Source organism: Nomascus leucogenys, chromosome 5 (genome assembly GCF_006542625.1).
Source record: "Nomascus leucogenys isolate Asia chromosome 5, Asia_NLE_v1, whole genome shotgun sequence".
Classification (NCBI taxonomy): Eukaryota; Metazoa; Chordata; class Mammalia; order Primates; family Hylobatidae; genus Nomascus; species Nomascus leucogenys.
Window position 1 is genome coordinate 59,222,264 of NC_044385.1, and position 141,222 is coordinate 59,363,485.

Here is a 141,222-nt window from a genome sequence, read left to right on the forward strand (position 1 = left end):
GGGGCTTGCCCCGCAAGCTTAAAAGGAATATTTTGTCTCTAACTTTGGAAAGTGTTATGGCTCTTTGTAGCTCTATTCTCAGTCAACCCTGAAAATTCCAAGAAGAATTTTGAGAATTTATGGAGGGAGGTTTTAAGGCAATTTAGTTTAAAGGTCAAGAGCATGGGCCTCCCCCTAAACAATTTAAATATATGTGCTTTTTGTTTTTTTTTTTTTAAAGGCAAAGTCATCATATAGAAACGTTCCCTTTAATCCTGCAGAAATTTGGTTATGAGCACACACGCATGCGTGTGCCGCACACACACACACAATCCTGTAACTTACATTTTTTGGTCCAGGGTTTTATTAACAAGGTAAAATATTACAAGGTGAAATATATACACATACACACATATACATATCTATATACACACATACATACATATATGATGTTTTTTATATACATATTGGATCATACTATGCAACTTATTCTGTAACTGCAGACATATTTCAATTTTAAATAATCATGAATAATTCATTAATATGGAGGCTTTATAATGATCTATCCCCAACTGATTACCTTTTTTTATTGGTTCCAATTTCTAAGTATTACAAACAGTTTTCTGCGAACTTTCTTGTATCTTTGGGCTTTTGTACAACTAGTTCTATAAGAACCAGTCACAGAATGGAATTTCACTACTAAATGATTGTAGTACTTAGAGTCTTAGATCAGAGGTCCCTGTTCAGAATGCTAATAAATGCTCCTTATGCCAGCTTCCTAAATTGAGTGATCAGTCCATGCAGAATAGTTTTTGAAATTAAGAAACTGTGAGTATAAAACATGTTTCTTTCCATTCTTAGGCTCAGGAGTTTATTAACAAAGTGAAACATTATAAGAAAGAATTTTGGAAGACACTATACAGTCAAATATTGTAGAGTCCAGTCCCAGTTGTAATTATTATAAGAACAGAAAGTGTGCACTTGATCAGCTTCTGATAGACATTCTGGGTCAAGGGTAGATCCGTAACTTTACACATAGACTAATGGAAGAGAATGGAGAGTCCAGAAATTAATTTAAGCATCTATGGGTAATTCACTTTTCACAGCATTGCCAGGAAAATTTAATGGAGAAAAAACACTCTTTTTAACAAATGGTGCTGGGATAACGATAGCCACATGCAAAAGAGTGAGGTGACGTTCTTACATGACAGCATATGCAACAATTGAATTAAAAAACCTTAAATGTTAAAACTAAAACTCTTAAAAGAAAACATAGAAATAAATCTCCATGACCTTTGATCTGACAATGGAGTTCTAGATATAGCACTGAAAGCATGAGAAACAAGAGGAAAAATACATAAATTGGACTTCATCAAAATTAAAAGCTAGAATCCATAAAAGAACATTATCAAGACAGTAAAAAGACAAGTTTGTAGTTTAGATTTTAATCTATCATCTATCTATCTATCTATCTATCTATCTATCTATCTATCTATCTATCTATAATGCTTTGAATTGCTGCCCTGACCCACTTTTATTTGCTCTTTATTTTTCAACTTTTATTTTAGATTCAGAGGGTACATGTGCAAGTTTTTACTTGGATAAATGGCATGATGCTAAGGTTTGTGGTATGAATACCCCCACCACCCAAATACCAACCATGCTACCCAACAGTTAGAATTTCAACCCTCGCCACCACCCTCCCTTTCCCCGCTAGTAGCCCACAGTGTCTTTTGTTTCCATCTTTATGACCGTGAATACCTGATGTTTAGCTCCCACTTACAAGTGAGAATATGCGGTATTTGATTTTCTGTTCCTGTGTTAATTTGCTTAGGATAATGGCCTCCAGCTGCATCCATGTTGCTGCAAAGAACATATTTTTGTTCTTTTTATGGCTGTGTAGTATTCCATGAAGTATACGTACCACGTTTTCTTTATCCAATTCCCTGTTGATGGTCACCTAGGTTGATTCCATGTCATTGCTATTGTGAGTAGTAGTATGATGAACATGTGAGTGTATGTATGACTTTTTGGTAGAATAATTGGTTTTCTTTTGGATATATACTTAGTAATAGGGTTGCCAGATTGACTGGTAGTTCTCAGTTCTTTGAGAAATCTGCAAACTGATATCCACAGTATTTGAGTAGTTAAACTAATTTACATTCCCACCAACAGTGTATAAGTGTTCCTTTTTCTCCACAACCTCACCAACATCTGTTATTTTTTTACTTTTTTGTAATAGCAATTCTGACTGGTGTGAGATTGTATCTCATTCTACTTCTAATTTACATTTCTCCGATGATCAGTGATGATGAGCATTTTTTCATATGTTTTTATGCCACTTGTACGTTTTATTTTGAGAAGTATCTGTTCATGTATTCTGACTATTTTTGAAGGGGGTTATTTGTTTTTTGCTTGTTCAGTTACTTAAGTTCTTTACAGATTCTGGATATGTGACCTTTGTTGGATGCATAGTTTGTGAATATTTTTCCCATTCTGTACATTGTCTATTTACTCTGCTGAAAGTTTCTATTGCTATGCAGAAGCTCTTTAGTTTAATTAGGTCTACTTATCAATTTTTATTTTTATTGCAACTCCTTTTGAGGACTTAACCTTAGCTTTCCCAAGGCTGATGTCCAGAATAGTGTTTCCTATGTTTTCTTTTAGGATTCTGTTAGTTTGAGGTCTCACATTTAAACCTTTAATTCATCTTGAGTTAATTGTTGTACAAATGGTAAAAGGTAGGGTCCAGTTTCTTTCTTCTGCGTATGGCTAGCCAGCTATCCCAGCACCATTTATTGAACAGGATGTCCTTCCCCCATTGCTCGTTTTTGTCCACTTTGTTGAAGATTAGATGATTAAAGGTGTGGGGCTTTATTCCTGGGCTCTCTGTTCTGTTCCATTGGTCTATGTGTCTGTTTTTGTACCAGTAGCATGTTGTTTTGGTTATTGCAGCCTTACAGTATAGATTGAAGTTGGGTTAATGTGATGCCTCTAGTTTGGCTCTTTTTACTTATGTTTGTTTTGGATCTTTGGGCTCTTTTTTGGTTCCATATGAATTTTAGAAGAGTCTTTTCTAATTCTGTGAAAAATAGCATTGGTAGTTTGATAGAATAGAATTTGTAAGTTGCTTTGGTAGTATGGCCATTTTAACAATTTTAATTCTTCCAATCCATGGGCATGGAATTTTTTATTTGTTTGTCATCTATGATTTCTTTCAGCAGTGTTTTGTAGTTCTCCTTATAGAGATCTTTCACCTCCTTGGTTAGATGTATTCCTAGAGATTACTTCTTTTGTGGCTATTGTAAAGGAGATTGCATTCCTGATTGGGCTCTCAGCTCACACATTACTGATATATAGAAATGCTACTGATTTTCATTTTTGATTTTCATTGATTTTCTATTGTGAAATTTAATGAAGTTGTTTATCACTTCTAGAAGTCTTTTGGTGAAGTCTTTAGGGTTTTAGGTATAGAATTATATCATCAATAAAGAGAAATAGTTTGACTTCTTCTTTTCCTACTTGGATGCCTTATATTTCTTTCTCTTGCCTGATTGCCCTGGCTAGGACTTCTAGTATGACACTGAATAGGAATGGTGAGAATAGGAATCCTATTTTGTTGTAGTTCTCAAGGGGATTTCTTCCAGCTTTTGCCCATTCCATATAATGTTGGCTGTGGGTTTGTCATAGATGGCCCTTATTATTTTGAGGTATGTTGCTTTGATGCCTACTTTGTTGAGGGTTTTTAACATGAAGAGATGTTGAATTTTATCAAAAGCTTTTTCTACATCCATTGAGATGATCCTATAGATTTTATTTTTAATGTTTATGTGGTAAATCGCATTTATTGATTTGCATATGTTGAAACAAACTTGATTCCAGGAATCAAACCTACATTTTTATGGTGAATTAACTTTTGGATGTGCTGCTAGATTAAGTTCACTAGTATTAATATTTTGTTGAGAATCTTTGTGTGTAAGTTCATCAGGGGTATTGGCCTGTAGTTTTCTTTTTTTGTTGTGTCTTTGCTAGGTTTTGATATCAGGATGATGCTGACTTCATAGATGAGTTAAGGAGGAGTTTCTCTATTTTTTGGAATGGTATCAGTAGAATTGGTATCAGCTGTTCTTTGTACATCTGGTAGAATTCAGCTGTAAATCCATCTAATCCTGGACTTTTTTTGCTTAGTAGGTTTTCATTCCTGCTTCAATTTTGCAAGTCAAGATTGGTCAGTTCAGGGTTTCAGTTTCTTCCTGATTCATTCTTGGCAGGTTGTGTGTTTCCAGGAATTTATCAGTTTCCTCTAGAATTCCCAGTTTGTATGCATAGAGGTGTTAATAATAGTCTGAAGATCTTTATATTTCTATGGAATCAGTAGTAATGTCATCTTTGTCATTTCCGATTGTGCTTCTTTTGGTCTTCCCTTTTGTTACTTTGTTAATATAGCTAGCAGACTATCAATTGTGTTTGTATTTTCTGTGAACAAACTTTGGGTTTTGTTGATCTTTTGTACAAATTTTTGCATCTCAGTTTCATTCAGTTGTGCCCTGATTTTATTTATCTTCTTCTACTAGCTTTGGGGTTAATTTGTTCTTGTCTATCTAGTTCCTTTGGTGCAATGTTAGACTGTTAATTTGTGATTTTTTCTGTCCCCTTGGTGTAGGCATTTAGCACTATAAACTTTCCTCTTGATACTGCTTTTGCTGTATCCCAGATATTTTGGCATGTTCTGTCCTGTTTTCATTAATTTAAAGAATTTTTTATTTCTGCTGTAATTTTATTGTTTACCCAAAAGTCATTCAGGAGCAAGTTGTTTAATTTTCATGTAATTGTGTGGTTTTGAGAGATATTCTTGGTGTTGAATTTATTGCCCTGTGGTCTGAGAGTACAGTCTAATTTCTATTTTTTAAATTTATTAAGAGTTGCTTTATGGACAAGCATGTGGTCAATCTTACAATATGTTCTATATGCAGATGAGAAGAATGTATATTCTGTGTTTGTTAGGTAGAGTACTACTAACATAAAAACACACTTAAGTACATTGTCCAATGACTCTATCAAGCAATTGCACAATTGAGTCTACAAAACAGTGACAGGATAAACATCCCACATATCAATATTAACCTTCAATGTAATTGGTCTAAATGCCCTACTTAAAGGGGACACAGTGGTAATTTGGATAAAACAATAAGACTATTAAGTCAAATTCGTCAAGTGTCAAGTTTAAGTCCAGAATTGCTTTGTTAGTTTTCACCACAATGATCCATTTAAAGCTGTCAGTAGGATGTTGAAGTTCCCCACTATTAGTGTGTGGCTAAGTTTTTTTGCGGGTTTAGAAGTATTTGTTTTATGGATCAGAGTGCCCCAATGTTTATCTCCATGTCTTCAGAACCAATGAATGTCCCAGCATACTACAGATGCCCAATAAATGATCAAAAAGTGAATACAAAAAGGAATGAATGTGTAAGAATGTCTTTGTGTGCCCTGGAGGTTAGCTCACAAGGAGCAGACTTCTGCCTTTCTTCACTCTACTGTTGAGGCAGATGCCCTTCTTTTTTGTAGCATGTGTGGCTGACCTGTTCACCCAGTGAGTTTCACCCAGTGGAGGTTACCAACATCATCAATAGCAGACCCCTTTTTTCCCTGCTCCTGGGTAGCAACTGTGAAGGAAAAGGCAGGAGCTGAACCCAGGGTAGCTGTATCCAAACCAACAGGAGGGCTGCTGGGGAGGAGCAAAAGAAAGTGAAGTCCCTCCCCATGAGGGACTGGGCCTAGGTCCCAACATGCCAGGACTGTGAACAGAGCATGCTAATCCTTAGTGGCTGTTTTTGAGCCCTTGGTGGTTAATTTCCATGGAAGATTAAGATCCAACAGAGGGAAAAAAGTCAATGGCTAATCTACTATGCTCCTGGGGTAACATACTTCATATGCTTCTAATGATTACTTACTATCTGAGCATTCTAGAAGCAAAGTGGACCTGAATCACAGAGAGCATTCCCAGTTGGGCTCATGTAAGTGAGGACCAAGCTGTGAGGGTGGACACAGGAGCCTCCTATTCAGCAGGCAAACAACATGTGTGAAGTCCCCAAGGCCTGAGCTTGTGCTTCTCAGAGGTTTTTCTTGGCAATAATCTGCACACTTCAGTCTGCAGAAGACAGAGATTCTGTAATCCATCCTTTCCAGGGCCAAAATCCCCTACACAAGTCCCCCAGTGATGACCGGATTAACGTGGACACATGTAGCCATCCAGTGGGTTCATTTTGCCCAGTGCCCAGGTACAGCTGATTTGTTAAGACATGGGAATGCAATAGAGAAAGTTTAATTCATGCAGAGCTGGCTGAATGGGAGATCAGTTTTATTATTAGTCAAATTAGTCTCCCTGGAAACTCAGTGACTAGGGTTTTTAAAGGATAGTTTGGTCAGTAGGGGGCCAGGAAGAGGGAAGTGCTGATCAATTGGGTCACACATGAAGACATAGGGAGCTGAAGTTGTCCTCCTGCACTGAATGGGTTCCTGGGTGGGGGTCCCAGGACAAGTTGGTGGGTCTGGGTGAAGTCAGTCTTCAGCAATGCAAAAACCTGAAAAGATATATTAAAAGACCAGTCTTAGGTTCTACAATAGTGATGTTATCTACAGGAGTAATTAGAAGCTGCAAATCTTGTGAACTTTGGAATAATGGCTGGTAACTGTTTATGTCTACACCTTAGCAGAATTCAGACTTCTCTCATGCCCACAACCTGACAGCCTCTCATTAGATTTACAAAGGCAGTCAATTTGGGGGAAAAGTGTAGTTTATTTAAACTATAAACTAAATGTCTCCCAAAGTTAGCTCGACACAAGCCCGGGACTGAGTAAAGGCAGTTGGAGGTTAAAGGCAACATGATAATTGGGTAGATTAAATCTCATTAACTGTTATAATTTTCTCACTGTTAAAATTTTTGCAATGGCTGTTTCACCTACCTCTCCAACTAAAAAACGTTTTGTACAACTTCAGAAAAAAACTTTTCAGAGCCAAGTTAGTGCTTCCAGGAAAATATGCATATATAGCCCTAAACGCTAAAGGCGAGTTATGGCACAAAATAATGTACGATGTGCTGTTTTCTTTCACTGAATTCAACATGTATTAACTAAGAGAAGTTCCCAAGACACATCTCGTCAAATCTCAGAAAACACAATTCTGAGCATAGTAGGCCCACACAGAAAATGCAAGTATCTACCCTGAAAGTTAAACGCAAGCTTTGTGCCCAAAACCTATATTATGTGCTATTTTCTTTCAATAAAATAAACATGTTTTGACATTGATCACTTTTCATACACAAATTTTGTAAAAGCTCAGAAAAAAATATTTCAAAGCTTAGTTAGTGCTTCCAGAAATATATGCATATACAGCCCTAAATGCTAAAAGCAAGACATGGCACACAAATAATATACAATGTGCTGTTTATTTCACTGAATTCAACATACATTAACTAAGGTCAGTTTTCAGGGACACATCTTGACAAATCTCAAGAAACACAATTCTGAGCAAAGTAGGACCACACAGAAAATGGAAATATCTAGCCCTGAAATGTAAATGCAAGCTTCGTTCCAAAAATTTAGACAATGTGCTGTTTTCTTTCACTGAATTCAACATGTTTTGACATTGACCACTTTTCAAAACCACATTTGTACAAGCTCAGAAAGAAACATCTTGGAGCCCAGTTAGCGCTTCCAGGAAAATAGGCATCTGCAGCCCTAAATGCTGAAAGTAAGACATGGCACAAAAACAATGTGTGATCTGCTGTTGCTTTTTCACTGAATTCATCAGTGAAAAACAGCAGTTTTCAAAGACACATCTTGTCAAAACTCAAAAAACACAATTCAGAGCATAATAGCCTCACACAAAAAATGCGAGTTTCTAGCTCTAAAATGTAAATGCAAGCTTTGTTCCAAAAACCTAGATTATTTGCTGTTCTCTTTCATTGAATTCAACATGTGTTGACATTGATCACTTTTCAAAAACCCATTCATACAAGGTCAGAAAAAAGCATTTCAGAGCCCAGTTAGCATCTCCAGGAAGATACGCATATACAGCGCTAAATGCTAAAAGCAAGATAGCAACAGAAATAATGTATGATGTACAGTTTTCTTTTACTGAACTCAATGTGTGTTAACTAGGAGCAGTTTTTAAAGACATATCTTGTCAAATCTCATAAAACACAATTTTGAACTTAGTAGGCCCACAGAAAAAGTGCTAGCTCTAAAAGGTAAACACAAGCTTTGTTCTGAAAACCTAGATGATGTGCTGTTTTTGTTCATTTAATTTGACACGTTTTGACATTGATCACTTTTCAAAAACACACTTTGTACAAGCTCAGAAAAAAATCTTTCTGTGCCCAGTTAGTGCTTCCTGGAAGACAGGCACAAAAGCCCTAAATGCTAAAAGAAAGATATGGCACACAAATAATGTATGATGTGCTGGTTTCTTTCACTGAATTCAACATGTATTAACTAAGAACAGTTTCCGAAGACACATATTGTCAAATCTCAGAAAACACAATTCTGTGCACAGTAGGCTTAACACAGAAAATATGAATATCTAGCTGTCAAAGATAGACACAAGCTTTGTGCCATAAACCTAACTTACGTGCTGTTTTCTTTAACTGAATTCAACGTTTTGACATTGATCACTTTTTAAACACACATTTTGTACAATCTCAGAAAATAACATTTTGAAGCCTAATTAGCACATCCAGTAAGAAATGCATATACATCTCTAAATGCTAAGAGCAAAATATGACATGCAAATAATCTATGATATGCTGCTTCATTTCACTGAATTCAACATGTATTAACTAACAGCAGTTTTTAAAAACACATCTTGTCAAATTTCAGAAAACATAATTCTGAGCATTGTAAGCCCACAGAGAAAATGTGAATATCTAGCCCTAAAAGCCAATAGCAAACCTCTGCCTAAATTAATTATGTTGTGCTGTTTTCTTTCACTAAATTAAATAAATTCTTATATGGAACAGTTGTCAAACCTACATTATATAGAAGCTAGAAAACACACACTTAGCCCATGCAGCCCTTATAGAAAGATATGAATAACCAGCTCTAGTATTAAAAAAAAGCAAGCTTTGTGCCAAAATATTACACGATATGCAGGTTTTTTTACTTAATTCCACGTTTTGCTTTTGAACATTTTTCTAAATTACGTTTTGTACGAGCTCAGAGCAAACATTTCTGAGCCAAGTTAGCCTTTAAAGGCACGTAGACATAACCAGCTGTAAATGCTAAAAGATGTGGCACACATATACGGTATAATGTACTGCTGTCTTTCACTGAATTCAACAGGCTTTTATTTGAAGAGCTTTCAAAAACATGTTTTTTCGAAGCTCAGAAGAAACATTTCTGAGCCCAGTTAGTCTTTTTATGCAGTTATGCAAATCCAGCCCTAAATGCTAAAGCAAGATATGGCACACAAATACTGTATGATGTGCTATCTTTTTTGATGAATTCAACATGTTTTGACATTGGTCACTTTTCAAATTGTGTTGAATCTCTGACTACACAATTCTGTGCATACTAGGCCCTCAGAGAAAATGCGAATATCCAGCTGTAAAAGCTAAAAGAAAATTTGTGTCAGAATATTTATGATGGGCTGTATTCTTTGACAAAAGATAATATGTTTATACTTAATACAGTTTTCTTTCTTTTTTTTTTTTTTTTTGAGAGAGAGTCTCGCTCTATCCCCCAGGCTGGAGTGCAGTGGCGTGATCTTGGCTCGCTGCAAGCTCCGTGTCCCAGGTTCACGCCATTCTCCTGCCTCAGCCTCCCGAGTAGCTGGGACTACAGGCGCCCGCCAACACTCCGGGCTAATTTTTTGTATTTTTAGTAGAGACGGGGTTTCACCGTGTTAGCCAGGATGGTCTCGATCTCCTGACCTCATGATCCGCCTGTCTGGGCCTCCCAAAGTGCTGGGATTACAGGCGTGAGCCACCGCGCCCGGCACTTAATACAGTTTTCAAACGTAAGTTTTGTTAACACACAGAACACAAATCTGCGAACCCAGTGGACACTAATAAAAGACCATAAATATGCACACGTAAAAGCTGAGAACAAGTTTTGTGCCAAAAATCCTTATGATGTGTTGTTTTGTTTCACTGAATTAAACACATTCTTACTTAGAACAGTTAGTAAAACCACGTTTTTAGACCTAAGAAGAGTCATGCTTGAACCCATTCAACTTTCAAATAAAAATGTGAATATTCAGACATAGTAAATATAAAAAAGGTTTGTGCCCAAATCGTCTATGATATGGAGTTGTCTTTCACTGTCTTTTTGAGACAGAATCTTGCTCTGTCGCCCAGGCTGGAGTGCAGTGGTGCAATCTCCGCTCACTGTAGCTGGGACTACAGGCGCCCACCACCACGCCTGGCTAATTTTTTGTATTTTTAGTAGAGACAGGGTTTCACTGTGTTAGCCAGGATGGTCTCAATCTCCTGGCCTCGTGATCCGCCTGCCTGGGCCTCCCAAAGTGCTGGGATTACAGGGGTGAGCCACAGCACCCAACCAGCACATCATCAAGTTTTTTGGCACAAATGTTGCTTTTAGCTATTAGGGGTGGGTATTCATATTCTATGAGTGCCCACTGGGTTCATAAATGTCTGTTCTGAAGGCCTACAAAATCTGTGTTTGAAAATGATTCTATGTGAAAAAGTGATGAATTTCCTCAAAGGAAACAGCCCATCCTAATGAATTTAGGCACAAATCTTGCTTTTAACTTTTAGGACTGGATATTCATATTTTCTGTGAGAGCCCATTGTACTCAGAATTGTGTTGACTGAGATTTGACAAGACAAGTCTTTGAAAACTGCTCTACATCAAAACAGGTTGAATTCAGTGAAAGAAAACAGCACATCATAAAGGATTTTTGGCACAAAGCTTGCTTTTAGCTTTAGGGCTGGATATCTATATTTTCCTGAGTGCCCACTGGGCTCAGATATGTCTTTTCTGAGCTTCTACACAACGTGTATTTGAAAACTGTTCTAGGTAAAAACATGTTGAATTCAGTGAAAAAAAAAAAAAAAAAAACAAACCCACAACATCATCAAGGTCTTTGGAAAAAATCTTGTTTTCCATTTTTAAGGCTGAATATTCTTATCTTCATAAGGGATCTCACTGGGCTCAAGAGTGTCATTTTTTAGTTTCTATGAAACGAGTGTTTGAAAACATTTCTAATTAAAAATGTGTGGAATTCAATGAGAGAAAACAGCACATCATAAAGTATTTTAGCCCAAAGTATGCTTTTAGCAGTTGGGATTGGAAATTCATATCTTCCTATGAAGGCCTACGGGGCTCAGAAATGTTTGATCTGAGTTTGTACAAAACAAATTTTAAAAAACTGTTCTCAGGCAAAACATGTTGAACTCAGTGAAACAAAGCAGCACATTATATAGTTGTTGTTGTTGCTGTTGTTGTTTTTTGGCACACAAAGCTTGCTTTCAGTTTTTAGATCTGGATATATCACATCTAGGAAGATATGCATATACAACCCTAAACGCTAAAAGCAAGATATAGCACACAAATAATATTTGATATGCTGTCTTTCTTATACCAAATTCAACACATATTAACTAAGGGCTGTTTTCAAGGACATATATTGTCAAATATTTTTAAAAACACAATTTTAAGCACAAAAGGCCCTCAGAAAACATGAGAATATCTATCCCTGAAAGGTAAATGCAAGCTTTTTGCCAAAAACCAAAATGTTGTGTTGTTTTCTTTCACTGAATTTATCATGTTTTGACATTGATTGCTTTCCAAAACTTGTTTGTACAAACTCAAAAAATAACATTTTGAAGCCCAAGTAGTGCTTCTAGAAAGATATGCATATATAGCCCTAAATGCTAAAAGCAATATATGGCAAACAAATATTGTATGATGTGCTGTTTTCTTTCACTAAATTTAACATGTATTAACTAAGAGCAGTATTCAAAGACACATTTTGTGAGATCTCAGAAAACACAATTTTTAACTTAGGTGGCACAAACAGAAAATGCAAACATTTAGCCCAGAAAGGTGGATGCAAGCTTTGTGCCAAAAACCTAGATGATGTGCTGTTTTTCTCACTTAATTTAATATGTTTTGACATTAATCACTTTTCAAAAACTCGTTTTGTACAGGCTCAGAAAATAAAGTTTGGAAGCCAAGTTAGTGCTTACAGAAAGATATGCATATACAGCCGTAAATGCTAAAAGCAAGACATGGCACACAGATAATGTATGATGTGCTGTTTTGTTTCACTAATTCAACATGTATTAGCTAAAAGCACTTTTCAAAGACACATCTTGTAAAATCTCAAAAAACACAATTCTGTGAATGCAAATATCTAGCCCTGAAAGTGATCGCTAATTTGTGCCAAAAACCTAGATGATGTGCTGTTTTCTTTCACTGAATTCAATGTTTATTAACTAAGAGCAGTTTTCAGAAACACGTTTTCAAGTCAGAAAACAATTCTGAGCACAGTAGTCTTACACAAAAAATGTGAATATCTAGCCGTCAAAGGTAAACACAAGTTTTCTGCCAAAAACCTATATTATGTGCTCTTTTTTTCACGGAGTTCCACATGTCTTGACATTGAACACTTTTTAAACACACGTTTTCTACAAGCTCCAAAAACAACATTTCCGAGCACAGTTAGCGCTTCCAGGAATGTATGCATACACAGTCCTGAATGCTAACAGCAAGATATGGCACACGAAATATGTATGATCTGCTATTTTGTTCACTGAATTCAACATGTATTAACTAAGAACATTTTTCAAAGATCATCTTGTCAAATCTCAGAAAACCTAATTCTGAGCATAGTAGGCCCACACAGAAAATGCAAATATCTAGCTCTAAAAGGTAAACACCAGCTTTGTGCCATAAACCTAAATGATGTGCTGCTTTCTGTCAATAAATTTAAGATGCTTTTACATTGATCACTTTTCAAAAACACATTTTGTAGAAGCTCAAATACCATTTCAGAGCCCAGTTAGCGCTTCCGGGAAGATATGCATGTACAGCTATGAATGCTAAAAGCAAGACATGGCACCCAAAATAAAAGTAATGTGCAGTTTTCTTTTGCTGAATTCAACATGTGTTAACTGAGAGCAGTTTTCAAAAACACATCTCAGAAAACACAATTATCGAACACACATCTAGAAACAGATCTCAGAAAACACAACCTCAAGCTTAGTAGGCCAACAAAGAAAATACAAATATCTAATCATAAAGGGTAAACGCAAGTGGTGTGCCAAAAACCTAGATGACGTTCTGGTTTCCTTCACTTAATTCTACATGGTATAGCAGTTCTCAAAGATGCAGCTTGTCAAATCTCAGAAAAAACAATTCTGAGCATAGTAGGCCCTAAAAGGTAAATGCAAGCTATGTACCAAAAACCTACCTGATGTGCTGTTTTCTTTCACTGAATTCAACATGTTTTGATATTGATCCTTTTTTTAAACAATGTTTCAGACAACTTTAAAAAAAGCATTTCTGAGCCCACTTTGTACTTTCAGGAAGATAGGCATATACATCCCTAAATGCTAAAAGCAAGATACAGCACACCGATAATATATGATGTGCTGTTTTCTTTCACTGAATTTAGTATGTATTAACTAAGAGCAGTTAAAAAAGATGCGTCCTGTCAAATATCAAAAGACTCAGTTTTGAGCATATTAGACCCACATAGAAAATGCAAATATCTTGCCCTAAAAAGTAAATGCTAGCTTTTTGCTAAAAAATTAGATGATGTGCTATTTTCTGTAACTGAACTCGTTCCATATGCTTCAAAGAAAATGCTAAACCGACACAGCTATAGATCAAACACTTGATGCACCACTTCCTTTCGACCTCCATGTCCTCACCGCCTGCTTCTTTGTTTGATCACCAATAAATAGTGTGGGCTCCCAGAGCTTGGGCCCTTCACAGCCTCCATACTAGTGTCAGCCCCCTTGACCCACTTTATGCACCCTTATCTTGTCTTATTCATTTGACTCCGCCGGACTTCGTAGCCCCCACAGTCTGGGATTGGGTCTGATCATCCCAACAAATAATAAGTTGATGGGCACAGCAAACAAACATGGCACATGTATACCAATGTATCAAACCTGCAGGTTGTGCACATGTACCCTAGAACTTAAAGTGTAATAGAAAAGTAAGAAAAAAGAAAATGTGTCTTTAAAAAGTGACCAAGGTAGAAACATGTTGAGTTCAGTTACAGAAAATAGCATGATAAAATGTGTTTTTGAAAAGTGATCAATGACAAATTATGGCTGGGTGCAGTAGCTCAGATCTGTAATTCCAGCACTTTGGGAGGCCAAGGTGGGCAGATCACTTGAGGCCAGGAGTTCGAGACCAGCCTGGCCAACATGATGAAACCCCATCTCTACTAAAAATACAAAAAATTATCTTGGCATGATGGCGCACACCTGTAATCCCAGCTACTTGGGAGGCTGAGACACAAGAAATCACCTGAAGCCTGGAGGCAGAGGTTGCAGTGATCTGAAATCATGCCACTACACTCCAGGCTGAGCCAAAGAGCAAGACTCTGTCTCCAAAAAAAGAAGCTACAGGGGACAAACACACACACACACACACACACACACACACACACACACACACAGAGAGAGAGAGAGAGAGTGAGAGAGAGCATGAGAACGAGAGCTGGCAGGGCAGCACATGCCTATAGTCCAGCTACTTGGGAGGCTGAGGGGGGAGGACTGCTTATGCCCAGGAATTTGAGTTCAGCCTGAGCAACACAGCAAGAGTCCATCTCTGAAAAAATAATTTTAAACAAAAAACATAGAAAGGCCTTCTCTTATCTTAGGACAACTTAGTAACACTATGAGTTAAGTACAGAAGAGAGGAACAAAAGTAACTCACTTGTAGGATTGTTACGGTTTTCTTCTTTTGCATCCTTTTTTTCCACAGGTGCTTCTTGATACTGTGCAACAGAAAATAAATTAGGAGAAGCACTTTTTGAAGTTAAGACAGAATCTCCATGAGCAGTTCTACAGAAGTTGCTTTGCTTATGGGATAAAATGTTGGAAGCGTATGTTTCTTCCTGAGCTAGGTCCAGGTAGACGTATGATGGGAAGCAGCGTGTGGCTCTCTATCTGGTGGTGTCATTTCCTGGAGATCTGTGCTTCTGGCTCTGATCATCAGGCAGTAAACTCAAACCTTACAATTAAGAAAAGCAACAAAGCTGATGACTTCCTTCAACATTTTCTCTTTTATCCCCAGTAGTGACTCCACCCCACAAAGGCTTCTCCACCGTGACAAAAGTATTTTTTCCCTTTATTAGGAAGTGGTGTTTAACAAAACCATGAAATATTTGTTTATTTCTTTATTTATTCATTTATTTATTTTTTTGAGACAGAGTCTTGCTGTCACCGAGGCTGGAGTGCAGTGGTGCAATCTCAGCTCACTGCAACCTCTACCTCTGAGGTTCATGCTATTCTCATGCCTCCTGAGTAGCTGGGATTAAAGGCATGCACCACCATGCCCAGCTAATTTTTTGTATTTTTAGTAGAGACGCAGTTTCACCATGTTGCCCAGGGTGGTCTCGAACTCCTGAGCCCAGGCAATCTGCCCTCCTCAGCCTCCCAAACTGTTAGGATTACAGGCACGAGCCACCACACCCGGCTAAAATAATGAAATTTTTAAAATTCCAAAGTGATCTTCACATAGATTTAAGTAACAGTATATTTAGATGCTGCTTCTGTGCAGACAGTGTGGGCACAGCAGAGCTGCAGCTGCCCAATTCTTATTCCACATGTGAGAACATGCAGGGGTCAACTCTGCAGCCCTGCAATCAGCACATCAGACCTGGAGCACCCACACGGACAGTGATGCGAGTGATCTGAGCTGTTCCCTAGTTATCAAAACCCGCCCTTTAGATTATCCTTAAAATTTTGGTATCATTGGGTGATGGAATAAAGGCTGACTTTTCCTTCTGGCAGGATCTCATCTCACTGCAACCACCACCTCCCCAGTTCAAGCGATTCTCCTGCCTCAGCCATCTGAGTAGCTGAGACTACAGATGTGCGCCACCATGCCCAGCTAATTTTTGTATTTTTAGTAGAGATGGGGTTTTACCATGTTGGCTAGGCTGGTGTCGAACTCCTGACCTCCAGTGACCCACTGCCTCAGCCTCCCAAAGTGCTGGGATTACAGGCATTAGCCACCACACCCGGCCAAGAGTTAACAACTTTTCATTGCTGGTCTGATGGTAGCAAGTGTCCACTCTATCCAGAGAGGACATGTCAGGTGCAGTGGCTCACATCTGTAATCCCAGCACTTTGGAACACTGAAGCAGATCATTCGAGCCCAGAAGTTTGAACGTTAGCCAGGCATGGTGGCATGCACCTGTAGCCCTAGTTACTTGGGAGGCTGAGGCAGGAGGATCACTTGAGCCCAGGAGTTTATGATCACACCACTAGACTACAGCCTGGGCGACAGAGTGAAACCCCCGACTCTTAAAAAGAAAAAAAACAGAGAGAGAACATAAATGCTAGCCTGGCCAAGGGATGATCCCCAAGCCCATGTCATCCAGGCCAGAAAGGGGAATTCTAACAGGTTGGGAAGATGCACTGAGAGATGCATGTGTCTGGCCTCTAGGCAAACCCAAGAAAACCCACACCCTGCTTCACCTGCAGGAAGAGTGAGGGAGTTATTCACCAAGGCCTGAAACCACAGATTTCCAGAATTACTTCAGTAAAGAAGTTTCCAACAACAATGTTGGGTGCTGAGAGACATTTTTTTAATCTTGGCATTTTTATATAGGAAAATCTATTGCTGGTGCATTGGACTTACAACAAAACATCCTGGAAATCTAATGAGTCTATGCAACAAAGGGATTATCACATCCACTACATTCTAGAATGTCTGACCAATGATGAATGATGTTGAATAGCTAGTAAAGGATTTTTAGCTTGAATCTTTGATGTAATAACAGCAGAGCAATACCATAATAGTTGTCACACCTGTATTTTTGCTTTCTTCAAAAATAGCAATAATTATATAGCAGTTGGATCGTTCTTCAAACATTCTATAGGTTTTTATTACACATTTTTTTTTTAGATGGGATGACTCTATCACCCAGGCTGGAGGGCAGTGTCACAATCACAACCCACTGTAGCCTCAACCTCCAGGTCTCAAGTGTTCCTCCTGCCTCAGCCTCCTAGGTAGCTGAGAGGACAGGCATGTGCCACCACACCTGGCTAATTTTTGTATTTTTTGTAGAGACTCGTTTTCGCCATGTTGCCCAGGCTGGTCTTGAACTCCTGGGCTCAAGCAATCCACCTGCCTCAGCCTCCCAAAGTGCCAAGATTACAGGCGTGAGTCACCGTGCCCGGCCTCTCTATCATTTCTTGGAGGAGAGTTTTGGCAAATATAGAATTCATGGTTGCCAGTTTGCTTGCTTTCTTTCAGCACTTTATATCATCCCACTGCCTTCTGGCTCCCATGGTAATAAATTGGCTGTTAATCTTATGCAAGCTCCTTTGTATGTAGTGATCATTTCTATCTAGTTGCTTTTGAGCTTCTCTGTCTTTGGCTTTCAAAAGTTTGATTATTAATACAATGCTATTGTTGACTTTTTGAGTTTATCATATTTGAAGTTCATGGAGCTTCTTTGAAGTGTTACATTACGTATTTTATCAAATTGGGGACTTTGGAGCCACTGCTTCTTCAGATACACTTCCTGCCAGTTTCACCCTCATCTTTCTTTCTGGGACGCCCATTATGCATATGCTGATACACTTGATGGTGTCCACAAATCTTTTGGACTTTGATCTTCATTCTTTTACTTTCTGCTCCTCAGACTTAATAATTTCAATTGTTTTATCTTCAGGTTTGCTCATTCCTTCTTTTACCTGCTTAAATCTACTGTTGAGCATCACCTGTGAATTTTTCATTTAAGTTATTGTATTTTTTTCTTTTTCTTTTTCTTCTTCTTTTTTTTTTTTTTTAAGACAAGGTGTTGCTCTGCCACCCAGGCTGGAGTGCAGGAGTGTGATCCTAGCTCACTGCAGCCATAAACTCCTGGGCTCAAATGATTCTCCTGCCTTAGCCTCCTGAGTAGCTAGGGCCACAGGCATGCACCACTATGCCCGGTTAATTTTGTAATTTTTTTGTAGAGAGGGGATCTCGCTATGTTGCCAAGGCAAACTCTTGGCCTCAAGCAATCCTCCCGCCTTGGCCTCCCAAGACGCTAGGATTACAGGCATGAGCCACCATGCCTGCTCCTATTATACTTTTTAACTACACAATTTCTCTTTGGTTCTTTTGAGTTCCAAAACTTTTTGGTTCCTTTTATAATTTCTATCTGTTTATTAATATTCCTTATTTGTTTTAAAAATAGTTTCAACTTTTATTTTAGATTCAGAGGGTACATGTGCAGGTTTGTTACCCACACATAATTCGTGGTGCTGAGGTTTGGGGTATGATTGAGCCCCTCACCCAGGTACTGAGCATAGTACCCAATAGTTTTTCAACCCTTGCCCCTCTCCCTCCCTCCCCGTCTAGTAGTCCCCAGTGTCTACTGTTGCCATCGTTATATCCATGAGTACCCAGTGTTTAGCTCCCACTTACAAATTAGAACATGTAGTATTTGGTTTTCTGTTCCTTCACTAATTCACTTAGGACAATGGCCTCCAGTTGCATCCATGTTGCTGCGAACAACATGATTCCATTCGTTCTTTTTATGGCTTCATAGTATTCCATGGTGCATATGTACCACATTTTCTTTATCCAATCCATTGTCGATGAGCACCTAAGTTCATTCCATGTCTTTGCTATTGTGAATAGTGCTGTGATGAACATACTAGTGCATGTGTCTTTTTGGTAGAATGAGTGCTTTTCTTTTGGATGTGTACCCAGTAATGGGATAGCTGGGTCGAATGGCAGTTCTGCTTTCAGCTCTTTGAGAAATGTCCAAACTGCTTTCCACAGTGGTTCAACTAAGTTACATTCCCACTGACAATGTATAAGCATTTCCTTTTCAATACAGCCTTGCCAGCATCTGTTGTTCTTTGACTTTTTAATAATAACCATTCTGACCGGTGTAAGATGGTATCTCATTGTAGTTTTGATTTGCACTTCTCTGATGATTAGTTGAGTTTTTTTCATGTTTGTTGACCATTTGCACATCTTCTATTGCATATTCTCTATTTATTGAGGCCTTGTTCTCCTGGTTGTGTCTTTCAGTTATTTTTCTATGCTTCCTTTCACTTTTTGTCCATGTTTAAGACAGTTTATTTAAAGTATTTGTCTAATAATTCCTATGTCTGTGCTTGCTCGGCTCAGGGACAATTTCTGTTCATTTCTTTTTTCCTTTGAATTGGCCATTTTTTTCTTTCTTTTTGCATGCCTCATAATTTTTTGTTGAAGATTGGACATTTTGAGCATTATGATGTGGTAACTCTAGGAATCAGTCTCTCTCCACCCCCAGAATCTCTTGTTGTTTCTTAGACAACCCTACAGAGTAGGTTGTAATGATGAAACTTGGTAAATTACCTTGTCCCCAATCCCCTTGGTAATAAATTGTGGAGTCAGGATTCAACGCCATACCCTTTCCACTGTATTCTCTACTCTATCCTTTCTATTCTCATTTTATTCAGTGTCCTAAAAATCTGAATCTTCCCCATTGCTTTGCTTTATTCCCATTTCAGTGAATCTCAGATCTGTATCTCCAGCCCACCGCCTCCCTTGAATGGCAGATAAATATATTTCCAACTAGTTACAAGCACTATCACGAATTTCAAACTCAGGAAGGCTTAAATTTATTATCTTACTCTCCTGTTTCCCCGAACTTTCCCGAAATTTTCTTCTTTCCCGCCCTTGTGAATCCCTTCCATTTCTCAGTTAAAGGACAGCACCATCCACCCACCTCTCCCAAAGCCGAGCTTTGTATTAATCCTCATTGACCAAAACCCTCCTGAAATATGAAACTGAAACAAAGCCCTGAACCCTCCGGCTGATCTTGGAAGAGAAACCCCGCCAGAGGCCGGGTCGCGCTCTCCACCTGGCGGACCCGATTCCAGGCGTGTTCTGGCTAAGGTCCCTGCTTGGGAGGCTGCGCTCGCCTGGTGCGGGGCGGGGTTCCGGCGCAGTGGCGCCCGCCCAGCCCCGGGGGCAGGGAGAGCCCAGAATACGGAAGAACCAGAGCGAGGAGCGCGGAATCGGGGAGCGCGGGCAGCCGGCTGGTTCCTCTGGCAGGTGCGTGGGCGCCGCGGGGTGGGCGGCTGCCAAAAGTCCCTGTAGTCCTGGCCAAGAAGTGGCCCGCGTGCTCTGCGCGGCGCCTTCTCCGCCAGTGGCTGCGCCCTTGTCCTGCGCGGCGTCGGCGCTGTGGGCCTGACGGCGCTGTGAGGCGCTGGGGTGGACGAGCTAGTGCAGCCAGCGCCCTCGGGGAGGGATGTTGCAGTCGTTCGGCTCTGTCCCGCGGCGCAGCCCCGGTGACGAGAAACCGGGTGTGGTGGGGGGCGCCCACTGGAGCTGACACACGAAGTCTCCGGACCCCGTGCGGTGCGGTTCGCAGTAGAATGCGGTGTTTCTTGTTTCCAGTATGCCAAACGGCCTTCTTTCCTAAAGTTAGGTTTCAAATGGTGCAAAAGTAAGGTGGCTTGGTGAGTAATCAGGAAGTACCATCTGACCTCGTGAGTCATTGGGAACACCGTGATAGAAACAATGTGTTTGTTGAGGTCCAAAGTTGAAAACCTCTAACTCGGTTAAGTAATTCCTGCTGGGAGGGCCGAATGGTTCACCCAGGGATCGAGTTGGTAGATCTCAGCTTCTAGAAAACCAAGGCGCTGCTAAATACTCAAGCCCAAGCACTTTCGATTCTGGACTGCTGAATGACAACAATTACATGACAATATCCAAGCACAGTGCTATGATAAAGGGGAAATTCGCCCTGAGTATGTGCGTGTTGCAGATTCTTTCATTACATCCGACTTGATCATTTATTAAGTAAACATTAGGTCCTGTTTGTGTGCGTAGAGCTACTGTATGTCATGTAGGAGTGAAATAAAAGTAGTACCTTTGTTGTTTAGGGGTTTAATAATCCCATTAGGGAGGTGCATTACTGATGCCATTTGAGTCCAAAATGCAAATAGTGTCAGAAGGCTTTTCTGTAATCCTGGGCTTTAATGGATGCGTGAAAAGAGTTTTTAGTAAGCAAGCTTTTATTGAATGCCCGCTGATCTTAGCGTGTGGTGACTCACACACTTCGGAAGGCGGAGGCTGTAGAATCAAGACTGCCCAGAAAGGCACTCCTCAGGGTTCTCCGAGAGGAAGAAGTGCCAGTGATAAAGACAAAGACCTGTGAAGCAGGAAGCCACTTGATTCCACCTACACCAATGGTTTATGGATAGAGCAGCTAGGAGTTTGTGAGGAGGCGTGCTGAAGGTTTCTTAGGAACCGGGGCTGTACCCTGCGGTCTTTGGATGGAAGACACTCTGAATGTTATTTTGGGAAGAAGCTAGGAAGGGGGACAGGCTGGAGTGACTTTGCAGATTTGCCTTAGAGAATAACCAGCCCCTAGCTGGGTGTCTGCCACATCTCATATGTACGTAATCAGCGCTGATGAAAACATGAACTAACTCTGTGTTTAGAGGACACTTTCAAACAAGGAAGAACTGGTGGTGCATGTCGGTTAGGTGCTGTTAACCCAGAAGAGGCCTGGCATTTTAGAGAGACTAGAGATGAATCTGTGGAAAGAGAGAAGTCAAGGCCAGACTTGAGATTTCACGAAACCCAAAGTGCGCCTTTCCATACCTCCCACGCAGCCGTGGGTGCTAAGAACAGACCGCAGATTTATGTTTAAAATGTTTTTACTCTGGGCCGGGCGTGGCAGCTCACACCTGTAACCCCAGCACTCTGGGAGGCTGAGGCAGGAGGATCACTTGAGCCCAGGACTTTGTGACCAGCCTGGGCAACATAGTAAGACCCTGTCTCTACCAAAATTAGCTGGGCATGGTGGTGCAGGCCTGTAGTCCCAGCTACTAAGGAGGCCGGGGTGAAAGGATTGCTGGGAGGGAGGTCGAGGTTGCAGTGAGCTGTGACAGTGACCGCACCACTGCACTCCAGCCTGGAGTGCCAGACCCTGTCTCAAATAAAATAAAATGTTTATACTTTGATTTCACAACTATGTGTATGTACTTAATGCCACTGAACTATACACTTAAAATGGTTAAGATGGTAAATTTTATCTTCTGCATATTTTACCACAATTTTTAAAAGGCTAAAAAATGTTTATACTCCTTGATTCAGTAATTCCATTTCTGGCCATCAACTCTAGGGAAACTATGACAGAGATGTGGCCAAAAAATATATGTACAAGCATTTCAATTAAAGTATTTCTAATAGTGAAATCTTTTAAGTAACCAAGTATCTGATGACTTGGGGAAGGATGAAATAAACGCAAAGCTTATGTAACCACTCAAAACACCTTCAAAGAATATTTAGTGACATGGGGAGGATATCACTAAAAGCTAAATAAACTGTGAAAGTGAAAGTCCTATTTAAAAAGTAAAGAGCAACTGGCTATAACATTAAATATAGAATATTAATAATTTAGAAAATACAATGATACAAGAAAGAATAATACCAAAAAAATTAAAATATCAACAGTGGGGGCCAGGTGCGGCAGCTCATGCCTGTAATCCTAGCACTTTGGGAGGCAGAGGCGGGCAGATCACTTGAGCTCAGGAATTCGAGACTAGCCTGGCCAACATGGTGAAATCCCATCTCTACTAAAAATACAAAAATTAGCTGGGCGTGGTGGTGTGTGCCTGTAGTCCCAGCTACTTGGAGGCTGAGGCACGAGAATTACTTGAACCTGGGAGGCAGAAGGTTGCAGTGAGCTGAGATCGTGCCACTGCACTCCAGCCTGGGTGACAGAGCAAGACTGGCCCAAAAAACAAACAAAAATCAACAGTGGGGTTATTTCTGGATGGAGGGATCAGGTGCTTTTTTAAAAACAACTTTATTGACCTATAATATGTATGTAACTATTATGTATCCAAAAAATACTATTTAAAAAATGTATTGGGGTACAACTTACATACATTAAATTCACTCATTTTAATTGTACAATTCAATAATTTTCTCTTTTTTTTTTTTGAGATAGGGTCTCTGTCACCCAGGCTAGAGTGCAGTGGCATAATCACAGCTCACTGCAGCCTTGACCTCCCAGGCTCAAGTGATCCTCCCACCTAAGTCTCCTGAGTAGCTGGGACCATAGGCATGTACCACCTTGCCCAGCTAAGTTTTGTATTTTTTGTAGAGATAAAGTTTCGCCATGTTGGCCAGGCTGCTCTCAAATTCCTGGGCTCAGGCGATTTGCTCCACTTGGTCTCCCAAAGTGCTAGGGTTACAGGCATGAGCCACATTGCCTGGCCCAATTCAATAATTTTTAATAATTTACCAAGTTGTGCACCATCACTGCAGTCTAGTTTTGAGCATTTCCATCATTTTAGGTGCTTTTTATTTTTTCTTCATAGTGATTAACTTTTAACACAAAAAAATTGTTCAAACTTTGGTTCAGTACTTATAGTTGGGTATTATTTTCTAAGATGATTGTTGGAGATGGAAACAAGGATTTGCACATAAGGATGTTCATCATAGCTTTTTATGATACCAAAAATTAGAAATGATTTAATTTTCCAACAAAACTCATTTATGGTCCATATCTGATAGTCTCTATTAAAAATGTTTTCCAATAATATTTAATGACAAAATGCTAAAGATGCTGACTGATAACAGCGGGATAGGTAGTGTGATTTCAATTTTGATAAAAAATACAGTCTGCGGCTGGGCGCGGTGGCTCATACCTGTAATCCCAGCACTTTGGGAGGCTAAGGTGTGCAGATCACCTGAGGTCGGGAGTTTGAGACCAGCCTGGCCAACATGGTGAAACCCCATCTCTACTAAAAATACAAAAATTAGCCAGGCATGGTGGCAGGCACCTATAATCCCAGCTACTCGGGAGGCTGATGCAGGAGAATCATTTGAACCCGGGAGGCGGAGGCTGCCATGCGCCGAGGTCTCGCCACTGCACTTCCGCCTAAGTAACAAAAGCGAAACTGTCTCAAAAAACAAAGTGTTATAATAGACCTAGAAAAAAGCCCAGAAGAAAAATGCAAAACAAGATGCTAACATAGCCCTAGGTTTTGAGATTTTTTTGTTTTGTTCTGTTTTTTTTTTTTTCTGTTATACAATTCTGTATTTTTCAAATTTTCAACAGTGACCATGAGTCACTTTTCCAGGAAACATGTTTTAAACAGGTCAGAGGATTTAACACATCCAGGACCCATCCGAAGGTGGACTTGAGCAGCCAACTCCATGTCAGCCAACCTTGGTCAGCATAAGTGGGGGTGCAATATCACGTAGAGGCTGTCCTGGAAATTATTAAAGAGTCATTAAAGGCTTTTAGTGTTTTTTTGTGTGTTGTTTTTAATTGTCAGAGATTACGACTAGCATAGATTAACCTAAATAGTGTGGTGTAATCTCTTTTATGGTACCCCTCATTTCATCCCTCCTATCTATGCACAGATGCTAATTATTGAATGTAAGAGGCAGTCAACAAATGAAACTTTTACATGCTAATGTTGTGGAAAGGCAGAATTACATCAAGAGACTTCAGTTTAACCGGACCTCAAAAGAAAGATTAAAAAAATATTGAATCCCTAATGTGTTCATTCATTGTGTCCTGGATGGGGGATACAGCATGAGGCGAGGAAGGGCTGGGGGTCCCAGGGATAAAAACTATAATATATAACGGCATGTATCAAGACTTGAAGGACCAGACTGTGGGCTTCTTCCTCCTGAAGACAAAGCCAGTGTGGCCAGGAGGGAATGAGATAGCTGTTGGCCTTGAACCATGATAAGCAATTTGTATTTTATTTGAAATGTAATTTAAAAACAAAAACCAAGATTCCTGAAGCTGCAGTGTGGAGAAGAGATTGAACACAGGCGCAACAGGAGTGGGAGCCAGTCAGGATGCGAGGGCATGGGCCAGGGTGGCAGCAGGAGGGACAAGTTCTATAGATTGGGGCTGTATCAGGGGCTGTGATGGAAGAGATACAGCTGGCAGAAGGAGGTGGGGGTGCAGGGAGTCAAGAATAGCACCCAGTGGTTGTCTCCAGCCAAGGGGGAGAGGGAGGCCTAGGCTGGGGACGTCGCGCCTCTGTGGTGCCAAGGAGACCCAGAGGTGAGGTGTCAGGGAGGCAGTGGCATTGTGTCCTCAATTGAGAGCCCAGGGAATTGGTACCACCATCCAACACACACAGGGCAAAGGTACTGAGAGGTGACAGCCTGCAGGCAGCCCTCGCTCGCTCTCGGCGCCCACTCTGGCCATGCTTGAGGAGCCCTTCAGCCGCCGCTGCACTGTGGGAGCCATTTTCTAGGCTGGCCATTTTCTAGCCGGCTCCCTCAGCTTGCGGGGAGGTGTGGAGGGAGCGGCGCGGGACGGAACCCGGGCTGCGCGCGGCACTTGCGGGCCAGCGCGAGTTCCGGTTGGGCGTGGGCTGGGCGGTCCCCGCACTCTGAGCAGCCCGCTGGCCCCGCCGCCCCGCCGCCCCGCCGGCCCCGGGCAGTGAGGGGCTTAGCACCCGGGCCAGCAGCTGCGGAGAGTGTGCCGGGTCCCCCAGCAGTGCTGGCCCACCAGCGCTGCGCTAGATTTCTCGCGGAGCCTTAGCTGCCTCCCCGTGGGGCAGGGCTCGGGACCTGCAGCCCACCATGCCTCAGCCCCCCGCCGCCGTGGGCTCCTGCACAGCACGAGCCTCCCCCACGAGCGTGGCCGGCGCCCGGTCCCATCGACCGCCCAAGGGCTGAGGAGTGCTGGTGCAAGGCGCGGGACTGGCAGGCAGCTCCACCTGCGGCCCTGGTATGGGATCCATTGGGTGAAGCAAGCTGGGCTCCTGAATCTAGTGGGCACTTGGAGAACTTTATGACTAGCTAAGGGATTGTCAATACACCAGTCAGCACTCTGTCTAGCTCAAGGTTTGTAAACACACCAATCAGCACCCTGTGTCTAGCTCAAAGTTTGTAAATACACTAATCAGCACGCTGTGTGTAGCTCAAGGTTTGTAAATGCACCGATCAGTGCTCTGTGTCTAGCTAATCTAGTGGGGACTTGGAGAACTTTAGTGTCTAGCTCAGGGATTGTAAGCACACCAATCAGCATCCTGTCAGAGCAGACCAATCAGCGCTCTGTAAAATGGACCAATCAGCAGGATGTGGGTGGGGCCAGATAAGGGAATAAAAGCAGGCTGCCAGAGCCAGCAGTGGCAACTCGCTGGGGTCCTCTTCTCCACCGTGGGAGTTTTGTTTTTCACTCCTTGCGGTAAATCTTGTTGCTGCTTGCTGTTTGGATCCTCACTGCCTTTAAACCGCGAAGGTCTGCAGCTTCACTCCTGAAGCCAGCGAGACCACGAATCCACCGTGAGGAGTAAACAACTCCGGACAAACTCTGGATGCGCCGCCTTTAAGAACTGTAACGCTCACCGCGAGGGTCCGCGGCTTCTTGCTTGATGTCAGTGAGGCCAAGGAAGGAACAAACTCTGGATGCTCCGCCTTTAAGAACTGTAGCACTCACCACGGGGGTCTGGGCGGCTTCATTTTTGAAGTCAGTGAGACCAAGAACCCACAAATTCCGGACGCAGCACTAGGTAGGGCGGGGCCTCTGGCCTGTAGGAGTGGGAGGTAAAAGGGCAGGCAGAGTAAAGGAGAAATGCGGAGCCCAATCCCGGTGCAGGGCAGTGGGCTGTCAGCAACTCAGCTTAGTCCCAAGACGCGCGGGCCACGGCAGAGAGCCTCTCCTGCCTGCCCAAACTAACACAGGACCCGGAACCGCGATCCCCAAACTAATACAGGACTTTGGGAACTGCTATCGCCAAATGGCAGCTTACTTTGGGGGAGCCTGTTAGACGTGACTCCTTGCTTTTAAATAATTGACAAATACCAGTCTGGGCAACATGGCGAAACCCTGTCTTTACTAAAAATGCAAAAAATTAGCCGGGCGTGGTGGCGCGGGCCTGTAATCCCAGCTACTCGTAATCCCAGCTACTCGGGAGGCTGAGGCAGGAGAATTGCTTGAACCCAGCAATAGCACAAACTGCAACATTTTGTAAGCTCCCCGCTATTTTGCAGACTTTGGGCAAAGTGAAACATTTCTTGGGGGTTTGAGCGGTGAGAAACATCCTTCCTAACCACCTGACCGCAAGGCCAACAAAGGCTAATCTAAAGAAACTTCCCTCTCATGTCTTCTTGGGCAAACGTCCAAGGAACACCATGATGACATCCATCTGAATAAGGGCCAGAACCCTTATTCGGGGTTACAAATCAATACAAATCATGGGAACATCTTATCGATGTCTTGCGGGGCAACAAGCCATACTGCCCAGACCCCTCCCACCCATACCTATAAGTACCCCTAGCCTGTAAGACTTAGCAGTGGGCTGTGGCATTAGGCTGGTCCCCTACTTCTGTAGGTTTTATGGTGCACGTAAAGCCTGCATTTGCTGTCGAGCTGGCGCTCTCTCGCTCTGTCTCCTCTTTCTTTCTCCTCTGTGTGTGTGTGTGTGTGTGTGTGTCTTTAACCCTCACCTTCCCTTCCTGGAAGGCAGAGATTGCAGTGGGCAGAGATTACAGTGAGCTGAGATCTGCCACTGCACTCCAGCCTGGGCAACAGAGTGAGACCCTGTCTCAAAAAAAAAAAAAAAAAAAAAATCGGGGGTGTGCCAGGCGCAGTGGCTCATGCCTGTAATCCCACAATTTTGGGAGGCCAAGGTGGGCAGATCACTTGAGGTCAGGAGTTCAAGACCAGCCTGGCCAACATGGTAAAACCCCCAACTCTACTAAAAATACAAAAGTTAGCCAGGTGTCGTGGTGGCGCCTGTAATCTCAGCTACTTGAGAGACCGAGGCAGGAGAACCAATTGAATCCAGGAGGTGGAGGTTGCAGTGAGCCAAAATTGCACCAGTGCACTCCAGCCTGGGTGACAGCAAGATTCTGTCTCAAAAAAAAAAAATTTTACAAAATGGAAATTAAACCCAATTTTTCACCATATATGAATTTATTGTTAAATACACATTTCGACGCAAAATTGAGAATGCATTGTACAGTAAATGAATTAAATTAACCCAGGCTGGGTGTGGTGGCTCACACCTGTAATCCCAGCACTTTGGGAGGCTGGGTTTGAGCTCAGCCTGGTCAACATGGTGAAACCTTGTCTCTACTAAAAATATATAAAAATTAGCCACGTGTGGTGGGTGCGCGCATGTAGTCCCAGCTACTCGGGAGGCTGAGGCAGGAGGAGGCTGAGGCAGGGGAATCGCTTGAACCAGGGAGGCGGAGGTTGCAGTGAGCTGAGATCGCCCCACTGCACTCCAGCTTGGGTGACAGAGTGAGATTCTGTCTCCAAAAAAGAAAAAAAAAAAATTAACCCAAATGCAGAATATATATGTGTATACACACACATACATATTCCATTTAAACATAGTTGTATATTTTTATTATCAATTGTTCAGTTTTTCCCCAGAATGGCCTAATAGAATTCCACATAAAGAGTCTTTTTGAATGCATAGAATTATATATAAAAAAAACCCGTGGTTTCACTATCAAATAATGTTAATTTCTGATTTAGAAATAAACAGTTCCATGTTCTGGAGTCACACACTTGATCTGTAACTGAAATCTGTCATGTTTTTATTAAGAAGTATATTATGAGCCTGTAGAAAGGGATTTTTGGTGTTGTAATATCAACCATAAAAGCTAGAAACGATTCTTAAACCAACACACATATTGCAAGCTAGGATATTATTCAACTTTTGCAATGTTCAATTGATAACATGATTACAATATCTTTCTTAAGATAATGCCCAATTTTCCCACAGTTTGCTTGTATAACAATTCTAAATTCACTGTCATACTGACTTAAGAGAGAGTCCTTAAAACTTTTTTTCCTACAGGATGATGATGGGAATCTTTGCAAATTGTATCTTCTGTTTGAAAGTGAAGTACTTACCTCGGCAGCAGAAGAAAAAGCTACAAACTGACATTAAGGAAAATGGCGGAAAGTTTTCCTTTTCATTAAATCCTCAGGTATTTCCAAATGTCATAAACTACAGTATGATAAAACATGTGCATTCAGGGAACAGGGTCATGGTTAGAAGAGGAAACAGAGATTAGCAGCAGGAGAGAGTGAGTGAGCTACTCGAAGTTCATCAGGAGAGACTGTGACATGGCCCATTGGGAGGCTGGGCTCCGAGAGGCAGAGGTGGCCCAGCCTTGTCCTCTCCCTGTTTGTTGAACCGCAGGACAATCCTACATGTCCTGTGAAGCAGGATATTACTAGAGCACAGGAAAATATGAAAATAGAATTTCAGACCAGCCATATATATTCTTGAAGGAGAAAAGTCATAGTGCACAGGATTTGCAAAAAGCGCACTGTTGTCACTCACCAGTACGTCAATGCTGGGGTGATACACTGGTGAGCCAGGTTCCTGGGGGCAGAAAGAAAGACATGCAGTGCAGACTCATCTTCGCAGTGTAGCTTGTGCTGTTTGTTTTGTTCATTTAAAGGCTGCAGGAATTTACCTTCTGCCTCTTGAACTTGTAAGCCTGGCAGTTCAGAATAATAGGATTTTACAGCTGGATGAAATCTTAGAAATAATTCAATCTAACCTCCTCTTTTTTAAACCATCTCACTGTAAGAAGTAAAAATAGAAATCCAAAGGCTCTAGGTGCCAGACTGGCCTGCCCCAGTCCTCTGCTGTTCCCTCTGTTGACGAATTGATGAGCTGACTCAGCCTGCCCCTCCCTGGACCTCAGCCCTGGGGCTTGGCCATTGTGAGCCTCAGCTGTTCTGTGAAGCGTGTTCAACTCCAGCTGAATACCAGAAATGCAATGCCCTGTTTACTTCCAATTCAGGTAGAATTGTATATACTTCCCTTATACATCTTCCCACACTAAGCTGTCTCACCATCTCTGTGGACAGATGAGTAATTCGTGCCTGCTCTCCCTTCTCAGTTTGTCTTCTGCGTGGAGAACTGCCAACATGGTCTCTCCTTTTTAGAAACTCAGATACTGTGAGTGCAACCTTGTGGAAGTCAACGTACATAAACATGTGAAATGTGCATCCCAGCTACTGTAGATAATGAGGCAGCTCTATATGTAATGATGAGGAACAATCGCCAAGATACATTCAGTGGAAAGGCCGGCACGGAAGAGGCTGAGGAGCACGCTGCCATGTGTCTACGCATAGTGTAGCTCTAGCAGGATTCGTGAGGAGCAAGTGACAGCAGGTGCCTCTGCAGAGAGGAACTGGGGACAACAGTGGGGATGAAGTTAACATGTCATCATTATTTTATTTTTTAGATATTCTACAATGTGAATTTACTATTTATTAAAAAATAAATAAAATTGTAAGCTGGGCATGGTGGCTCATGCCTGTAAACCCAGCTGAGATGGGAGAATCACTTGAGGCTGAGAGTTCAAGACCAGCCTGGTCAACATAGCAAGACACTATCTCTACAAAAAAACAAGATTTTCTAAAATTACAAATCAAAATAAATAATGAATAACCTTTGAACCTCCCTTTCCACTACTAAGAAAATAATTGAACAAGTGCAGAAAGATGTGTACATGAGGAAAGTCATCACAGCACTGTTTACAATAATGAAAATTTAGAAATAACCTCTAGGGTTAATTATGGCACATTCATATCCATATTCTTTAAAAACAGTTGATCTTTAAAATGTTTATATAACTAGAAACATATTTATAGAGGTTTTTAGAAATTTGAGAAAGATTATCACAAACTACCTTAAAACAATACTTTTTAAGGGTGAAAATTACAGATACAAATAACTTATTTAAATGTTTTTCCTGATGCATAATGGATTGACTCTTTTTTTCCTTAGTGCACACATATAATCTTAGATAATGCTGATGTTCTGAGTCAGTACCAACTGAATTCTATCCAAAAGAACCACGTTCATATTGCAAACCCAGATTTTATATGGGAATCTATCAGAGAAAACAGACTCTTGGATGTAAAGAATTATGATCCTTATAAGCCCCTGGACATCACACCACCTCCTGATCAGAAGGCGAGCAGTCCTGGTAGGTATTTCATAGCAAGCATTTAATGTATCATAGGTGCCATAGTACACACTTGGGTTTGTCGAAGATATCATAGAGAATTGTCCAGAAATACTAAAAAAAAATTAGACTACTTATTACCTCAGAAAATGGACAGAAAAATAACAAAGGACAAAAGACTACTTTAGCAATAGAAACAGATTTCTTGATATCTAGCCTAGTAGGGTCAGATTCAAAATGGCCACAAAACACTGATCATCTCAGAAAACCTGACTGTGATTTTAACTAGGGGGAGGGGAAAGCCTTTGTGTTAAACAGTGATTACTACAACCTAATGACTGGAAATTTGATGACCACCATTTTGCTGAAGAAATTCTTTCCAAACAAAAGATTGTCTCCCCAAAAGAAACGTATTTTCTTTATAAGCCAAGATTTTATTTTGCAAACTGGCCAAGAAGAAAGCCTTTGGACATGAAAAATGCACTCCTCCTGAGTCATATAAAAAATCGCACAGTTCTGATAAATATTAACTTGCAGTAAGCACATGGTATGTGTTAGATACCGTAATGACTTGGCAGGGTGGAGCATCCTTAGATAATAGCCCAGAAATGCTGCTGCAGTCCTAGCACATGTCCCAGCAAATGATAGTTACAACAGAAATAGACAAAATAGTAGGCTCGTTTCACATTGAAAACATACTGTATGACAGCCAGCATAATTTATTCAGATTCCAAATTACTACAAATACACTGATGACCCTTGGAATCTTGACAGTATAATTAAAATTGGAAAGAAGTCCTCACATTGAGTTATTCCTATATATCACAATGCTCTAGATAGTGTTACTGTTTCTCTGTACAAAAAGTATGAAGCAAAAGCTCATGTAGAGCCCTTGACTTTCCCTCCTCTAAGCTAGAACATCTCCAGCTCCTTTGCTCGTGATGTGCCGACTCTCAGGAACTCATTCTGATCCTGTGCACTTTGTACTCTTCAAGAGGAAAGTGCCAATTGAAAATTGTATGGCTATCAATGAGTTTCAAATAATAACAGATGAGAATTCTCCTGATATGCCTATTAAAATAGAATTAGAGTATGTTCTCGCTATCTTATAAGGTTATACCTTCCTCTTATAATATACCTTCCTCTTTTCCCACTGGGCTATCCTTTGATCACCAAAATTATAACTAATTTAAGGATATATTTATGAATCTTAACAATTCCAGCACTTAGGTTAACTAATTATAATAAGTCTTTGGGCAGTAAACAAGTGTGCTGTTTGCTTTAATTCTAGAAGTGAAAACAGAAGATCTATGCCCGGACAATGCCACAGAGGAGGAAGACACTGTGGAACTCACGGAGTAATTTACTTCTTTCTGATTCCTGGGACTCTACAGAGTTTGTAAAATCTTGTGTGAACCTCAAGCACAGTATTAAAATTCTATTTGTAGACTTTTTCTTATTTTATTTTGCGTATCTAACTCTTAGGTGATTTTTTATTTGAGTCTTTTTCTTCAACTAGTATAGTGATCATTATTTTAAATTCTCAGTATTAAATGAGATTGGGTGCAATTATTAAATTGATTTTTAAAAAGAAAACCAGTGGTTTTTTTTTTTATTCTTTTTTAAAAAATAAAACCTATTTTCATCCCATTACTTTACTGAGCAGCCCTTAGAGTAAAGACAGTTTGTTAATTTTGCCTGATATTTTCAAAAACGGAAATAACAACAGCCTTCCTCAAATGGAGTATGGGCGTCTAAAGTTCTGTGTGGCTTCTTAAAGCATACCCAGAACATTGGGTTCATTAGGCATCGCATTCAATCTTGTTATATTTGTTAACAATAGTGTTTAAAGAGAAGAAAATCCAAAATGAAAAGTACAGATTATGAAAAGTCTGACTCCTTTATTTTAGAGAGGAATGGACTGTGGTCTGGAGAGGAGTGACATTAGCTTCTAAGAGTCAGATCCAAAGCAAACACAAGTAGCCCATCCCGAGTATGTGGCACACTTCTTTCTGCCTCTGCCACGTAGACACCATCTTCCAGTGCAGACGCTACAGTACTGGGTATCTGAGTTGGAGAATTATGCAGAGGAGGCATCCAGCTCATTTCAAATGATCTTTTAACAATTTCTGGAATAGCTAAGGAGGCCTTTTTTGTAAGGAATGTATTTTGTAAGGAATCTATCATGCATTTTGTAAAGATATACAAGAAAAAAATTATGAAATTCTGTTTAGCCTAAAATCCATTTAATGTTAAAATCTTAATTATACACTGTACAAATTTCAGGTTTGGTACAGAGCATGTTGAAATTCCTCATCTTCCTCAAGATTTTGAAGTTGCAAAATATAACACCTTGGAGAAAGTAAGAATCTGATTTCTAGTTAGCAAAAAAAAAAAAAAACCTGTTTGAATGTCTTCTGGGTGTTTTTCCTATTCGATCATTTTCTCATTGTTTCGAAAAATGCATATCCTGAATATCATATATTTCTTAAAATATGAGTTAATTTTATTTATATATTTATTTTTGTGGAGACAGAGTCTCACTATATTGCTGATCTCGAACTCCTGGGCTCAAGCCATCTACCCTCCTTAGCCTCCCAAAGTGCTAGGATTACAGGCATGAGCCTGCACGCAGACCTGATTTTTAGCAGTCAAGAAAATGTTTATGTTTAGAATTTAAAGTTTAAATTTTTAGTATTTATATTATAAAAGTAATGCATGCTCATAGCAAAAATTTTAAACAGTACAAAATATCAATATGGCATTAAACATAAAAGTGCTCTTCCCTGTTGCTAACAGTTTCTTATATTTGGAAAGGGAAGGTTTGACACTAAGTATTTACACTATTTTGCATTTCCATTCCTTTTGCATTAGAAATAAAAACAAAATCCTTTTTTTTTTTTTCCCCCACAAATGAAAATCAACACTAGTGTCTGGTGTGGCGTCACTTGCCTATAGTCCCAACTACTTAGGGGGCTAAGGCAGGTGGATCTCTTGAGCCCAGGAGTTTGAGGCCACCCTGGGCAATGTGGCAAGACCTGTCTCTAAAATATATATATAGATATAAATCGACACTAGCCTTCAAAGTGATGTTCCATTTGCATTTTGAGATATGTTAATAAAATGTAACTTGAAAATAACATTTCCCTCTTTGATAAAGAAAACATGAAAAATGGTATGGTATAAACATACAGATCTATTTATGGGATGGTAAAAATACAGGAGGGAAACATACCAAAATATTAATAGTGATTGTATTGTTCTCATGGGATTTTAGGAGATTTTAATTTTCTTCTTGATACTTTTCTATATTTTCTAAATTATATCTCTAAATGAACATTTTATAATTATAATCAACATTTTCAAATGGCACATGTAGTTTGATGTTTCCCGAGTGCAGCTTCTGAAAGCACATCCTATTTTCCAGGTGGGAATGGAGGGAGGCCAGGAAGCTGTGGTTGTGGAGCTGCAGTGTTCGCAGGACTCCAGGGACTGTCCTTTCCTGATATCCTCACACTTCCTCCTGGATGATGGCATTCAGGTAATGCTGTTTATACTGATTCCTATGTGATTATTCACTCTGTTCATAACTCGTTTCAATGAACCAGCCTCCCAACCTTTTTCTTCTTACCTGGTGTCTTAGCTCAGGCTGCTGTTAATAAATGCAACAGGCTGGGGAGCTTAAACAACAGACATTTATTTCTCACAGTGCTAAAGGCTGGAAGTCCAAGGTCAGAGTACAGCAGGGTTGATTTCTTCTGAGGTGAGGGCTCTCTCTTTGGCTTACAGATGGCTGCCTTCTTGCTGTGTCCTCACATGGTCTTCCACCTGTGGGCATCTGTGTCCTCATCTCTTCACATGAGGATAGCAGTCATATTGGATCAGGGCCCACCCGTATGATCTCACTTAATTAATCAATTACCTCTTTAAGGGCTCTATCTCCAAACACAGTCCCATTGTTGAGGTCCTGGGAGTTAGGACTTCAGGATATGCATTTTGTAGGGGTACAGTTCAGCCCTAACACCTGGTAAATAATTTTGCAAAGGGGAAATGTGTTCTCTGTTGGAGTATGGGAGGTGAGGACCTCACCCCCTGAGTAGATCAGCACAGGGTCCCACTAGGAGGGAATGTTTACTGGGTGCAGGGTGTATAGCATTTCTGCCCTCGTTCCACATCACTTTTGGTATATTTTCCTAATATTTACACCTCTGAAAGCATTCCACTGATACACTTCATTAAACACCTGCTGTGTACCAAGCAATCTACTAGGGCTGACACTCAAAGATAAAAATAGCTTCACACCCTGGCATCAGAGATCACTGTCCAGAAAGAAATAACACTCATCATTACAATCCACTGTGACATTTCCAATCCTGAATATATATATGGGGTTGACGGCTCAAGGTCACAGAGCCCTGGGAACAACAAAGGAGGCTTTGCAGAGGCCATACCTTTGCCCTAGGTCAGTATCAGGTCAAGAGCACAGTTCCAGTCTAAAACAATCATGAAACAAAAATAAATTTAGAATTAATGCCTGAAGTTCAAATAAAATGCTGCATCACCCACCAGGATGCCTTCTCAAGTAGACATTCAGAGTTACAGATCTATCTTTTTTTTTTTCTTTTTCCCCGAGACAGAGTCTCACTCTGTTGTCCATGCTGGAGTGCAGTGGTGCGATCTCGGCTCACTGCAACCTCTGCCTCCCAGGTTCAAGCGATTCTTGTGCCTCAGCCTCCTGAGTAGCTGGGATTACAGGCATTTGCCACCACGCCTGGCTAATTTTTGTGTTGTTAGTAGAGACGGGGTTTCACCATGTTGGCCAGGCTGGTCTCGAACTCCTGACCTCATGATCCGCCTGCCTTGGCCTCCCAAAGTGCTGGGATTACAGGCCACTGCATCCTGCCTACAGCTCTATCTTGGGCCAGGAAACAGTTACTTCTCCGTGAGAGTGACCCTCACAGAGGCCCACCCAGGCTCCAGGAGCTTTTCCCTTTGTTCCCACTTTGAGTATCAGCTCAGGTACAAGAGAAAGAGACTCACATCAGGTGGATGTGAGATCCACTTGGCTTGGAAGCCCTACCCCACAAGAGCCCATAGCTCCTGTAACATTGTCTCAGGTTCCAGATGCCCTCAAGGGACATACCCAATTATATGAGTCACTGCTCTCTGACAAGCCTGAAGCTTGGGTTTCCCACCATTGAACCCCCAGTCTCAATGCAATTTATCAATGAGAGGCCACAATTACATAAGCAATTTTGCCTACTATTACAGCTGACATGCCATCTTTATCAGATTTCCATGGGAACAGAGCTAGAAAGCGAATCCATGGTCAAATATGTCTAAGAAGGAGAAGGGGTTTTGTTACCCTTGTACCCTGAAATGTATAGTGTATTTTGTGGAGGATTTAGTTGTTTGGGTAAGAAGTAAGTAAAAACGAAGTTGAAAAACATGATAGAATGTGTTATTGTTTTCTTCATTGAGAAAGATAACTGTAGCATCGTATAGGCCAGGACATCCCTCAGGGTGCCTTCCTCCCTTAGCAAGCCCAAGTCTGTGTAGAGCACCCCCTGGGTGAGCCTGGTTTGCTGAGCAGAGAAGCCTGTCCACCTTGATAGCAGTGAGCCTTAGTCTGCTGTTCTGCTGAAGAGAATTTTCCAGCCTGCCCTTCTGCTTAATGAAACCATTTTGATGGGAATCTTCCAAAATTATGTTAAACTCTACCTTCTTAAATGGAGTGACTTCAACAGGCACTTCTATTTTCCAAGTTTCAGAGGTGTCCTGCGGCCCCGCTATCGGGGAGGGTGGCTTATGGGTATCCTGAGTAGTGTGGCTTCCCAGGTGTCCACACCCCCAAGCCAGGGGCTCAGCCAACACCTACAAGGACACCAGGGCTTTGAGCTGGGGCAAGTTCTCCCAGATTCTCCTGGGGTTAATGTTAGGATCACTGCCCACTACAGGAGCAGGAGTTTCTCAGAAGAGCAGAAAGTGCCGCCTCCATAGGCAGTTTGGGATGAGGGAGGAGCTGGAGCCTTTAACACATGTATGACCTAATAACCTTCCTGCCTGTCTACTGGCTGTGATTTCATTTTTGCTGGGTGCCCGTCTCTAACAGTTCTTCCTTTCTGAAGTATTTTTCTTTTCTTCCCCTCCCCTGATTTTTTTTTCTCATTTCCAAAAACCTGGAAAGCCAGATTTCCAAGCTAATTAGGATGATTTGTAAGGAGTCTGTAGACTTGGAAGGAAGGTTTGAGTGACTCTCCAGTGAAACAAATGATCTTTTCTGTCTGCTGTGCGTTCTCAAGCTTTCTCCCCTTTACCTCTAGGTTTTAGGCTATTAAGAGTTTAAAATTTTGGTAATGCAGGCCAGGCATGGTGGCTTATGCCTGTAATCCTAGCCCTTTGGGAGGCCAAGGTGGGTGGATTGCCTAAGGTCAGGAGTTATTCAAGCCAACATGGTTGAAACCCCATCTCTACCAAAAAAATACAAAAAAAATCAGCCAGATGTGGTGGTGCATGCCTGTGGTCCCAGCTACTCAGGAGGCTGAGGCAGAAGAATCGCTTGAACCCAGGAGGTGGAGGTTGCACTGAGTCGAGATTGTGCTACTGCACTCCAGTCTGGGCGACAGAGCAAGACCCTGTCTCAAAAAAAAAAAAAAAAAAAAAAAAGGAAAAGAAAAGAAAGAAAAAGAATTTAAAATTTAAGTAATTCTTTGAAAAAAAAACTAATTTCTAAGCTTCTTGATGTCAAGGACCTAATGCTTTATTTATATTCAATAAAGCTAGATATGTAAATAATGACTGTACTTTTGCTGTACACCATAATTCACAGACTAGAAGACAGTTTGCTATAAAGAAAACCTCTGAAGATGCAAGTGAATACTATGAAAATTACATTGAAGAACTGAAGAAACAAGGATTTCTACTCAGAGAACATTTCACACCTGAAGCAACCCAATTAGCATCTGAACAATTGCAAGCAGTGAGATTGATTTATAATTTTTTTTGTTGTTGATTGAATATTTTTAATAGAAATGTTTTCTCTATTACAAATAAAAAACTGGGCCAGGTTTGGTGGCTCATGCCTGTATCCCAGTAGTTTGAGAGGCCAAGGCAGGAGGATCACTTGAGGCCAGGAGTTCAAGACCAGCCTTGGCAACATGGAGAGACCCATTTCTACATAAACTGAAAAACATTAGCCAGGAATGGTGGTGTGCCTGTAGTCTTAGCTACTCATGAGGCTGAGGCAGGAGGACCACTTGAATCCAGCAGTTCAAGGTTACAGTGAGCTATGATCATGCCATTGCACCCCAAGCTGGGCGATACAGCAAGACCCTCTCTCAAGTAAATAAATAAATGTCAGGAGGGAAGAGGAGGAGTTCAGAAAAGGAAAGCTGAACTCATAGAAAGGCATGGAAGTTGAGTGGGGAATGTGTTTTAGGACAAGCCAGGAGATTTATTGCTTATTTCAGCAGCAGACCCTCCCAGCTTTTGGGAGATCTCTTTACAGCCTAGGCCGTGAGTCAAGGGTCCTTAACCCTGACTTCGTGTGTTGACTACCGCTGACAGGCCTAGAGCTTACAGGGTGAAGGAAAAAATAGAACAGGAAGAAAAGGGGGTAGGAGGGAATCAGAGAAGAGAGAAAGGAGGAAGACAGAGGGAGGATCCAGTAGAGAGAGGATTTAGTTACCTGGCTGGGGATGACTCTCCTGGGCTCTAATTAATTATTTCTCCTCACACCTCTGTTCGTTGGCCCATGTAAGTTTTACACAAACTCACACATGATGACTTTTTGGTGGCATTTCTATTTCATTGTTGCAGTTGCTTTTGGAGGAAGTCATGAATTCAAGCACTCTGAGCCAAGAGGTGAGCGATTTAGTAGAGATGATTTGGGCAGAGGCCCTGGGCCACCTGGAACACACGCTTCTCAAGCCAGTGAAAAGGATTAGCCTCAACGATGTAAGTCGGTGTGTCGCTGAAACAGAATGTGAGAAATCTGCCTCCTGGCTGATTGGCTTCAGCAATAACACATGTGTTTGCATGTTGGCCTGACTGCTCTGGAATTCATTCCTAAATGTTCTTTCCTTGTACCCTGAAGAAAGGGACCACTAACAGCACTAAGGAGAAAAGCTTCTGAGAAAACTAGACATCCCTGTCTGTAAAATGTCAGCCTCAAGAGCTGATCGAAGGCAGGCTTCTGGTGCTGGCCAATTAGGAGGCCTGATCCTCTGTGCCAAGAGGTTTGCAGGAAGCTTGAGGGATATGGGTGGTCTTGGTCCCCAGTCAGATGCCCTGACCCCAACCCATTTCCTAGTGACTCCACAGTCTCACACCTTCTGACTGTCTCAGGAAAGGCAGGCATGCCTCCAGACCACCAGAAAATGTTCTTCCCTTCTTGATTAAGCATAATTGCAGTGAAAAGAGCAGACAAAAGAAGATATCCCCAGTGGTACAACTTGTGCAACTGCATTGTTGTACTGAAATAATATGGTCAGTTTTCCTCTGTGGAATTAAACTAATTTATCTCAAGGAGAAAATGGCTAACTGGGATAAAGCCCATGAAGTACTTGTGTAATTAGAAACACATTCAGGAGGTTTTTATCCCTGGTCTGATTCTGACAGCTTTCTAAATTTTTCATGTGAAAAAGCAAGTCTGTCACAGTCGCATTAGTGTTTCTCTCTCTGTGTGTATGTATCTAGATGTGTCCACATATGTATAGAAATATAAGACTCTGGTTCTTTCCTCTAGTAAAACTGAGCCCAGTTTTGCAACAATCCTCCTGGCATCTTTGCTACAACTGAGATACGTCTCCAATAAAGATCAGCATTTGCTTTGTGATGGCTGTCCAGTAGAAAATAGATAGTCTTGACATGTCCAACAATTACTTATATAGTTTTGTGCATGCTCCTTAATTTCTGTATTGAGATTTCATTTTAATAAGCATATATGATCTGTTGAAAGGTGAGCAAGGCAGAGGGGATTCTCCTTCTAGTAAAGGCAGCACTGAAAAATGGAGAAACAGCAGAGCAATTGCAAAAGATGATGACAGAGTTTTACAGACTGATACCTCACAAAGGCACAATGCCCAAAGAAGTGAACCTGGGACTGTTGGCTAAGAAAGCAGACCTCTGCCAGGTAAACCTCTGAAATATAGAATTCAATTTATTATAAAATATGTTGAGGGTGGGGGTCTTTAGAAATCTGATGAATAAGGTAACACTGAACCATGAAATTGTCTCCAGAGTTGTGCTAGAAAATAAATTGTTGAACCATTTTAGAAAACCCTGGATCCTTATGAAAGTTAAACCATATTTTCAAATGTGAATATGTTGGCACAGTGACATAAATGCAGAAATAGGTTTAAAATTGCTGTCTTGTAAAATAGCTTTTCAGACCCTGGAATGAGTTCGGATCTTCTCTGCAGAAGAAATGGGAAACTGTAACTGTGACTTAAACAGTGAAGACATTTACGATCTCAGACAATAAGAAGTCCAGCTGTGGGCTGCCTGCTGGCCCAGGTCATCCCGAGACTCAGTGTGTCAGTGTTATCATCAGGGTCCCAGCCTCCTTCCATCCATCTGTACTTCTGTAGAGTGACGGCTCTGCTCTCAGCCTGGCTTCCTCATGGTCTGCAGATGGCTGCAGTAGTTCATAGCATCCCATCTGTAATAGTTCTTTTTGTGTCACGTAGAGGAAGCCCCTGGCAGACTCATATTTTCTCTGGTCAGAATGAAGTCATGTGCACAATCTCAAAACCAGTCACTGGCGAGGAGATTGGAGCCACTGTGGCTGCTCAGAAATGGGGCATCTCCTCTGAGCTGCCAGGAGAGAAGCAGGCTCAGTGAGTAGAGGAAGGCAGCCACAGCAGCCAACCCTGCCTTAGACAAGGCTGAAGTCATTCTCTTGGTCTGCGTTGCCTCATCTGTGCATGCAGGGATTCGGCCAAGATCAGAGATTCATGTCCTAGACTTCAGAGGAGTTTATAGATGTGAAATTTTGCATGTTTGGGAAATAATCGCTTTCAACAGATTCCCAGAGGAATCAGTAATCCAAAATAAGGAAAGAACTGGTCAATGAGAAAATAGAAGACCCTTCCAAATTTAAAATTCTATGATTTACCTAACATCAAACATAAAGAACCTGTCAGTTGGGTGTGGTGGCTCATGCCTATAAGCCCAGCACTTTGGGAGGCCAAGGCAGATGGATCACCAGTCAGGAGTTCGAGACCAGCCTGGCCAACATGGTGAAACCCCATCTGTATTAAAAATACAAAAAATTAGCTGGGCATGGTGGCATGCACCTGTAATCCCAGTTACTCAGGAGGCTGAGGCAGGAGAATTGCTTGAACCCAGGAGGCAGAGGTTGCAGTGAGTCAAGATCACGCCACTGCACTCCAGCCTGGTCAACAAGAGCAAAACTCCATCAAAAAACAAAAAAAATGTCAATCATCAGTGTTGCTAAGAGGGAACGTAGAGTGCCCATTCAAATACAATTCTGGAAGCTAAGGTCGGAGGATCTCTTGAACTCAGGAGGTTGAGGCTGCAATGAGCTATGGTCATGCCACTACACTACAGCGTGGGTGAGAGCAAGACCTGTCTCAAAAATAAAGTAAAGCAAGCTTTGGGGGAAAATGGACTTTTCCCATCTTTTTGAGAAAGTGTTAATGTAATATAAATACTAATTTTGATATGTGGTGATTCTGACATCTGTGTATCATTTCCACCTACAGCTAATAAGAGACATGGTTAATGTCTGTGAAACTAATTTGTCCAAACCCAACCCACCATCCCTGGCCAAATACCGAGCTTTGAGATGCAAAATTGAGCATGTTGAACAGAATACTGAAGAATTTCTCAGGGTTAGAAAAGAGGTTTTGCAGAATCATCACAGGTAGGCATAAAGGAAATATCTCAGGATCTGTTATAATATAATGCTCTTTGAGACTCCATTAAAGAGCTGATTACAGTAATTACCTAGATAATTTAATCTTCAGCAACAAGCCACAGTAGCGGTGGTGTGATGACAAATTACTTTCTTCTCTGTTCATAATGGTGCCTGGGGCAGTATTCTGTGCTTGAAAACACCCTCTATATTCCACTCTGATTTCAAGGTTACCTAATCTTGTTAAGGGTTAAATTTAAAAATTTTAAATCAAAACGTGTTTGAGTTTGTATTTTGTAGGTTATTACAGAGAAAAAGCCACTTAAACTAAGATTTAAATGTGCAGGAATATGGGTATGGTGTCTTCTAACGTGGCCTCTCTGTGGCATGAAAAACTGCCCCTGAAAACCTGGAAAACACATTCCTAAATACCAGTTACACTTGCGCCCTCATTCACTGTGCATACCCAGGGTCCTGCGCTGAGGGGTATTCTTTAGTAACAACAAACATGATGGACCACCTGCTCAGATGAGCCCTTGCTGGGTGTCAGCACCCCTGAGGGTCACTGTGGCTGAGTCTGTGCCCAGCTTCTCGGTTCGGAAACCCCATTGCATGCTTGTTCTCGAGCATGGGACTGACTCTTGACCTGGTGGTTCATTCCATTGCAGCAGTTTCTCTTCGTCAGCTTGGCACAGCCCTTAGAATGAATGGTGGTGAGTTGTAGCCGCACATACCAGCATATGAGAGCCAGTTGTCAACATTTAAGAGATTTGGTGAGCTGGTTGTTAAACCATTGGTAGCTTGAAATTGGACACAGGGAGGATTTGCGCCATGGAAATCAGCAAATGCTGCAAATCAGGGCTGTGCGGGGGCATTGCTGCTGTTGTTTAGAGAGCTGGTTTTCCAGAGCCCCACTAAAACCACACCCAGCCACTCTTACCTTATGGCCCGACTCAGACCCATCTAAAATTATGTTCTACTTTCCTTGATCATTCTCAAAATCCATTCCCAAAACCACTTCACATCTACTAAGATGGCTATGATTTCTTTTTTTTTTTTTTTTTTTTTGTGACGGAGTCTCGCTCTGTTGCCCAGGCTGGAGTGCCGTGGCACAATCTCGGCTCACTGCAAGCTCCGCCTCCCGGGTTCACGCCATTCTCCTGCCTCAGCCTCCCCAGCAGCTGGGACTACAGGCACACGCAACCATGCCTGGCTAATTTTTGTATTTTTAGTAGAGACGGGGTTTCACTGCTTTAGCCAGGATGGTCTCGATCTCCTGACCTTGTGATCCACCAGCCTCGGCCTCCCAAAGTGCTGGGATTATAGGCTTGAGCCACCACGCCCAGCCATATGATTTCTTTTTAATGGAAAATTAGAAGCGTTAGTGAGGATATAGAGAGACTGAAAACCTCACACATTGCTGATGGGAGGGAAAAATGATGCAGCCTCTGTTAGATGATTCCTCAACAAATTAAACATATGATTATGATAAGACCCAGCAATTCCACTCCTAGTTCTATACTCAAAGGACTTGAAAGCAAGTACTCAAATAGGTACTTGTACATGAACATTCATAGCAACACTATTCACAACAGCTAAAAGGTGGTTAAATAACCCAAATGTTCATCAACAGGGAAGTGGATAAAACATGATAAATATGTAATAGAATATTATTCAGCCATGAGAAAGAAATGAAGTACTGACACATACTACAAATGGGTGAACCTCAAAAATATTATGCTGAGTGAAAGAAGCCACATATTATACGATTCTGTTTATATGAAATATCTAGAATAGATAAATCCATGGAGACAGCAAATTGCGTAGTGCCATGAGAGGGAGGGTTGGGGACCGACAGCCAAAAGGTACAGGGTTTTCTTTTGGGCAAATAAAAATTTTGGAACTAGAGGTGGTGATTACATGACACTTTGAATGTTCTGTACTAAATACTACCAAATTGTACACTTAATGGTTAATTTTATCTTTTTGGAATTTCACTTTAATTTTTAAAAAGTCTGGGCCGGGCATGGTGACTCATGCCTGTAATTCCAGCACTTTGGGAGGCCGAGGTGGGCAGATCACTTGAGGTCAGGAGTTTGAGACCAGCCTGGGCAACATGGTGAAACCCTGTCTTGACTAAAAATACAAAAATTAGCTGGGCATGGTGGTACACGTTTGTGGTCCCAGTTACTCCAGGGGCTGAGGCACAAGAATCGCTTGAACTCGGGAGGTGGAGGTTGCAGTTAGCCAGGATTGCACCACTGCACTCCAGCCTGGGAGACAGAACAGGACTCTGTCTCAAAAACATTCATTCCCACAGGCCTTCTCCAGATTTTGTTTTTATATGTAATCAAATTCTTTTGGTTTGACTTTTGACCCTCCCCTAGGTGTCCGCTGAGATCTATACTAAGTAAGAGTCCAGTGACATGGAAGGTAGAATCGGGAGGGCAATAAGCTTTCTCCAGGAAGACAGGAAGAGCCACGTCAAGCCCCAGGAGTGGCAGCTGCAGTTCAGCCCTCGAGGGCTACCTGAGCAAGCCCTTGGCGAGCCACTCCACCCGCTGTGTACAAAAGCAGTCACACAGCTAAAGTGGGCTTCTTCCTAGGGAAAGATCCTGCTGCTGTGAAAAGTTAGATTTTCTTCATTTCATTTTACTAATCATGATTTCTTTATATTACTTTTTTCTAGTTATAAAACTTATGTTCTTTGCTAAAAGCTTAGAAAATATCTAAAAATATGAAGAAAATCAAAAATCACTCAAAATATCACCACCCAGAGACAACCCAGATATAATATAACCACTGTTGACATTTGGGTGTAGAACATAACCCAGCCTGAATCACCCCGATGCTGCTCACCCGGGGGTGTGCTGGTAAGCCAGCTCTGTGAAGGAAAAGTCCTGGTCTGGAATATTTGCTGAGTTCTGGGAAGCAGATACTCCCAGCACAGCTAATGTCAAGGTACTGACCTGAGGCCACTGGACATGGGGTTGGGAAGATGTGCCCTTCCTCCCACCACAGCCACCCTCAGCCATAACCCAGGCTCCCCCAACAACTGCCCCATCTTAGCTACCCACTCAGAGCCAGTGTGGGGTCTCTCTGTCCCTCATCCCCACATAACCATGTTCTGTCAATTCTACCTTCAAAGTGTCCTTCATCCGTTGGCTACTTCCATTCACTCTGCTGCCATCTTTAATCCAAATTGTGTTATCCCATCTACAACGTCCTTCCAGGTGTTCTCCTCTGCCCCATCCAACCCATCACAACCAGTGAGGTCTTAAAATACACATTTTGTGGTGCCACATTCCAATAAATGTCACCTCCCAAGAGAGTACTTTCTTGACAACCCTCTCTCCAAACCTTTTTGGTTTCCTAAACAGCACTTAAAAATAACGTATTTGATAAATTTTTTTTTTTTTTGACAGTCTTGCTCTGTCACCAGGCTGGAGTGCAATGGCGTGATCTTGGCTCACTGCAACCTCTGCCTCCTGGCTTCAGTGATTCTCCTGCCTCAGCCTCCCGAGTAGCTAGGACTACAGGTGTGCACCACCATGCCCTGCTAATTTTTGTATTTTTAGTAGGGACGGGGTTTCACCATGTTGGCCAGGATGGTCTCGATCTCCTGACCTCATGATCCACCCACCACAGCCTCCCAAAGTGCTGGGGTTACAGGGGGAGCCACCGTGCCCGGCCGATAACTTTCTTTTCTTTGAAACAGAGTCTCATTCTGTCACACAGGCTGGAGTGCAGTGGCGTGATCTCAGCTCATTGCAACCTCTACACCAACCCCCCGCCCTGGGTTCAAGTGATTCTCCTGTCTCAGCCTCCTGAGTAGCTGAGACTACAGGTGTGCGCCACCACGCCCGGCTAATTTTTGTATTTTTAGGAGAGACGGGGTTTCACCACGTTGCCCAGGCTGATCTCAAACTTATGAGCTCAAGTGATCCAACGGCCTTGGCCTCCCAAAGTGCTGGGATTACAGGCCTGAGCCACTGCACCCAGCCAGAAGTTGCATTCTTTTTTGTTGTTGTTGAGAGACATGGTCTTGCTCTGCTGCCCAGAGCAAGAATTATATATTCCATATACTATTGTTTATTTGACAAAATTGGGATACTATGTATAAAGTTTTGTAATCTACTTTTAAATTTTATATTTTACTGTATACTTTACTGCATATTCTTATTTTTGTTAAATAATTTGATTTTTTTAGTACCTACATAATACTTCCAAGATGTGCTGTGCTGTGACTCATTGAAGCAGTTTCCTGATAATGGACATTTGTATTCTTTTGGGATTTCTTCTGCTATAATGACTTCTTGTTTTGTTTCCAATTATGTAATCTAAAGGCTTTTCTTCTAATTCTTACAGTAAGAGCCCAGTGGATGTCTTGCAGATATTCAGAGTTGGCAGAGTGAATGAAACCGCGGAGTTTGTGAGCAAACTTGGCAATGTGAGGCCCTTGTTGCATGGTTCTCCTGTACGAAACATCGTGGGAATCTTGTGTCGGTAAGAGTAGCCATCTTTATGTTTCAAAAATTTCAGCCTCACAAATGTGAAGTGTTTTACATCTTTTTTTCCTACTTTTTTCTATATTGTGTGGGTCTTTTCAGTTAAAATCAACTAGCTTACTGCATTCTGGAGAAAATTACACAGTTTATAATTAAGTGTGTAATATAAATTACATATTTATGGCTGGGCATGGTGGGTCACACCGGTAATCCTAGCACTTTGGGAGGCTGAGGCAAAAGGATCACTTGAGGCCAGGGGTTCAAGACCAGCCTGGAAAACCTAGCAAGACCTCATCTCTATTTTGAAAAATTATGTATTTATTATTTTTAAAATGTAGTACATAGGTATGAATTGCTTCTTAAAGACTGTATCGTATGAAGAAAAGTGATTCTATATTCATGACTCTTCCACGTGTATCTAATCTAGGGAGAGCCCAATATTTAAAGAGAAGAGTCCAGAAATTAGAGTGTGCACCAGACAACATGAGTTGTTTATTTGAAACATAACTCTAAGATTCTGTTTGCTTTGAATTACTACTTAATATTAGGGCTGAAACTGAAGTCACAGGAGCAGGAGAAAATATTATTAAATGTAGATCCATTAATTACCCAGAATAAACTTAAAAAGAAACATACAAGATCCACCTGGGGGGGAAAAAAAAAAACCATTAAACTGCTACTGAGGGACCCAAAAGACAACTTGCATGAATCAGAAGGATGCCAGTTTTTCTTGGATTAGTCTAGAGATTTAGTGCAATCATGATAAAGTTACCAATAAGATTTTTTTAAAGAAGTGAAAAGCTGATTCTACAGCACATATATTTTTTTTAATTTTGAAATACCAGAATAATTCTGGAAAAGAAGCATAATGAGGATGACATTAATATTAAACACAAATGAACTCAAAAACACAGAAGATTTAGGATATGATACAAGTAGATCTTATCTCTGTGGAAGAAAGACAAGTTCTTCAATACTATCTATAGAAATAAATGGGTAACCACAAGGAAAAAATACAAAGTTGGACCCTTACCCTATTTCTCATACTTTAACTCCAGACAGAGCAAATATTTAAATATTTAAAATCAAACCATAAAAGTATACTAAATGAAAAATGGGAGAATCTTCTTAAAATAATCTTTAAGTAGGGATGAGCTTTCTAAGTAGGACCAAAACCCAAAAGCTATTTTACAAAATTCATTCAATCTCCTAATGTGAAATTCAAACAATAGATGTTTATATAATAAAAGGCAGAAATTTCCCTTGTGTTTCCAGAAACAACCATGGCTTCACCCTGATTGCAGAGTTCTCTGAATGCCAGAAGTTCGGTAGGAACCTGCCAAAATTCTGAGCGAGGGAGAGATGCAGTTAGCGTTGGGCTTACACCTTATCCTGCCCTTCTCTTTTCAGAGGGTTGCTTTTACCGAAGGTAGTGGAAGATCGTGGTGTGCAAAGAACAGATGTTGGAAACCTTGGAAGTGGGATTTATTTCAGTGATTCGCTCAGGTATGTTCGATCCTTAATCACAGAATCGTTCCTACTTGCTATGTGTTTTCTTCTGTCTTTCCTTGGTGAGGGAGTTTCTCAACCAAAACACAGATTTACCTATTGTATATGACCTCAATATGCCTGGAATACTATTTCATCTTCAGCATCCTTGATAATGTTTAAATCTGCCCTTATGCCAGACATGGTGGCTTGTGCCTGTACTCCCAGCTCTCTGGGAGGCCAGGGCGGGAGGATCACTTGAGCCCAGGAGTTTAAAACCAGCCTATGCAACATAGCGAGACCCTATCTCTACAAAAAAATTAAAAAAATAGCTGTGCATGGTGGTGCTAATAGAACTTATAGTTCTAGCTACTGGGGAGGCTGAGGCAGGAGGATCACTTGAGTCCAGCAACTCAAGGCTGGAGTGAGCTATGATTATGTCACTGCAGTCCAGCGTGGGCAACACAGTGAGAAGAACCCCATGTACATCATCTGCCAACCTCATAATTGGTATTGTGACATCATTTAATGCAAGGAAACAGACTCAGGGAGGTCAGGGAACTTGCCTAAGGTTGCAGAGCTAATTAAAGGATGGAGACTGAGTTCAGGCCCAGGACAAAGGATAATGATCCAAGATATTTAAAGAGTTCTTACAAATCAATAAGGAAAAGATAAGCAACCCTATAAGCAGATGTGCAAAAGACTTGAATAGAAACCTAATAGCAAAGAAAACTAGCTGGGGCCAGGCGCAGTGGCTCATGCCTGTAATCCCAGCATTTTGGGAGGCCAAGGCAGGTAGATCACTTGAGGCCAGGAGTTCGAGACCAGCCTGGCCAATGTGGTGAAACCCCATCTCTAATAAAAATACAAAAATCAGCTGTGCGTGGTCGTGTGCACCTGTAGTCCCAGCTACTCAAGAGGGTGAGGCAGGAGAATTGCTTGAACCCAGGAGGCAGAGATTGCAGTGAGCTGAGATCACACCACTGCACTCCAGCCTGGGTGACAGAACAAGACTCTGTCTCAAAAAATGAGCTGAGTGCAGTGGCACACACCTGTAGTCCCAGCTACTCAGGAGTTTGAGGCAGAAAGATTGCTCGGGTCCGGGAGTTTGAGATTAGCCTGGGCAACATAGCAAGACCCCATCTCAAAATAAAGCTTTTTAAAATTAGCCAGGCATTGTGTCACACACCTGTAATCCAAGCTACTCAGGAGGCTGAGGCAGGAGGATTGCTTGAGCCCAGCAGTCCAAGGCCACAGTGAGGTATGACTGAACCACTACATCCAGCTTGGGAGACAAAGCAAGACCCAATCTCTTAAGAAAAAAAAAAAAAAAAAAGAAAAGAAAAAAAAGAGCTCTGTAATAACAGAACACTGGAAATCATGCAGATGTCTATTGACAGTGGAATGGATCCGTACATTTTGGTGGAGTCCTACATGAAGTCCTGTCCTTCAGTTTAAACAAGTGGACTGTGGCTACACATGTCAAATGGATGAGCCTTAGGACCTTAGTGGATCAAAAGTTATTAGATGATTCTATATACAGGCATACCTTGGAGGTATTGAGGGTTTGGTTCCACACTACTGCAATATAGCAAATACTGCAATAAAGTGAGTCACAGACATTTTTGGTTTCCCAATGAGTATAAAAGGTTTACATTCTAGTCTATTAAAGTGTGCAATAGCATTGTGTTTAAAAAAAATGTACATACCTTAATTTTAGCATACTTCATTACTAAAACTCCTAACGATCATCTAAGCCTTCAGTGAGCCATTGTCTTTTTGCTGGTGGAAGGTCTTGTATCAATGTCTATGGTTGCTGAGTGATGAGGGTGGTGGTTGCTCAAAGTTGAGGTGGCTGTGGCAATTTCTTAAAATAAGACAACAATGAAGTTTGCCTCAGTGATTGACTCTTCCTTTCATGAAAGATTTATCTGTAGTATGAGATGCTATTTGATAGCATTTACCTGCAGTAGAACTTCCTTGAAAATTGAAGTCAGTTATCTCAAACACTGCTGCTGCTTTATCCACTAAGTTTATGTGATATTCAAAATCCTTTGTTGTCAGTTCAACAATGTTCACAACATCTTCACCAGGAATGGATTCTATCTCAAGAAACCACTTTCTTCACTCATTCATAAGAAGCAACTCCTCATTCATTCAAGTTCGATCATGAGATTGCAGCAATTCGGTCCCATTTTCAGGTTCCAATTCTAATTCTAGTTCTCCTGCTGCTTCTGCCACATCTACAGTGACTTCCTCCACTGAAGTTTGAACCCCTCAAAGTCACCCAAGATAGTTAAACTTCTTCCAAACCCCTGTTAATACTGATATGCTGACCTCCTCCCATAATTCATCAAATGCTCTTAAGGGCAAGGAGGATAGCAAATCCTTTCCAGAAGGTTTTCAATTTACTTTGTCCAGATCCATCAGAGGAATCACTGTCTATGGCAGCTATAGCCTTACGAAATGTATTTTTTTCTTTTTTAGAGTTGGGGTCTTGCTCCATTATTGCCCAGGTGAGAGTACAGTAAGATGCAACCATAGCCATAGCTCCCTGGAACCTCAAACTGCTGGACTCAAGTGATCATCCCACCTCAGACTCCTGGGATTACAGGCATACCTGGCCAAAATGTATTTCTTTCTTTCTTTCTTTCTTTTTTTTTTTTTTTTGAGATGGAGTTTGCTCTTATTGCCCAGGCTGGAGTGCAATGGTGTGATCTTGGCTCACTGCAACCTCCGCCTCCTGGGTTCAAGCGATTCTTCTGTCTCAGCCTCCTGAGTAGCTGGGATTACAGGTGTATGTCACCATGCCTGGCTAATTTTTGTACTTTTAGTAGAGATGGGGTTTCATCATATTGGGCAGGCTGGTCTCGAACTCCTGACCTCAGGCGATCTGCCTGCCTTGGCCTCCCAAAGTGCTGGGATTATAGGCGTGAGCCACCGCGCCCAGCCCAAAATGTATTTCTTAAGACTTGAAACCTGAAATTACTCCTTGATCCATGGCTGCAGAGTGGAAGTTGTGTTAGCAGGCATGAAAACAACAAATTCCTTGTACCTCTCCATCAGAGCTCTTGGATGACTAGGCGCTTTGCCAGTGAGCAGTCATATTTTGAAAAGAACCTTTGTTGTTGAGCAGTAGATCTATACATTGGGCTTAAAATTCAGTAAGCCATTCTGTAAACAGATGTGCTGTCATCCAGGTTTTGTTGTTGTATTTATAGAGCGCAGAAAGTAGATTTAGCACAATTCTTAAGGGCCCTAGGATTTTTGGAATGGTAAGTGAGCACTGGCTTCAGCTTATAGTCACCAGCTGCATTAGCCCCTGACAAGAGTCAGCCTGTCATCTGAAGCTTTGAAGCCAGTCATTGACTCCTCTCCAGCTGTGGAAGTCCTAGATGGCATTTTCTTCCAATAGAAGGTTGTTTTGTCTACATGGAAATCTGTTGTTTAGTGAAGCCACCTGCATCAATGATCTTAGCTAGATCTTCTGTAGAACTTGCTGCAGCTTCTACATCAGCACTGGCTGGTTCACCTTCCATTGTTATATTATAGAGATGGCTTCTTTCCTTAAACCTCAGCCAACCTCTGCTAGCTTCAAGCCTTCCTTCTGCAGTTTCCTCACCTCTCTGAGCCTTCACAGAATTGAACAGAGTTGGGGCCTTGCTCTGGATTAGGCTTTGGCTTAAGAGAATGCTGTGGCTGGTTTGATCTTCTATCCAGACCATTAACATTTTCTTCATATCAGTAATAAGACTGTTTTGCTTTCTTATCATTCGTATGTTCACTGGAGCAGCACTTTTAATTTCCTTTAAGAATTGTTTCTGTACATTCACCACTTGGATAACTGTTTGCCACAAGAGGCCTAGCTTTCAGCCTGTCTTGGTTTTCAACCAAGACATGCCTTCCCACCAAGCTTAATCATTTCTAGCTTTTGATTTAAAGTGAAAGATGTACAACCCTTTCTTTCACTTGAACACATAGAGGCCACTGTAGGGTTATTATTAATTGGCCTAATTTCAATATTGTTGTATCTCAGGGAATAGGGAGGCCAGAGAAGAAGGAGAGAGATGAGGGAACCACTGGTCAGTGGAGTAGTCAGAACACACAAAACATTTACCAAGCTCGCCACCTTGTATGAGCACAGTTTGTTGCAGCCTAAAACAATTGCAATAGTGACATCACAGATCACTGATCACACATCGCCATCACAGCTATAGTAAAAATGAAAAAGTTTGAAACATTGTGAGAATTACCAAAACGAGACACAGAGACATAAAGGAAGCACATGCTGTTAAAAAAAAAAAAAAAATGGCACCAGTAGACCTAGACCTGCTCAACATGGAGTTGCCGCAAACCTTCAATTTGTAAAAAAAAAAAAAAAAAAAAAAAAAAAAAGAGTATCTCTACAGTGCACTAAAACGAGGTATGCCTGTATGTGCAAGGCTCAAAAACAAGCAAAAGTATACATTACATTGTTGAGGGACATATATCTGTGCATTAATACTATGAAAGAAAATAGGCCAGACACAGTGGCTCAAGCCAGTAATCCTAACCCTTTGGGAGGCCAAGGTGGAAGAATTGCTTGAGGCCAAGAGTTGAAGACCAGCCTGGGCAACATAGTGAGACCCTATAGCTACAAAATGTTTTTAAAAATTAGCCGGGCACAGCGGTGCACACCTGTAGTCCCAGCCTCAGGAGACTGAGGTGGGAGGATTGCTTGAGGCCAGGAGGTTGAGTCTGCAGAGAGCTATGATTGCACCACTGCACTCCAGCTTGGGTGAAAGAGTGCAAGACCCTGTCTCAAAAAAAAAAAAAAAATCACAAAAGAGAAAACTTATAAAAAAGGGGACACAGTAAAACCTCTCCCAACCTACCCAGGGTCCCCTCTGTGGCTCCTTATGGAATAAATTGCACAAGGGAAAAAAAGAGAAAATAATATACAAAAAATCAAGACAGTGATCAAATTACCTCTGGGTGGGAGAGAAGGTGAGCTATGGGGCAGCATAGAAGTTTTAGGGATGTTCTAGTTCTTAACCTAAGTGGTAGCTATATGGATATTTATCTTCTTATTCTTTAAATATGTATATCATAAATGTTTTTTCCTATGCACACTATATCAAAGTAAAAATTTTTAGATGTGAATTGAGCCAAATAGCAGTGGATTAAGGAGTAAATGAGCCAGAAGAGACGGTCACTGGCCCCTTCTCCCAGAACGTGGTGAGATAGGAAGGAATAGAGAGAGCTCTAGGGAGAAGTCCAGAGTGGGGTTTCATGAGAAGGAAGGAAGCATGCTTGTAAGTTGCAGGAAAAGAGCCCTCCAAAGGGGAGAGGGTTATAGAAGGAATGGAGGAACTGATTTTTTTTTTCCAGTGGGTGAAACAAAGAAGGGTCGTGTGGCCATACTTCTGCATTTTGAACTTAATCTTTAAAAAATAGAGATGCGTCTCCAAAATGTTGTGTCCAAAGGTGTGTCCTAGTCTGTGCTCCTAATAGCAAGAGTTGCCTTATTAAAGCTGCTGATTCCCAAAGAAAGATAAAACAACATTTCTCATTTGGATGTCATTTGAAATGTTTGTTTTTCCATTCAGGAGGCTTTGTGAGAGCTTGTCTTTCCCTTTGACCGGTTCTTACTCACTTGGTACCCACGGTTCTTATTCCTTTCTGAACTTCAGTGCAGAGAATTAAATCTACTTTTTCCTAATTAATAAGGTGGTGATTTTTCCTTCTCTTTACCACTCTGGTATTTATGATAGTAAAATGTGTATATTTTAGTAGCTAACAAAGATTTAGGAGAACAGTAGAATTCATTTCCCTCTGGAAACAAAGTGCTTTGAGCACTGCCTAGCACAACATAAGGGCAATATACATATTTGTCACATAGAAATGCGAAATAGGCCAGGCATGGTTGCTCATGCCTGTAAACCCAGCACTTTGGGAGGCTGAGGAGGGGGGATCACTTGAGCCCAGGAGTTCGAGACAAGCCTGGGAAACATAGTGAGACCCCATCTTTGCAGAAAATTTTAAAAGTTAGCTAGGTGTGGTGCACATCTATAGTCCCAGCTACTCAGGAGGCTGAGGCAGGAGGATCAGTTGAGCCCAGGAGTTGGAGACTGCAATAAGCTATGATCGTGCCACTGCACTCTAGCCTGAGTAACAGAGCAAAATTCTGTCTAAAAAAAAGAAGAAATATTAAATAAATAAGTGCATAGTAAAGTTCTAAATTGAGTCTTTGGAGATATTTCAATAATAGGAAAATTTAGAACAGTTTACCAGGAAAGTCTTTTCAATAATATGTTATTGACAAGTCACTCTAAGCTATAAATATGTGTTTATTTCCTTTTGCATGTAGTACAAGTATCAAGTACTCACACCCGGGAGAGACAGATGGCACCAGACTCCTGCTTATTTGTGATGTAGCCCTCGGAAAGTGTATGGACTTACACCAGAAGGACTTTTCCTTAACTGAAGCACCACCAGGCTATGACAGTGTGCATGGAGTTTCACAAACAGCCTCTGTCACCACAGACTTTGAGGTATTTTTATATCAAGGAACAAGCAAAGAGGGTCTTGAATGCTCAAAGAAGGGCCTTAGTTTTTTGCTCCTATTTTCATTAAATATGCTTAAGTTTAAATAATTGTTATATCTTTACTGCGTGAATTCAACATTTTCTAAATTAGCAAACATGCTTTTATGAAAACATCTGCCAATACAGGTTTTTTGTTGCTACTGTTGTTAATAACCTACTGATTTCTATTTGCTCTAGGATGATGAATTTGTTGTCTATAAAACCAATCAGGTTAAAATGAAATATATTATTAAATTTTCTATGCCTGGAGATCAAATAAAGGACTTTCATCCTAGTGATCATACTGAATTAGAGGAATACAGACCTGAGTTTTCAAATTTTTCAAAGGTTGAAGGTAGGACAATTTTCTTGAATGCTGTTTTATGTTATTATATTTGCAGACCTCAAATGTTATATTTTCAATGGAATGTATATTTGCATTTTTATATCTATGACCTCATCCATAAGTATTTCATTTCCTTTCAATCTCAAAATTGTTTCCCACAAATTTCTCTCAGTGTTAACATCAGTCAAACCCCTCTGCCTAGTATCAAAATAAAGCACTTAATTTTAAAATATATATATATTCCTTTTTTTTTTTGAGACAAGGTCTCACTGTGTCCCCCAGGCTGGAGTACAGTGTGTGATCAAAATGCACTGCAGCCTCAAATTCCTGGGTTCAAATGATCCTCCTGACTCAACCTCCCAAGTAGCTAGGACTACCATCTGTGACTTTTTTTTTTTTTTTTTAGAGACAAGTTCTCACTATGTTGCCTAGGCTGGCCTGAAATTCCTGGCCTTAAGCGATCTTCCTGCCTTGGTATCCCAAAGTGCTGGGATTACAGATATGAGCCACCATGGCCAGCCTCATTTCCTTTTTTATCTTGCATACATAACAACCAGGATGATTGAGAAATTCCATGTGACTTCATTAACACGCTGAAGTTGAGCTTATTCCCTTCAGGAATAGCCAAGGCTAAAACCTGTGGAACCTTGCTAAGATGTCATGGTGCAGAAAGTGTAATGGGGTGGGTAGAACAGACAGCAGAGCCGCTGTAGAGCCTGGAAGCCCGGGGTTTGAGTGTCGCCCTGCCACCTTGCAGTCTTGAAACTGCATGACCTTTTGCGCTCCACCTTCTCTCCGACGGGAATGAGAGCAGTGCCCGCATGACAGAATTGCTGTAAGGGCTGAAGGGGAAATTGAAGGCACTGAGTAAATTGTCATGTGTGGTGCATGTGTTAGCCGTAGTAGGGTGAGCATACAAGAGGATATTCACTTCTCAGAGTATCATGAGGCCAAACAATTACAGTATTAATTAGTAGGACTGTAAGAACACATTAACATTTTTGACCATGCTCAAATTATTTTTTGTCAGAAACGCATGAGTTCATGTGTGTTCAGAGGTGACTCCAATTTTTTCTCTGGGAGTCATTAAGTGAAATATCTGGCAAGACAATATGTATTTGTATTTCCTAACCTTATCTGTATGTTTGTACCACTTAGAATAGGATGTGTACATTTTTCAATATGCTGCCATAGGAGTTGATTCAGTCTTCCTTGGATGGAAAATCTACGTTGTTTCATGCCATCCCAAAATGCTTGTGTGGCACCATAAATAATAGTGACCGAGCCCTTCCACACTACAAGTCAGGGAATGCAGACACCTGGATTCAGGCTTCAGCCACACTTGAGACAGTCTGAAGACCTCTGTGTATTTGTGTGTATGTTTAAGTAATGTCAAGTATGTCAAGTAATGCTATGTTTTCAAGAGGACACCCCACAGTCTCTACATTAAAAAGGCAAAAGAGCACATGCCTGTAGTCCCAGCTACTCTAGAGGCTGAGGCAGGAGGATTACTTGAGCACAGGAGTTCAAAACCAGCCTGGGCAACATAGTGAGACTCCCATCTCTACCAAAGGAAAAAAAAAGAAAAGAAGAAAAAAAATTAAGCAGAAGGGTCTTTAAAAAAAAAAAAAAAAAAAGGCAGCCCAGGTGTGGTGGCTCACGCCCATAGTCCCAGCACTTTGGGAGGTCAAGGCAGGTAGATCCCTTGAGTCCAGGAGTTCAAGACCAGCCTGGGCAACATGGCTAAACCTCATCTCTACAAAAAAATTCCAGAAAATTAGCTGGGCATCGTGGTACATGCCTATAGTCCCAGCTACTCGGGAGGCTGAGACGGGAGGATCACCTGAGCCAGAGAGGAAGAGTCTACTTACTGTGAGCAGAGATTATGCAACTGCACTCCCACTTGGGTGACAGAGTGGCACGCTGTCTCAAAAAAAAAAGGCAGAAGGCACCTCCCATTTTTCTCATGTGGGTTCACTTGCTTTTCAGAATTGGCTGTTGAAAATCATAAAATGCTATTTGTCCATTTTCCCTAAAATAAAATGCATGAATGTATGGAGAAGGAATAAAGATCAAGATAACAAAAATAGACGGGGATGGTTTTGAAAGCTAATGGTAACATTTTTAACGTTTAGATTACCAGTTACCAGATGCCAAAACTTCCAGCAGCAGCAAGGCCGGCCTCCAGGATGCCTCTGGGAACTTGGTTCCTCTGGAGGATGTCCACATCAAGGGGAGAATCATAGACACTGTAGCCCAGGTATGTTGTCTGTGGCTTTATGACACTTAAACTACATGGATGTAAACCATACATGAGAATTTGATTGCAGTTGTATGAACTGAAGGGAATAGATAGATTTCTAAAATTCATTTATTCGAAAGAGATTCACTGAGCACTCCATGCCAGGGACTAGCTAGGCTCTGGGCATCCAGCAGTGCACAATACAAAAGCTCTGCCCTTGTGGAGCACACACTGTGTTGGGGAATAGGCAATAAACATGATGAAAGAGTGAAACACATAACATGTTAGATGGTGACAGGTGCCAAAGAGAAAAATGAAAGCAGGAGGAGCTGCTTTCACAGATAGGAGCTGTGAAAGACAGGGGCTTTGAACCTGTAAACAGAATGGCCACAGAGGCCTCCCTGAGAAGGTGACATCTGCATACAGACCTGAAGGAAGTGGGGGCTAAACTATGTGGACATAGGGGGATGCTTATTCCAGGCAGTGGGAACATCACATGCCAAGGCTCAGAGGTAGGAAGGAGGCTGATCTGGCCCAGGCGCGCCAAGGAGATGCACTGTGACTACAGTGGGGTGGAAAGGGGAGAGTGCATGGGGACTGAGTCAGAGAGGTGAGGGGCTCTCACATCAGCACATAGGTCATGCTGTCTTTGACTCTGAGTGAAATGGAAGCTTCTAGATGTTTGGCAGAGGAATGACCTGAACAGACCTGTTTTAACAGGCTCACTGTGGCCACCATGTTGCCAACAGTAGGAAGAGGACCAGTGGGAGAAATGTTAGGTCAAGTTCCCTGGAAAGCAGACTCTGGATGGAATTTGTTTTCAGGAAGCCTGTGGGACTGTGCCTGTGGGAGCCACACTTGTGAGGGAGTGAGGGAGGCAGGACGTGGCCGAGGAGACAACAGAGTCCTCAGATGATCTTGGGGGAAGCTCTGGGCCAGAGTGGTCCTTGAGAGAAGGTCTGAATCAAGACAAGGGGGCCGGGCTTTGTAGCCCCACTGGGGCCAGTCCTGGGATGTGGGCTGCTCCGGGGAGGGGTCAGAACCTTGGCTAAGGCAGTTTGTCTTTGGCCGAGGACGGTTCCTGGGGAGGCACCCCACAGGTAACACTCCTAGCAGTCTCAGTCCTGAAGGGGACACAGCGGGCCCAACATCACATCACATAGAGGAGACGATTGACAGAATTCAGTTAAGGGACCTGGTGATGTGGAGAAGAATGTTCGCAGTCTGGGTGTAGGAAGTGATGGAGTCTGCCAAGGCCTGAGGGCAGAGCCAATCAGATTTGCTGAGGGGGACGGGACACGAGAGAAAGACAGCGGCCCAGGATGACAGCAGAGTGTTTGCCCTGAATAACTAGAAGGATCATGTTTGCACTTACTAGAATGGGCAAAGTCACAGGAGGGCAGGTTGGGGGGGCATCAGGAATTTATCTTTGGCCAAGTAGGTCTTGTGACTACATAGGACCAGGGAGGAGACCCAAGCTGGATTTATAAGTGGGGAGTCAACAGCATTCACATAGTGTTTAAAGTCATGAGCCCAGATTAAACATCCAGAGAATCAGTAGAGCACAGAGGCCAACATGGAGACGTAGGGGAGGAGGCTGAGTCAGCCACAGAGACCAGGAGGGAGCAGCTGTGGAGACACACGAGGGCAGCTGAATAGGGAGGGGAGGAAAGGCTGCTGGTGGGTCTCATGAATAACAACCCAGCCCTGACCATTGCATTTAGCAATGAGATTGTTGGTGACCTCTGCGTTTTGATGGTGTGGTGGGGGTGAAAGGCTGATCAGAGTGAGTTCAAGAGGGAATGGGAGGAAGAATTGGGAGACAGAGGAGAAAAGATGAGACAGCAGCTGAAGAGAAGTGGGGTTGAGTATTTTCTTTCTCCTTTTAAGACGCAAGAAACAACAGCACGTGTGGGAGTCAGTGCAGGAGGGAAACCTGGCTACCTAGGAGAGGGGAATTGCTGGAACTGCTTCCTTCTCTACACCCTTCTCTATGTTTTATTGCATAAATAGGAAATATTGTTGAAAAGACTTTCCTGGTAAACCGTTCTGAATTTTACGTTTATCGAAATATCTCCAAAGACTCAATTTAGAACTTTATTATGCCCTTATTTATTTAACATTTCTTTGTAACAAACATGTATATTGCCCTTATGTTGTGCCAGGCAGTGCTCAAAGCACTTTCTTCCCAGAGAGAGATGAATTCTATTGTTCTCCCAAATCTTTGTTAGCTACTAACGTATATACATTTTGCTATCATAAATACCAGGGTGGTGGCAGGGTGCAGTGGTTCATGCCTGTAATCCCAGGACATTGGGAGGGAGGCCGAGGCAGGAGGATTGCTTCAGCTCTGGAGTTCCAGACCAGCCTGGGGAACATGGAGAAACCCCATCTCTACAAAAATTGGCTGAGCGCAGTGGCGTACACCTGTAGTCCCATCTACTTGGAAGGTTGAGATGGGAGGATGGCTTGCCATTACTAGAATGGGCAAAGTCACAGGAGGGCAGGTTGGAGGAGGCAGAGGTTACAATGAGCCGAGATCGCACCACTGCACTCCAACCTGGGTGATAGAGCAAGACCCTGTCTCAAAACAAAAACAAAAACAAAAAAACCCAGGGTGTTGAAAAGAGAAGGAACAAACCCCACCTTATTAAATTATCTGCACTGAAGCTCAGAAAGAGCATGAAATACCAAGTGAGTAAGAACTGGTCAAAGCGAAAGACAAGCATCACAGGAGGGTTATCTAATGCGGGTGCTGGGGCCACAGCCAGGAGCTCGCAGCAGGTTCATCATCCACAGTCACAGGATGGAAGGCAGCATTTCAGGGGTGCCAGGTGGCCAGATGCAGTGGTAGAGCTTGGAAAGTTTTCAGTGTTCTAAAATTGAATTGGTTTGCTAAGATTTGGCCTCATCATCAGCTTCTGACACTAAAGATTGCATTGAACAACCATAAAGGCCTTTTAGGAGATTAAGAATGTTCAAGTACAGTGCCATGATGTTCTGATCCCTGTAGAGGGAAATTAGTTCCATTTCAGTGATCACCTTAAACTGGGGATATGGGGTGTCGGGTGAGAAGAGCAGTTTGGATATAGCTGACCTCCACCCTTGGGCCCACTCTGACCCATACTCACATCCTCAAGGCAGCTCAGAGCAACATCATAGACTTCGAAAAGACCCAGCTGTGGGCTCATGGGACATGTTCTATTTCCGCCAATCCCTTTGGCACCACTTAGGATCTGTAAACATAATGGTTACCACTTCCTAAGAGTCAGGCCCTCAGCCAAGTTTTCCACATGCAGTACTTAATTCTCTCAGACTCCATGAGTCAAGTGCTATAATTATGTCCATTGTTTGGAAGAAGAAGCTGAGGCCCAGGGACAAACAATATGATAAAGCCCAGATTTGAACTCAGATCATTCTGATTCCAGCGTCCAGATTCTTAACCAGTACACCATAGTGCAGCATGGTAGATCATACAAAGCAAAGGATCTGGAGTTTGTAAGGCTTAGCTTTGAATTCTTGCTTATTCTTTCTAGTGCTGTGAGTTTTGGAAAGTTACTTAACTTCTTTGCCTCGTTTTCCTCATGTGTAAAATGGAAATAATAATATCTGCCCATCAGTGTTGTGGCTATTAGATCTAATAAATATAAAGGACTTAGGGCATTGTTTTTATGTGCAAAACAAATTATGACAAGGTTACAGAGAGAGGTGTGTATCCTCCATGCCTTACTTGGGATTAGATGACTTGTACCATTTGATATTTCAGACCCGAAGAGGCCTGTTCCCTGGGAAAGTTTGCCCCAAAATAACTTTCAAGTTAACAGTGAATTTCTCACTCATTTTATGATGAAACAGCCAGACTATAGACCAAGCTTGAGTATCCAAGCAGAGGCTGGGGTGTGGATTCTTACATGTGCATGGCTCATACATTTTGACCCTTCTTGGAATAAATTAATGATGTTAAGCTTAGTTACATCATGGTTTTATCTAATGGAAGAAAATTAAGATGTCAAAATTTGTTACATTATATTAGTTTCTTTTCTAAGGCCTGGTAAAAATACTTTATTATAGTCTAAAATTATTGACTTTTGTGAGTGCCCAGCCACACAGTGTGATATGCAAAGAGAGTGCAGCTGACACAGCTGCTTGGGACTCCCAAGCAAAGGCGGGCCTGCCAACTAGAACAGGCAGGAAGGCTACTGAGTAGGAAGAAACATTAGTCTACACCGAGTACAATTAGATAGTGATCCTGATCATCAAACTCAGGGCAAGCATACATGCTTTTGAGGGTTTGGTAAAACTGGGGAAATCCTAGAGAGGATGAGAAGGAGTTCCATGCACAGTCAAGGGGACAGTGTCTGACGTCTTCCCAGTCAGTGCTAGGTGGGCCCCAGTCCTGGTGTCTCCCCGCCAGGCACACACTAACCATTCATTGCAGGCAGCATAGCCCAGATCGCTGAGAAACTCTAGGACGCACCTTTGCCTCCTCTTGGGTGGCTGGCCAGACCGGGATTCCAGGAATCCTACCCACTGGCCAGCGAGGTATTCATTTGCAGGATGGCAAGAGATTCTGTCTCCAGGACGGTGCTGACCTGCTGATTTGGGGAGACTCAAATTGCTTATATTAACAAGGACTCCTTGAAAAATTTTGCCTGGCACGCTACACACCATAGGGGCAGCCAAGCTTGCAGCAAATCCAGGTGTGGACAATATTTTCAAATAAGTTAGATTTTTTTTTTTTTAGTTTTTCATTTTGGTCTCTTCCCTGGATTATTGATTACAGATCATTAAATATTTTTGCCTTATTATTGTCACATGCTTAAAATCTTACTGTTTATTATATGTCTGAGGAGTTTTTTCTTAATTTTCAAATATTTAAAGCCTCCCGCCTTTTCCTGAGTGAGGGAGTGATGAAAACAGTCTGTCGGAAAGATTAATTAGATAATAGAGACAAAAGAGAGGAGTGGAGAAGACTTGATTCTGGAAGAACCAAGGCACACAGAGATGAGGAGCCAGATAAGGGCTGTGTAGAGAGGGGGAAAGCCACAGAGAGGTCCCCAAGAGGAAATGGCAAGTCCTGAGAGCTGATAGGATAGAGGGACTATTCTGGAATCGTTTCCAGCCAACATGGCATTAAGGAGGCATCAAAGCCCACAAAACGAAAGGGGCGATTTTCCAGCCGTCTTAACAAGAGCTATATTGCCTCTGCTAAGTCAGTGTTGGTAAGACAGACTTCAGGTGGCTTCTATTCCAGTTGGACATGTATGAACCACCTAACCGTGGGACTGGTGCATTTTATCACATGACACGGGCTCTCCATTGCAGAAGTGAAGCCAGGGTTGGGAATTTGAGGGATGTGATACAAATTCAAGGAAATTCAAATAAATATGCAAAATCATTTTCATTCGTCCTTGTTCCTGCAGATGTAGTCCATGTGGTCTCATCAATTGTATGGATTTTTTTTTCTTCTTCAGGTCATTGTTTTTCAGACATACACAAATAAAAGTCATGTGCCCATTGAGGCAAAATATATCTTTCCTTTGGATGACAAGGCCGCTGTGTGTGGCTTCGAAGCCTTCATCAATGGGAAGCACATAGTTGGAGAGGTAAGGCGAGAAGATGCATCGTGCCTGCTCTCTGCTTTCAAAGTCAGCTTCCATTTCCCAGAACCTTTGTTTTTGGAGTCCCCATGGCTACAAGGTTGAGTAGCAGCCTTATCATAAAACGAGAATATTCTTTGAAGAATCAGTTCTTGTGCAGTGAGCCTCCCTGAAGCATCCCTCCCTGATGAAGGGTTTCTACCCCCATCCGTCCAGTCTTCATCTTCAGTATCTTGCACATTCTTCGCCTTGGCACTGTAAGAGTGATTTCAGTATGAAAAGTTTAAGAGGGCCGGGTGCAGTGGCTCATGCCTGTAATCCCAGCACTTCGGGAGGCTGAGGCAGGTGGATCACTTGAGGTCAGGAGTTCGAGCTGAAATGAAAGCTATTGTAACTTTCTAAAAAAATAAAAAAGAAAAGAAACAACAGTTGATTAATTCTTTGTTTATTGTAAGGATTAGCCCACAGTTAAAATTATAAACTACAATTTCCCAAATTTAAAGTAATTATTATGTTTTGTTCCACATAAACTCCCAACCAAAAAAATTTTTTCACTATCGATTCTGAAATATTTTGATCCCAACTGAAAGAGACTTCTCTTTAGTTGGCCTTTTCTGGTTCAAGTTCTTATCACATAAGTACATTTTGATGATCACTTTATTTAAGTTTCCATTCATCTTAGACTCAGTTTTTAGTTTTTGCCTGGGTTTTAATAAACATTGATGTTGTTTTCTTCATTAAAGCCTGAAGTCACTCTTCATATAAGGAATGATTTAAAACTCATCTTTTCCAGATTAAAGAGAAGGAAGAAGCCCAGCGAGAGTACCGAGAAGCTGTGACCCAGGGCCATGGCGCTTACCTGATGGGTCAGGATGCTCCGGTATGGCTTGGTGTGCATGCCGCGTGCATACAGGAGAGGGAAAGAGAGTTAGAACAAGATATGAAATGCGAATTTCATGCTAGAGGCTGAGATAATTTACACTGTTGTAGGCCCCAGAGTTCCACTTGCTCTAAGTAAGGGGAAGCCATGCCAGTCAGACCCATTTGACTTAACAAAGGAGGAAACAGCGTCAATAGTTCCAGAGAAACAAGAAGAGCTAGGCCTGTCATTGGGAACTGAATTTCCCAGAAGGAATGACAGACAAAAAGATAACATTTGAGGTATATAACTTTCATCTTCTGATAAGAGTGTGATATATTGGCCGGGCGCAATGGCTCATGCCTATAATCCTAGCACTTCGGGAGGCTGAGGTGGGCAGATCACCTGAGGTCAGGAATTTGAGACTGGCCTGGCCAACATGGTGAAACCCCCTCTTACTAAAAGTACAAAAATTAGCTGGGCATGGTGGCAGGCACCTGTAATCCCAGCTACTGGAGAGGCTGCAGCAGGAGAATCACTTGAACCCGGGGGGCAGAGGTTGCAGTGAGCCAAAATTGTGCCATTGCATCCAGCCTGGGCGACAAGAGCGAAACTCCATCTCAAAAAAAAAAAAAAAAAAAAAGGAGTGTGATATATTTACAATTTTCCTGAAGTAAGCTCACCTAGCAGAGGGTCCAATCATAAAGCAGGGAGGCATTTCTGCCGGGTTCTGCTTGGGCCCAGCTCCTGTGCTTTTAGGTGATTAGCTTTAGCAGGGACGTGATGTGGACAGCGTGGAAGGGGGAACAGCTGGCAGGTCTACTAGACTACTTTCCTTAAATACCAGGTGTTTTCACGAGGCCTCTGGCAGGTGCTAGATTGTGTGTATGTAGTCAGCGTCTAACTCTAGTGCAGGTATTTTAGTTATTTTTGCAGATGGGGCCATATGTTTGAGTATCACCTCTGAGGGTGACACATGACCATGATATTTTGAAAATTTAATGTTTGCTGGGGTTAGGGGCACATTCAAGATGAATATAGATCTAAGGGGTAAATTACTGCTCTTGACATCTAAGATATCCACCTGCAGGATGGGAATAGGCAATGAAGAGGTGATTATTGAACAGTTAACAATGCTGGCTCTATGTATGGCCAAACTGTATGTATAGAAGTCTGGGGTTCATTTGAGAGGCTGCCACTTAATATTATCGGGTTATCCTCCTACGTGAGTTCGTAAATGTTTCCTCCTAAATACCTACATATTTCCCTAGGAATATGGTCCACAAGAAAACAGCCTTCACAAAAGGTATTACCTAGGGGTAAAGTCTGATCAGAACTATTGCTAACCCAAGCCTTCAGGTTTCCCAGAATGTATTTGACATCTTGTGACTATAATGTTCTCATATCATAATATATGGGATTCATGTGTTGTTATATAAATACCATATATGCCAGGTGCAGTGGCTCATACCTGTAATCCCAGCACTTTTGGAGGCCAAGGCGGGAGGATCACTTGAGCCCAGGAGTTCGAGGCTGCAGTGAGCTGTGATAATACCACTATACACCAACCTGGGCAACAGAGCAAGATCCTGTCTCTAAACAAACAAACAAACAAATCTTAGCTTAGGAGTCCCTCCATCTAAGCTTTTCCTGCCTTCCCCCAGGAAAGACCCATGGCTTCATTTTCCCATGGCAACCTGGACATATTTGTCTTATAACTCTTAATATACTGTGTGTAAAGATAGAGGTCTAGCTCATAATCCCCAGTATTTAAGTGTGGAAGTAACAGAAAAGGATAGTTAATGGTACAATAAAGAGAAAATTGTGGTGCCGAAACCAAGGATGAAGACGGTGCCCAGCTAGGACGACTTACGTCCTCCTCATTGCCAGATTAAATGGCAATGTTTCCAAGACTTCAATTTATGTGACCATTTGATGGTTTTCTCCTTTTCAAAACATCTATACTGACCTATTTGTCACCATAACCCTATACTACTTAGATAGCATACTGTTGAATTTTGCTGCTTTATCCAATCTGAGAGTTTCTGAACTTTGTATTGTTTAGTTCATTTTTATTTAATACAATTACTGAGCTGGTTGGATTTATATCTACCATCTTGCTAGTTGTTTTCTATTTGTACCATTTGTTCTTTGTTCCTTTCCCTCTCTTTTCCTGCTTTCTCTTGAATTGTTTTTTAAATGATTCCATTGTATCTCCATTATTGGCTTATTAATTCTATCTTTTTTTTTTTTTTTTTTTTTTTTTTTGAGACAGAGTCTCACTCTCACCCAGGCTGGAGTGCAGTGGCATGATTTTGGCTCACTGCAACCTCTGCCTCCCGGTTTGAGTGATTCTCCTGCCCCAGCCTCCCAAGTAGCTGGGACTAAAGGCACATACCACCACACCCAGCTAATTTTTGTATTTTTAGTAGAGATGGGGTTTCACCATGTTGGCCAGGCTGGTCTCAAACCCCTAACCTCAAGTGATTCTCCTGCCTCTGCCTCCCATAGTGCTGGGATTACAGACGTGAGCCACCGTGCCCGGCCAATTCTCTCTCTCTTAAAAAGTTTTGATTGTTGGCCGAGTGTGGTAGCTCATGCCTGTAATCCCAACACTTTGGGAGGCTGAGATAGAAGGATCACCTAAGCCCAGGAGTTCAAGACCAGCTTGGGCAACATGGTGAAACCCCAAATCTACAAAAAATACAAAAATTAGCTGGGTGTGGTGATGTGTGCCTGTAGTCCCAGCTACTTGAGGGGCTGAGGTGGGAGGATCGCTTGAGCCCGAGAGGTGGAGGCTGCAATGAGCCATAATGGCACCACTGCACCGCCTGGGCAACAAAGTGAGACCCTGTCTCAAAAAATAAAAAAATTAAGTTTTGATTGTTGCTCTAAAGCCACATGTTAAATATGTGTTAAATATAGTAGCCACTAATTACATGTGGATATTTACATTTAAATATAAAATAAAATGTTTTATGTGGCCAGTGGCTATCTTATTACTTAGTGCATATGTAGAGCATTTTTATCATCATAGAAAGTTACATTGGTCAGCACTGCTTTAGGGTTTACTACTATATACGTCTTTAACTTACCACATACAGCCTACAATATTATACTACTTCATATATAAGAACCTTACAACCAGAATACATTACATTACAACCAGTATACGTTCATTTCTTTTTTCCCGTATCCTTTGTGATATTGTTGTCGTGTGTTTTATTTCTTCATATATTATAAATTCTACAATGTGTTGTTACATATTCAACTATCTTTTTTTTTTAAAAGTTCTAGGATACATGTGCAGGACATGCAGGTTTGTTACATAGGTAAATGTGTGCCATGGTGGTTTGCTGCGCCTTTCAACCCATCATCTAGGTATTAAGCCACACATGCATTAGCTATTTATCCTGGTGCTGTCCCTCCCCCTGCCTCCCCTACAGGCCCCGGTGTGTGTTGTTCCCCTCCCTGTGTCCATGTGTTCTCATTGTTCAGCTCCCACTTATAAGTAAGAACATCCTGTGTTTAGTTTTCTGTTCTTATGTTAGTTTGTGAGGGTAATGGCTTCCAGTTTCATTCATGTCCCTGCAAAGGACATGGTCTCATTCCTTTTTATGGCTGCGTGGTATTCCATGGTACATATGTACCACATTTTCTTTATCCAGTCTATCATTGATGGGCATTTGGATTGATTCCATGTCTTTACTATTGTGAATAGCGCTGCAACGAACATACACATGCATGTATCTTTATAATGGAATGATTTATATTCCTTTGGGTATATACCCAGTAATGGGATTGGTGGGTCAAATGGTATTTCTGGTTCTAGGTCTTTGAGGAAGACCACACTGTCTTCCACAATGGTTGAACTAATTTACATTCCCACCAACAGAGTAAAAGCATTCCTATTTCTCCACAGCCTTGCCAGCATCTGTTGTTTCTTGATTTTTTAACCATCGCCATTCTGACTGGCATGAGATGTTATCTCATCATGGTTTTGATTTGCATTTTTCTAATGATCAGTGATGTTTAGCTTTTTTTCATATTTTTTTGCCACATGAATGTCTTCTTTTGAGAAGTGTCTGTTCATGTCCTTTGCCCACTTTTTAATGGGTTGTCTTTTTCTTGTAAATTTGTTTAAGTTCCTTGTAGATTCTGTATATTAGACCTTCATTAGATGGATAGATTGCAAAAATTTTCTCTCATTCTCTAGGTTGTCTGGTCACTCTGCTGATAGTTTCTTTTGCTGTACAGAAGCTCTTTAGTTTAATTAGATCCCATTTGTCAATTTTTGCTTTTGCTGCAATTGCTTTTGATGTTTTCCTCATAAAATCTTTGACCCCGCCTATGTCCTGAATGGTATGGCCTAGATTTTCTTCTAGAGTTTTTATAGTTTTTGGTTTTATATTTAAGTCTTTAATCCATATCGAGTAATTTTTTGTGTAAGTTTAAGGAAGGGGTCCAGTTTTAATTTTCTGCATATGGCTAGCCAGTTTTCCCAGCACTGTTCATTAAATAGGGAATCTTTTCCCCATTGCTTGTTTTTGCCAGATTTGTTGAAGATCAGACAGTTGTAGATGTGTGGTCTTATTTCTGAGATCTCTATTCTGTTCCATTGGTCTATGTGTCTATTTTTGTGCCAGTACCATGCTGTTTTGATTACTGTAGCCTTGTAGTATAGCGTGAAGTCTGGTAGTGTGATGCCTCCAGCTTTGTTCCTTTTGCTTAGGATTGTCTTGACTATACAGGCTCTTTTTTGGTTCCATATGAATTTTAACCTAGTTTTTTTCTAATTCTGTGAAGAATGTCAATGGTAGTTTAATGGGAGTAGCATTGAAGCTATACATTACTTTGGGCAGTATGGGCATTTTCACGATATTGATTCTTCCTATCCATGAGCATGGAATGTTTTTCCATTTGTTTGTGTCCTCTCTGATTTCCTTGAGTGGTGGTTTATAGTTCTCCTTGAAGAGGTCCTTCACTTCCCTTGTTAGCTGTATTCCTATGTATTTTATTCTCTTTGTAGCAATTGTGAATGGGAGTTCATTCATGATTTGGCTCTCTGCTTGTCTTTTGTTGGTGTATAGGAATGCTTGTGACTTTTGCACATTGATTTTGTATCCTGAGATTTTGCTGAAGTTGCTTATCTGCTTAAGAGGCTTTTGGGCTGAGATGATGGGGTTTTCTAGATATAGGATCTTGTCATCTGCAAACAAGGTAGTTTGACTTCCTCTCTTCCTATTTGAATAACTTTATTTCTTTATCTTGCCTGATTGCCCTGGCCAGAACTTCCAATATTGTATTGAATAGGAGTGGTGAGAGAAGGCATCCTTGTCTTGTGCTGGTTTTCAAGGGGAATGCTTCCAGCTTTTGCCCATTCAGTATGATATTGGATGTGGGTTTGTCATTAATGGTTCTTACTATTTTGAAGTATGTTCCATCAATAACTAGTTTACTGAGAGTTTTTAACATAAAGCGATGTTGAATTATATCAAAGGCCTTTTCTGTGTCTATTGAGATAATCATGTGGCTTTTGTCTTTAGTTCTGTTTATGTGATGATCAACTACATTTTAAAGCAATTAAAAATAAGGGGAAATGTCTCTACATTTATTCTCATTTTTACCGTTTCTGGTGCTCTTCATTTCTTTCTATAGATACAAGAAATCTTACTTCTGCTTGAAGAGTTTTCTTTATTTTCTTTTTCTAGCATAAGGGTGCTAGCAAGGAGTGCATTCCTCTTTTATCTAACAAAATCTTTCACCTTCATTTTTGAAAGATATTTTTTGCTGAGTATGGGATTCTAGGTGACAGTTTATTTGTTTTCCTTTCAGCATTTTAAATATGTTACTTCATTGTCTTCTGGCTTACATGGTTTCTGACCAGAAGTCAGCTCTAATTCTTGTTGTGTTCTTCTATATGTGAAGGTGTCTTTTTTTGTCAAGCTATCTTCAAGATTCTCTTTATCTTTGGTTTTCAGTGGTTTGACTACGATGTGTTTATGTTATTTTTTAAATTTATTGCTTATTTTGCTTGAAGTTCTCTGAGTTTGGATTGTCTCACATTCATTTTGGGACAGTCTTGACCTTTACCTATTGAAATATTTCTTCTCCCTTATTCTCTCTGTCTCTTTCTCCTTCTGAGGCTTCAATACATATGCGTTAGACCATATTTGATATTGCACCACAGCTTTTGGAGCTCTATGTTTTCACTTTTATTTCTTGTTGCATTTTATTTTGGATAATTTCTATTGACCTAGCTTCAAGTTCATTCATTCTTTTCTAAGCTATTGTCAGTCAGCTGATAGGCTTGTCAAATTCTTCAACTTTGATAATGTGTTTGTTTCTAGCATTTTTGACACTTAAAATTTAATTCAGTCTCTCTAATGAAAGGTTCCATCTATTCATACGTATTCCTCACCTTTTCTGTGTGTCTTTTCATATATTAATCATAGTCCTGTCTGTTGCAGTATCATGGTCATCTCTGAATCTGCCTGTTAATTGCTTTGTCTTGACATTGGGTCATTTTTTCCTTGCTTTTTAAAAGTCTGTATATTTTGGAATTTGTGATTGAATGTTGGACATTGTGTGTAAAAGAAGAAGAGAGACTGAAATAAATGGCATTTATGCCCAAAAGTGGCAACTCGTGTTCTTTCAGGTTAGTGTAGGGGTTGAAGAGTTGAGTTTGAGTTCTGCTGTTGTAATCATTACTCTCTGTTGTTATCATTACTGTCAGTCTCAAATTCCTCCAGTGGTGGACTGCCACTACCTGTGCCTCTTGGGTTCTGGATCCGGAACAATTCTCACTGAGGTTCATTCTCTGCCCCCAGCTTTCAGCAGACCCTGCACACTGTCTGACAGAGGTGATTACAGCAACTCTTCCCCTCCCCCAGTGCTAGGCTGCTGTTGCTTGATGTGCTGTACTAGGCTTCTGGTGGGGCAGGGGCGTTCTTCCAGTTCAGCCTCAGTCTTAGGCAGGGCCTGCAGTCCTGGGCCTTAGGGTGGGAACTAATTAGCACTTCTGTTCATTGTCCTATCTTAGTGGCAGCCAAATTCTGCCTTGTGTCTGTTAAGAGTTGTTTGGGAGACGGTTTCCTGCCTTTCCTCTAGTTGTAGCAACCCCTGCTTTGTACTAGTGCAGGGTCGTGGGCCTAGGAGGGTGTCATCCCCTGCCCCATGGGGAGGTGGCTGTTTCTCTCTAAAGCAGTGGAGCTTTACCTGGGCACGGGGCTAGTAAGGGAGGCTTCTGATCCCTGGTTTACTTCTGCCCCTTCCCCGCAGCTCTGGAAGTGAGAGTTTGCTGCCCTTCCCCCAGCAGCTGGAGGCTTTTGCTTCATGTGGGGAAAGGATCCAGGGAAGTGGCCCCAGCACCTCCCACACACCTGCTCCACTGAGAGGTGCTCCCCTCGGTCTCCTGCCCTGCTCAGCCTTTCCAGTGGGCCCAGTGGAAGGCTGTGGGGATGTGGGGAAACAACTGCGAGAGAATGCAAACTCCCCTTGGGTCAGGAGCTCCCAATTATTCTAAACCAGTAAGCTTACCCACTCTCAGCCGGGAGGAGTTCACACAGATCCTGTGTCCCATCTGTCCCCTCTTTGGAATTCAGTTCGCTTGGTTGATGAGTTCAAAACAAGTTATGATTTTGTAGATTCCCTGGTGTGTTATAACAGAAGTGACATTTTCTGCATCCACCTATATCCTACCCAGAAACAGAACTGCAATCCCACTCTATTAAGTGGCAGTCTCTCAAATGAACCCCAGGTGTTTATACATACATTTCTTTTAAGGGCTAGCACTATTAAGTATTTAATAATCACCTCTTTATTATCTGTTTCCGTCCTGTAAATGGATGTCTTTGATGTCAAAAGTAATAATTTAACCTTTAAGCCTAAATTAATCCTAATCTAAATATACAAAATTTTCATGATAGGGTGGTCAACTAGAATGGTGAACATAGTTCGGGATGTTGAGAGGATCTCCGCGTAGTTATCAGAAAAAAATGTATCTAGCCTATTTTTTCTGCCCTAGCTAGTCATGGGGTTGCCACCTTATATAGCGATTATCAACATCCCTTTAGAAGAAAGCTAAAGACTTTTTATTAAAAAATAACATGATAGGCTGGGTGTGGTAGCTCACACCTGTAATCCCAGCACTTTGGGAGCAGAAGGTGGAAGGGTCACTTGACGCCTGGAGTTTGAGACCAGCCTGGGCAACCCCATCTGTACAAAAATATTTAAAAATCAGCCAGGCATGGTGGTTGCTTGCCTGTAGTGCCATCTACTTAGGAGGATGGCTTAGACCTGGGGTTTCAAGGCTACATTAAGCTATGACTGCACCACTGCCCTCCAGCCTGGATGACGGAGCAAGATCCTATCTCTAAAAAATAAATAAATAAAAATAACATGAGAAATTACCATAGGGTAAAATAATTAAGCAAGGGCCAAGCTTAGAAAAAACTGCCCTGGTTCTACAGCTGCTGGCAAAAGTGGTGTTGGGTGCCGCGGAGGTCAGGGAGCGTCTTCAAGAAAGGGCTTTGTGGAGGCCATCTGTGCAGCAGAGCCCACCCGTGCAGCAGAGCCCGCCTGTGCAGCAGAGCCCACTTGTGCAGGGAGCTCACACGTGAGAGCCCCCTGGGGCAGAGTCCATGAGTGCCTCTTCCCAGTTCCGCTGCCAGGGGGGCCCCTCTCCGTCTGCCTGCCACAAACATCACCCTGTTCCCAACACTGGCAAATGGCTCCAGGATTCTCCATTAGCCCCACCCATGTGTCTTTTAGGTTTTATTACTGTTTTCTGAGGAAGAATTTGGCAGCTTGTCATTCAAGTTGCTTAAGAAGTACGTGGAGTTAGCTGGCATATAATGGGTATGCTTTCAAGTTGGAAGCTAAGTCATATGTTTCTGTTTCAGGACGTTTTTACTGTAAGTGTTGGAAACTTACCCCCTAAGGCTAAGGTTCTTATAAAAATTACCTACATCACAGAACTCAGCATCCTGGGCACTGTTGGTGTCTTTTTCATGCCCGCCACCGTAGCACCCTGGCAACAGGACAAGGCTTTGAATGAAAACCTTCAGGTTTGTACGCATAAGATTTGAAGAAGCATTTTGGCGGCAGTGGAGGGGGAGTGGTGGAAGGCTGTGGAGGAATTTATGCCTGGGGAGAAAAACATGTAGAATAATCTTTTAGGCATAAAGTTAATTTTGCTGACATTTATGCATTTAGATACATTATGTGTATAAAATGAAAAGAATAAAAGATACAGATATGACCAATAAGCATATTTTTATTCTGCTTAATCACTCAAAAAATGTTATATCTGTAGTGCATGTTCATCACGAAGAACTAGATAAGCATAGAGAATACAAATAAGCCAAAATAAGAAAATTAAAACCATCCTTTATCCCATTGCCCAGAGTTAATGGTTAATGCTTTGGTATATCCCTCCAAACTTCCTACTTTGTATGTACAGCACATGTATAAAATGTGTGTGTGTACACACAGACATACGTAGAGTTTAAAATCTCTGTCAAAATGGTGAGTTGTATTTTAGAAGTTCGTGTCATTCCATGAGCAAACTTTCTGTGTTTCACTGCTTGAAAGTGAAACCAGCTGTCTTGCTGACAGTTGTGGCCTTGCCAAGACTACATTCAGTTTAGAGTCTCATTGTGAAACTTAATATATGCTTAGTTATACAAATGTATTTTTCTTTTAACAGGATACAGTAGAGAAGATTTGTATAAAAGAAATAGGAACAAAGCAAAGGTTAGTACCTAAAATATAAAACCTGTCAATTCAATGGATATTGGTTTTCTGGTTTAAATTTCCACTTAGAATTGTTTGAAATAATTTCAGATAGAAATTTAAGACTGTAGACTAAGACAACTTTCTCTTCATTTTTGGTAGCTTCTCTTTGAGCATGTCTATTGAGATGCCGTACGTGATTGAATTCATTTTCAGTGATACACATGAACTGAAACAAAAGGTTAGTGCATCTTTGATTTCTTAAGAGCTGTTATTTTAACACTACTTTTATCTTATCAAAGCAATGTATGCACACATGGTTGAAAAGTGAAATAATGCTGACAAAACTTCTGACAAGAAGCAGTACTCCTGCCCCTGATTCTCCCCAGACCAGTTTCCAGAGACAGCGAATCACTTGGACTATTTGAGCTGTTTCTTTGATTTTGCCTCCAATTTTTAAATATTAATTTTTAATGCTTTTTCTTGATTCACCTGTTTCAGAAATTATCTTTTGACTTCCTGTTTTGGAAGTTGGATGTGTAGCTCTTGCCTCCTCCACCCACCTAACTCCCTACTTTTCCTTTCCCCTTCATTCCAAAAGACCTGTTTCACAATAGTCAGTGATTATCATGTAAATGATGTTTACCACTGAGCCAAGAAATGTATAATATTATGATGAGGTTTTTTTGTTTGTTTTGTTTTATTTTTTGAGACAGGGTCTTGCTCTGTCACCCAGACAAGAGTACAGTGGTGCAGTCATGGCTCACTTTATCCTTGACCTCCTTGGCTCAAACAATCCTCCTGCTTCAGGCTCCTGAGTAGCTAGGGCTACAGGCCTGTGCCAGCACACCTGGCTAATTAAAAAAAAAAAAAATTGGCTGGGTGCGGTGGCTCATGCCTGTAATCCCAGCACTTTGGGAGGCTGAGGTGGGTGAATCATGAGGTCAGGAGATGGAGACCATCCTGGCTAACGTGGTGAAACCTCGTCTCTACTAAAAATACAAAAAATGGCCAGGCGTGGTGGTGGGCACCTATGGTCCCAGCTACTTGGGAAGCTGAGGCAGGAGAATGGCGTGAACCCAGGAGGCGGAGCTTGCAGTGAGCTGAGATTGTGCCACTGCACTCCAGCCTAGGCGTCAGAGCGAGACTCTGTCTCAAAAAAAAAAAAAAAAAAAAAAAAAAAATTGTAGAGACAGGGTCTCACCATGTTGCCCAGGCTTTTCTCAAACTCCTGGGCTCAAGGGATCTTCTTTGCTTCAGCTTCACAAAGTGCTAGAATTACAGGCATGAGCCACCACACCCAGCCTATTTTCCTTTTTAGAATTCTGCAGGAATTTCAGACCTTCTCTTTATCTCTGGTATTCTGAAATTTCATAATAGTATGATTTTCATTCATTGTATGTAACTGGTGGTCTTTAGTTCTGAGAAATTTTGTTGTATTAAAAAAAATGTTCCTCTCTCGTATGTTTCTGCAGTGCCTTTCTTTTTTTCTTTTCTTTTCTTTTTTTTTTTTTTAAGACAGAGTCTCACTCTGTCGCCCAGGTTGGAGTGCAGTGGTGGAATCTTGGCCCACCGCAAACTACGCCTCCTGGGTTCAAGCGATTATCATGCCTCAGCCTCCTGAGTAGCTGGAACTACAGGTGCCTGCCACCACGCCCAGCTGAATTTTCTATTTTTAGTAGAGATGGGGTTTCCCATGTTGGCCAGGCTGGTCTCGAACTCCTGACCTCAGGTGATCCGCCCACCTTGGCCTCCCAAAGTGCTGGGATTACAGGCGTGAGCCACTACATAATGGTGGAGGAGTCCTCAGTAGCAACAAGAGAGTGCCAGCCCCGTTGCATGGACACTTTTTACGCCCCTGCTTGTATCTCATCTGACAGCGTATCATTGGCCACAGCAAGTCCTATGGCCAACTCCAGTTTCAAGGGTGGAAATACAGCTGCTGCCTTGAGGCAGGAGGAACTTCAAAAGTCACATTGCAAAGGGGCACGCAGACAGGAGTGGAGAGACTTTGTGGTCATGTTACACTCTACCGCATGCCTTTGCCTTTGTTGTTGTAAAGCTTATTTACATTTTCAATAGCTTTTTTATATTCATGAAAATATAATATACAAATAAGTTATAATTCTGAGATTTCTGTTGAATTTTCTATTTTAGTCTTCTCGGTTTTAATTATCTGATGTGCCGTCTGCTATACCCAGATAAGTCTAACTGAATGGGCAGATCTGTAATCTTTTTTTTTTTTTTCTTTTTTTGTAAGACAGAGTCTTGCTCTGTCGCCCAGGCTGGAGTGCAGTGGTGCGATCTCGGCTCACTGCAAGCTCTGCCTCTCAGGTTCACGCCATTCTCCTGCCTCAGCCTCCCTAGTAGCTGGGACTACAGGTGCCCACCACCGCGCCTGGCTAATTTTTTTTGTATTTTTAGTAGAGACGGGGTTTCACCGTGGTCTCGATCTCCTGACCTCGTGATCCACCTGCCTCAGCCTCCCATAGTGCTGGGATTACAGGCGTGAGCCACTGTGCCCGGCCTGATCTGTAATCTTTGGATCCAGGGTTTGAGACTGTCTCACACTTACCTAAATTTGACCGTGTGAATCAACCTTAGGATTGCAGAAGGGTGACTAATATGCTCATGGTCTTCTAAAACCTACATTTTGTTATTTTGGTTTTTTCGTTTTGTTTTGTTTTTGTTTTGAGACAGAGTTACCCTGTTGTTACCCAGGCTGGAGTGCAGTGGCGCGATCTTGGCTCACTGCAACCTCTACCTCCTGGGTTCAAGCGATTCTCCTGCCTCAGCCTCCTGAGTAGCTGGGAATACAGATGCCCACCATTACGCCCAGCTAATTTTTTGTATTTTTAGTAAAGACAGGTTTCACCATGTTGGCCAGGCTGGCCTCAAACTCCACCCACCTCAGCGTCCCAAAGTGCTGAGATTACATGCGTGAGCCACTGCACCCGGCCTACATTTCATTATTTTGGAATTTACCATGACTTTATTGATTCTTAATAGAGTTATGTAAGCTATGCAAGGGTTTGCTCCATGACAGGTAAGTGCAGACTGCTAATACGGTGTTACTCCATTACTCACCTTGTTGTCGTGGTGTTTTGTTTCGCAGCACACAGACTGCAAAGCTGTCATTAGCACCATGGAAGGCAGCTCCTTAGACAGCACTGGATTTTCTCTCCACATCGGTTTGTCTGCTGCCTATCTCCCAAGAATGTGGGTTGAAAAACATCCAGAAAAAGAAAGCGAGGTATACTCCTTCTTACTTAGACATAGGAGACGCTATTGAAAAAATGTTTCAGAATAAGCTGGTTAAACTTGCAAATTATTGATTGTCCTGAAAAACTAGCATTACAAAATGAACTCTCACATCCCAAGATTCTGCAACTAAAAATATTGATGATATCAAGCATGCCAAACTTCTGACGTTTCATCCAAAACCCTTATGTGGATGATTTGCCTGTACAAATTGGCATTTTTACCTTTAGCTCCACCAAAAGAACATGTGCCATCAGACATTACATTGGGTATTCTCTATACTTGTTATACTTTTAAAATACTGATACTGGAAAAACAAATAAGCAGTTATTTGTGGTTGGTAATAAGACCATTTTGTGTGGCTGTGACAAAGAATCTCTTCTTAAGTTAAAATAAAAATAGAAACTTAGGCTGGGTGTGGTGGCTCACACCTGTAATCCCAGCACTTTGAGAGGCCAAGGCAGGTGGATTGCTTGAGCTCAGGAGTTTGAAACCAGCCTGGGAAACATAGTGAGACCTCGTCTCTATAAAAAAATTAAGAAAAAAAATTAGCCAGGTGTGGTCATACACACCTGTGGTTTCAGCTTCTCAGGAGGCTAAGACAGGGCGATCACTTGAGTCCAGGAGGTTGAGGTTAAACTGAGCTGTGATCGTGCCACTGCACACCAGCCTGGACAACAGAGGGAGACCCTGTCTCAAAAAAAAAACAAAAAGGAAACTTACGTGATAGTAGTTAAATATTGGTTAATTAATAGAACAAAAGGTATGTGTGTATAGTTTAGTAATCACAATGGCATGTATATTCCTCTTAGAATAGTGTGATATATATATATATATATATATTCTATAATGTTGATGCTGTATGATTTTTCAGATATTAATTCTTGACCTCTCAGAAGTTTATGTCAGAAGTTGGAAACTCCCAGTTCTAACATTCTACTTTTGACTGGAACTCCTAGTAGGCCATCTTGTTGTTAATTACATCTTATTCTTTCTGTTTTTATAGCATTAGTTTACCTCACTAGAAAGTTTTGGAGTTTTCTAAGTAGACCTTTTCCGGTTGAAGTGACAAGAAGCTCCAGTCCAGCACCTTCTTTCTCCTTTCAGGCTTGCATGCTTGTCTTTCAACCCGATCTCGATGTCGACCTCCCTGACCTAGCCAATGAGAGCGAAGTGATTATTTGTCTTGACTGCTCCAGTTCCATGGAGGGTGTGACATTCTTGCAAGCCAAGCAAATCGCCTTGCATGCGCTGTCCTTGGTGGGTGAGAAGCAGAAAGTAAACGTTATCCAGTTCGGCACAGGTGAGTGCGCTTCGGCCCTGGTCCTGCGTGTGCTTCCCCTGCCTGTGAATCACGCTCTGTAAAACTGACGACTGTGGGTATCCGACCCCGCCTGTGTGGTGAGGGGCAGCCTAGTATGAAACTGAAGAACAAGAGCTCTGGAGCTGGACCCCCTAGGTCCCGATTCCAGCTGTACCACTCACAGGCTCTGTGTGTCACCTTGGGTGCACTACTTGAACTTCTGGTGCCTCCATTTCCTCATTTGCGATCTGAGGATAATTGTCCCTAACTCACAGTGTTGCTGTGAGGAGGACTGAGCTAATGTATGTAAAGGATTTTTAAACTTGCCTGTTCCACAGTAAGTGAGATATAAATGCTACTGTTGTCATTAGCAACTGAACCAAATGCAAAACCCTTGGTCTGTTGAGTAGGAGGTCCCAAGTCTAAGGACAAAACATTTGCCATCAGCACAGTCATAGAAAATCTATAAGGAATGGTCTCAGGAAGCATCCGGCCAGCACTGCTAGAAGGGAGGTAGTACCACCCTCCAGGTGGGGCCCAGGGACGTCTCAGCCACCAGAAGGCAGCACCTCAGGGATGAAGTTGTGTAGAGTGGAGTGAGGGGACAGTCCTATCCTATTGATTCTTATCCTCTGTGCCATCCAGCAGAAGGCCCAGCCCCTTTTCCCCAGAGGTACAATCTGCTGCTGCTGGGGCAGAGGTCGGATAAGCATGGGGAGTGCAAAGGGCATGAGCAGAGACTGTGGCCTTCCGGGGGCCAAGCTGCTCAGACCATTGCAATGCCCTGCACCTTTGCACAAGCGATCTGCATGTGCACATGGAATTTGATTCAACATTTTGCGTAGTAAAAGGCCACAGTTTGAATGCTCTATGATGTATTATTTAGAAAAATAGTATAGTTAATTTTTTTTTTTTTTTTTTTTTTTTTGGAGACAGAGTCTCGCTTTGTTGCCCAGGCTGGAGTGCGGTGGTGTGATCTCAGCTCACTGCAACCTGTGCCTCCCTGCCTTAGCCTCCCCAGTGGCTGAGATTACAGTGCCCACCACCATACCCAGCTAATTTTTGTATTTTTAGCAGAAACAGCGTTTCACCCTGTTGACCAGAGCTAGTCTTGAACTCCTGACCTCAGGTGGTCTACCCACCTCAGCCTCCCAAAGTGCTGGGATTACAGGCATGAGCCACCGTGCCTGGCCTGTGGTCAATCTTTTGTATGTTAAAATTATCAAACAGTTTTCTAAAAAGGAAGGTACACACATAAATATATAACATCCTTTACAACAGCTGTGATGGTATGAAGTAACATTATAGTTTGTTAGTGCTCAAGCAAGTGAACGTGTGGAAGCGGCACCTCATGCTGATCTTATTACACAGGTTACAAGGAGTTATTTTCGTATCCTAAGCATATCACAAGCAATACCGCGGCAACAGAGTTCATCATGGTGAGTGCAAGAGGCTTCCTGTATCTCTTGGGTCTTTTCCTACCACACTTTAAGGGGACCTCCAGGGCTTAGGCCCCTCAGGCCACCATCAGAGCACCCCTAGTCCTGGGTTTTTGTATATTGGTAGGCTCTTTATTTCATTAATTAAAATGATAATGAGCTCATTAAGGAAAAATTGGAAATTAAAAAGAATAGAAAGAAAAAAATCACCCATGTGAAAAAACACCCTAATGCAACTAGCATTAACAGCTTTGAGAAGTTTTCTTCTGTCCTTTGTTTTTTTTCTCTTAAAATGCAGCCAGCTTCATCTAAAAGGGTTGAGGTTTTTTTTAAAAAAAAAAAAAAAAAAAAAAAAAGAAAGAAAAAAGAAATGCTGGGTATGGTGGCTCACACCTGTAATCTCAGCACTTTGGGAGGCCAGGACGGGTGGATTACCTGAGGTCAGGAATTCAAGACCAACCTGGCCAACATGGTGAAACCCCATCTCTACTTAAAATACAAAAAATTAGCCAGGTGTGGTGATGGACACCTGTAATCCCAGCCACTTGGGAGGCTGAGGCAGGAGAATCGCTTGAACCCAGGAGGTAGAAGTTGTAGTGAGCCGAGATTGTGCCACTGCACTCCAGCCTGGGCAACGGAGTGAGACTCCACCTCAAAGAAAAAAAGAAAGAAATAAAATAATAAAATTGAGCAAGCTGAGACTGACCAGCTGCCTCGGCCAGGCTGGCAAATCCGGGGCTGATTGCATGGGACATTTCTTCCTGTAGATGTCATAGTCCTCTGGAAACTGTAAAAAATCAAATAAGCATGAGGTGATAATATTGTAGTTACTGTGTGACATGAAATAAACTGAAAGGACATAAGTTTAGTTGTTTCACAAATGTATAATTAGGGAAAGAAAATATTTTCGGTGTCACTATATCTCTACACTGTGCTTAGATGTGTCAGTGATGACAGCAAATGGTGACTGTGACCAACAAGGAGAATATAATCTTTCACTTCATTTCCTCCAGTCTGCCACACCTACCATGGGGAACACAGACTTCTGGAAAACACTCCGATATCTTAGCTTATTGTACCCTGCTCAAGGGTCACGGAACATTCTCCTGGTGTCTGATGGGCACCTCCAGGATGAGAGCCTGACATTACAGCTCGTGAAGAGGAGCCGCCCCCACACCAGGTTATTCGCCTGCGGTATCGGGTGAGTCTCAGAGAGCTGGTCACACAGTCCAGACCCACGGGGAGATCTTCTTGTTGCCCTGCACAGGACTTTTGCAAGCTTGGAAGTTGACACTAGAATACGGAAGCCTTACAGCATAGAGGGATGGGGCTCTGGGCTCCCAGCCAGACTGCCTGAGTCTCAGAACCTGGGTTGGTCACTCAGTAGCTTAGCCGTGACCTTAGGCAAGTTCCTTAACCTCTCATCTGTAAAACCAAGATGATAATGAAAATACCTACATCCTAGGGTTGCTGAGGAATAAATGAGCTCATACATAGAAAGCACTTAGAACAGAACTGAATCAAAAAGCACCAAATCAATGTTAGATGTTATTATTTAGCATAAGAATCCACATCTCCAGCTTGTCCCCAGCGGCCTGGGTAAACCTCCTGCCTGGCTGTGCTGTGCTGGTGCTGGGGATGTGGCCTCCAGGCAGACCCCACCAGGCTGCTTTGCTCCTCCCCGGCTGTGCTGGGCTCGTGCTGGGGCATGTGGCCTCCAGGCAGACCCCACCAGGCTGCTTTGCTCCTCCCTGGCTGTGCTGGGCTCGTGCTGGGCATGTGGCCTCCAGGCAGACCCCACCAGGCTGCTTTGCTCCTTCGCATCTCTTTTCTGGCCATTATGAGCACTTGCATTTTCAAACCCTGTGGTGTGCACAGAAGCTTTCCATGGGAGGCTCACACCCTACATTGTTGGAATTGCCCCTTCCCCAGTAAAAGTTAGCTCTTTTGGATGGCACTAAGGTGTGTGGTGTATGTGTAAGGAAAACATCGAACAGAGGGGGCCACTCGGTTGCCCATCCTGCCTGCCTCTGTGGCCCCTGGACTCCTACCTGTGGCCACCACCTCAGCAAGTGGTCACCAGCTGTCTCTATTCTGAGGCAGTGCACGGAGCAGATCCTCAGCTTCTTCATGGGGCAGAATGGGGGCTTCTGTGCTGTCCTTGCCCCTGAGCCTTGACCTGGACTTGCCCTGAGCTCTAGGAGCCAGCACCCCCACTGCCCCTCTGTGGCCCCAATGCCCCTCCATGGCCCTCAGTGCCCCTCTGTGGCCTCCAACGCCCCTAGCTGCTATACCCAAGCCAGCTAGTTGTAGAATTATTGTAGAGAGAAAAGTAATAGGGCACTTGTCACTTGAGGGCTTTCTTCTCTATCCTCCACAGTCACAGCTCCTGGCTCTGTTCTCTGTAATCTAAGGCCTAGCCCAGCATCACAGGCCAATGAGGAAATACACCCAGCCTGAGCAGCTCCGCCAGTTGTTGTTCCTGATGGGACTTTACCTGCTGAGCTCACAGCTGCACTCAGGGCAGCCCGTGCACCGTCTCCTGGTCTCAGCAGCCCCTCCCTGCCCCCTGCTCCCAGGTCAGGGCTCAGACACCACAGGGCAGAGGTTCTGGCACTTATTCATGCCTTCCTCAGTGAGGGCCTATTCTGGGACGAACATCGGGCCCCCACCCTGGGGCTGGGAGATGGGATTTTCCCATGTGTCAAGGAGGAAATTGAGGGAGTGTGATTAGGTCAGGTGCAGTGGCTCGGCTCGCTCCTGTGGTCCCAGCACTTTGGGAGGCCAAAGGAGGAGGATCGCTTCAGCCCAGGAGGTCAAGGCTGTAGTGAGCCATGGTGGGGCGATTGCACTCCAGCCTAAGTGACTGAGCAAGACCCCATCTTTAAAAATAAAAAAAAAAAATTGAAAAATGTAAGGCATGTGATGGGGAATCTGGGTGTGCCGTGGGGGAGCCTGCTCCAAGAGGAGACTATGCCAGTTAGCACCACCCATGACTGGAGGGGTTGGGATCCATTCTGCTTTTCTGTCGAGTTTTTGGGATCTTTCTAAGTGTTTCTCCCTCATCTTCCAAGCATGCGTTTGCAGTTACAAACTCTAGTAAAGTGAGCTTCCCAGGGGTAGAGACCATCAGGCCTCCTCCCTGGTGTGAGTCCTGGTCCTCTGAGAGCCACCCTGAAGGAGCACAGGAAGATTCCAGCCTGCCTCACTAACAGACGGAAGCTGTAACTACCAATAACCCATATTAGTAATAACCCGTGTTATGATCATCACCAATTAATAGGGAGGGTAAAGACAAATCCAGTCTTTATCCATAGGTTGAAAAACATCTTGGAAATTATTTTCATAAGCTCTTTTTCTGAAAAATAATTGATCTTTAATATTTCAGGAGGAACTCCTCTAAGCAAAGGAGTTCTTGATAGTTGTAGAATTATTGTAGAGAGAAAAGTAATAGGGCACTTGTCTTTTAAATGTCAGAGATGCTCTTTGCTAGAGTGAGAGTTGCTTCTTTATGCCTTTTGCTGTGTTGATGTGTACCAGATTTTAAGAGGTAGATTTTATTCACTCTTTGCCAGCTCTAGGCCTTTGGGATCAGATTCAGGTAATATTGTTATTTATGGAAATTAAGTTGGTATCTTTGTCAGCATTCTGATACCTTATAGGGTTGTTTTTAGAGTCATCTACTCCCTCCCTCAGTGAATTGAAAGTCAAGAATTTCAACTTTTTTCTGTTTGAAGGATAAGTCAGTCCTCTGATAGATGGGAGCTTACATTAGCCAAACTTTCAGATGTTTCCTTCTATTATCACTTTCTCTGTTTAACCTCAGCTACACACGAGTACATTCTTCCCCACGTCATGTCTCCCCCGTTGAGTTGTGAGCTTTCTCAACACTGTTAACATGTACTTCAAAAATATTTCTAATGTCTTCAAAATTAAAACATGTGAAATGTGATCAGTTCTACAGCAAATCGTCACATCTTAAGGATTTTGTCCCAGTGTGGTGCCGGAGTATTTGAATATTTTAATGCAAAATCCAAGCATAGTTGGAGAAAACAGGTATGTTTTTTAAACATCTGGTTTTATATTTACGTTTGGAAATCTCATATTCTTCCGAGACTAAGAAATAGGAACATCTGTGTTTCCTTGAATGAGAGGGGAGCTGTAAAGAGGCAAGCACTGCTGCAGGTGTGAGCCCTGCCTCAGGACTGCACCAGCGGGAACACAGGAGTTCTTCATCAGGTCATTCTCCCAGCTTATAGTTTGATTTCTGCCTTAAAAATCATGGACTGATTTTTTTTAAAGTGAATTATTAAATATGTTTCGCTGAAATTAATTTTCCTTATTATGATAAAATTTAGCATTTTAACTTTTTTTTTTTTTGAGACAGAGTCTTGCTCTGTCGCCCAGGCTGGAGTGCAGTGGCACCATCTCGGCTCACTGCAAGCTCTGCCTCCCGGGTTCATGCCATTCTTCTGCCTCAGCCTCCCAACTAGCTGGGACTACAGGCACCAGCCACCATGCCTGGCTAATTGTTTGTATTTTTAGTAGAGATGGGGTTTCACTGTGTTAGCCAGGATGGTCTTGATCTCCTGACCTCGTGATCTGCCCACCTCGGCCTCCCAAAGTGCTGGGATTACAGGCGTGAGCCACTGCAACCGGCCATTTTAACCAATTTTAGGTGTCCAATTTAGTGGTATTAGCTACATTCACAATGCTGTGCAACCATCACCATCTTCAAACTATGTCATCAGCCCAAACAGAAACTACCTACTCATTAAACAGTAACTCCACATTCCCTCCTACACCCAGCACCTGCTAACCATGACTCTGCTTTCTGTCTCTATGACTTTGCCTTTTCTGAGTATCTCATATAAGTGGAGTCATAGGACATTGTCCTTTTATGTCTGGCTTATTTCACTTAGCATGATGTTTTTAACATCCATCTATGTTGAAGCATGTGTCAGAATTTCCCTTCTTTTTAAAGCTGAATAATATTCCATTGCATGGATAGACCACATTTTGCTTATCCATTCATCTATCGGTGGACACTTGGGTTGTTTCTGTCCTTCAGCTATTGTGACTAATGCTGCCATGAGCATTGGTATACAAGTGTCTGTTTGAGTCTGCTTTCAATTCTGGATATATGCGCAGCGTGGGATTGCTGGATCATATGCTCGTTCTATGTTTAATTTTTTGGGGAATTGCCATGCTGTCTTCCATAGCAGCTGCATCATTTTACATTCCCACCACCAGTGCACCAGGATTCCAGTTTTTCCACATCCTCACCAACACTCATCATTCTTTTTTTTTCCATATTGATTGAAATCTATCAGCTTTTCTTTGGTTTGTTTTGGTTTTTGAGACACAGTGTTGCTCGGTCATCTAGGCTGGAGTGCTGTGGTGCAATCATAGCTCACCACAGCCTCGACTTCCTGAGCCCAAGCGATCCTCCCACCTCAGCCTCCAGAGTAGCTGGGACTACAGGCGTATGCCACCACTTTTTTTCTTATTGTTTTTTATTCGTTTGGTTGGTTTTTGTTTGTTGTTGGTGTTTTTTGAGACAGGGTATCACTTTTTCACCCAGGCTGGAATTCATTTGTGCAAGCTTGGCTCACTGCAGCCCTGATATCCTGGTCTCAAGCCATCTTCCTCCCTCACCCCCCAAGTAGGTGGGACTACAGGCCCACACCACCACACCCAGCTAATTTTTTGTATTTTTTGTAGAGACAGGGTTTCGCCATGGGCCCAGGCTGGTCTCGAATCCCCAGCTCAAGCAATCTGCCTGCCTTGGCCTCCCAAAGTGCTGGGATTACAGGCATGAGCCGCTCTGCCCAGCCACCACTTGTTTTTTGATAACAGCCATCCCACTGGGTGTGAAATGGGATCTCACTGTGGTTCTGATTTGCACTTCCCTAATGACTAGTGACATCAAGCATCTTTGCATACACTTGCTGGCTTTTGTGTATCTTCTTTGGAGAAATATCTATTCAAGTACTGGAATCTACTTATACCAAGGTTGCATATTAGTAATTAGCTAAAGGAATAATTTCAGGATGCTTTGTAAATGTAAAGGATGTGATCATGCTATTATTTAAAATTCTAGCTGGGTGTGGTGGCTCATGCCTATAACCCCAGCACTTTGAGAGGCTGAGGCGGATGGATCACCTGAGGTCAGGAGTTTGAGACCAGCCTGGGCAACATGGTGAAACACCATCTCTATTAAAAATACAAAAATTAGCTGGGTGTGATGGCACACGCCTATAGTCCCAGCTACTTGGGAGGCTGAGGCAGGAAAATCACTTGAACCTGGGAGGGGGAGGTTGCAGTGAGCCAAGATTGTGCCACTGCGCTCCTGCCTGGGCGACAGAGCAAGACTCCATCTCAAAATAAAATAAATAAAATAAAATAAAATTCTGTTTAAACTATTTTCGGGAAAGTACCCTGTAGCAGGAAGGAGAGAAAATACCGAAGAGTTATAAAATTCCCAAAGGATAGAATGTATACTTTATTTTAAATGTGAAGTAACTATTTTCTGGATGGAGCATTGAAAGAGAAATAATTCCTCTTTTATAAATAGGTAGAAGACCAAATGACCAGGCTATGTTCTCCGAGTTGCCACTCTGTCTCGGTCAAATGGCAGCAACTCAATCCAGATGCGCCCGAGGCCCTGCAGGCCCCAGCCCAGGTGCCGTCCTTGTTTCTCAATGATCGACTCCTTGTCTATGGATTCATTCCTCACTGCACACAGGTAAGAAGGCGCGGAGTTTGTTATTCTATGGGAAGACCAATATATTTTGCTAATTTTTTTTCTGTCTTCTTCCCTCCCCTTCTCACCAGCAGATTTTCCTTTTCTGGGAACACAGCTGGTGGTTAGCCAGGGCTTTGGGGAGGCTTCTAGTTTTTGTTGAAAGGGGAGAGGAAATCACCAAAAGAATTTCTGTTAAACCAAGACACTGCAGAGTAGAAAGGCTAATGAGGAATTTATTTTTTTTTCCCATTTCAGGCAACTCTGTGTGCACTAATTCAAGAGAAAGAATTTTGTACAATGGTGTCGACTACTGAGCTTCAGAAGACAACCGGAACTGTAAGATTCAAAACCTAAACTATCGACCTGTTGTTTGAAAGTTACGATTTTATATTTCCATATATAATGCTCTATGGCAAGCTTGTCCAACCCACAACCCAGGGCAGCTTTGAATGCGGCCCAACACAAATTCGTAAACTTTCTTAAAACGTTATGAAATTTTTTTGCTAGTTTTTGTTTTCAGCTCATCAGCTATCTTTAGTGTTAGTGTATTTTATGTGTCACACAAGACAGTTCTTCCTCTTCCACTGTGGCCCAGGGAAGCCAAAAGAATGGATACCCCTGCTGTCTGTACTTCCTTTGTTGTTTTCCTGTGTTGAAATTTCATTACACAATATGGAGATGAGCTATATGTACAAATGAGTATACTTTCCTTCAGTTTCTAATGCAGCACTTCTTCATCGGGGTAGTTTGGTCTGGGTGTGTCTATATGGGCATCAGTGGGTGGCAATAACTGCAATTAAGTATGGCTTTTATGCATGGAAATTTTGCTAGAGAGGTTCTCAAAGATGTTCACGACTCAATAAAAGTTACATGCCACTGGCCTACTGATGCTATTTAGAAATACTAGTTATAATAATACTGGACTAAGAGTAGATCATATCATATGTTGAGGATGTGGGTTTATTTCCTTTTTTGATTAAAAGCAAATGAATTATGAAAGAAAAAATTCCTGTTTCCCAAATACTCACACCATTTCTGGTTTCCAGATATGTGTTTTTCCCAACCAGTTCTCTGACACCAGTTGCATGTCCTACAATTTAATTCAATTCTGACACTAGCCGCCTGGGGTTGGCACAGACCTCACAGGGTGAGGGCTCAGTCCCACAAGACTGGTTCCAACTCCAGACACCAGTAGCAAGTAGCAGGTCCCCAGGTTACCCACACTTCTGGTCAGCTCCAAGTCAGTGTTCCCACAACCCTTTCTCAGGTTCATTAATTTGCTGTAACAGCTCACAGAACTCAGGAAAAGTTTACCTTAGTATTACTGATTTATTGCAAAGAATATTATAAAGGATATGAATGAACAGCCAGATGAAGAGGTATATAGGGTGAGGCCCAGAATAGTCCCAAGCACAGGAGTTTCTAACACACAGTTGGGGTGCACCATCCTCCTAGCACATGAGTGCTGACCCAGAAGCTCCCTGAACCCCTTTAGGTGGGGTTTTTAATGCAGGTTTCATTACAAAGTCCTGGTTGATTAAATCATTGGCCATTGGTGATTAGCTCTCGCCTCTCTGGAGGTTGGGGAGTGGGGCTGAGGTTCCAGCCCTCTAATCGTATGGTTGGTTCCCCAGCAACCAGCCCTCATTCTAGGGACTTTCTGAAAGTCACCTCATTAACATAAACTCAGGTGTGGTTGAAGGGTCCTGTTAGGAATAACAAATGCATATATTTCTTATGTCTGTAGGGAAGTTCAGATTTTCCCTCTGAAGTTTCCATGTTTGGTCTATAAAATAATCCAACAATAGATTAACAGGGGAAAAGACATGCAGATGTCGTTATATGTGCAGGAGCCAAATGAGACTCAAAGAAGGGCCAGATGAGTGAAGTTTCATACTGTACAGAGGCGGGTAGGATTGTGGGGCTCCTCTGGGGAGGTGGGGACAGGTTGTGGGAGGGTGAGGGGAGGAAACACACGGTGAGCAAAGCTTTCTTGTGATGCAGATGAAGTCTGGCAGGCAGCAGCTCTCAGAGAGAATAGAAGCACCTCTGGTAACAGTTTCTCTATCATCCCTTTAAAGTATCAGACTTTAGCCTCCTCTTCCTGGGAGTTCATCTTTCCTAAATCTGGATAAGGCAGATAAGGGGGTCTCAGAGAAAGCCTGTTTGCATCTGCTGTTTGCTTCACTGACACAGGATTCCTCTGCAGATGCAAATATTCCCTACAAAAGGACTGCTTTTCAGAGCTACTCCTGTGTCTGCTGTCCCTCTGAATAGCATCTCAAAATATGCCAAAGGAGTCTCTTTTGGGGTGGCCTATTTTAGCTTTTCGCATATCACAATATCACAAATTATTACCAAGAAGTTTGTAATATTTGCACTGGTACTGAATCTGCTATAGTTTAGCCTTGAAAGTTCCTAGCCTATATATGCTATTTATGTCGTTTTTTTATTCAAAGGAGTATTAGTATAACCAGATAAATCATTTCCCAGACATTGCTGGGTTTTTTTCCCAAAAGCGTACAGCTTACTTTTCAGCACTAAATCGGTATCATTGACTTATTAGTTGTCAGTGACTTATGTATAGAACTTAAGCTCTATATTGCTTTAAAAATTAGATCTTTGTGGGTAATGATAAGGGAGAATAAATTAAAGGTATATTTTTAAAAATTAGAGCTAAGGGGGAAAGAAGGTAAAATAATTTTACCTGGGAAGAGGTCATTTTCCATAAAGTCACAGCAAGTTGTACTTCCTCTGTGAGAAGCAGCCTTATCAATGACAAAATTACAAGAGTTAGAATGAAGGAAAAAGTTCCATCTCTCAGTTGTTGGAGAGGAAGCACCTGGTGGTGCACAGAGTCCTCACCCTGCAGAGTGCAGACCATGTTCATGGACGGGCATTGCAGCACCAAGGTGGCTCTTCCTGTGGTAGAAAAGAAGTTTTGAATTTTTTAAATAAAATGAATTGGCAAAATGGCCTTTTATAAAAAAAGCAAAACTCTAGGGACAGAAAGCAGATGAGGAGCTGCCAGGGCTTGAGGAAGCTACACAGGGGCACAGAGGAACTTTTCAGGGTAAAGAAAATGTTCTGTGTCTTTACTTCAACAGTGGTCACGCAACTGTATACATCCCTTAAGACTCATCAAACTGTATATTTAAGAGGAGTTCATTTTACTGTATGCAGATTATACCTCCATTTTTAAAATGATGTTCTTTGGAAGTCTTTTATTAGAAGCCATGTGAATATTTTTTTCCTTTGCTGCTTAAACACAGATGATCCACAAGCTGGCAGCCCGAGCTCTAATCAGAGATTACGAAGATGGCATTCTTCACGAAAATGAAACCAGTCATGAGGTTTGTTGTTTTCATTGTAAAAATGATTAGACATTCTTCTTGAGCATTCTTTACATTGATTTATCTGTGGAAATGGAAAGTGAGGTCAGCTGCATGGAGAAGGAGACTGTGGTGTCAGGGCATTCATCACTGTATCTGTGACACTGTGCCTGGGATGTGGGGTATGCGGTAAATGTTTGTTGAATGAATTAACAAAAGAGTGGATGTCAGTGGTTTCCGGAAAATTCTGTAATGTTTTACTTATCAGAAAAAGCCCAAGGGCTCAGAGAACACTTGGTGAGTGCCTGTAGTGGACGTCACCTCAGATCTCTCGTGTGGTAGCGTTAGTATTCCCATATTATTGATGAGAGGCCTGAGTGTGAAATGCTGAGTGACCTGCCAAAGCCCACCCGACTCCCCCCGTGCTGGGCAGACCAGGGCCTCAGCAGAGGGGCCTCTCAGCCAGGCCACCGGGACTGCCCAGCTGTTCTCTCAGGGACAAGATCTTCAACAAGGCTGTGAGCGTTAGTCCTCAATGCCATCCCCACAAGAAGGTGCCAGCATGACAGGCCCTGGAGACCCCCACAGTCAGTTCTAGTGACAGATGGTCACCTGGTGGTCTCCCTGTTCTCCTCAGATGCCCCTGGGTTGGCAGCCTCTGTGTGCTGTTTTGTTTAAGGCCCTTTTATCCTGAACAAGTCATTCCGTCTTTCCAATTCCTTAGCTTTAAATTGGGAGCCACAGACTGTGAAAGAATGAGGAAGCCCACTGCCCGGGAGAGCTCTCTGTGGACTAGACGGCGCTGCATAACGAAGAGCGACATTTTCTATGGCTAAATCAGTTCATCTCATTTTAAAGGGAACATTGAGCCACCGATTTAGATGGGACCTGCAATTCAATATTTAGTCTGAAATACGAATCTTAAAATGCTTTACTGACATAGCTAAATAGAAATAAACAAAACAGGACATAACTTATGTTTTATTCTATCCTAGATGAAGAAACAAACCTTGAAATCTCTGATTATTAAACTCAGTAAAGAAAACTCTCTCATAACACAATTTACAAGCTTTGTGGCAGTTGAGAAAAGGGTATGTATTATTGTTAGAGGTTAAATTATTTTATTTCTATTTCCACGTTAAGAAAGTCACCCTTGCTTTGATGGTTAATGACGACACGCACGCCCTGGGCCTGTGAAGCGTGGGTTGCAGACAGGCCAGCAGGCCCCACGAGTCCCAGCCTCCCATTCATGGGGGGCTTCGGTGTTGGGACTTAGGGTGATCTTTCTAAATGAGTTATGTTATCATTTTAATGTTATAATTATTAATAATTAGCTAATGCGTATTTTTCGGATACACTATAACTTTGTTACAGTTTTGGCATTTATTGTCTTTTATTAATCCAAGACCCTCAAAAAACAGAAAAGGCCTGGGTTCCCTGAGAGCCCCTTCCCCATTCATAAGTTTAAGGGGAAATTTCACGTAACATGCCCAGCACAGTGGCCAGCACGTGCCAGTGCTCTGTAAAGAGGAAAGTCACTCCGCCTCCCCACTTTCCCTCACGCTTGTGGCCCACGGCACAAGCTCCAGTCCCACACACCAGCGTATCCCAAACCAACACCCACAGGCTTTAGAATGTGTAATCATCATTTAATTGGATAACATCTGTTTGATTTAATCTATTTGTGATTCAATATAGGATAAGAATGAGTCGCCTTTTCCTAATATTCCAAAAGTTTCTGAACTTATTGCCAAAGAAGATGTAGACTTCCTGCCCTACATGAGCTGGCAGGGGGAGCCCCAAGAAGCCGTCAGGAACCAGGTAAATGCTGATTACCAAATAAGTTGATATTGAGCTTTCGTTTTTTCATGAAGATGAAGGGAACCCTTTGGTAAAATAGCTCCCTTCTTACCTGTACAAGAAGTTGTTGTGTCCCTGATGATGGAAAATATTCATGCATTTATAAAATGTTGAATTACATCATGTTGCATTACAGAGACTTCACAATGTATGAATGGAGCTGTATAGTACAAAAAGAGAACACCTGTGGCTGTGCTTCTGTCATGGGCAAATAGATTGTCATCCAGGAAGCTAAAGTCATTTAGGTAGTATAATAGGTTTGTCATGAAATTATCAATAGAAGTGCTGTCTAATAATCTAAATTCACCACCAATATTTCTTAAAGTTTATAGTGCTTTATACCGTGGCCCTTATAACCAGAAACATAATAGAAATGGAAAAATGTGGCTTAAATAAAAATTGGAAGAAAAATTCAAAAGCAAAGGAACAGCACAGTGCTGACAACCCTCTTAGGTCTCTAGGTTAAAAAACTAAAATTTCCAAAATTTAAAAATTTAAAATATGATCGGGCACTGTGGTTCACGCCTGTAATCCCAGCACTTTGGGAAGCTAAGGTGGGAAAAATCACTTCAGCCAGGAGTTTGAGACCAGCCTGGGCCACAAAGCGAGACCTCATCTCTACAAAAAGTTTTTTAGGGTGGGCGCAGTGGCTCATACTTGTAATTCCAGCACTTTGGGAGGCTGAGGCAGCAGATGGCTTTAGCCCACAAGTTCAAGACCAGCCTGGGCAACATGGTGAAACCCTGTCGCTACAAAAAAGTACAAAAGTTAGCCGGCCATGGTGGTGCTTGCCTGTAATCCCAGCTACTCAAGAGGCTGTGGCAGGAGGATGCTTGCACCCAGGAGGCAGAGGTTGCAGTGAGCCAAAATGGCACCCCTACCCTCCAGCCTGGGTGACAGAGCGAGGATTTGATCATAAATTAGAAAATAATGTACGAAAGATGTGCAATCTTGTTGCTAAAAGAAGTTAAAATGTAAACTGCCATGAGATTCCTTTTTATTTTTTAACTCTGTCAGGTTGGCAAAGATCACAAAAGGTAGATGATTGAAAGTCAGTAAATACGGTGGTTAAGATCACAGGTGCTGTGGCCGACTGCTCAGGTCTGAACCCCAGCCTGCACTTCACTCTGTGGGACTTGGCCTTCCCAGTGCTCCAGTCCTAATGCCCTAGTGGGGAGAGCAGTAAAATCCACCTTAGGTGGTTGTGAAGAGTTCTAAGACCATTCCAACACGTCTAGCTCCTGGATATTTGATAAATATTAGCTGTAGTTATTAATTCGCAAAGGTGTCTGAAACGGGCACTGTTGCCCAGACAGATGGGGCAGAAAGCTGACAAGAGGCCTTGGGTTAGGAGGGATACTTACTTTCTTTTTTTTTTTTTTTTAATTTTAATTTTTTTTTTTTTTTTTTGAGATAAAGTCTTGCTGTGTCGCCCAGGGTTGAGTGCAGTGGCATGATCTCGATTCACTGCAACCTCCACCTCCTGGGTTCAAGCAATTCTCGTGCCTCAGTTTCCTGAGTTGCTGAGATTACAGGTACGCGCCACCATACTCAGCTAGTTTTTGTATTTTTAGTAGAGACGGGGTTTCACCATGTTGGCCAGGCTAGTCTCAAACTCCTGATTCACCCGCCTCGGCCTCCCAAAGTGCTGGGATTTCAGGCGTGAGCTACCATCCCCAGCCTTACTTTCTTACAGTGCACCCTTTTGTATATTTTGAATTTTGAACCATGGGCATGGATTGCCCATGAAAGAAAAATAATACTTTAAGCAAACACAAACAAAGAGTTTGGGGAGTCAGGAGGAGTAGGAGGTGCATTCAGCCAGGCTCAGGTGGCCCTGCAGGCTCACCCACAGGCAGGGCAGATGTTGGCAACATCGTGGGCTCCCACGCTGGTCCGGACTTCCAGGTCAGCCAGAGAATGGGACTCAGGGCTGCTTGAAGGAAAGCGAGGGGCCAAGCTGAGGGGCTGTGACCTGTGGCCTCTCTGTGACTGAACAAGGGGCCCTTGCAGTGCATTGTTTTGGAAAAAAAGAAAATCTGATGTACAATGAAGAATCAGCTGTTTGTCCTTGAGACTTACTGTTAAAATGGGCCCTGGAAAATATATACTTATCTTATATGTGCTTCAAAAGTGCACACCCAGAAGAAGCTCTGAAAATGGAGATGGTCATGGTTGCGCAACAGTGCGAATGTACTTCGTGCCACTAACCTCTAAAAATGGCTCACATAGCAAACGTTGTTATATACATTTTTCTCACAATACAAATTAAATTAACAAAAATAAGAGATACGCCCCTACACTCTGCCACATACGTAAGTATTTTGTTCACAGAAAAGGTCTGGAGGGATATATGCCGTAGATCAGATAAGATATTCTGTATGGCTTTTATTTTCTTCTTTGTGTCTGTCTACTTGTGTCTACTTGTATTTTCTAATTTTCTCATAATGCACATGTGTTGTTTTTAGATTTTTTTTTTTTTTTTTTGAGACAGGGTCTCACTCTGTTGCCCAAGCTGGAGTGCAGTGACACCATCATAGTTCACCGCAGCCTCGACCTCCTGGGCTCTAGAGATCCTCCTACCTCAGACTCCCAAGTAGCTGGGATTACAGGAGTGAGCCACCATGCCTGGCCTGTTTATAGAAATTTTTGAGGTTATTTTCAAAATTGGTTCTAAATTAATTTACGTTTTAATACAGTGTGATGACAAATTATTTCATACTAAATTTGCAAATACGTTGGATCTTAATACTTCCAGATCCAAACATATCAGATGAAAAATATTATCCATTAGCTTGATGACCTGAAAGTTTATATTTATGTTAGCTGCAATAATTTGTTTGAACGGACCATCTAATTTAGCAAAAATGTCAAGCCTCTGTTACTCTCCCTCGGTATCTGTTTTACCAAAATGTGGCACCTGCAGCATTCCGCATGGAGTCATTCCACTGAATTCAGTAACAGAAGCCAGCCACAATAGAGCTCGGGACATCCGGGTCTGTTTGGTCCTTCCGGACTCGCTGGAGCTTGGGGCATTTCCTTATTTGATACATCTTCATTGTGAAATGAGACCCTCCAGGGAGCGCAACGCCTTTTCTGCTGGGACGCGCTCAGGAAGGACAGCGCTCAGTGCTGGGTGCTCCCATCCTCCCGCAGCTACCCCTGGGCTTAGGTGCAGTGTCTTCCGCACCAACCCCAAATCCACTTCGTTCCCTCCGGCTCATGAAAGCACATTGAGAACAAACGAGAGGCAGAGATTTTTAAAACATACCTCCTAATCCAAGTTTTTAAAGTAAATCATTTGTAAAATTCAATGCTATAACTCTTAGCAAGAAATTGAGAGCACTGAAGCTGAGGGTCCAGAGCCTACGCTGTTCCTTAAGTCAGGGGTCCCCAACCCCCAGTCCCTGGCCTGTTAGGAACTGGGCTGCACAGCAGGAGGTGTGGGGCGGTTAGCGAGCATTACCGCCCGAGCTCCGCCTCCTGTCACAGCAGCAGCAGTAGATTCTCATGGGAGCCCGAACCCTGTTGTGAACTGTGCATATGGAACATGTGGAATACTTTCATCCCAAAACCATCTGCCCCATCCCTGTCCATAGAAAAATTGCCTTCCATGAAACCAGTCCCTGCTGCCATAAAGGTTGGGGGCCACACCTTAGATGATCAAGGTGTGGGTGTGCGGTTAGGCAAAATAAGCAATTGTGAACTTGAAGGGAAAGAGGAAGCAAGTGAGTGATTTTGGCAAATAGAAGAATCATACTGAGGCCAGGCACGGTGGCTCATACCTGTAATCCCCACACTTTGGGAGGCCAAGGTGGGTGGATCACCCGAGGTCAGGAATTCAAGACCAGCCTGGCCAACATGGTGAAACCTTGTCTCTACTAAAAAATACAAAAATACTATCCAAGAAGCAATTTTATAAAATAAAAATAACCCATATTTCTCAGTATGATTCTTTTTTTTTTTTTTTTTGAGATGGAGTCTCACTCTATCACCCAGACTGGGGTGCTGTGACTATTCACAGGCTCTATCACAGAGCACTACAGCTTTGAACTCCTGGCCTCCAGTGATCCTCTCACCTCAGCCTCCTGAGTAGCTGGGATGCTCCACAATACCTGACTTAATCAATTTTTGATCTTTGCAGATCTTACAGGTGAAAAATGTATTGGTGACATTTAAGTTTTTGTTTATGAATGAAGAGGAGCATGTTTTATATTCTTACAGCCCTATGTATCACTTCCTGTGTGTTACCTGTTCGTGTCTTTTAGCTTTTTTATTGAGATTTTAGTCATTTTCTTATTTATCTTAGGTAAACTTTTTATGTTAGGAAATTAGCCCTTCGTGATACGAGTTATGAAAATTTGTTTCCCGGTATTCCACGTGTTATTTTGATGTTGCTTATTATCTTTTGGTCATATAGATTTTTTAATGCAGTCAAATTTTTAATCTTTGTGTTTCTTCTTTTTGTTTAGTGTTGTTTTGCTTTTCATCATGCTTAGAAATACCTTTCCTAGTCAGAGATTATACTTTTAAAGTTTTTCCCTTTATTTTTTAAATAGTTTTATGTTTTCATGTTTACATTCAATTTTTCATCTGATTGAAATTTATCCTAGCATAGGATAAGAGATATGGAACCAACTTTATTCTTTCCCAGACGGCTCCTCCTTTTCCTCTTACTGACTTGAAATGCCACCTTCATAATCTAGTAATTCTCAGTTTTAGGAGCTATTGCTGGACTTACCTACTCTGTTCCATTGATTGGTCTACTATAATTATTGTAACTTTATAGGAGACTTTAATATCTAATAGTTCTAGTCCATCACTATTGGTCTTTTCCAGTTTGCTTCTCTAATTTTTAAAAATTTAACCTCTGGTTAGCATTATTTTAAAATATGTCTTTTCATATGTTCTATAATATTAATTATTCAGGTGTATACTTGAAATTTGACTGAGTTGGGAAAGGACTACTCCTTTTTTAAATCATTCATATTCACAGGTAAAATTACAGGCTAATTATTTCAAAAATATCAAGGACTTGTCATCCATATAAAACTGGATTTTATACATGCAACTTTTTAAGGAACACTCTTTACATTTAGATTGAAACAGTAATAGTAATATAGCATCCCTCAAAATTTGTTTTACATACATATTGTTCATATTCTAGTATAATTATATGCTCATTTAATTACTTTAAAGGTTTTGGCTGGACACAGTGTCTCAAACCTGTAATCCTAGCACTTTGAGGGGCCAAGCCGAGAGGATCACTTGAGCCCAGGAGTTCAAAACCAGTCTGGTCAACATAATGAGATCATATCTCTACAAAAGAATAATTTAAAAATTAGCTGGGTGTGGTATCACATGCTCATAGTCCCAGCTACTGGGGAGGCTGAGGCGAGAGGATCGCTTGAGCCCAGGAGTTCGAGGCTATAGTGAGTTGTGATTGTGCCATTGCACTCCAGCTCCAGGCAACAGAGCAAGACCCTGTCTCAAAAAATGAATAAGTAAAAATAAATAAAGCTTTTGAGACTGTTTTTCCATTTTGGTCTCATTTTCTTAATATTGCTGTAAAACAGTATAAAAACTGCAATAATTTACTTCAAATGACTGTCTTATTTTAGGCCTAAGTACACACTGTGATACTGCTCATTGTAAAATCTTGGGCAAGTCACTTCTGTGCTCCTCAGTTCCCTCATGTGTAAAATGAGGGGTGTTTAAAATTCCGCAATTCTAAGAACTAAGAGAGAAGGTCTTTCAGTATACTGATTGCTGATATTCTCTCCAGGTCTCAGCTTCCATGTCTAGAAAGTGAGGGCCTTGTACTGAAATGATCTTGAATGTCTCTGGTGGTGTTCTTTTCTTTTCTTTTTTTTGAGACAGAATATTGCCCTCTCACGCAGGCTGGAGAGCAGTAGTGCAAATCTGTTCTCATAGCTGCCTCAGCCTCTCAGGCTCAAGCACTCCTCCTGCCTCAGCCTCCCAAGTGGCTGGGACTACAGTCATGAGCCACTACACCTGGCTAATTTTTTATTTTTTGTAAAGATGGAGCCTCGGTATGTTGCCTAAGCTGTTCTCAAACTCCTAGCCTCAGGCGATCCTTCCTCCTTGGCCTCCCAAAGTGCTGAGATTACAGGCGTGAGCCGCCGCGACCAGCAGTGGTGTTATTTTCAACATCCCAGCTCACATTGATGATCCTAATTGTGGATGAGCAACTGTCTGATGGGTGGGAAGTCAAGTGCTAGGAAGAATGTTTGCTTGATTGTTCTTTTTATTCTGTGTTTTCCCCTTACGTTAATAATTCTCTCTTCTGGGCAGCCTCTTTTAGCATCCTCTGAGTGGCAAGAATTACGTTCATCCAAACCAAAACTTAGGGCTAAAAGAAAAAAGAAATTATCTCAGCCAGAAGTTTCTGAAGATTTTGAAGAGGATGGCTTAGGTGTACTACCAGCTTTCACATCAAATTTGGAACGTGGAGGTGTGGAAAAGCTATTGGATTTAAGTTGGACAGAGTCATGTAAACCAACAGCAACTGAATCACTGTTTAAGAAAGTCAGTCCACAGAAAACATCTACTTCTAGCTTTTTTCCTATTTTGCCTCCGGCCGCTGGTGCCTGTCTTCCCCCGACTGCCCGCGCTCACGGTCCTGTTTCCTTGCCTTTTGCCTCATATGGTCAGATAGCTAGTTTTGGTTCAGCTGCTCCTCCCAGACAGTTTGATGCATCTCAATTCAGCCAAGGCCCTGCGCCTGGCAGTTGTGCTGACTGGATCCCACAGTTGGCGTCTTATCCCACAGGACCTCCCCAGAACCTACCTTTTCCACCCTGTTGTGGTGGTGTTTTTTCAGGGAGCTCATTAAGCTCTGCACGGTCTGCTCCACTGCAACCTCCTGGAGGCCGTACGACCAGGCCTTCTGCTGGCACCTTCCCTGAGCTGGATTCTCCCCAGCTTCATTTCTCTCTTCCTACAGACCCTGATCCCATCAGAGGTTTTGGGTCTTATCATCCCTCTGCTTCCTCTCCTTTTCATTTTCAACCTTCCACAGCCTCTTTGACTGTCAACCTTGGGCTGCCAATAGCCTCTGCCTTACCTGAGCCTCTTTACAGTCAGTCCCAGACTACCCCAGTAGATCTCTGTCTTCTAGAAGAATCAGTAGGCAGTCTCGAAGGAAGTCAATGTCCTGACTTCGGTTTTCAAAGTTGTTCTGAAACAGAAAGTGATGAGCTATCAGAAGTACTTCAAGACAGCTGCTTTTTACAAATAAAATATGATACAAAAGATGACAGTATCCTGCGCTTTCTGGAAGTAATAGAGGAGGATGAAATAGTGTGCACACAGCACTGGCAGGATGCTGTGCCTTGGACAGAACTCTTCAGTCTACAGACAGAGGTATGTGTCTTATTTCTCCTTAAATCTGTGGTTAGCTGGCTTCATAGTTTAGAATGGGGCTCCTCAAAGCAGCTGGTCAAGGGACTGTCTATCGTCAGTCTGTAGTGAAGGAAGGGGTTGTGCACTGGGGTGTAAATCATACTGCTTCCTTCATTGAGGAACTCTTGCTACAAAACAAAACAGACAGCTGAACGAAACAGTGTGCTTGATGCTGGCTGGTGTTTCTCTACAAACATTAGACCAGAACCTCATGCTGGTGAATGTTACTATTCCTCACATGAAAATGAACATCCTCGAACAGATGATGGGGAGAGATCTTAATTTCCTAGATTCTAGAACTAATGGATTGTAATCCACATAAATTTCCCACTGTGAAGTAGAGCACAAGCACTTGTACATATACTCTAACATAGATCATGGGAATACAGATATTATTCAACATGTGTATTGTGTTAGAGCTTATCACTCCATTTGTTAAGCTGATAAACACCCTGTAGATTTGGCCCCTACGCTGGTACTAAGACCCAGTCCTGCATCTGCAATTACTTGTTTTGATGTAGTTTAGTGAAATGGAAAGGCCTTGACGTAGCATAAAAGTAAGCGTGAGTCCCAGCCCACTTTGTGATTGGGGAAGTCAGGTAACCTGTCTGAGCCTCAGTTTCCTCATCCATATAGTGGAGATAATGATAGTGTCCACTTCACAGAGTGGGTTTGAGGTTTAAACAGGATAATCACAGCTGCCCAGTTTCCCTACTTGAGACAGTGCACGCAAAAGCCTGCCAGGAGCATACTGCAGATGGTCAAGAGTGTGGCTCCCACGGCCACTCCTGGCTCTGCTGCTTGTTAGCTGTGAGACTTTAGACAAATTGCTTCACCTTTCTGTGCCTCCATGTTCTCATCTGCAGTGTGGGTGTGATCACTGTTGGGGTGATCAGACCCAACACCAGGTCGTGGGGGTGACAAAGTCCAGTGGAGTCAAAGGATTGAGAAAAAGACAGTTTGAGAGAGAAAGGTGGGACACCAGTGTGCCATCACTATCATGGAGGCTGCGAAGGCCCCGAACTCTGGGAGCCCACGGTATTTATTGGTAATCTAACAAAGAAACAGATGGTGAGAATGTGGAGGTCAAAAGGACACGTTGCATTAAGCACATGATTTACAGCTGTGATGGTTTAGCATTTATATGGAACATATTCTGCTACTTGAGATAATGGGAACAGGAGCCTAGGAAGGCTTTAGAAGCAAGGAGCCAGCAAGTCTAGACACATTCCAGAGGACATTACGCAAGCCCTGCCTCAGTTTCCCTCCCAACACTCAGCTTTTTCCCAACAATAGTACTCCACAGGAAGTGGCTAAACATATCAAAGAACAGCACCTGGTACCAGTTCTGTATGGATTGGTACATATTATCACTGCTGTCATTTTTCAAGGTATTGCCATAGATTCTTCAACCTGTGCACCTGCCTAGGGCCACACCCTGCTTTCTGCTCCCTGTGTTAGTTTCTCTAGGGCCTGGATTCTGTCTCCTTTGAAGTTAATATCCCCAAGTTCAGGCTTAGCACACTCACTTATGCATGTGATGGGGCAGGCAGATGTTGGCGGGGTGCAGGGAAGGTAGTTTTAAAGTGCATGTTTAATATAACAATTTTATGCTTAGAAAAAACTGTCATTTTCATGTTTCAGAATACATCAGGGTACATTTTTATGTTAAACCAAAGGAATCATGCTGGAGATCTACTGTACAATACAGGGCCTATGATTGACAATCCGATATGGTATACTTAAGCATTTGCTAAGAGGTCTATTTTATGTTAAGTACTCTTTCCACAAAAGGGAACAAAACAAAACAAAAGGGGTGGAAGAAAAGTTCTGGAAGTGGTGGCTAAGTTCATGGCACTGATAAGTGATGGTTTGATGGTTTCATGGGTGTATATTTATCTCCAAACACATCAAGTTGTATACATTAAATATTGGTGACTTTTTGTATGTCAATCATATTTCAATAAAGTGGGGTTTTTTTAAAGAGGGAATCATGCATGACATATACTTTAAAAGTTTGAGAAATACTGGTTCAATGCTCATTGCCAGTTGACAACCCAGTAGGGTGACTATAGTTAACAATACATTGTGTATGTCAAAATAGCTAGAAGAAACTATTTGAAATGCTGCCAGTACAAAGACATGATAAATGTTCAAGCTGATGGAGATCCTAAATACCCTGACCTGATTATTTACATTCTCTGCATGTATCAAAATATCATGTGTATGTCAAAATACATACAAGTATTATGTATCAATAAAAAATGAAATAAAGCATTGCTAGGAGGAAAAAAGTACCATTTAAAAAAATCTCAGCCGGGTACGGTGGCTCACGCCTGTAATCCCAGCACTTTGGGAGGCCAAGGCGGGCGGATCATGAGGTCAGGAGATCGAGACCACTCTGGCTGACATGGTGAAACCCCGTCTCTACTAAAATAAAAATTAAAAAATCTCTACACATGAGCCTCTTTCCACACTTTTTATAAATGCCACCAGATATGTAGTGTTCATAGCATTTATGAGGTTCCAAACAATACTATGTCACTAGTATATGAAGAACTTTATTTTACAGTAATAAAAATATTAGAAATGCCTTACTTAACTGAAATAAATGGAAACATTTATCACATAACTTTTTTTCATTTAACTTGTTAAAATTTTATTTTAGATGCAGAGGTACATGTACAGGTTTATTACATGGGCATACTGTGTGGTGCTGAGGTTTGGGCTTCTAATTATCTTGTTGCCCAAGTAGTGAACATACGTTTTTCAACCCTTGCCCCTTTCCTTCCCCCACTACATAACTTCTTACGTGATCAAATGTGAATAACATAACTTATATTTGTTTCCTTAATTTTGTAGGATGGCTTCTGGAAACTTACACCAGAACTGGGACTTATATTAAATCTTAATACAAATGGTTTGCACAGCTTTCTTAAACAAAAAGGCATTCAATCTCTAGGTAAGTCACCATGTTTCCATTTATTAAGTCATTGTTTTCATTCATTAATAAGCATGCTCCTAATTGTTATAAACTGTTTTGTAAGCTAGTGTATTAATGTAATAATTATGAAAGTTATATTTGAATAGAATTATATTTAACCATCAAAGGAAATGGGAGATGGGTTTCTAGTCATATTTTTGCCACTAATTAGGGTATTATCTGAGCAAATTTATTAGCATAAATAGCACCAACTGCTGTAAAAAAAAATCTCAGAAGCTTAACATGGTAATCAAAGATTACTTTTTTGTCCATATCACAGTCAAATATTGGTCAAGAAGAAAGTTCCACTTACATGGTCATTTAGAGACCTTGACTCCTTCCATATTATGGCTCCACCATCTTCAATATATGTCTTTAAAATTATCCTGGTAAGAGAGAAGAACAAAGATTACCCTGGCATCATCCCCCTGCTAGACAAGAGGAAGAACACTAGTCACATAGCCCCATCCATGTATGAAGGCCTGAGAAATGTACTGTTAAGCTGCGTGTCCAGGAGGAGAAAACAGCTCTGATGAGCATCTAGCCAGCCTCTGCCAGAGGCAGTTGTTCAACCTCTGGATCTGTTTCCTATCATGACAACAAGGGGATAGGTGAGGAAGTCCTGAGCATCCTTGACCCAGCAAGTGGTTTGAAGGTCAAATGCTAGCCCTAGGACAGGAGCTGTTTGTTTTGAGACAAGGTCTGGCTCCATTGCCCAGGCTGGAGTGCAGTGGTACTATCTCGGCTGACTGCAACTTCCACCTCCCAGGCTCAAGGGATCCTCCCACCTAAGCCTCCTGAGTAGCTGGGACTACAGACACCCACCACCATGCCTGACTAATTTTTGTATTTTTTGGTAGAGATGGGGTTTTGCCATGTTGTCCAGTGTGGTCTTGAACTTGTGAGCTCAAGCAATCTGCCCACCTTGGCCTCCCAAAGTGTTGGGATTACAGGCATGAGCCACCATATTCAGCCTGGAGATTTTTTTTTTTTTTAATAAAATACACATTATTAAACAACTAGCCAATATTCATGGATAGATAGCGCAGCAGCATCTTACTGCCCCACCATTACCTCTAAAATGCCAGAGTTTTCATATTCCAGGCTGGGTGGGTGGGCAAATGCATAGCCTGTTTGACCTGCACGAGGCCGAAAAGGGGTGATGACAATTTACGTGAGGAGTGAGTGTTTATTCCTGGAATAATAGAAGAGCCTCTATCTAACTAACTCTCCTGCCAATAACAGTTATTAACTTTGAATAAAATATTTAAAACCATTCTTTGAAGGCCAGGAGAATAATCAAAAACAGGCAGAAACTAGAGTGAACATGATCTTTGAAAGAAAGCAAGCCAACTAGGTGGGCTCCACATGTTTCCAGCTTGTCACCTAGAGGCACTTCTCAGCTCATGAGACACAGTGGGAGGTTTGAACTAAAACAGAAAGTCTTAACGGGATGAGGACGTAGGGTTGGAGTTTAAGGTTGCCAAAGTGGCTGGAAGTTAAGTATTAAAATCCTATAAAGGAGGGAACCATAGAGCAGGGAGTTCTGAAATCTGCATCCAAATACTGCTCAGATCCTTGGCTGTCTCCTAACCTATACATACACAGGTGCAACCTCAAGGAATCCAGAAAAAAGCAACAGCTGGGAAGCTACAGAGCTAAGCAGAGATTTCAGCTGCTGTCTAGTACTGGCCAGAGTTTAGAGTTCAAGTGGCACCAAATTAGAGAGACTTTATAAATATCTTTCCATTGAAACCATAAAAGGGTCATAAGGATCATATCTCATGATCAAGGACTATACCCCAGGACAAAGGGATAAACCAAAATAGACCCATCCTAATAAAGCCTAAAACAAAGCCTACACAGGACCCACCAGAACAAAACTGAACACTCTTTAGAGTAAGATAGCATAGCTGAGAGTCTCTACAAGGTGTCATTTTTAATGTTCAGTATGGAATGAAAATTTAATAACATATGAAGAAGCAGGACAATGTGATTGTGATCAAGGGGAAAATGGGCTATAAATGTTGACCCACAGATGATCCAGTTGTTAGAATTAGCAGATACAGACTTTAAAACTGCTATTAAAAATACAGTGAAGGATTGACTTACCAGAAAAGGATGGAATGGGTGAAAAAATGGCAAAATCTCAACAAATAGATGGAAACTATAAAGAAGAACCAAATGAAAATCCTAGAACTGGAAAATATAGTATCTGCAATGAAAAGGTCATTGAATGAGCTTAACAACAGAATGGACAGAACAGGAAAAAAATCATTTAATTCAATTGACAATGCACTCAATAAACTTATCTGAACTGAAATATAGAAAGGAAAAAATGAATGAAAAAAGAACAGAGGAGCCAAGACTGTGGAATGATATCAAAAGGTTTAACATTTGGGTAACTAGGGTTTCAGAAGGTGAAAGGGTAGACAGAAAAATATTTGAACATTTTTGTAAAATTGATCAAAGACAGCACCTTCCAGATCCAAGAAACCCAGCAGAACTCCAAACATGATAAATACAAAAATGACCACATTTAGATAGGCCAGAGTCAAACTGTTGAAAACCAAAGACAAGCCGGGCATGGTGGCTCACACCTGTAATGCCTGCACTTTGGGAGGCCAAAGGGGGCAGATCATTTGAGCTCAGGATTTCGAGACCAGCCTGGCCAACATGGTGAAACCCCATCTCTACAAAAGTTAGCCAGGCATGGTGACGTGTACCTGTGGTCCCAGCTATTTAGGAGGCTGAAGTGGGAGGATCACCTGAGCCCTGGGATGTTGAGGCTGCAGTAAGCCGTGATTGTGCCACTGCACTCCAGCCCAGGTGACAAAGTGAGATAAAAATTCAAGATAAATATATTGTCATGTGAGGCTGGAGCTCAGGGAAGAGGTCAGAATTGGAACAGACTGGGAAAATTCTCAATGTCAGTAGTATTTAAAGCCTGGTTCTGGATGAGGTCACCCAAAGAAAGAAGGTGGTCTGAGCAGAGCAGGTTCTAGGACCAGCCTGCCACACAGCGGGGTTTAGGGTTCAGACTGGACAAGAAACAGCAAAGACGCTGAGAAGGAGCGGCCTGAGAAACAAGAGGAAAACTGGAGTCACAGATGCAAGGGGATGGGATTTCACGAATGTACCTTTTCCATGGGCTTTTCCTGTGTTTCACTGTATTGCTCCTTATTATCCATGTTATTTTTCTGTAAGTGTGTGCTTTTCTGCCTTTCTTCCTCTACGTAGAGTCTCAAGCTTTTTTCTCTGACTTGTTTTTATATCTCTGTAACCAACTTTGTCTTTTATCCTCTTCTTCATTTCTATCATCCCCTCTCCTTCTGAATTTGTGTTTTTTTTTTTTTTTTTTTTTTTCTTGAGACGGAGTCTCGCTCTATCGCCCAGGCTGGAGTGCAGTGGCACAATCTCGGCTCACTGCAAGCTCCGCCTCCCGGGTTCACGCCATTCTCCTGCCTCAGCCTCTCTGAGTAGCTGGGACTACAGGTGCCCGCCACCACGCCTGGCTAATTTTTTTGTATTTTTTTAGTAGAGACGGGGTTTCACCGTGGTCTCGATCTCCTGACCTCGTGATCCGCCCGCCTTGGCCTCCCAAAGTGCTGGGATTACAAGCGTGAGCCACCGCGCCCGGCTGAATTTGTTTTTTAAATGATGCTGATGCACATTAGGCATTTCATCAGTTTATTATTTATTATATTATTCTTGGGGTTGTATGTTGCTTATTATTAATGTTGCTTAAAAATTAGTCTAACATTTTGTAAATAATAAAAAATAACCCACAAAAGAATCCAGCAAATTAAACTGCTTTTGTCTCCATTGATTTTCTTTTGTGGGACAATGGATTGGTTTTGTTATTGTTTTTAAAAATGTATTCAATTCCTTTTTCCTCTATTAAGAACATTATATTATTTAATAAAAGCCCACTTATGAGCAGTTTTGGCTACCTCAACGATATAAAATTAATGGTGTATATGCAGATGTGTGCATACTATGCCAAGTCCTTTTGTCTTTACTCAAAAAAAGCAATTGTATATTTTTTCTTCTTTTTTTTATTGTACTTTAAGTTTTAGGGTACATGTGCACAACATGCAGGTTTGTTACATATGTATACATGTGCCATGTTGGTGTGCTGCACCCAGTAACTCGTTATTTAGCATTAGGTGTATATCCTAATACTATCCCTCCCCCCTGCCCCCAGCCCATAACTGTCCCCGGAGTGTGATGTTCCCCTTCCTGTCTCCATGTGTTCTCATTGTTCAATTCCCACCTATGAGTGAGAACATGCGATGTTTGGTTTTTTGTCCTTGTGATAGTTTACTGAGAATGATGATTTCCAGTTTCATCCATGTCCCTACAAAGGACATGAACTCATCATTTTTTATGGCTGCATAGTATTCCATGGTGTATATGTGCCACATTTTCTTAATCCAGTCTATCGTTGTTGGACATTTGGGTTGGTTCCAAGTCTTTGCTATTGTGAATAGTGCCGCAATAAACATACGTGTGCATGTGTCTTTATAGCAGCATGATTTATAGTCCTTTGGGTATATACCCAGTAATGGGATGGCTGGATCAAATGGTATTTCTAGTTCTAGATCCCTGAGGAATCACCAAAGTGACTTCCACAGTGGTTGAACTAGTTTACAGTCCCACCAACAGTGTAAAAGTGTTCCTGTTTCTCCACATCCTCTCCAGCACCTGTTGTTTCCTGACTTTTTAATGATGGCCATTCTAACTGGTGTGAGATGGTATCTCATTGTGGTTTTGATTTGCATTTCTCTGATGGCCAGTGATGGTGAGCATTTTTGCATGTGTTTTTTGGCTGCATAAATGTCTTCTTTTGAGAAGTGTCTGTTCATGTCCTTTGCCCACTTTTTGATGGGATTGTTTGTTTTTTTCTTGTAAATTTGTTTGAGTTCATTGTAGATTCTGGATATTAGCCCTTTGTCAGAAGAGTAGGTTGCAAAAAATTTTCTCCCATTTTGTAGGTTGCCTGTTCACTCTGATGGTAGTTTCTTTTGCTGTGCAGAAGCTCTTTAGTTTAATTAGATCTCATTCATCAATTTTGGCTTTTGTTGCCATTGCTTTTGGTGTTTTAGACATGAAGTCCTTGCTCATGCCTATGTCCTGAATGGTAATGCCTAGGTTTTCTTCTAGGGTTTTTATGGTTTTAGGTCTAACATGTAAGTCTTTAATCCATCTTGAATTAATTTTTGTATAAGGTGTAAGGAAGGGATCCAGTTTCAGCTTTCTACATATGGCTAGCCAGTTTTCCCAGCACCATTTATTAAATAGGGAATCCTTTCCCCATTTCTTGTTTTTGTCAGGTTTGTCAAAGATCAGATAGTTGTAGATATGCGGCATTATTTCTGAGGGCTCTGTTCTGTTCCATTGATCTATGTCTCTGTTGTGGTACCAGTACCATGCTGTTTTGGTTACTGTAGCCTTGTAGTATAGTTTGAAGTCAAGTAGTGTGATGCCTCCAGCTTTGTTCTTTTGGGTTAGGATTGACTTGGCGATGCAGGCTCTTTTTTGGTTCCATGTGAACTTCAAAGTAGATTCTTACAATTCTGTGAAGAAAGTCATTGGTAGCTTGATGGGGATGGCATTGAATCTATAAATTACCTTGGGCAGTATGGCCATTTTCATGATATTGATTCTTCCAACCCATGATCATGGAATGTTCTTCCATTTGTTTGTATCCTCTTTTATTTCATTGAGCAGTGGTTTGTAGTTCTCCTTGAAGAGGTCCTTCACATCCCTTGTAAGTTGGATTCCTAGGTATTTTATTCTCTTTGAAGCAATTGTGAATGGGAGTTCACTCATGATTTGGCTCTCTGTTTGTCTGTTATTGGTGTATAAGAATGCTTGTGATTTTTGTACATTGATTTTGTATCCTGGGACTTTGCTGAAGTTGCTACTCAGCTTAAGGAGATTTTGGGCTGAGACAATGGGGTTTTCTAGATATACAATCATGTCATCTGCAAACAGGGACAATTTGACTTCCTCTTTTCCTAATTGAATACCCTTTATTTCTTTCTCCTGCCTGATTGCCCTGGCCAGAACTTCCAACACTATGTTGAATAGGAGTGGTGAGAGAGGGCATCCCTGTCTTGTGCCAGTTTTCAAAGGGAATGCTTCCAGTTTTTGCCCATTCAGTATGATATTGGCTGTGGGTCTGTCATAGATAGCTCTTATTATTTTGAGATACGTCCCATCAATACCTAATTTATTGAGAGTTTTTAGCATGAAGGTTGTTGAATTTTGTCAAAGGTCTTTTCTGCATCTATTGAGATAATCATGTGGTTTTTGTCTTTGGTTCTGTTTATATGCTGGATTACATTTATTGATTTGCATATGTTGAACCAGCCTTGCATCCCAGGGATGAAGCCCACTTGATCATGGTGGATAAGTTTTCTGATGTGCTACTGGATTCGGTTTGCCAGTATTTTATTGAGGATTTTTGCATCAATGTTCATCAAGGATATTGGTCTAAAATTCTCTTTTTTGGTTGTGTCTCTGCCCGGCTTTGGTATCAGGATGATGCTGGCCTTATAAAATTATTTAGGGAGGATTCCCTCTTTTTCTGTTGATTGGAATAGTTTCAGAAGGAATGGTACCAGTTCCTCCTTGTACCTCTGGTAGAATTCGGCTGTGAATCCATCAGGTCCTGGACTCTTTTTGGTTGGTAAGCTATTGATTATTGCTGTAATTTCAGAGCCTGTTATTGGTCTATTCAGAGATTCAACTTCTTCCTGGTTTAGTCTTGGGAGAGTGTATATGTTGAGGAATTTATCCATTTCTTCTAGATTTTCTAGTTTATTTGCATAGGGGTGTTTGTAGTATTCTCTGATGGTAGTTTGTATTTCTTTGGGATCAGTGGTGATATCCCCTTTATCATTTTTTATTGCATCTATTTGATTCTTCTCTCTTTTCTTTATTAGTCTTGCTAGCAGTCTATCAATTTAGTTGATCTTTTCAAAAAACCAGCTCCTGGATTCATTAATTTTTTGAAGGGTTTTTTGTGTCTCTATTTCCTTCAGTTCTGCTCTGATTTTAGTTATTTCTTGCCTTCCGCTAGCTTTTGAATGTATTTGCTCATGCTTTTCTAGTTCTTTTAATTGTGATGTTAGGGTGTCAATTTTGGATCTTTCCTGCTTTCTCTTGTGGGCATTTAGTGCTATAAATTTCCCTCTACACACTGCTTTGAATGTGCCCCAGAGATTCTGGTATGTTGTGTCTTTGTTCTTGTTGGTTTCAAAGAACATCTTTATTTCTGCCTTCATTTCATTATGTACCCAATAGTCATACAGGAGCAGGTTGTTCAGTTTCCATGTAGTTGAGTGGTTTTGAGTGAGTTTCTTAATCCTGAGTTCTAGTTTGATTGCACTGTGGTCTGAGAGACAGTTTGTTACAATTTCTGTTCTTTTACATTTGCTGGGGAGAGCTTTACTTCCAACTATGTGGTCAATTTTGGAATAGATGTGGTGTGGTGCTGAAAAAAATGTATATTCTGTTGATTTGGGGTGGAGAGTTCTGTGGATGTCTATTAGGTCCGCTTGGTGCAGAGCTGAGTTCAATTCCTGGGTATCCTTGTTAAGTTTCTGTCTCGTTGATCTGTCTAATGTTGACAGTGGCGTGTTAAAATCTCCCATTATTATTGTGCGGGAGTCTAAGTCTCTTTGTAGGTCACTCAGGACTTGCTTTGTGAATCTGGGTGCTCCTGTATTGGACGCATATATATTTAGGATAGTTAGCTCTCCTTGTTGGATTGATCCCTTTACCATTATGTAATGGCCTTCTTTGTCTCTTTTGATCTTTGTTGGTTTAAAGTCTGTTTTATCAGAGACTAGGATTGCAACCCCTGCCTTTGTTTTCCGTTTGCTTGGTAGATCTTCCTCCATCCCTTTATTTTGAGCCTATGTGTGTCTCTGCACGTGAGATGGGTTTCCTGAATACAGCACACTGATGAGTCTTGACTCTTTATCCAATTTGCTAGTCTGTGTCTTTTAATTGGAGCATTTAGTCCATTTACATTTAAAGTTAATATTGCAACATGTGAATTTGATCCTGTCATTATGATGTTAGCTGGTTATTTTGCTCATTAGTTGATGCAGTTTCTTCCTAGCCTTGATGGTCTTTACAATTTGGCATGATTTTGCCATGGCTGGTACCAGTTTTTCCTTTCCATGTTTAGTGCTTCCTTCAGGAGCTCTTTTAGGGCAGGCCTGGTGGTGACAAAATCTCTCAGCATTTACTTGTCTGTAAAGTATTTTATTTCTCCTTCACTTCTGAAGCTTAGTTTGGCTGGATGTGAAATTCTGGGTAGAAAATTCTTTTCTTTAAGAATGTTGAATATTGGCCCCCACTCTCTTCTGGCTTGTAGAGTTTCTGCCGAGAGATTAGCTGTTAGTCTGATGGGCTTCCCTTTGTGGGTAACCCGACCTTTCTCTCTGGCTGCTCTTAACATTTTTTCCTTCATTTCAACTTTGGTGAATCTGACAATTATGTGTCTTGGACTTGCTCTTCTCGAGGAGTATCTTTGTGGCATTCTCTGTATTTCCCGAATCTGAATGTTGGCCTGCCTTGCTAGATTGGGGAAGTTCTCCTGGATAATATCCTGCAGAGTGTTTTCCAACTTGGTTCCATTCTCCCTGTCACTTTCAGATACACCAATCAGACGTAGATTTGGTCTTTTCACATAGTCCCATATTTCTTGGAGGCTTTGTTCAGTTCTTTTTATTCTTTTTTCTCTAGACTTCCTTCTCGCTGCATTTCATTCATTTCGTCTTCCATCGCTGATACCCTTTCTTCCAGTTGATCGCATCGGCTCCTGAGGCTTCTGCATTCTTCACATAGTTCTCGAGCCTTGGCTTTCAGCTCCATCAGCTCCTTTAAGCACTTCTCTGTATTGGTTATTCTAGTTATACATTCGTCTAATTCTTTTTCAAAGTTTTTAACTTTTTTGCCTTTGGCTTGAATTTCCTCCTGTAGCTCGGAGTAGTTTGATCGTCTGAAGCCTTCTTCTCTCAGCTCGTCGAAGTCATTCTCTGTCCAGCTTTGTTCCATTGCTGGTGAGGAACTGCATTCCTTTGGAGGAGGAGAGGCGCTCTGCTTTTTAGAGTTTCCAGTTTTTCTGCTCTGTTTTTTCCCCATCTTTGTGGTTTTATCTACTTTTGGTCTTTGATGATGGTGATGTACAGATGGGTTTTTGGTGTGGATGTCTTTTCTGTTTGTTAGTTTTCCTTCTAACAGACAGGACCCTCAGTTGCAGGTCTATTGGGGTTTGCTGGAGGTCCACTCCAGACCCTGTTTGCCTGGGTGTCAGCAGCAGTGGCTGCAGAACAGCGGATTTTTGTGAACCACGAATGCTGCTGCCTGATCGTTCCTCTGGGAGTTTTGTCTCAGAGGAGTACCTGGCCGTGTGAGGTGTCAGTCTGTCCCTACTGGGGGGTGCTTCCCCGTTAGGCTGCTCGGGGGTCAGGGACCCACTTGAGGAGGCGGTCTAGTCTGCCCGTTCTCAGATCTCCAGCTGCGTGCTGGGAGAACCACTACTCTCTTCAAAGCTGTCAGACAGGGACATTTAAGTCTGCAGAGGTTACTGCTTTCTGTTTGTCTGTGCCCTGCCCCTAGAGGTGGAGCCTACAGAGGCAGGCAGGCCTCCTTGAGCTGTGGTGGGCTCCACCCAGTTCGAGCTTCCGGGCTGCTTTGTTTACCTAATCAAGCCTGGGCCATGGTGGGCGCCCCTCCCCCAGCCTGGCTGCCGCCTTGCAGTTTAATCTCAGACTGTTGTGCTAGCAATCAGAGAGACTCTGTGGGCGTAGGACCCTCTGAGCCAGATGCCGGATATAATCTCCTGGTGTGCCGTTTTTTAAGCCCATCAGAAAAGTGCAGTATTAGGGTGGGAGTGACCCGATTTTCCAGGTGCCGTCTGTCACCCCTTTCTTTGACTAGGAAAGGGAACTCCCTGACCCCTTGCGCTTCCCGAGTGAGGCAATGCCTCTCCCTGCTTCAGCTCACGCACAGCGCGCTTCACCCCATGTTCTGCGCCCACTGTCTGGCACTCCCTAGTGAGATGAACCCGGTACCTCAGATAGAAATGCAGAATCACCCATCTTCTGCATTGCTTACACTGGGGACTGTAGACTGGAGCTGTTCCTATTTGGCCATCTTGGCTCCATCCCCCAATTGTATATTCTTAATTTTGAGACAAAGATTTGGGTTTTTCTTTTCTTCCCTAAAACCATTTTTTGGCTGTGTGTCGTGGCTCATGCCTATAATCTCAACACTTTGGGAGGCCAAAGTAGGAGGATCACTTGAGTCCAGAAGTTGGGGGCTACAGTGAGCTCTGATCACACCCACTGCACTCCAGCATGACAGAGTGAGCCCCTGTCTCTCCAAAAAAAAAAAAAAAAAAAAAAAAAAAAAAAAAAATGAAGCTTGCATTTTTAAAATGAAAATGGGTTGTTAATTCTGAGTTCAACAAATGTAAACATTCATTTTTCAATTTTGATATTTCATAATATCGTAAAATATCTTGATACCTATAGGTACTAACCACTAGAAATAATTTGATACACCAGTGTAACTGGTCATATCTGTTGTTTATCTGTTGAATATTTAGGTTTACTCTTCTAAGCTATTTGTAACAGGAGCCTAAAAACTGGATTTCTTTCAGTGAACTTCATGGCTCTTTGGTTATTGAAGATGGCAAGTAAGGGGCACTCTGGATACAGTTCAGTTTCCTGACAACCATCAGGATAATATCATAGGCACACGGGTCCAACCGTCCTCATTTTTTATTTAAATAGCAAGCCATTTAAGGACCTTGAAAAGTATTAGAGAGTTTCACGATCTGCTCATGTACTGTGATTTAACCGAATTATAATTCTTTTTTTTTTTTTTTTGAGACAGAGTCTCACTTTGTCGCCCAGGCTGGAGTGCAGTGGAGCGATCTTGGCTCACTGCAAGTGCCGCCTCCCGGGTTCACGCCATTCTCCTGCCTTAGCCTCCCAAGTAGCTGGGACTACAGGTGCCCACCACCATGCCCGGCTAATTTTTTGTATTTTTTTTTTTTGCAGAGATGGAGTTTCATCGTGTTAGCCAGGATGGCGTATTGTAATTCTTTAATGAGAATTTTATAAACAGGCACAGTTTGAGATGCAGAGTTTCCAACAGACTTAACGGAATTTTTTTCCTTTTAGGTGTAAAAGGAAGAGAACGTCTCCTGGACCTAATTGCCACAATGCTGGTACTACAGTTTATTCGCACCAGGTTGGAAAAAGAGGGAATAGTGTTCAAATCACTGATGAAAATGGATGACTCTTCTATTTCCAGGTGGCTTTAACTATAGTATTATGCAACTTATTTATATTTTCAACTATTTAATAAACCTTAGAAACAGCTATAGGGAATTATCTTACATGTGTAGACTACTTTATAAGTATGTAGCAAGAGAATTTGTTTGCAGGTGACAGCTTGCCCACAGTCTCCTGTGGTGGGCAGGGCTGATGTGGTATTTGTGTCTTGGGCTGCACAGGAAACGGGCTCAAAGAGTTTCAGTGCAGCTCCCTCTGGAGCCTGGTGCTTCTGGCTCTGGATGTGTACTCTTCACTGCAGTGTGCTGATCCTGGGTGCCTCCAGAAGACCCACAATGTGACTGTTGGGCCCAGCCCTGTTCCCAACAATGGCAGGGCCTGGGACAAGAATACCATACAAGTATTTAAAGTTTATAACTTTATAGTTTATAACAAGTATTTAAAAGTTATAAATCAAACTAGCAAACTTTTAGATTAAATGTGTTCTAATCTCCTCCCTTGGCAAATACAACTTCATAACCACCTGGAAGGCCAGGTTCAAATTCAGCCCTTGGCTGACCCCTAGCACCCTAAGAGGGCTTGCCTGCACACATGAATACCCCACCCCACCCATCAAAATGCCATCCAGACCCCATGCCAGTGCCCCCTCACCCCAGCCACCTTGCAGCACCAGTGAGATGGCAGCACTGTTCAAACTCAGGATGACAGACCCAGGGAAGACCCTGGAAGTGGACTCAGGGCCATGTGGTCAGGGACGCTGGAGTTGCAGGGTCTAAAAAGGAAGATATGGGCTCTGGGGTGGGCATATTCTCTAGTCCCTACAGACCCCCCACCCCATGGCAAGAGGGTCAAGACCAGAGTAGGATCCCTCTGAGACATTTACACACACACACACACACACACACGCATACACCTATACACACACGTGTAATTGGCTTATGTTCTTTTAAAGGCAAGATAAGGGGAAAACTAATAAAAATATTATTGCTACAGGGATTTGATAGAGGGGACAAGGATAGAAGCTAGGTTTCTCCTAGTGTGCTTTGTTTTGCAGTTTTGACTTTGGAACTGTGTAAATATTTTACATAATAATGGATAAGATTGATATTTATTTATTTATTTATTGAGACAAAGTCTGGCTCTATCGCCCAGGCTGGAGTGCAGTGGTGCAATCTCAGCTCACTGCAACCTCTGCCTCCTGGGCTCAAGCCATCCTCCCACCTCAGCCTCCTGAGTAACTGGGACTACAGGTGTGCACCACCATGCCCTGCTAATTTTTGTATTTTTTGTAAAGATAGGGCTTTGCCATGTTACCTAGGCTGGTCTGGAACTCCTGACCTCAAGCAATCCTCCTGCCTCAGCCTCCTGAAGTGCTGGGATTACAGACATGAACCACTGTGCCCATCCTGGGAATTAATTTAAGGTGACTTTAAAACATAGTACTGGCCGGGCGCGGTGGCTTACGCCTGTAATCCCAACACTTTGGGAGGCCGGGGCGGGCGGATCACGAGGTCAGGAGATCGAGACCATCTTGGCTAACATGGTGAAACCCCATCTCTACTAAAAATATATATAAAAAAAAAAAATTAGCCGGGCGTGATGGTGGGCGCCTGTAGTCCCAGCTACTTGGGAGGCTGAGGCAGGAGAATGGCATGAACCCAGGAGGCGGAGCTTGCAGTGAGTCGAGATCGTGCCACTGCACTCCAGCCTGGGCGACAGAGCGAGACTCCATCTCAAAAAAAAAAAAAAAAAAAAAGTACATAATTTGACTATATCTCTAAGGATTAAAAAATATTACAAAGAAATCTCACTGGGAGTAGTCATGGTGTTAATACTTTTGATTTGTTATTTTGGAAGATAGATATTAATATTTTTAGAAACTAATATGTGTAAAATCAAAGAAGTTAAACGAAACCCCTTGATTTCTAAACTTGAATTAGATCAGAGAATAGAGGAACATGTTACTTGACACCATGGAAATGCAGTCAGCAAAGTCTGGAGTGTGGGGAAATAAATGGCAAGAGAAAAATAAATGGCAACAGAAAAAAAAGGTTGAGGAGCAGAACCTGTAAATAAACCTTTAGAGACATGTCAGCCAAAAGCAAGGGTAGACCTTGTTTAGATCCTGATAAGAACAAAACCCACTGCATTTTAAAAAATGAGACAGGGAAAATTAAACACTACCTGGATATTTTGTGATATTAAAGAAATATTGATAACTATTTTTTAAGCGTCATGATTAAGAAAAAGTTCTCAAACACAAAACAGGTGTTCAGGAAGTTCTGGGCTAGGCAAATTGGCTCATGCCTATAATCCAAGCACTTTAGGAGGCTGAGACGGGAGGATCACTTGAGCCCACCAAGATCAAGCCCAGGAGTTTAAGACCAGCCTGGGTAACCAATGAGACTGCCATCTCTATGAAAAACTTTTTGTAATTACCCAGGCATTGCTGGGCACAGTGTCTCACACCTGTAATCCCAGCACTTTGGGAGGCCAAGGCAGGAGGATTGCATCCAGGAGTTCAAGACCAGCCTTGACCACATAGCAAGACCCTGTCTCTACAAAAAATTAAAAATTACCCAAGTGTGGCAGTGTGTGACTATTCAGGAAGCTGAGATTGGGGGGATTGCTCGAGCCCAGGAGGTTGAGGCTGCAGTGAGTTGTGATGGTGCCACTGCACTCCAGCCTGGGCAACAAAGTGAGACCCTGTCTGAAAAAAAAGGAAAATCATTATTTACTATATATAATTTATACTTCCATTTTTTAAAAAGCAATACCTTCTCATTAGTTTGCCAAGAAAGATGAGAATTTATTTATTTTTCTATTTTGGGAGTTTTCCTTTTTTTTTGTTTTTATTTATTTAGTTTTTGAGGCCAGGTCTTTTTCTGTCACCCAGGCTGGCGTGCAGTGGCACGATGTTGGCTCACTGCAATCTCCACCTCCCAGGTTCAAACAATTCTCATGCCTCAGCCTCCTGAGTAGCTGGGATTACAGGTGTGCACCACCATGCCCAGCTAATTTTTATATTTGTAGTAGAGATGAGGTTTCGCCATGTTGGCCAGGCTGGTCTCAAACTCTGGTCTCAAGTGATCTGCCTGCATTGGCCTCTCAAAGTTCTGGGATTACAGGAGTGAGCCACTGCACTAGCTTATTTTTTGTATTTTATTTTAAAATAAACCAGTGTCACTTGCCAAGAGGATTAATTAAATAAATATCAAAGAAAAAACACTTTGAACAGCTAGGAGATGGGACTAAAAAATTAGTATTTGACTTAATAGGCACATCCAAAGAGGCATTTATTCTATTTATATTGTTCCTAATTAGTAATATTATAGCTGTTAGAACAAGTATAAACTTTGAACCTGCTTTTGAACTGTAATATCACCAAGTAAAGATTTTCAAAATTCATCAAGTATATTCCAGCATATTGCTCTGACTACGTTACTGCTACTGTGCTAGCAAAATGGTTTGTTGACACTTTAGTACATAAGACAAACAGTTTTAGGCCGGGCACGGTGACTCACAGCTGTAATCCCAGCACTTTGGGAGGTTGAGGCAGGCAGATCACGAGGTCAAGAGATTGAGACCATCCTGGCCAATATGGTGAAACCCCGTCTCTACTAAAAATACAAAAATTAGCTGGGCGTGGTGGCACGTGCCTGTAATCCCAGCTACACAGGAAGCTGAGGCAGGAGAATCGCTTGAACCAAGGAGTCAGAGAACCGAGATTGTGCCAGTGCACTCCAGCCTGGCGACACAGTGAGACTCCATCTAAAAAAAAAAATTAAATATTTTTTATTTCCTGTTTATTGCATATTTGAAACTTTGTTCTACATTTTCTATTTCAGGATGTACGTAACATTGATGCAAGAGCACATTACATGGGGGTGTAGGCACAAGATTTTCTTACTAGTGGAATGTGAACCAAAAAGTGTAGAGGCCACTGGACTAAAGGAGGCCAGCTCAATCAGTGAAAATATTCAAAGCCAGTTTTGTTGTTTTCAGCAGTTAGTAACTATCAGTAGATGAACATTTACCAGGAAACATTGGCCTTTTAACCACTTTGGGCATGCTTCTTATTTAGTATGTTCATTCTATCGTGACATTCAGTGAACATTTATTGAGTGCCTACTGTGCACCAGGGACTAGTAAGCATGTTAAATTTATAAGCTTTGTTGATTTCCACCACAAACCCACAGGAACTCATGTTATTCTCATAATTGAGGAAACTGAGATTCCCAGTGTTGAATGAAAGCCACACAGTATCACATGGCCAATATCATGTGATCGCAGAGTCAGGACTCAAACCCAGCTCTTCACCACCACGCTATACTGACGGCCCTTTCCCAGTTCACAGGGAAAAATCAGGAACAGGGAGAGAATTGTCAAAATACTAAGTTTCCCCATAGAATTTTCTGAAGAACTTTGGTGTATGTTGCTACTTGTTCACTAAGAAGTACTAGCAGATGACAGAACACATGAGGAAGTAGCTAATTAATATTAATGAACAACCTCAGAATTTTTCTGAGTGTTGAATAGACTTGAATATTCAACAGTCTCAAATATTTAACACCATTTAGTGGACACAGACTTGACTCGATATGCTTATTCTACCAAGTTGTTCCTGGTTTATGTGACACAGCTGAACATATGCCAGTTTCATGGGGGACTCTCAGATATTCTGAAGGTACCTAATCAAGTTGGTACAGTGGGAAAGAGAGAGAAACAGAAGCCTCATTTGCGAAATAGTACTTGAGTTTGTGCGTGAAGAATGGATAGGATTTAGATTGAGAAGCATGGAAAGGGGACAACCATAAACAACTGTAGAGAGGCTGGAACTTGAGCTGTCCTGTAGGCAGCAGGGATGCCTGGAGGCACGTGGAAGCCAGGAAGTGGTGGGCACAGGACATTTGACAATGCAGTGCATAAGCTCAAGGTCAGATGGCTAGAAGAACTTCTATAAGATGTCAAGGAAAACTGCTTTTATTAAATATCTTAATTTTTGGCAGATATAATGTGATGGGAGTAAGTTTTGTCTGATATAATGTGATAGGTTTAGTACCACATTACATTTCACATGTTATATTCTGAAATCTGAAACATTTTTTTTTAAATCTAGGAATATTCCCTGGGCTTTTGAGGCAATAAAGCAAGCAAGTGAATGGGTAAGAAGAACTGAAGGACAGTACCCATCTATCTGCCCACGGCTTGAACTGGGGAAAGACTGGGACTCTGCCACCAAGCAGTTGCTGGGACTCCAGCCCATAAACACTGTGTCCCCTCTTCATAGAGTCCTCCATTACAGTCAAGGCTAAGTCAAATGGAACTGAATTTTAAACTTTTTGCATGCTTCTATGTAGAAAATAATCAAATGTAATAGATACTTATAATGAAACTGGATTAAGGTTTTATTCAGTGTAGCAATTACTGTCTTTAAAAATAAAGTAAGTGGAAGCGGAATTACTTTAATCAACTAACAAGCAAAAATAAAATGAAACTTTAAATATTTCAGTTTTGTGTCTCATTGTTTTTTTGTTGTTGTTGCTTTATTTTTTTATGTATTTTTTTTTTTTTATTTTTTGAGACAAAGTTTTGCTCTTGTTGCCCAGACTGGAGTGCAATGATGTGATCTCAGCTCACTGCAACCTCCGCCTCCTGGGTGCAAGCAATTCTGCCTCAGCCTCCCGAGTAGCTGGGATTATAGGCACCTGCCACCATGCCCTGCTAATTTTTTATATTTTTAGTAGAGATGGGATTTCACCAGGTTGCCCAGTCTGGTCTCGAACTCCTGACCTCAGGTGTTCCACCCACCTCAGCCTCCCAAATTGCTGGGATTACAGGTGTGAGCCACTGCACCTGGCCTGTTGTTGTTGTTTTAGAGATGGTCTCAATCTGTCTCCCAGGCTGGAGTGTGGTGGTGAGATCATACCTCACTGCAGCCTCAGACTCCTGGGCTCAAGGGATAGTCCTGCCTCAGCCTCCCAATTAATTGAGACTACAGGCATGTGCCACCACACCCAGCTAATTTTGGGGTGTACTTTTTGTAGAGATGGGGTCTTGCTATGCTGCCTAGGCTGGTCTTGAATTTCTGACCTCAAGCAATCCTCCCACCTCAGCCTCTGAATGTGTTGGGATTACAGGCATGAGCCTCTGCACCCAGCTGGTGTTTCAGAGCTTTAAGGTGATGAGAGATGCTTGCTTCTGGATAGTCCTGGGAGCTTGTGTCCTTCTCACATTCAGGAGTCCAGTGGAAAGCTGGCTCAGCTGGACTGAGCAATCTGAGAAGAAACATGATCTTTTGTAGGGGATCTGTCAGGGTGGTGGGAGAAATTATAAAAATTAAGTTGTAGGAAATAGACACAAACCTTCTTGGAAGGCCAGGAGGTTTGCATAGCTTCAGTAAAAGATTTGGCTGAAGGCAGCTGAATTCTCTTAAAAGCTTAGGGCATAGATACATAGGAATGTAGAGGAGTTTATCTAAATGGCTTGTTTACTCATGTGGTCCTAAGACCAACCTTTGATCATCTGCAGGCACATGACTGCTGTCTACTTGGGAGGTCAGCAATGTTAATTACCCTCTAGTGGCGTTTACTTGAGACCTTTGTCCTTAAATCTGTACTGAATAAATGTCTGGAGCCCCAGCCTGTCAGGGCCGCGGCTGCTGACTCTTCACAGCACCCTCCTCAGTGTCTGGGAGCTGCTGAGTCCCCTAGCCTGCCCTTTCATGGGATACCTGTGTCTGAGTGCATTTCTTCATCCATCACACGGCCAGGGTATGCAGTTTGGACCTGGCAAGTTACTGACACGGTTTGAAAATTATACAGGATTGGTTGTTGAGTTGGATATTTTAGTCAACATTTATTAAGCCCATGCCTTAGCAGTAGTTGACTTTTGTCTAAAGGGAGAGAAAGAAATTCTAGTTTTCCCAAACGTCCAAGGCTCCATCCAAAACATACTGAATCAAGATTTTCAGAAGAAAATCCTGGCAACTTGGATATTTAATAACTGCTCCAGGTTATCAAGCATATTTGAACACAGTGGCCCAGGTGCTATATCTCAAAGTGTGAGTCTGTGGACTGGCATTGTCTCCCTCACTCAGGAGCCCATCAAGACAGGCGGAATCTCTGATCCTGTTCGAGGCTATTGAATCAGAAGCTGCATTTTTATTTAGCAAGGCCCCCAGGCGACTCCTGTGCATGATTATAGTTGAAGGGCTAGAGGACTGTGGTGACAGGAACATATTTGGTGCTTGTGCAGTGCCTTGTTTTAAGAACCCATGATGCTTGTGCACAGTGGAGCATCCCATCAGTCCAATTGTTGGGCGAAAAGCTGAGGCAAGACTTGCTAGTCTGATATAAAGAGTCTTGGAACATGTCCTGGGTCCAGAGTTTAAAACCTCTTGTGGCCTATGGAACACCAAGCTCAGTGCTTAAGGGTAGAAGGCTGCCCCGCTGCACTACAACCTAAGCCAAGGCATAAAACCCCTCGTGGCTTGGATGGAATCCAGGGCTCAGGGCATAAAACCCTTTGTGGCCTCTGGAATGTGTCCAGACTTGCTGGCTCATTGCTTCTTGCTCTCCCAGGATCATAAATTGATTGTATCTTCAAAACAACCCCATTAAAAATGGGCAAAAGATATAAACATACACATCTCAAAAGAAGACATACCAGTGGCTAACAAACATATGAAAACATAGAACTACCATTCGACATTGCAATCCCATTACTGGGTATACATCCAAAGGAAAGTAAGTTCTACCAAAAGGACACATGCACTGTATGCTCTTCTCAGCACCACTGACAATAGGAAAGACATAGAACCAACCTAGGTGCCCATCAATTGTGGACTGGATAAAGAAAATGTGGTACATATACACCATGGAATACTACACATTCATAAAAAAATTAAAATCATGGCAGGGCGCAGTGGCTCACACCTGTAATCCCAGCACTTTGGGAGGCTGAGGTGGGTGGATTACCTGAGGTCAGGAGTTCGAGAGCAGCATGGACAACATGGTGAAACCCCATCTCTACTAAAAATACAAAAATTACCCAGGCATGGTGGCACGCACTTATAATCCCAGCTACTTGGGAGGCTGAGGCAGGAGAATCGCTTGAACCTGGGAGGTGGAGGTTGCAGTGAGCGAAGATCGTGCCATTGCACTCCAGCCTGGGCAACAAGAACAAAACTCCATCTCAAAAAAAAGAAAAAAGAAATTATGTCCTTTGCAGCATCATGGATGCAACTGGAAGTCATTATCCTGAGCAAATAATGCAGAAACAAAAAACCAAATACCATGTGTTCTCATAAGTGAAAGCTAAACAATGGGTGCTCATGGACATCAAGGTGGCAATAATGGACACTGGGGAGTTCTAGAGGGGACACAGCAGAAAAGGGCACAGGTTGAAAAACTAACTATTGGGTCCTGTGCTCAGTACCTGGGTGATGCGATCAATCATACCCCAAACCTCAGCATCACACAATATTACCAATAAACCTGCATATGTACTTCCACATCTAAAAGTTAATTTATACCAAAAATCTAAGCTCAAAAAAAAAGTCTTTTGCCCATTAAAAAACAAATAATAAAAGAATACAAATCATCCTATATCAGAAATCTATGTTAATGCAATTTATCATATTCATCAATTAAAAAAGACACACCTTACAATTATCTCAATTAATGCAGGAAAAAGCATTCACTAAAATTCAGCCTGCACCTGTGACTTTAAAAATTAACAACAACTAGGAAACTTCCTTAATTCAACAAAGAGAATCTACCAAAATACCTACCAGGAACATCATATTAATGACATAATATTGACAGCATTTTCTTTAACGCCTGGGATTAAACAAAAATGCCCTCTCTTCACTGCTTCCATTTAACAGTATACTGCAGAGCCTAACCAGTGTAGAAAGTCAGTGTAGTAAGTAAATCTTTAGAATAACTCCTTAATCTAATGAGAGAATTTAGGAAGATTTCTAGATGCAGGCTCAACATAGACAAAAATTAATAGCTAAGTCAAGGATGCAGGTTGAAATCTTTACAGCAATTACTAAAAACATAGAAAGGGAGTGTATGACCTCCAAGGTAATGACAGAGGGTGAGAAGGAAAGAATTATATTATTAAAATTCAATCGAATGAAAACAGAATGTCAGTAGGAAAATAGAAGAGTTAAATAAAATAGATGTACATAGAACGCTGTTCTTAACAATGCATAATACATGTTCTTTTCAAATGTACAGAAAACATTTGACAATATCGACCAAATTCTGGGCCATAAAGCAAGTCTAAACAAATTTCAAAGAACTAAAAGAAAAAAATACATAGTATGTCCACAACACAATATAATCAGAAATCAAAAATTTAAAAACAAAATCCTCATATGTTTGGAAATAAGGAAGTATACTTCTAAATAACTCATGGGTCAAAAAAAAACAAACAAGCACAATCAAAATTGGAAAAGAGTTTGAACTAAGTAAAATAAAAACACTACAAATAAAAATTTATGGGATGAAGCTAAAGCAATTCTTAGAGGAACACTTGTTGTAGCTTAAATGGTAAATAGAAAAGAGAGTGGTCGACACTCTAAGAATTACCCATGTCAAGAAGTCAGGAAAAGAACAAATTAACCCAAGGAGTACAGAAGAAAATACTACATATCATAGTAATTGATGAAATAAAAAATAGAGGCCATCAATAAGGCCAACAATTTGGTACTTTTAAAGGACTAGTAAAATTGATAAATCCCTGGTGAGACTAATTAAAAGAAAAAAGGGTAGAAGGCACCAAGAAAGCAATGTCAGGAATAAAAAAGGGAACACCTCTGTAGACATTAAAATGGTAAAATGATATTGTGAACAATTTGATGTCAAGACATTTGCAAAGTTAGATTAAATGGACAAATTCTGGGAAAACTATAATCTACCAAAATGGGCAAAAGAAATAAAATTATTTAAAAAGTATATATATGGAATTGTACCATAATTTAAAAACTTCTCTCCAGAGAAAACTCTAGGCCAATGTGCGTTCACTGGTGAATTTCACTTTACACTTAAGAAGGAAAAAAATCAGCATGCATAAATTTACCCAGAGAAGAAACAGAGAAAATGAAATCTAACTCATTTTACGAAGCCAAGATTTGAAAAAACTATGAGAAAGGAAAATTATAACCAATCTCCCAGATGACATGAATTTGAAAATCCTAAACAAAATATTAACAAACAGAATCTGGCAATTTAATAGTAAAATTATTTAATAATTATTTAACAAAATAATACAGCACAACTAAATTACATTTATTCCAGGAATATGTTGGTTTACCACTTAATCAATCAATGTAATTAACCACATCATCTCAAAGATTCAGAAAAATCTTAAAAAATTCAACATCCATTCATGATTTAAAAAAAAAAAAACTCTTAGCAAACGAATTTCTTTTTTCTTTTTTCTTTTTGTTTGTTTTGTTTTTTGAAACAGAGTTTCACTCTGTCATCCACGCTGGAGAGCATTGGTGCAATCTTGGCTCACTGCAGCCTCTGTCTCCTGGGTTCAAGTGAATCTCATGCCTCAGCTGGAGTAGCTGGGATTACAGGCATGTGCCACCACACCTGGCAAATTTTTGTATTTTTTAGTAGACACGGGGTTTCACCATGTTGCCCAGGCTGGTCTCGAACTCCTGGCCTCAAGTGATCTGCCCGTCCTGGGCCTCCCAAAGTACTGGGATTACAGGTGTAAGCCATGGTGCCCAGCTAAGAAATTTCTTAATCTGATAAATGGTAGCTAACACACACACACATACACAGACATACACACACACACACACGTAAAGCAATTGGAGAGATGTTGAAAGCCTTTCCTTGGAGAATGGAACTCTATGTTGATGGTTGCTATTGCCACTTCTAATCCTACACTGTACTAAAGGTTCTAGCCTGTGCTAGGGGAGAGAAATGACTGAAATGGAAAAAATACAATTCATTATTTTCATATGACGTAATCATGTACCATAAAATCCAAAAGAATCTATAGATAAATTAGTAGAACTAATAAGTGAGTTTAGGCTGGGCACAGTGGCTAAGGTCTGCAGTCCTAGCACATTGGGAGGCGCAGGCTGAGGCTGGCAGATCACTTGAGCCCAGGAGTTTGAGACCAACCTGGGCAACATAGCGAAACCCCATCTGTACAAAAAAATAAAAAAAATTAGCTGGGCATGGTGGCACCTGCCTGCAGTGCTAGCTACTCAAGAGGCTGATATGGGAGGATCACCTGAGCCCAGGGAGGTTGAGGCTGTAGTGAGCCGTGATCATGCCACTGCACTCCAGCCTGGGTGACAGAGTGAGACCATACCTCAAAAAAAAAAAAGTGAGTTTAGTAAAGTTGCTAATTGCAAGATTAATAAATAAAATGAGCTGTATTTAAAACAACAAAAAACATTTAGAAAATAAACATTTTTAAAGGGATATTATTTAAATAACCACAAAATATCAAATATCTAGGAATAAATCTCACCAAAAATATGCAAGCTTTCTATACAGAAAACAAGAAAGCATTGTAAAGAGAAATTGAAGAGGACCTAACCAAATGAGAGAATACCTCTGTTCATGGGTTGGATGAGTCAATATTGTAAAGATTCAATTCTCCCCAGTCTATAAATTCAATGCAATTCCAAACAAATTTCTATCCGGTGTGTGTAATTTGACTAGTTGATTTCCAAATTTATATGGAAAAGTAGGTGACTTAAAACACCCAAACAATTGTGAAGAAAAAGAAAAAGATGATTATACTCACATGACTGGAAATGAGGACGTATTAGAAAGCTACAGTAAGATAGTTGGGCTATTGGCACACAGATGAAAAATCAATGAACAGAATAGAAAGGTCAGAAACAGATTCATGTTCTTCAGGGTAGTAAAGAAATGAAAATCTTCTGAACCAGTGTGCTGGAATAACTGGATAGCCATACACGGAAAAAGATGAAACCTGATGCCTTCCTCACACCACACACATAAATCAATTTTAAAAGGAATGAACCTTCTTGAAGAAAATATAGTAGTAAAATGTCCTTTAAACTCAATGAAAATTGTCTTAATCAGGAAACAAAAACACAAACTTTATAAACGGAAAGCATGATACCTATGATGGTAATTCAACTAAGAACTTCTGTTAACCAAATGATATTCCTGAGAGAGAGAAAAAGCAAATCACAGAGCAGAAAAGCTTTCTTGAATACATTTATGATCAATAACAGAATTGAAATCAGAATACATAAAGAATTCCTACAATCAATAGAAAAAAGATGAATAATCCAGGAGAAAAATGGTTACGAAAATTAAAAAGTTACTTTACATAAAGGATATCCAAATACTTAATAATCTTAAGAAAACTTCCTCAATCTTATTAGTAATTATAGAAATGCAAATGATCACCACCATAAGATGCCATCACACAAACACCCAAAGACTAAAAATAAAAATACTCAGAATTGCAAGTATTGGGGAAGATATGGAATGCTTGAAGTGTACAATACCAGTGGAGTAAAAATTGGTACAACTGTTTCAGAAAACAGGAGACATTATCAAGGAAAGTTCAAGATTCTTTACCCTAAGACAGAACAATTTTAGTGTGAGGTATACACTCAACAAAAATGTGGCCACAGATGCAACAAGAAACATGTATTTTTAAAAGCAGTATTATTGGGCTGGGCCGGGTGGCTCATGCCTGTAATCCCAGCAATATGGGAGGCAAAGGCAGGCACATCACTTGAGGTCAGGAGTTCGAGACCAGCCTGGACAACGTGGCAAAACTCCATCTCTACTAAAAATACAAAATTAGCTGGGTGTGATGGTGGGTGCCTGTAATCCCAGCTACTCTGGAGATTTTTAATTAAATTAAAATATCTTCAAAAAATCAAGCCCAATATATTTAGCCCTCTTCTGATAGTCAACTTAGCGTAAAACTTACTGTAGAGTGGGGACATTATGATCATCAATCATGATTCTACCGACGCTATTATGGAAGTGCTTAGGATCATAAGCTCTTTCACCTAAAATAAATAATACGTATGTCATATCTCTATAGGGAATAACATAATAAATGATGAAGTTATGAATAAGTTAATGTATCTTATTAGAATTCCTTATCTATCTTCAAAAAGAGCTTTCCAAGTTGCTCCTGCGGCTCTAAAATAAACGCAAGCGTTTCAAAAATGTAAGGATGGTAGTGGTTTATCCATCTCATGTAACCTAAACTCAACTTATTTTTGTTTAATAGGTATAATTTTTACCTTTCTAGCAGACTATTCATTTTATTATTGCAGGGTAGTTAGAAACCACACAAGGGGCAAATGTAGCTGACCAAAATGTTTGCCCCCTGAAAATGTCTATTGAGTATACAGGTGGAGGAAAAAATCAAGAGAGAAAAAGTATTAAGCTGGATTGCAATCTATTTTCTACAGAGTTTTTTTGCTTTTTTCCCATCTAGAGCCTTGCTCTCATCACATGCCACTGCTGATGGGTCAGAAGACTCATTTGTTAAATTGTCTATGTCCTCATAACACAATCTGGCAGGAAAAACAGAAAGATTTTCCTAAACCTAATATCGCTAGAACAGATCTTCCCTAAAATGGTTTGCTTCCACTCCAGCCTCATTGGTCCTGCCAAAGCCGCATCCTTCATAGGGTACTGTATGCTGCTGGGCTAACTCCTTCTACTAAATGGGGCCAGTCCAAGATGGGATTTTTAAATTCATCCCTTGCCACTACCAAATACTTATGATTAAATGCAATCTAAAAAACAAAATCATCTTCTTACGTGCAGCAATCTGTTTTCTACCTACAGTAGCAAAATATAGAGTAATGTACATACTGCATAGATTGTAGACTCGATAGTGGCTTGGATGCTTCTCGTCTAGAAACCGCACAACTTCCTAAAAAAGACAAACACATATCTTACATATTTACATGGCACCAACATAAGCTATTTCCTAGGGGGAACCTAAAATGGTTATTACTTTCATTAATTTGTCTCTCACTAGCATCTTCTAGGGGAGATTCAGGGAATAAGAGGGTATGCAAATTTCAAGTTCTAATCCACTGTGATTTTTCAAATAGTCCACAAAGTGTGTTTGGCTACTCAGATGAGTCTCTATTGTAAATACACACTGTTTAAAGCTATCAGATAAGTAAATTAGCTGGTTAACTAACTTTAAGTAATTTGTTCTAAATCATTAATTCAGTTAATGTGGTTCATGTTTAAATCTAATTCATATTGGTTCTTATTTAAATTTAATTCTGAATGGATACATCTTTAGAGAGTGATCTGCATATTACAGTCCATGTAAGCACTATGTAAACAAATAAATGCAAAAAGTATATAGTATGATTGTGTGTATGCGTGATAGAAAAAGATGAACATACCAAATTTTAAATAACTGGTAACAATATGGAGACTTTTTTGGCTCATTGATTCTCTTGTTTTTTTAAATGAAGATATACATGTACCTATAAGTGTGTGTATATATATATATATGTATAACCTTTAAAATGAAAAACAAATAGTAATTATTTAAAATACAGTTAATACCACTATATGAATCTAACATTCAGTAAATATATCTTTCTGAAACATACACACACATATGTATATATCTCTGTGCAACAACAAAAATGACACAAAATTTTAAAACTCATTAGTATGGTACCCTCAGAGCAAAGTTTACTGGCTTAATATTGAGAAAAATAAAATGAAGGTATCAAAGTCATCCATTTATTAAACTGGCTATCTCTGTTAGGAGGAAATAAGTCAAAAAGATGAACACTCTGAATCTGCATAGTGAGGGAGGCAAGGATAAATAGTTTTATATACTTCAGAATTCATGGAATTTCTTACATAAAATCCATACGGGTTTAGAAATCACATATAAAAACTGTAAATATCTATGAGAAATTTAAGCAAATTTTAATCAATTCTTTGGATGAGGAAGAACTAAAAGTGTTGAATCAATGGAAGATCAATAGGCTTAGGTTTGACTTCATAAAAATCTGAAATTTCTGCTTAAAAATGCTATAATGAATAACAGGGGAAACAATTTTTCAGAAAAATTGACTGAATGGGGACTATGCCTAGTATGATAAATTAATAATTCATTAACAACAACTTAAATATTACTCACCTTATAGATAAATGGGCCAAGGACATAAACAATCCATAAAAGAGAAAATCTAACTGATCAACAACCTACATAGATAAATATTCAGTGTCACCAATAACGAAGTCAAAACAACAATGACATGCCATTTGCACCCATGAAATTAGCCCTTTCTCTTTTAATGAGAAAATCCAATGCTGGCAAAATAAAGCATGAAATTTAAAACTTTGATTTATTGTTGATACAAGAATACAATTGCTCTTGGATTTGGCAATATATATTAAGAACCCTAAAAATATTCATACTCTTTAACTAGGTAATTTCACTTCTAGCAATCTATACAGTTAAAAAGCCTTATGCTCAAAGATGTCTGTTGCTGTATTATTGATTATACTGACACATGTCCAACATTAGAGGTTAATCATAGCACTAATTAAATATCATGCAACCATTAGAATACTGTCCTATCTTCATTTTTTATCTTATTTTATTATTTATTTTATTTTATTTTATTTTATTTGAGATGGAGTTTCACTCTTGTTGCCCAGGCTGGAGTGCAATGGCACGATATCAGCTCACTGCAACCTCTGCCTCCCAGGTTCAAGCAATTCTCCTGCCTCAGCCTCCTGAGTAGCTGGGATTACAGGCGCCAACCACCACGCCTGGCTAATTTTTTGTGTTTTTAGTAGAGACGGGGTTTCACCATGTTGGCCAGGCTGGTTTTGAACTCCTGACCTCAGGTGATCCACCCTCCTTGGCCTCCCAAAGTACTGGGATTACAGGTGTGAGCCACCGTGCCTACCCCTGTCCTTCATTCTCTCAACAAGTAAATATCTCTCAGTGGTAATTTATGTGCAGCCTTGCTTAGTATACATATATAGAAAAACAGTCAATATTTGCTTTTTCATGGGAAAACAAATATACCTGGATGGCTAAGCTTTAGGGATTTCTTTGAATCCCCTCATAGTTCTCTCAGTGTCTAAAAAAGGATATATATATACAATTTTTACAATCATATTTATATCAACTCAATATTTAGAAGATTTTCTGCTGTTTTCTGATCTAAGTAGTTTACTGAAGACTCCAAATACCTCTTATCCAAATTAGGTGAAAAGGGACATAAAGAATCTAGAAAAAATTTCAACTCTGCCAAGAATCTACATTTTTCTGGTCACAATCTCTCACCAAAAGGACAGTTTCTGTTTTCAGCTAGAATAAAGTGCATTCAATTCTATCAAGAACAGAAATTAAAAGATGGCTAAGAAGATTGTAGGAATGTAGGTAATTGTATACCTGATTTTTCTCAATAGCTCAGCCTTTGCATGGGATTACTAAGTTTATAATTTCTGAAACTCTTCCTTGTGATGCAAAAGTGGAAAATGCTGTCTCCTCTTTGAAAGCCTCTTGCAACAACCTCCACCTTCGGGTTTTTCTAAATCTGCCATACTCTTCTCTCTGCCTATCTTAGTACACTCCTTGCTTTGGAGGCAAATGTATACCTTCTGCACTTGCATGAGGTGGTAGCAGTGGCCAAACTTGTTGATGCTTCCACCATAGTGCTTGTTTCTCCACTAACTCTAGGGGTCCTGCATCTCTAAAGTTTTTACTGCTTCAAGGCAGCATCTGACATTTCTCCACTAGTCAATTTACCACTTATGAAATTGTAATGTCTGCTTTGTATATTCGCTGTTGTTCAAAATGTAACCCTGCAACTTTATTCCCTTTTAAGAATAAAGGGGAATCATGTGACTGTTTAGCATCCTCTCAGGAGTTAAGTATGCCTGGATTTGAATCTTCTCCCTTTTAGTCAACCTTGATTTAATATACTTTGTAGATGCTTCTCAAATATGACAGAGACACTCCCAGTGCAGGACATGCTGTTATCACTGAACATGCAATCACTGAAAGGCTCCATGGCCTGATTCCCAGCCTGCCCAGGTAGCTGAACTAGTAGCTTAGATTTGGGGCTTCACTCTGGCAAAGATGAAAGATTAAATATTAATATGGACGGTAGATTTGCTTTTTGGGTGGTTTATGATTTGTGGAATTTATTAAAACACATGATTACCTCCTTTTTGGATACTCTGATTAAAGATGGTAAAGGAATCAATGACTTATTAGTACTTTGTCAATGCCCCAAGGGGATAATGGTTTAATAACTGATAGAAACCAAGAGTCTAGAGATGACCCCAGAAAAAAATAGTAATGTCTTTGTTTTGATTTACATGCTAAAAGTTTTTGGCTTTTTAAAAACACCCCAGCTAATATTGAGTGTTGCCAAGTTTATATCAGTCACCACCAAATCTACTGAAAGAAAATTGGCTCAATTTAGATGTGGTATAATTAACTCACAGTTATTAGCTTAACCTGCTTTAAAAAACAATATTAGCAATCAAGAGGTGTTTTACCCATAAAGATGGAATTTGCAAATTTTGGGATGGCTGCCCTCAAGTGTCATGACCCATCCAGTGGACCCTGGCCACATTACTCCATGACTGTGCCCATTAGGAGTGACAGAAATTAATTCCACCTCAAATAAGTAAATTGAAACAATTTTCAAAATTGGCCAACGGAATGGTGGAATCATGTCTTAGCCGTGAATAGCATAACCTGGGTGAGATATGGTTCAGACCCTTCTCTTCAAGGTCTTTAGGTATTTACAAATGCATTTTTATACATTTGCTGAAGTCTTGAGTCTCTGACTATATATTAGTTATTTCTTGTGAACTACCTGCATATATAAAAAGGCTTCACTGCCTGAGAATAAGGTAGAATCATTCCATCAATGGTCTCAACTCAACTTTTCCTGAATCCAAGCCCTCACATTTCACCTCATAGTGCCCTTTCACTCTAATTTTGTGTTCCACTATGTGAGTTGATTTGGTCACTGGGATGCCACAAAGGAGAGGCTTGCAAAAGCATTTGTAAGATTCAACTCTAGCTCTTTCCTTTTGCCATTACCTAGAAATATACCCATCATATTCATCCTGATGGAGGATGAAGATGAGTTGAGCAAACAGGAGTTACCCAAGTCACCTAAGCTAAGGTAATTGTAGACCAGCTGATAAAGACATTTCAAGGAAAGAAAACTACATATCCCTCATGAACACAGATGAAAAGTTCTAAATAAAATATTAGCAAATAGAATCTAGTGATACATAAAAAAGATAATACACTAAGACCAAAAGGAGTTTATTCCAAAAATAAAAATGTTGGTTTAACATTTGAAAATCTCATTAATAGAATAACAGAAAAACATTTTGATTACCTTGATAGATGCAGAAAAAATATCTCATATATTCAATACTAATTCATGATTCAAAACTTTTAGAAAACTAAAAATAAAATGGACTGTCTTAATCTATTGAAGAATGACTACAAAAGCCTATAGCAAACATCATTTCAAATAGTGAAGCATGAAATTCTTTCCACCTGAGTTTGGGAACAGGGCAAGGCTGCCTCCTCTTACCATTTCTATTCAATATTATCATGAAAGTCCTAGATAATTCAATAAAGAAACAAAAAAGTATAAAAAGTGGGAAGAAAGTAGTAACTTTATGTGATTGTATATACTTAAAAAATCCTAGGGAATCTACAAATTCATTATTAAAATTAATGTGTGAATTTATGAAGGATGCTAGATGTAAAGTCAACATACAAGGCCAGGTGTGGTGGCTCACCCCTGTAATCCCAGCACTTTGGGAGGCTGAGGTGGGAGGGTTGCTTGAATCCAGGAGTTCAAGACCAGCTTGGGTCAGTGAGACCAGAGAGACTCCTTCTCTACAAAAATTAATTTAAAAAATTAGCCAAGTGTGGTGATGCCTGCCTGCAGTCCCAGCTATGTGGGAGACTGAGGTGGGAGAATTGCTTGATCCCAGGTGCCACTGCACTCCAGCCTGTGGTGACAGAGCAAGGCCCTGTCTTAAGACAAACAAATGAACAAAAGTCAATATACAAAAATTAGTTATGTTCCTACATACCAATAGCAAATATTTAGAAAATGAAGATCTTCAAATGTCATTTAAAATAGCATAAAAATATATCAACTACGTAGAAATAAAACTAACAAAAGATGTGTAAAACCTGTATACTACAAACATTGCTAAAAGAAATCAAAGAAGACCTCAGTAGAGAGATATGTTATGTTCATGAGTTGGAAATCTCAACAATTTTAGATATTGTATGTGTGTGTGGGTTTGAGTGTGTGTGTGTGTGTAAATTGCCAAGATGATTCTAAAATTTATATGGAAATTCAAAAAATCTAGGAGAGCCAAGATAGTTTTTAAACAAAGAAGTACAAAGTTGGAGGACTTACACACAAGTTCTCAAGAGTCACTACAAAGCCATAATAATTAAAACCGTGGTCTGGACCTAAGTATAGACAGTCATAATGAAAGGACAAAAAGCCCAGAAACAGACCTATACATATATGTTCACTTTATTTGCAATAAACGCACCTCTGCAATTCATTGGGGGAAATCATGCTCTTTACAATGAATGGTACAGGAGAAATTGAGAGCTATGTGAAAAACATGAATCTTGATACTCTATATCTTTACAACAATTAATTGGAGGTCAGTCATAGACCGATATATTGATAGAGGTGTTGGTCACATGCATATATACTTAGGTATAATATCATCAAGATATATACTTGATTAGTGCAACCTACCATATGCATTATACCTCAATAAAAATGTGGTTATAGATGCATGCATGTATAATGTATGCTTACATCAGGGCATATGTATATACAGATAATTTACTTCAACTTTTATTTTAGGTTCAGGGGTACATGTGGAGGATGTGCGGGTGTGTTACACAGGTAAATGTGTGCCATGGTGGTTTGCTGCACAGATCATCCCATCCCTACGTATTAAGCCCAGCATCCATTAGCTATTCTTGCTGATGCTCTCCTTCCCCCATCCCCTCCCTCCCCACAGGCCCCAGTGTGTGTTGTTCCCCATCCTGTGCCCATATGTTCTCATTGTCAGCTCCCACATATAAGTGACAACATGCGGTGTTTGGTTTTCTGTTCCTCTGTTAGTTTGCTGAGGATATCAGCTTCCAGCTCCATCTATGTCCCTGCAAGGGATGTAATCTTGTTCCTTTTTATGGCTGCACAGTTTTTCATGGTGTTTGTGTACCACATTTTCTTTTTTGTTGTTGTTTTTTTAAGCATTAAATAATCTTTATTTGATATTACACATAAACCGCACTACAATGCCTTTAAATAAGTAAAAGGCACCATCTTAAATCCAGGGAATTCTAATTCGATTGGCATAGTTAAGGCCAACAATACAAAGAAGATATTGCTACCTTATCTTCAACCCTGGCCTTTAAGAGGCAAATAAACACAAAATACGGTGAATCTTGCTTGGTTCTGAGACAGTGAAGGAATTTTCCCAGTATTTAAATATAGTCACATAAGCAGTCATATAAATCTAAATATAAACCAATATGAACATAAATATAAAACCAATCTCCAATGAGTTTTAAGATGGTACTCACCATCTTTGTGAAAAGTTGAACATTATTAACAAAGTCTAATCATACCTTTAGAAGGAGTAAACAGTGATAGCATTTACTGAATTGGAATTACTATTAATATTCAAAAACCAAACTTATTCATTTAACCACAAGCCAGTCTTAGTTTTAAATCAGGACTGCCCAACAAAATATTCTGACAGTCATCCATAATCTGAATTCTGGTGTATGAGATCTATTAAATTATGGTACACATAAAAAAGTCATGAGACATTTCTGTTTTGCAATATAAGGCAGTGGCCAATTATTACTGACTAGTAGCTTTTTTGAGATAAGCTCTCAAGTCTGCCCTTTCTGCCTTGTTCCTAATGCCAGCAAAGATCATTTTTGTTCCAGGAATGTACTTCCTGGGATTCTCAAAATATTCTATCAGTGTATCATCCTCTTCCCAGGTGATGCCTTTGTTCTTATCAGTCTCTATGTTAAGATAATCCAGTGGCCTGACCTGTCTTCCACCTGAAGAGACCATGGAGATTAGGCCCAGTCTTGTGCTTGCCTCCCTTTTCCACGGTGTGGCACTGGGCACACTTCTGAACAAAAATTTTCGTGCCTTTCTCAACATCACCCATATTTAATTCTCTCTTTCATCACTGGCATTACAAAGGTTCCCGCTCAGAAGCCAGATGTCCTGCTCTATGTACCATATTTTCTTTATCCAATCTATCATTGACTGGCATTTAGGTTGATTCCATGTCTTTGCTATTGTGAATACTGCTGCAATGAACATATGTGTGCATGCATGTATCTTTATAAGACAATGATTTATATTCCTTTGGGTATATACCCCATAATGGGATTGCTGGGTCTGATGGTATTTCTACCTCTAAGTCTTGAGGAATTGCCACACTGTCTTCCACATGGGTTGAACTAATGTACACACCCACCAACAGTGTAAAAGCATTCCTTTTTCACTGCAACCTTCCCAGCATCTGTTATTTTTTGGCTTTTTAATAAAAGCCATTCTGACTGGCATGAGATGGTATCTCATCATGGTTTTGTTTGCATTTCTTTAATGATTAGTGATGTTGAGCTTTTTTTTCATACTTTTATTGACTGCATGCATGTCTCTTTTAAGAAGTGTCTGTTCAGATCCTTTGCCCACTTTTTAATGGGTTTTTTTTTCTTGTAAATTTAAGTTCCTCATAGACTCTGAATGAGGTATTACCAGTGAAGGCTGAGAAACAGCAAAGATGGCAGCCAGCTCCTTCCTTTGGAAGCTCCATCCCAGGGGGATACTGACCTGTAGCCAGCCCACACATACCTGCAGGAGGTGGCTGGAGACCCCTGTTGGGCATTCTCACCCAGTCAGGAGGCATGGGATCAGGGACCCATCCAAAGAAGCAATCTGGCTGCTCTGGGGTAGAGCACGTGTGCTGCACTGTGGGGGATCCTTCCTCCTCCGGACCACCTGTGTTCTCCAAAGCCAGCAGGTTGGAGTGGCTGAGTTGACCAAACTGCAGAGATGGCAGTTGCCCCTCCCGCCAGGAGCTCCATTTCAGGGAGAGATCAAAGCTCTGTCCATAGAACCGTTGCTGGAGTGGTTAAAGCCCCCGCAGGGATTCCTGCCCAGTGAGGAGGAATGGATTGGGGTCCTGCTTAAAGAAGCAGTCTGGTCATGATCTGGCAAGCCAGCTGTGCTGTGTTGTGGAGAACTCTTCCTTGTCCAGACTGGCTGTATTCTCCACAGCTGGCAGGCTGGAGTGGCTGAGTCTATGAACCACAGTGAAGCTGGCTGCCTCTCCCCACCTCCCCGGGAACTCAGACCCATCTGAGGTGGATTCCAACACGCTGCTGTTGGCAGGCTAGGATTCCAAGCCAGTGGGTCTTAACTTGTGAGGTGCCATGGAAATGGGGCCTGCAGAATGATGCTGCCTGTCTCCCCGGATTTAGCCCCCTTCCCAGAGATACATATGGACAGATTTCCCACTGTGCTGAAGATCCCCGGGGCTGGAGTGTGTAAAACTCCTGCGTTTCTGTGTGTGCCTGAGCAGCTGAAGTGCCGAGACTCCATACAGGTCTGTGTATCAGACCCACAGCCCTGGTGGCATGGGCTCACAAGGGGATCCCTTGATCCATGGCTTGCAAAGATCCATGGGAGAAGCACGGTTTCCTGGGCAGGACTGCACACTCACTGCTTCCCTTGGCTGGGAGTGGGGGTTCCTTTGGCTCCATGCCGCCCCCGGCTGGGCCATCGCACCCTCTACCTGCTTGTCTTCATTCTCCATTGGTCGACCTGTTCATCCAGTCAGTCCCAATGTGAGAACCTGGTTATCTCAGTTGAAGGTGCTGAATTCCCTCGCCCCCTTTCATTCCTCTTTGTGAGCACTGCAGAGTGCAGCTGTTTCTAATCAGCCATCTTGCATCACTCTAAACATTTCTTTTTTAGCCCTAGTTCTTAATTCCTATAGTCCCTCGTTTATCACCAGTTTCTTGATAAAATAATCCATCCACGTTCTCTAGTCATGGGATGATGGCTCAGGCTGGGGATCCAGGACATTATCTGGGAAGTAGCTGAACTTGCAGGCCTGTCCTGTTCGGAACTGAGCTAACACACTGCAGAGAGGTACTCCTTCCACCGCTCGGCAACTGATGCCAGCCCTTGATAGTTTTATTTTTATTGAGGTATAATAAGTATTGTAAATTACATAAAATTAAACAATGATCCTTTCAGCTGGCATTTCACAGTAAACAGCATTATATGTTTGAAATTAATTTAGTCACCCACAGGGCCTAAAGTAGTATGTCCTGACTATAATTTAGGATCTCAACCTAAGAATACACATTTTGGTTATAGCATCCCCATCCTTCTTCCCTATGGTAGACTATCAAAAACGCCCACAATTTATAATTCCTTCCATCAAGAGTTGGAGTTTATTTTCTACTCCTTGAATCCAGACTGGTAGTGTAATTTGCATTGTCCAATAAAATGGGGTAGAAGTAATATATAATTTTGAGCCTGGGCCTTAAGAGAATTTGCACTGTTTTGTTGTCGCTCCTGGGACTCTTGCCTCTGCCATCATGTGAACAGGCTGAAGTAGCCTACTGGAGAATGAGAGACCACATGGGGCCATTCAGCCAAGTCAGATTATTTTCTTTCTTTTCATTTAAAAAATCTTGTTTCCTTTATTCTTTAAAAATATTTTTAATTGACACATAATACTTGTTCATATTTATAATGTAGAGAGGGCTATCTCAGTACCTGTATACCATGTGTAATGATCAAATCAGCATAATCAGCATATCTATCACCTCAAATATTTATCATTCTTTGTGTTGGGAACACTCAACATCCTCTCTATTTAAAAATATACAATAAATTATTGTTAACTGTAGTCACCCTACAGCACTACAGAACACCAGAACTTATTCCTATCTGTAAGCTTAAATCTGATATTTCTTTGTTGATTTTCTGTCTAGATGATCTGTCCAGTGGTAAGGGTGGGGTGTTCAAGGCCCCAACTGTTACTGCATTGGAGTCTATCTTTCCCTTTAGACCTAATAATATTTGCCTTGTTTATCTGAGTGCTCTAGTGTTAGGTACATATATATTTATAATTATTATATCTTATTGCTAAGTTGATCCCTTTATCATTATAAAATGACCTTCTTTGTCTCTTCATATAGTTTGACTTAAAGTCTGTTTTGTCTGATGTAAGTATGGCTACCTCTGTTCTCTTTTGATTTCTGTTTGCTGGGAATATTTTCTTCTATCCCTTCACTTTCAGTCTGTGTGTACCTTTACAGATGAAGTTAGTTTCTTGTAGGCAGTATACAGTTGGGTCTTTTTTCTTTTTTTTTTTTTAATCTTGGCAGCCAACTCCATATCTTTTCATTGGGAATTTGATCTATTTACATTACATTCAAGGTTACTATTAATAGATGAGACTTTATCCTGTCATTTTGTTCATTTTTTTTCTGGTTGTTTTGTATATCCTTTGTTCTTTACTTCCTCTATTTTTTTTTAATCTTTGTGGTTTGGTCATTTTCTGTAGTGATAAAGTTTGATTCCTTTCTCTTTCTCATGTGTATATCTGTGCTAGCAGTGAGTTTTATACTTTTGTGTGTTTTCACAATAGTAATCATCCTCTTGCTTCCAGATGTAGAACCACCTTAAGCAGTCCTTGTAAGTCCAGTCTAGTGGTAATGAATTCCTTCAGTTTTTGCTTGTCTGGGAAATACTTTATTTCTCCCTCATTTCTAGGGATAGCTCTGCTGGGTATAGTATTCTTGGTTGACATTTTTTTTTTCCTTCAGTACTTTGAATATATCATCCCATCTCATTGTCTACTGACCTGTAAAGTTTCCACTGGGAAATCCACTGTTAATCAAATGGAGCTTCCCTTATATGTGACTTGATGCTTTTTTCTTGCTGTTTTTAATATTTCCTTTTTTTTTTTTTGGATACAGTCTCAATCTGTCACCAGGCTGCCGTGCAGTGGTGTGATCTTGGCTCACTGCAACCTCCACCTTCTGGGTTTAAGCAATTCTCGTGATTCAGCCTCCCAAGTAGCTGGAACTACGGTGCATGCCACCACACCCAGCTAATTTTTTTGTATTGTTAGTAGAAATCGGGTTTCTTCATGTTGGCCATGCTCATCTTGAACTCCTGGCCTCAAGTGATCCACCCGCCTCAGCCTCCTGAAGTGCTGGGATTACACGTGTGAGCCACCGCACCTGAGGAATATTCCCTCTTTTTGACTTTTGACAGTTTGACTACTATGCACCTCAGAGAAGACCTTTTTGGGTTGAATCTATTTGAGAACCTTTGAGCTTCCTAGATTTTGGCCATATCTCCCAAGTCTGTTTTTAAATCTCTTGATTGTATTTTGCTTTTTTTTTGAGACAGGGTCTTGCTCTGCCACCCAAGCTGGAGTGCAGTGGCACAATCTTGGCTCACTGCAACCTCCACCACCTGGGTTCAAGCAATTCTTGTGTCTCAGCCTCCCAAGTAGCTTGGATTACAGGCATGCACCACCAAACCCAACCAATTTTTGTATTTTTTAGAGACAGGATTTCGCCATTTTAATCAGGCTTTTCTTGAACTCCTGGCCTCAAGTGATCCACTGCTTTGGCCTCCCAAAGTGCTGGGATAACAGGTGGGAACCACTGCACCTGGACTCTTGATTGTATTTTTATTTTATTCCTTAAATTCTTTGGCTCCATTATCTCTGTCTGGTTTTTAATGACATATATATCCTTGTTGAATTTCCCATAAGATCAAAAATTGTTTTTCTAATTTCATTGATTTGTCTATCTGTATTCTCTTGTATCTCATAGAGTTTCCTTAAGATCATTATTTTGAATTTCTTCTTAGCCATTTGATATACTCTTAAAATTTAGAATCTGTTAATGGGGAAGTATTGTGTTTCTTTGGAGGTGTAATATTTCCTTTTTTCTTGTGTCCTAAATTGATTTTTGCAAATCTGGGGGAACAGCTGCTTCTTCCAACGTTAGGGAGCTTTCACAGAGAAATACTTTTTCTAATAGTTATCTCTTATAGTGTTCATTGAGTAGGGTGCCATTGAGGAAATGGCCAAACATTGAGAAAGTGACCCCGGCTAGCTGACCCCCCATGGTGGCTGCCCTGTGTTGGGCAGTCGCTCCCAGCCTGAGCCTGGGCCTGGGGCAGGGGGCAGGAGGAAGGGGGTGTGCAATGGGGTGGTTGCCCTGCTGGAAGCTTCCAGCATAAGGGGTCACCTTAATGGCAGACAAGTGGGGAGACTGTCTGAGATGCCTGGCGCCAAGATGCTGGGCGAGGTCTCCAGGGAGGTGCGCAGAAGGGGAGGGGCTGCGCACTGCTCCTTGTGTGGGACACAGCAGGGACAGGGAGGAGGCTGAACCTGGGGGCCAGGATGGCCAGAGGAGGCTGGGTGGGGTAAGGGAGCAGGTGAGTAGGGAGTGTGTGTCAGAGAGGAGGGCAGTGTTGCTGGGGGAGCCAGCATGCCAGGACGGTCAGGGAGGCTGGAGAGGAGGAGGGAGATGGGAGGTAGGGGACCCCAGGGGGTTCCTGTTCAGGAACTCATTTCCTGCTTTGTGATGTCCTCAGGTTTTAAGTTGCCTGTGAGGACGATCCTGATCCTGCAGGTGGAAAGGCTGATAGTGGCAGGTCCCCAAGCTGCCCCCAGAACTGAAGGTCAGGCGAAGGCTGCAGGGTAGACCTCAGCCCTGAGGCTCACCTCCCTCTTGGCCTCTTAGGGTGACACCTTTTCTTAGGAGCTCCCAGAGGGGCAGCCATCCCAAATCCAGGCCCGTTGCCTCCTGCCTCCTTCCCCAGCCTCACTCAGGAGCCAGCTGGCCAAGGTCACCTTGCCTGTGATAGGCCAATGTGGTCCCAGGTGGGGCCATGATGCCTTGTCTGAAAGGCAGGGAGGAGGAGGGGCCCCAGCCCCAGAGACTCTCCGCTATCCACACCCACAGACCCTCCCTAGCCCCCCAGCCCCCTAGACCAGCAGGGCAAGGGCCCAGGCGGTGGCTCTCGGCGGCCCATGCAGTGAGTCTCCTTCCTGCTGTCAGTGTGCAGAGGGCCCCACGTGCTCTGGGAACACGATTACATTTTCACAAAGAAATTGGAGAAATTACAGGAAACATAGTTCAGCCACGGCACTGAAGGGGTTCCCTTTCTCTTTCTTCGTTTTGTCCTCTGTGAGTTCACAGTTACTTCTGCCCTGGCCATATGCAGCCCCGAGTCTGGCATTGGAGATGGGTTTGCTGTTTTGAGGGTGGAGGACGTGGCCCAGAAATAGTAGTAGAAGGGCAGCTCTTGGTGTGGCCAGCTCCCCAGCATGGCAGCAGAGAGAGAGCATGTGCAGGGGAACTCCCCTTTGTAAAACCATCAGAGCTCGTGAGACTTATTCACTATCATGAGACCAGCACGGGATAGACCTGCCCTCATGATTCAGTGACCTCCCACCTACAATTTGAGATTTGGGTGGGGACACAGTCAAACCATATCACTGTCTATGAGTGCTTTCACGCAACAAAATCAGAGTTTAGTAGTTGGAACAGATTGTATGATGCACCAAAACTAAACTATTTACTAGATGGCCTATTGCAGAAACAGTTTGCTGACCCCTGGTTTAAAGTGTTTCTGTTGTGATTCCTTTATACTACAAATTGTAGAACAAGCCCTTTATGAAAGATAATGTACACATTAATTTTTAGCCAATTAGGTCTGAATTGTTCCAAATCAGTAGAACATGAATTCCCAGGAATGGGCATCATAACTTCAGGTTACAGTCTGAGCATGGTGGAAGTTGGAAAGAAAATGCTTGCACAGGGGCAGGTCATTCCTACCCTGCTCTCATCTCCCTCCTCCACGGCCCTGCCTCACGCACTCTGTGTTTCCCTGGGTACCAGGGTCTTTGTCTTGCTCACTTTTAGGAGGTCTCTCTCCTTCTCCCACTAGAACATGAGCTCCTCACTAGAGGAACGTCTGTCTGCCTCATTCTTTGTCCCATGGGCAGCAAAGGCCCAGCCTTGGGTCACGGACCAGATGAGGAATGAGCCCAGAT

The 141,222-nt window shown here is 41.6% G+C and overlaps 1 protein-coding gene and 1 pseudogene across 1 annotated transcript; one reads left to right on the plus strand and one right to left on the minus strand.

Moving 5' to 3' along the window:
- Positions 1-20,132: 20,132 nt before the first annotated feature.
- Positions 20,133-118,524, plus strand: PARP4 (poly(ADP-ribose) polymerase family member 4). The gene is made up of 34 exons (XM_030813233.1): positions 20,133-20,229; positions 28,983-29,115; positions 30,936-31,137; positions 32,408-32,474; positions 33,403-33,478; positions 34,544-34,657; positions 37,946-38,095; positions 38,935-39,072; positions 40,076-40,249; positions 41,844-42,004; positions 46,364-46,501; positions 47,914-48,009; positions 54,341-54,524; positions 54,756-54,912; positions 57,039-57,163; positions 62,620-62,751; positions 63,539-63,625; positions 72,508-72,672; positions 73,314-73,360; positions 73,502-73,580; positions 76,455-76,592; positions 77,708-77,903; positions 79,275-79,342; positions 80,356-80,543; positions 83,299-83,398; positions 85,920-86,090; positions 86,346-86,426; positions 89,363-89,443; positions 90,418-90,513; positions 91,121-91,243; positions 97,598-98,668; positions 101,570-101,669; positions 112,904-113,036; positions 118,137-118,524. Exons 2-34 carry the CDS (start codon positions 28,984-28,986, stop codon positions 118,330-118,332), a joined length of 5,166 nt encoding a protein of 1,721 aa, XP_030669093.1. The 5' UTR covers positions 20,133-20,229; position 28,983; the 3' UTR covers positions 118,333-118,524.
- Positions 118,525-133,958: 15,434 nt separating this feature from the next.
- LOC100580541 lies at positions 133,959-134,280 on the minus strand (annotated as a pseudogene).
- Between the last annotated feature and the right edge of the window lie 6,942 nt (positions 134,281-141,222).

Bases quoted from the DNA above. Each gene is read 5' to 3' on its own strand.
- PARP4 (XM_030813233.1), top strand. From the start codon at position 28,984: ATGATGATGGGAATCTTTGCAAATTGTATCTTCTGTTTGAAAGTGAAG. The intron at 40,250-41,843 runs GTAAACCTCTGA...TTCCACCTACAG, and splicing joins AGAAAGCAGACCTCTGCCAG to CTAATAAGAGACATGGTTAA. The intron at 86,427-89,362 runs GTAAGATTCAAA...GCTTAAACACAG, and splicing joins TTCAGAAGACAACCGGAACT to ATGATCCACAAGCTGGCAGC.